This window comes from Chenopodium album, chromosome 10 (genome assembly GCF_948465745.1).
Source record: "Chenopodium album chromosome 10, dcCheAlbu1.1, whole genome shotgun sequence".
NCBI classification, from domain to species: domain Eukaryota; kingdom Viridiplantae; phylum Streptophyta; class Magnoliopsida; order Caryophyllales; family Amaranthaceae; genus Chenopodium; species Chenopodium album.
This window is the reverse complement of record NC_137843.1, coordinates 3,080,875-3,221,976: the sequence shown is the minus strand read 5'-3', so window position 1 is coordinate 3,221,976 and position 141,102 is coordinate 3,080,875. Positions and strand designations below refer to the sequence as shown.

At 35.0% G+C, this 141,102-nt stretch overlaps 17 protein-coding genes and 1 non-coding gene across 20 annotated transcripts; 7 read left to right on the top strand and 11 right to left on the bottom strand.

The window, feature by feature from the left end:
* Positions 1–6,911: 6,911 nt before the first annotated feature.
* LOC145561953 (F-box protein FBW2-like) lies at positions 6,912–9,858 on the top strand. Its single transcript, XM_081622089.1, has 3 exons — positions 6,912–7,043; positions 7,774–8,094; positions 8,903–9,858. Exons 2-3 carry the CDS (start codon positions 7,784–7,786, stop codon positions 9,537–9,539), a joined length of 948 nt encoding a protein of 315 aa, XP_081478215.1. The 5' UTR covers positions 6,912–7,043; positions 7,774–7,783; the 3' UTR covers positions 9,540–9,858.
* A 317-nt stretch (positions 9,859–10,175) lies between these two features.
* Positions 10,176–15,539, bottom strand: LOC145563142 (uncharacterized). 2 transcript variants are annotated; one of them, XM_081623568.1, is made up of 14 exons: positions 15,330–15,539; positions 15,147–15,212; positions 14,997–15,039; positions 14,682–14,842; positions 14,074–14,175; positions 13,739–13,813; positions 13,546–13,649; positions 13,373–13,451; positions 12,900–12,992; positions 11,731–11,795; positions 11,596–11,608; positions 11,434–11,514; positions 10,861–10,967; positions 10,176–10,751 (listed from the first exon to the last, which is right to left on the bottom strand). In XM_081623568.1, the coding sequence occupies exons 1-14, from the start codon at positions 15,462–15,464 to the stop codon at positions 10,652–10,654; spliced, it is 1,224 nt and encodes a 407-aa protein (XP_081479694.1). In that variant the 5' UTR covers positions 15,465–15,539; the 3' UTR covers positions 10,176–10,651. The 2 variants fall into 2 exon arrangements, with proteins under 2 accessions (XP_081479694.1, XP_081479693.1); XM_081623567.1 differs by lacking the exon at positions 11,596–11,608 and having other exon boundaries at positions 10,617–10,967.
* Positions 15,540–16,462: 923 nt separating this feature from the next.
* Positions 16,463–20,244, bottom strand: LOC145563141 (uncharacterized). Its single transcript, XM_081623566.1, has 3 exons — positions 19,431–20,244; positions 17,347–17,457; positions 16,463–17,027 (listed from the first exon to the last, which is right to left on the bottom strand). The coding sequence occupies exons 1-3, from the start codon at positions 20,067–20,069 to the stop codon at positions 16,827–16,829; spliced, it is 951 nt and encodes a 316-aa protein (XP_081479692.1). The 5' UTR covers positions 20,070–20,244; the 3' UTR covers positions 16,463–16,826.
* Positions 20,245–27,014: 6,770 nt separating this feature from the next.
* LOC145561951 (polyadenylate-binding protein 2-like) lies at positions 27,015–32,558 on the top strand. Its single transcript, XM_081622088.1, has 6 exons — positions 27,015–27,240; positions 27,422–27,524; positions 28,367–28,434; positions 31,371–31,562; positions 31,719–31,849; positions 32,338–32,558. The coding sequence occupies exons 1-6, from the start codon at positions 27,115–27,117 to the stop codon at positions 32,384–32,386; spliced, it is 669 nt and encodes a 222-aa protein (XP_081478214.1). The 5' UTR covers positions 27,015–27,114; the 3' UTR covers positions 32,387–32,558.
* A 377-nt stretch (positions 32,559–32,935) lies between these two features.
* LOC145563140 (ABC transporter G family member 1-like) lies at positions 32,936–40,875 on the bottom strand. Its single transcript, XM_081623565.1, has 8 exons — positions 40,316–40,875; positions 35,306–35,385; positions 34,729–35,193; positions 34,534–34,623; positions 34,299–34,424; positions 34,003–34,197; positions 33,821–33,907; positions 32,936–33,708 (listed from the first exon to the last, which is right to left on the bottom strand). Exons 1-8 carry the CDS (start codon positions 40,815–40,817, stop codon positions 33,052–33,054), a joined length of 2,202 nt encoding a protein of 733 aa, XP_081479691.1. The 5' UTR covers positions 40,818–40,875; the 3' UTR covers positions 32,936–33,051.
* A 14,944-nt stretch (positions 40,876–55,819) lies between these two features.
* On the top strand, positions 55,820–59,368 carry LOC145563139 (uncharacterized). The gene is made up of 5 exons (XM_081623564.1): positions 55,820–56,192; positions 57,028–57,532; positions 57,771–57,972; positions 58,037–58,480; positions 58,729–59,368. Exons 1-5 carry the CDS (start codon positions 55,979–55,981, stop codon positions 59,161–59,163), a joined length of 1,800 nt encoding a protein of 599 aa, XP_081479690.1. The 5' UTR covers positions 55,820–55,978; the 3' UTR covers positions 59,164–59,368.
* A 1,566-nt stretch (positions 59,369–60,934) lies between these two features.
* On the bottom strand, positions 60,935–65,062 carry LOC145561950 (uncharacterized). The gene has a single exon (XM_081622087.1). The coding sequence runs from the start codon at positions 64,194–64,196 to the stop codon at positions 61,452–61,454; it is 2,745 nt and encodes a 914-aa protein (XP_081478213.1). The 5' UTR covers positions 64,197–65,062; the 3' UTR covers positions 60,935–61,451.
* A 6,804-nt stretch (positions 65,063–71,866) lies between these two features.
* LOC145563138 (uncharacterized) lies at positions 71,867–81,013 on the bottom strand. Its single transcript, XM_081623563.1, has 11 exons — positions 80,603–81,013; positions 79,970–80,148; positions 79,665–79,887; positions 79,421–79,562; positions 79,127–79,327; positions 78,569–78,700; positions 74,859–74,987; positions 73,992–74,407; positions 73,684–73,900; positions 72,977–73,167; positions 71,867–72,843 (listed from the first exon to the last, which is right to left on the bottom strand). Exons 1-11 carry the CDS (start codon positions 80,992–80,994, stop codon positions 72,666–72,668), a joined length of 2,400 nt encoding a protein of 799 aa, XP_081479689.1. The 5' UTR covers positions 80,995–81,013; the 3' UTR covers positions 71,867–72,665.
* A 720-nt stretch (positions 81,014–81,733) lies between these two features.
* Positions 81,734–86,601, bottom strand: LOC145563137 (uncharacterized). The gene is made up of 5 exons (XM_081623562.1): positions 86,115–86,601; positions 85,518–85,745; positions 83,949–84,032; positions 82,740–82,869; positions 81,734–82,650 (listed from the first exon to the last, which is right to left on the bottom strand). Exons 1-5 carry the CDS (start codon positions 86,495–86,497, stop codon positions 82,075–82,077), a joined length of 1,401 nt encoding a protein of 466 aa, XP_081479688.1. The 5' UTR covers positions 86,498–86,601; the 3' UTR covers positions 81,734–82,074.
* A 1,490-nt stretch (positions 86,602–88,091) lies between these two features.
* LOC145563136 (GDSL esterase/lipase At2g23540-like) lies at positions 88,092–90,353 on the top strand. Its single transcript, XM_081623560.1, has 5 exons — positions 88,092–88,413; positions 88,554–88,684; positions 88,920–89,168; positions 89,556–89,811; positions 89,946–90,353. The coding sequence occupies exons 1-5, from the start codon at positions 88,119–88,121 to the stop codon at positions 90,167–90,169; spliced, it is 1,155 nt and encodes a 384-aa protein (XP_081479686.1). The 5' UTR covers positions 88,092–88,118; the 3' UTR covers positions 90,170–90,353.
* Positions 90,354–97,463: 7,110 nt separating this feature from the next.
* On the top strand, positions 97,464–98,688 carry LOC145563135 (dof zinc finger protein DOF3.4-like). The gene has a single exon (XM_081623559.1). The coding sequence runs from the start codon at positions 97,621–97,623 to the stop codon at positions 98,311–98,313; it is 693 nt and encodes a 230-aa protein (XP_081479685.1). The 5' UTR covers positions 97,464–97,620; the 3' UTR covers positions 98,314–98,688.
* Positions 98,689–102,298: 3,610 nt separating this feature from the next.
* LOC145563134 (nuclear pore complex protein NUP58-like) lies at positions 102,299–108,702 on the top strand. Its single transcript, XM_081623558.1, has 6 exons — positions 102,299–102,753; positions 102,928–103,042; positions 104,867–105,340; positions 105,901–106,411; positions 107,664–107,704; positions 108,162–108,702. Exons 1-6 carry the CDS (start codon positions 102,470–102,472, stop codon positions 108,195–108,197), a joined length of 1,461 nt encoding a protein of 486 aa, XP_081479684.1. The 5' UTR covers positions 102,299–102,469; the 3' UTR covers positions 108,198–108,702.
* Positions 108,703–109,030: 328 nt separating this feature from the next.
* Positions 109,031–114,186, top strand: LOC145563132 (uncharacterized). Its single transcript, XM_081623557.1, has 11 exons — positions 109,031–109,238; positions 109,329–109,391; positions 109,463–109,585; positions 109,986–110,072; positions 110,162–110,719; positions 110,984–111,463; positions 111,858–111,919; positions 112,027–112,132; positions 112,317–112,396; positions 112,660–112,977; positions 113,502–114,186. Exons 1-11 carry the CDS (start codon positions 109,137–109,139, stop codon positions 113,539–113,541), a joined length of 2,019 nt encoding a protein of 672 aa, XP_081479683.1. The 5' UTR covers positions 109,031–109,136; the 3' UTR covers positions 113,542–114,186.
* Positions 114,187–115,938: 1,752 nt separating this feature from the next.
* On the bottom strand, positions 115,939–118,073 carry LOC145563130 (salicylic acid-binding protein 2-like). 2 transcript variants are annotated; one of them, XM_081623554.1, is made up of 3 exons: positions 117,666–118,073; positions 116,599–116,736; positions 115,939–116,356 (listed from the first exon to the last, which is right to left on the bottom strand). In XM_081623554.1, exons 1-3 carry the CDS (start codon positions 118,038–118,040, stop codon positions 116,078–116,080), a joined length of 792 nt encoding a protein of 263 aa, XP_081479680.1. In that variant the 5' UTR covers positions 118,041–118,073; the 3' UTR covers positions 115,939–116,077. The 2 variants fall into 2 exon arrangements, with proteins under 2 accessions (XP_081479680.1, XP_081479681.1); XM_081623555.1 differs by having other exon boundaries at positions 116,599–116,685.
* Positions 118,074–122,508: 4,435 nt separating this feature from the next.
* On the bottom strand, positions 122,509–123,147 carry LOC145563131 (salicylic acid-binding protein 2-like). The gene is made up of 2 exons (XM_081623556.1): positions 122,757–123,147; positions 122,509–122,668 (listed from the first exon to the last, which is right to left on the bottom strand). The coding sequence occupies exons 1-2, from the start codon at positions 123,129–123,131 to the stop codon at positions 122,528–122,530; spliced, it is 516 nt and encodes a 171-aa protein (XP_081479682.1). The 5' UTR covers positions 123,132–123,147; the 3' UTR covers positions 122,509–122,527.
* Positions 123,148–123,936: 789 nt separating this feature from the next.
* Positions 123,937–125,370, bottom strand: LOC145563129 (salicylic acid-binding protein 2-like). The gene is made up of 3 exons (XM_081623553.1): positions 124,895–125,370; positions 124,510–124,647; positions 123,937–124,325 (listed from the first exon to the last, which is right to left on the bottom strand). Exons 1-3 carry the CDS (start codon positions 125,261–125,263, stop codon positions 124,023–124,025), a joined length of 810 nt encoding a protein of 269 aa, XP_081479679.1. The 5' UTR covers positions 125,264–125,370; the 3' UTR covers positions 123,937–124,022.
* Positions 125,371–126,517: 1,147 nt separating this feature from the next.
* Positions 126,518–130,036, bottom strand: LOC145563128 (autophagy-related protein 101-like). The gene is made up of 7 exons (XM_081623552.1): positions 129,799–130,036; positions 129,646–129,682; positions 128,893–128,978; positions 128,539–128,634; positions 127,701–127,860; positions 127,457–127,619; positions 126,518–126,901 (listed from the first exon to the last, which is right to left on the bottom strand). Exons 1-7 carry the CDS (start codon positions 129,829–129,831, stop codon positions 126,826–126,828), a joined length of 651 nt encoding a protein of 216 aa, XP_081479678.1. The 5' UTR covers positions 129,832–130,036; the 3' UTR covers positions 126,518–126,825.
* A 4,256-nt stretch (positions 130,037–134,292) lies between these two features.
* LOC145565807 (small nucleolar RNA R71) lies at positions 134,293–134,399 on the bottom strand. The gene has a single exon (XR_014095184.1). It is a non-coding gene; the product is annotated as a small nucleolar RNA R71 (small nucleolar RNA).
* Between the last annotated feature and the right edge of the window lie 6,703 nt (positions 134,400–141,102).

Below are 141,102 nucleotides of genomic sequence, written 5' to 3'. Positions count from 1 at the left end.
GCATGATGCAGGAAGGAAGAACCGAGGAGGAAGCGCAAATGCTGAAATGGTGATGGTGATGACACATTCATCCAGCCTCACATGACACCAAAAGCTTTGATTCTGCAAATCCCAAGGGCGTGAATACTACGTACAAAAATTAACCATCTTTCATGTTTGTCGTCCTCCTGAGTTCTGACTGCTGTATCACTTTTACTTAATCAAGAAACTCAATTTTTTAACTTTTTTTGAAAGAATTCTTTACACTTGTATAAATATATATAGGAACAGTGATTTTTTTTTTTGCACTCTTTAAGTGAATTTATATTATCTTTCTTTCATTTTCTTTACTGAAAGGAATCTAAGCAAAAGCTTTGATGTTCAACTGCTGGACTCTCTAACTTCTACTTCAGTACTTGTTTTATTTATCTGAAGCCAAAAGAGAATATGACTTGATATTGACAAGAAGTTGTCTATACTAAACATGCAAGAATATATAACATGCGAAGAATTATTACTCCCTCCGTTTCATAATGTTAGTCCCGTATGGAATCAATCACATAAAATAAAATAAGAAAACAAATATATTTGGAATCTAACATTAAAGTACAACAGATTTCATAATTAGTTTACCTTATTTAATTTTTTTGATTTTTCATTAGGAAAGTACAAGTCATAATTGTATAATTTAAGGTAAAAATTTCCTTATTTAGAGTTATGTCATCAATCCACAATCAATTAATTCCAAAAAAAATCAAGTTATAAATGAAATATATTCAATATGAGTAAATCTTTTTGAAACGCCCAAAATAGTATATGGGACTAACATTATGAAAAGGAAGGAGTATTAAGAATCCTAACTTAAATTATCTATTTAAGTTATGTTATCGTCATCCGAAATTAAAAGTCACATTTTTATTTTCTGAAAATACATTCATACTTCAGTAATTTTAGTATAATACGGAGGAATGAACAAGGTGAGAAAATCATTATTAGGACAATTAAACACATGAAAACATAATTTATATTCGTATTCTACTATCCAAATTATAATAACGTGTTTTTTCAACTTTTCTCCAAGATTAATCTTTTACCATTGCATTACTTTCTTTCTTTTTTATTCGTACATCGGTACATGTATGTTTACTGGTAGAGTCAGATCATTCTAAAATACTCGTAATAAGAACATTACTTTATACAAAAGTGTGTACGTAACACAAATCCACAAATAACTTCACTCCCAAAATCTAAATTACTTTCACACATGTATTGTCCAAACCCTAATTTTCAATCAAGGATCATGATTCATTGAAGAGTTAAATAATAGGCAAACTTAAGTACAAATAAAGTAACAGTTTTCTTGCCAAAAAAAAAAAAACAGTTTTGACCAATACAATATATTAAACATGTTAATAATTATGAAACTACTGTAATACCTAATATTCGTACTTTGTATTATTTTAATGAAAATCAAGAACATAACCATTTAAAAAGAAGGAAGTATGCTGTATACATACCAACAACATTATTAAACAAGATGATGATATAGGAAGTATATACAATCAAAACCAAAGTCTCACTTTTGTACAAAATCATGCATACCCTAAATCTAAACCTATGCTTGTCTTCAAAATCTAAATAGACTATTTTTTATGAAGTCCATTTACACAAGCTAAGCACCCCTACCAACTAATTGACTAAATAAACCACTAAAAAATTAACATCCAAAAAAAAAAAATGTAACAAGAAAAGTGTTACTCACCAAAATTAGTTAAAAAAAAAAAAAAAAAAAACTACTCGTACAAAAGCTTAGCATTGGTGTTAATGTTGTAATTTATGTACTAATCTAATGATTGCAATTTGCATGTAATAATTAATTAAAATTAAGGGTTATAAAAATTGTTTCTACAACGGCACTTCCAACCCAAAGGCTTGTAATTGGAGTACCTGTTGTTATCCCAATAAGACAACTCAAACTCAGAACTCGGCGGTTGACTCGTTCGAGGTGGTTCGACTCGGTCAAGACTCGGCAACGTTGGTACTTGAACCGCCTTACAAGGGTGGCACTGATTACACTTGTTGTAGCAACTTGGTGGTGTTGAACCTAATCTTGTTTTCTCTTCACATAATACCCCCTGCTCATTATTCAATCATGTCACATATATTACATTATACACATAAAAACCATATAATAGTATAATAAAACAGGTAGACTAAAAAGTGGAATTACAAAATTACCCTTGTTTGATCAGAGGCAGAAACAGGGGAAGAAAACAGGGGAATAGTGAAAATTAAGAGGATGTAATAATAGTAGAGGAAGGATGAATAATTGGAGGCCATTAAAGAATCTGGGTTTTGAAGAATTCACCATGAAACATTCAACCCAGTTAAAATATGAACAATTTGATGGTAAAAAAAGGAAGAAGCAGATGAAATAAAAGGAGGTATGTAATGATGGGGGTAGTAGTACACTAGTACTCAGTAATAATGAATGAAGGAAGGAAGGAAGGAATGGGAAAGAAGAAATGAAAAAGAATGGGGGTTGAAAGGAATGGTCTGGCCTTAATGAGGACTACTGAATGTGGGGAGAAGAGAGAGAATGAAAGGAACAAGACGAGTGTAGGGAAACAATATCACAGGGAATCCTCTCAGGGTTTTGGGGCCTTTCATTGTGTCATTTTTAAAGGTTTTCTAAATTTTATTTTTGAGTTGGGGAAAGATTTTGGAAGTGAAACGCTTAAAGTTGTGCGTTTGCAAGTGTTACGGAGAAGTGGTTTTATTGTAGAAATAAAATCATATGTTGTGGAGATCCTATTTCATTTTGGCCTTGTTTGGCAATTGGCTGTTGGCTGTCGGCTGGTAAACATGTTTGGTAAAATTGGCTGTTGAATGTTATTAGTAACTTAGAAAGCCAAAAGCCAAAAGCTACTCCAAGTAGCTTTTTCATTTTGGCTTAAAAGCCAGCTTTTCAGCTAGCTGAAAAAGCCATTTACCAAACACGAATTTTGAATGTTTGACCAAATGAAAAAGCCAAAAGTCAAAAGCCAATAAAAAAGCCAATAAAAAGCCATTTACCAAACAAGGCCTTTGTGTGTAGGCGTAGATTGTATGCGTAATGTTAGAACGAAAATGTGGATCGAATAAAAGGATACGAAGGAATTTCAAAATTTTGGAGATATGTAGATGTACTTAAAGAGAAAAAGGACACATATAATTTTATAAAAAAGAGTATGTATTTGTAATTTTCATGAAAAGAATATACTCCGTACTAAATTATGGTTAAAAATAACCATGGAGATTTATATGTAATCAAATATTACCGATTAACATGCAACTTTGTGTAAGATTGCTCAATAATCAATGAGGTTGTACCATAATAGTTGCACCATAAGTCCATAACCAATTAACCATGCAACATCCTAGTTTAAAGATTGGTATACTACTAAAAAGAAATAACTTTGACTATATTTTAATACAGGGGAATTAGTGATATAGTAAGAAAGGCAAAAGAAATCTTGAGGTGTTTGTCTATTACTCCATATATACAAAGTAGTAACTATTGTGTACAATTTATTTTAACAGTTCACAAAAACAAAAACAAAAACCCAAAAAAGAGAGGGGGGGGGGGGGGGGGGAGGAAAAGTGTACAATTGCCCAAAGAAACCCAAAAAAGTAGAAGCTGAAATAAGAAGCAGCCAAAAATAATAACTAAAGTTCTTAAAAGTCTCATATTTATTGTAAAACAAGTAACAACAACAAAGACAATATCACATACACTCTCTATCTCTTTGTTTGTATGTTTTTATGGAAGATGATTTTATGAAACAGAATATAAGAAGCTTGACTGGGACTGATTGAAATGAATGAATTCACTTGATGCAATGACAATTTTGGGTCTTGAAACTAGTACGACGAACAACCTATCATTTATGTTCTTTGTCAATATAAATGCATGATTGATGTCTACATTGGTTATGTCTCTATAAAACATGTATTTGCCAAGTGGTTATGAATTATGATAGAGTTTGGATTAAGTTTATCTCAAGTGTTTTTTGCAATAATCACCCGGGACCATTCATCCCTCACCTACCAAACAATAGAAACTTAACATACAATATTAATCACTTGGCCTTTGCCTAACCATTTTGTGATTTTGTGGGAGTTAGGCTAGGTGGCTAGTGGTGGTCAACAATAGAGATGTCTTTGTATCTAGTCATCCTGTACCATGACTCGACCAAAACACGACACAGTATGTTACTATGCTTATTAGTTATGGAATATGGATTACATTATTTTCGAAAAACATAATATATATATATATATACGACAAAATATGTTAATTTAATTGCAATTTTACTTTCCCTCTAAAAAAAGGTAAAATTTTACTAAGACACATGAGTGACACATGGATCTGGGCCACACATTTTAAAATTTCAATACTACACATAGTCAATGGGCTTAGCTATGGGTCTAGCCTAACCAGAGTATAGGCTAATGAACTACACAAGATGCAACTTACAACAATATTTCTTCTTTAGTTGGAATTGTAGATCTTTAAATCCTATTCTTTCGTACTGTAGATTTTTAAATCCTAATATGAACTTATTAGCCTTTTACTTATTTTTAGTATTGTAGATTTTTAAATTCTAATCTGAACTTTAATTTTATTTTAATATATACAATTTAAGTAAAAATAAGATGAATAATACAAGAGTCTTATGATATGTTTAGTTCATCTTATCTTAACATCATTTTGACTTATTTCAGATAAAATAAGTTCAAATAATTTAAAAAATAAGTTTAGCTTATGTTCTGTTCTCTTATCCACTTATTATTTTACGTCTCATAAGTTATAAAAGATAACTTCATAAAAATAAGCTCTCATAAAAATTACACAAGCTCAAATTATAACTAACATACATTTTAAAGGGATCTAATGAGCTCAAATAAGTAAAATCGGGTGAATAATATAGAATCCATCCTTAGACAAAACAGTTTAGATAATTTCAGCTTCAAAATAGGTTTACACACAAAAAATAAGATTAACTAAGGGCCTGTTCTCTTCCGTTGAAATTCAGTTCAGTTCAGATCAGTTCAGTTCAGTTCAGTTCAGTTCAGCTCTTATGTCTAATGATATTGCTAATGATATAAAGCCAAATTTCATTCTTTTAAGCTCTTATTACAACGACGCAACAAATAATAATAATAATAATTATTATTATTATTATTATTATTATCAATAAATAATAATAATAATCATGAATAAATAATAATAATAATAATAATAATAATAATAATAATAACAATAATACTAATAATAATAATCAATAATTAATTATAATAATAATAATAACAATAATTAATATTAATAATAATAATAATAATAATAATATCGATACAATTCATTGTTCAAATGGTTCTATTTTTTTGATACACATTTCTATTGTTAATCTTATTGAGAAAATTTATAATTATTTTATAAATTTTATAATTATGTCATATGAAATAGTACATTTGTATATACACATAGGTATAGTAATATATAATCAAAGACCACTAATCCGTAGTTAAAAATCATTAATTAATAAGTTCAGTTCAGTTCAGTTCAGTTCAGTTTAGTTCAGTTCAGTTCAGTTGATTTCAGTCAATCAGAACAGGCCCTAAGCTTGGTAAGACACTAAGGCCCCGTTCTTTAGAGCTGAGCTGCTCTGCTCTGCTCTTCTCTGCTCAGATCAAATCTACTCTGCTCTGCTCTACTCAAAAGAAATCTGCTTTGCTCTGCTCTGTTCTATTTTCAAATAATAATTAATAATAACAATAATAATTAATATTCAATAATAATAATTAATATTGTATTGATGATAATAATTAATATTAAAAATAATTATAATTATTTATATTTATTAATCATAATAATAATTATCAATAATAATATTTAATAATTCAAACTATTAAGAATTAATATTTAATATATTATTAATTAATAATTTCTAATAATTATAACAATTCTTTCAAAAAAATAATAATAATAACAATTTCATTTTATAAACATTTGATATTAGAATCACAATGTATAGAAACATTTTATGTGGGTATTGATTGTTAGTTCATTGAGTTGAATTATTTTTCAAACCTTTCCATACAATTTAAGAATTAAAAAAAAGAGGTTGTGTTTCAAGTAGTACTTTGTATATCATTATTATTATGAGGGTTAAAAATAAATGATTAAGACATATTTATAAGTAAAATCATTATTACTCATTAAATTATTTTATTTTAAAATTTTTGTGAAATGAATATAAGTAAACTGTTGTCTTTTATCTTTATACTATTAACATAAGTTAAATACAGTACATATTTATTTATGTTTTCACTCACCTAAATCAATGGTATATGCACTTAATAATAATAATAATAATAATAATAATAATAATAATAATAATAATAATAATAATAATAGTAGTAGTAGTAGTAATAATAGTAGTAGTAGTAGTAATAATAATAATAATAATAATAATAATAATAATAATTAATAATAGTATTAATAATAATGTTGAAATATGCTCTACTCGGCTCAGCTCAGCTCTGCTATCCTGAAATCTGCTCTACTCTGCTCTGCTGAAATTTAATCTGCTCTGCTCTGCTCTACTAACCCCTGCTCTGCCTAGAAACTCAAAAAAACTGACGTAACACCACCTTGTAAATTGTAATCATCCAAAACAATGAATTAGCTTAGACTTATTAAATGGTGAATGGACTACTTTAAGAGGTGATAATAGACAAGTAGAGAGCTACAAGTGGATAACATGCACACAGTTATCATCGGGCCCGGGCTTCTCAATTGGGTTACGCAACACAAACCCCCTTTCATTTTTTGATAGGCCAACTAAAGTTACTACTATACCGCTCTTTTTTTTTTTCTTTTTTTTTTTTTTTTTCTTCTGCAATTCCCAATATTTTCGGTAATTTTTAACTACCTCTAACGAGTGATCCCCTTCTCTGTTTTCTCTCTCTTATTTTATCAAACCCAATTTACAAATTTGATCATCTACTTCATAATTCAGGTATAATTCAATACTTTTATTTGATTCAATCTTATTACATGCACTTTTTAAAGTATGTATATTAATTCTTTCTGATCATACCTTCCCTTCTTGATTTTAATTTTATTGCCTATTTAATGATTTTTTAATTGTTATCATTTCTAAATTTCCATTGATTTTTTTTTTCCCCCGGATTTGTATCAATTTAGAAGAAAAGATCCCATTTTTATACCTGTAATAACTAAAATTCACAAATCATTATTCTGTTTGTATTGATGGTTTAATTCCATGTTTGTTAAAGTTCTTACCTTTGCTTTTTATAGAACATACCCATTTCAATAATTTGCTCTTTTTTCAGTTTTTGTTATAGAATGATTCATGAAATCAAATGAATAAATTGCATTATAAATTGTTACTGTTCATATCATGACAATAAATATTTTGTTATGGTGATAAATGTCAAAGATATACTGTAATTAAAGATTGATTTTGTGATACTGTTATAAATCCCATTAATTCCTTATATATATATATATATATATATATATATATATATATATATATATATATATATATATATATATATATATATATATAATTATATATATATATATATATATATATATATATATAATTATATATATATATATATATATATATATATATATATATATAATTATATATATATATATATATATATATATATATATATATATATATGTTTCAAGAATTTCAATTCATTTGTTGGCAGGAAGGATTAAATGGAAGATGATGACCCTAATGTTAGGCCATGGGATGAACTAATTCCAGACACATTAGGTTTGATATTCCAAAGGTTACCACTTGATGAGATACTGAATGTAGTCCCAAGTGTGTGCAAATCATGGGCAAAGGCGGTACGAGGCCCTTATTGTTGGCAGGAGATCGATATCGAGGACTGGAGTCGATATCGAAGGCCTGATAGCCTTGATCGGATCCTTTTGTTGCTGATTGGAAGGAGCTGTGGCTCGTTGCGTAAGCTTTGTGTTTATGGTTTGGCATCCGAAATGAGTTTATCCTTAATTGCTGATAAGTAAGAGGACATATCTTTCTATTTCCATTACTACTGATCAAAGTTCTATTTTTATGTCTTTAGCATAGGTTTAATTTATTTTCCTTTGATTGGTATGGAAATTGATTTGGACTAGATTAGCTAATTCCCATGTTTTATAGAGGACAAAGATTGTGATAAGCGACTTTTGATCATTTGTTGCTTGGAATTGTGATGGATTTAATACACTTAAACATATGATGCAATGAGGAAGTTTTAGCTTAGATGCATGAGAAGTGATGAGGAATTCCTAGTTGATCTACAATAAAATTGTCAACCTCGTATTTTGGTGGTACATTGGATGTTTGAGGTAGTACTTTGAAGACTTGTACGTGGTTGGCACATGGTTTTCGTTGTACATTTGATGGTTGTGGTGGTATTCCTAGGTCATTTCTATTGATATTTTTTCCAATTATGGTCTGTTTGTGCTGTTTGGTTAGAAAGTGTTAGAACTTTTGATATCCTAATTATACATGGTCCTTTGCTTGTTTGGATCTAGCTTTGATCCTACTGAAACTTGAAATTAATCGCAATTAGAAGAGAGAGGGGGGGGGGGATTTCTGTTTACTCTTTTCGGATTCTTTGTAGTTTTCAACTCCATAGAGAAAAATAATTAAGCTTGATAAATGATAATGTCATGCGAAGTATACTAGATTACATACTGTATATCCTACATTTAAAGAGAAATGTGAGTTATGAAGTTCAACAAAATCGAATGATCTGAATACTAGATTACTAGTACTACTTTCAAGTTTTCTGCTTTCTAATCTCAATTTTTATGTATTGCAAGTGCCAAGTGCCTTCAGATTCTACGGCTTCCAGGAAGTGAAATAAGTGGCTCGATGGTGGAACAAGTTGCTGTGAAGCTTTCTAGCCTCACTTGCTTAGATTTGAGCTATTGCACCAAAATTGGAGCTCCAGCTCTAGAGGCATTTGGAAATAACTGCAAACTCCTTACTTGTTTGCAGAGGAACATGCATCCTTGGGATGTAGCCGCAATAATGAAAGATGACGAAGCATATGCTATATCTGCTACTATGCCACAGCTCAAGCACCTAGAGCTGGCCTACCTGAATATCACAACAGATGGTGCTGTTCGGATCCTCAAAAGCTGCCATGAGCTTGAGTTGCTTGATATTAGAGGTTGTTGGAGCGTGAAAATTAATGAAAAGTACCTTAAGGATCGCTCAAAGTTGCAGATAGTAGGACCTCTAGTTGTGGATGGCAGTGGTAAGGTGAAGGAGAGTGTTGATTTCTATCCTGGTTCTTCCAGCTTCTGGGCCTGGGGTTTTGGCGAGATGGATGAGTATGATGACGATGGTGATCAGGATGGTATGTGTGATATGTCTTTTGCTCCCTGGGACGATGTGCATGAGATGGAGGACTTAGGGTTGGTGTCCTACGACGATGTGTATGGCTATTACTAAAATTCAACCGAATGGAGTCTGCAGTATTTTTTTCATGTATGCGTTTCATTTTCCACGAAGATGAGAGGCTACGCGAGCATTTGGTCTCTCAAAGAATGATGTGGATTTTCTTATTCCTACATCTATTTGAGAATGTTGAGATGTATTTTTAAGTTGATTAGCTGGCTGCCTAGTTTACCAGATGTTATGTAGATTTGATCTAGACCTCTTAGACGTAGTACTACAGTTCAGAATGAAATCTAGCTCTAGTTAAAGTTTCTTTTATGCAGGTAATGGTATTGGCATTTGGCAATGAATGAAATGTGTCTTAGGATGTTGCTTTTTTTTTTTTTCTTCTTCTTTTGATGAATGTTATAATCTGATACCTCATATTCAGATTCATTACATTTTGAAGTACATCAGGCTTGTAATTTATCCGAAGTTACCTCGACTTGAATCGTTAGAGCTCGCCTATAAATGACTTGAAAGCTTGCCTTATTCATATGGATCTTTAGAAGTAGAAGAAATTATAAAAGTGATACATTGCAACGCCGTATAATCACTGTAAACAAACTTAGGACTTCCGGGAGATTTACCAGGCCAAGATTTAAAAGTCGAAGGCCAAACTCAGCATATTATCACAGTAACTACTAACTCCTAAATTTACACAATGTAGTCAGTCATAGTACTTCATGTAATACTCAATTATTATGTCCCACACACTGACTTGTGTGATACATAAATCATGTCACATATGATTTTGATTTACACTATAAATATTGCGCCATGAATCTTACCTAATACACTGCAAAATCTAAACTGATGTTACAAATAGTTAAGCTACTGATTACACGAGATGATCCCCCCAAATGGCTGATAGGATTGTCTTAAAGGAATGTTGATGATTACCTCAAACAAGCAACTTCATGACAGTGTCCAGCCTACTATCCTTGCACTGAGAAACTGAGATAGAGAGATACCTTGCGAGCAATAATGCAGAATTACAGCATTCTCATCAGCATCATCATTTTGACCATGGGAAATACAGACACAACAACATTCCCAGGGAAGCTATGCGTCAATCTCCAAAACAGCTGGAGTTACTGTCAATCAGTAGCATCCAAGAGCAGTAATTAAGAAGAATCTTGCATGCTAGATCTATATAGCTCCTCGTCCACAATAAGAGGTGGTATAGTCCATGATCCAAGAGAATATCCAGAAATCTTCCCACCTGAATCACCAGACAAAATACCTCAACGACAAGAAGTTTTTGGCAGGAAGGAAAGTAAACAAATTTCTGTCATCCTGAGATAATTGAAACACCCAGAAAACAATTCTAACTTCTCTGGTGGCTTCTTCACATCTTTTTTGGTAGCTCGCATAAAGCTTGGGATCCAAAGCTTTTGACATCTTCTCGTACTTCTCTTCAGCCTCAGCTATACTTTTAGCCTAAGAAGTCAGATATCCATATTTCCAAACAGATGATTACGGATAAGCATCAGAGCTCAAACTAATTTAATCATTTAAGGAAAGCAAGAATGTAGTAATTTAAGCATTAACTTGTACTGAAACAACCAGACACCCCCCACCCCTTAACAAACAAAAATAAATAATAATTTAATATTGAATTCACAAGAACCTATGAAATATATCTAGATGAGCCATATGACAGTGAAGACACTGCAATCCTTGAAAATCACTAGACTTTTATCAATTTTTACATAATTTTTGAATTAATTATGTTATCAGCACAAGCATCAGGACTTGGGCTTTGTTATTTTCACCAGACAAACCATTATTTGAACTTACATGAAATTCTAGATCTTATCTAATGTTTTTGGTCCATTGAAGTTATATTAAGTAGAAAAAACAGTCTTAACTCTAATATGTGAGTCAACATTATGGCACAACTCACCAGCATGGTTGGGGCTACAGAAGCGCCATATATTCTGACAAACATGCGCAATATATTGAAATTATTCTCCAGCACATCCTCCTGGACAAGAAACCACATGTTAAGCAGAGGAAACCTTGAAGCAGAGATTATATTTTAAAAAGACTTTGCATGTAAGCTGACCTCATAGTCGAACCTGATGCATCATAATTTCCAAATCCATCAGCAGATAATGTTAATCAAACAGCATGTAAAGGTTTTTCCATTACAGACATCATCATATAGATGTAAAAAAAATATAAAAGGTAAGTTACTTACAGATCATCGGATACCTCCACTAGAAATTCAGAGATAGTCAAGAATTCCATATGAAGATCATTAACCTTCATTGAAATTGAAAATAGAAATTATCAGCCTCAGAGCAGTGAAGACCCATTGTGAATACACTTCAAAAAGCAAAGTGAAACAAGACACATTGGGTGACACATCTTTGGAGAATCTATTCTCCATTAAACAGGGAGGGAAAGTACACAATAAACAATAAATCATTAGTTTGCAGAAGCACATTGTTTTGGACCTCCAATAAGAATATATTATAGTGCACCGTTCACAAGCAGTTTCCAGCAAGCATGCAAAGTTCACATCATAAAAGCAGTTATCAGCACACAAAGATAGTCTAGAGTAAGGAGACTACTTATTATGACCATCCAAGAGAGCATTTAAGATGCAGAACGAGAAATACTAATTACTGATTATAAAAACTAATATTGTATTAAAATGAAACTAATTACATTTAAAAGTAAAATTAAAAGCAAGCCACATCACAGAAAAAACATGAAAAATAGACCGGAAACTAGCATTCAGCAATGCAGAGGAGACGAGGCACGCAAACTAGCAAAACATGCAAAAGGGCCAGTGTAATGGACTGACTTTCTGGGATTATAATTAGATTTAATAATGCAAGTAAATAAAGATTAAAGCTTGGATTTTAATTGATAATGGTTGAAAGGTTACAAAAGATAGGATAATAGCTTAAGGCTATCAATCTTCAAAAGTGAGTTTAGCTCACAACTCCCCAAAATTGACTTGAGGTAACAACTCTCAACAAGTTTCATCCAATATTTGCCTACCTATTTCTTTCCCTTACCTCTCTATTTATACCAAGGACTAGTAAACCTAATAAACTAATATTACTAGAATACCTCTAGAATACCTATACTACCCCTCCATGTTAATCTATTACAGCCAGAAACCACTAATACTCAAATAGAGCTTGGCGGCCTGGTTGGAAATTTGGAATGAGAGGCAAAAATTAGCTACAGTAGTTGCAAGAATCCTAAACCCCACAAAGTCATATAAACGAAAAGACACCTTCATTGAACCAAATAACACCATCTTCGATTTCCTTCCCCTAGAAAGATACTCCACTAAATGAAGTGCAAGGAGGAATATGAGATACTTAAACACCTTGCAAAGGAAGGAAATACCTCTTCTCCCTGCAGCTGATACAAAAGAAGATTCAAAACCCGATAATCAAAAGATTTGAGATGAATAGCCCTCAATGCATCTTCGATTGAAATCTGTAGATAAATTTAAGTCAATAACAACGCATATAATTGGCAAATTAAATATTTACAAACTTCTAAAGACTTAAATGCAGTGTCAGTAAAAAAATTGCACTAATGAATCCTCATCCCAATGGATATATGAACAATGAGTGAGACATACATCCAAACTCAATTCACAAGGGGAAAAGTCTACTTAGTAAATTTTCTTCACTAAACAAGACACTCTCATCTTCAATCATCATACACAAACAGACAGTTGCACTTGATTTCAAAGATTTATCAACGATGAGGAACTTGAATAGGAGCAAAAAACATTTGACAAGTGCATTTACAGTTAAATATGTATACAAGGTGAAAATCTGGAAGAAAATATACAGGGTAGATTTTTAAACCTCATCTTGTTCTGAAGCACCACAAAGCCTCCTTTCTAAAGCCCAGTATTCCTCTCCATTTTTCAGTTCTTCTCTAATTCTGCATGCTTGAAAAAGTAGAAAGTTGTTTAGGATGTTTTCTAAACAATAAAAAATAGTCAACGTTGGCATGTAACAAATGCGATAAGCTAAACCTCTTTGTCAGCAGCCCATTACACTGAAGTAGAACCGTAAGTGGCCGGATTGTATCTGACTCAAAGTCTTTATTGAACCTGCATGCCAAGGTAGAATATGCTTCCTGGATACAAACAAGACTCAGAAAAACTCCTCAGCCTCATATAAACATGTCCAAGAAGAATCTATAAAAGCAAGATATCTTCAGCTTACTTTATCAGATCTTCCATCTCGAACAGCCACTTTGCTTACAGTTACATCGACCATCTTCTCATTCAAAGCGTCCAACTGTTCAACAAAAGCCATCTTAAAGGCTAAAATCCAGACTGAGATAGTAATCATCATACTTAACATCTAAGCACCCGTCAGCCGTCGTTACCAAATCTTCAATCTACATACTGGTGAATGGCTATTGCAATCTTTTTCCCTTTAATTAGTAGGATAAGATTTTTTCTGAAAATCCCTAGAAGAGAACCAGATGGCCCCCGAACTAATTCAATATAATTCCTTTAGATACTAGTTACAAGACAAACAATAAATCTCCATACCTGGTAGATATAGCTTTCAACGAAAGAAAGCACAGGTAAATATTTAAATATGGATTCTGGCCTGTTCAGATCCATCCCATGGAACATAAAGTAAGATCTACACTGCCCCAAAAAAAAAAAAAAAGAATGTTACCATCATAGAGTTTGACAGACTGACAAGGTCTTCTTTTACTAGATAATATAAACAACAAGAACATCCACCAGAATATAAATACACAAGGTTCACTTTTTAGTACAAACAACCTATGTAAATTAACCAGGCTAGAAACGTTTAACTAGAATATGGATGCAAGTCTAGGAATAAGAAGCTTTTCTGAAGATTTTGCATGTTTCTCATATAAATTGGAATGTACTAGTGCCCATAGCTATGTTGACGGTTGGATATCCAATAGGTACTGAGGATGAAATGAAAACCCGTGTCAAATAGCAAGCAGAGCAGCATGATAAGTATAGTAACCTCAACACAATGGTAAGTAGGGCTCATCAAAATACATATTAAACTATCTAAACAGTTAAACAACATCCACAAATCCAATTAACAATCTCGACCATTGCTGAGTCGCAATGTGATCAAGTAACATGCTTTTGAGGAATATTGAACCACTCACAAAGTCTTCAAGTGTGGAATTCGCTCGTTGCATAGCATCCAACCCAATTAAAGCCATGTCTTCACAGGCTGCATTCGATCCTGAACCACGGCTGCCATCACCAATATCCTCTTTAACCAAGTCAACAGACAGTGAATCACCCAAACCACCCGTCTGTTCGCCTGCAACAACCACGAGGTACAACTTAACCATAAACACTCTCCAACTACAATGGTGGGTATTGGGTAAAACCCAAAAGAGGTTTTTTTTTTGTTTTGCAACCCCCAAAAGAGACTTCTCAACAAACTAAAAATCCAAGGTTTTGATTATTCTCACCGGGCAAAACTACCAATGCCTTCTCAAGAAATGACGGCGAAATCTACGCAGTAAATGTAAAATTACAACTAAGATAACAATATGTCAATATGTATCACAAATTAGAAATGGATAAATGCATAGTTAACAGATTAAACATGGATTGATCACCTTAGGTAATTGTTGGGAAATTAAGCTACATTTGTCGTCAATACTCAGTTTTCCACTGGGTTCAATCTAATTCATAAAAGACATGGAATTTCACGAATTTATTGTTCATTAGTAATGCAAATTAAGAAAGTAGATTGGCAAAAAAAAAAAAAAAAACTTCTTACGAAAGGGAGAGTGAGTTACCAGAAACAGGAGAAATTGAGCGAGAAAGCGGTGGGAATCAGAGAGAGAAGAAGTGGGTATTGGCGAAATGAAGTGTTGGGAATCCATGAACATCAGCATCCTCTGTATTTCTTCCAGTTTCTTCAGTCCCTCCATTTTCTGCTGCTGAAGTACCGAGTAGAAAGTTAAGTTAATCAAGTGTGAAAGATTGAAACAGATGATTTTGCTTATACTATTACTACGTATATCAACCCTAATTTATGCAAAATTGCCCCCAAACAATTTTTCCAGGGACATAAACGGAATTAAATCGTAGGTCATGGTCTCATAGATATGGAATATCCATTCACTTCACTTTGTTTTTTGCTGAACTTAAATTATTTACTAAACTAAAATTAATTTTACTAAACTGAAATTATTTTTGCTAAACATAAATTATTTTTACAAATGTTCTATTATATTTTTTCTTTAAATTTAATAATTTTTAATGAACTGAAATTATTTTTACTAACAAGGGCCTTAGGAGTTAGGAGTACCATTTTTTTTTTTTTTTTTTAAATAAGGGGTTAGGAGTACTTTAAAAGACAAAACTAATTACTTCGATCCGTTTGATTCATTTTATTTTAACATACTTCGACTTAGTTTGGGTTCGTTTCATTTAATTTAACCTTGAGTTCGATTTGTTGATGGGTTAATATTTTCCAATTTTACTTTCAAACAAAATAAAACAAACCAAACATAGCCTTAAAGTGATAAGTTATCCCTAATCACATGGGTTTTTTTTTATACTTTCTTATTCACATCTACTCAAACACAATTACACAAGATTGTAATTTTTCATTCAAATAGTTGTAACTTAACACTCTAATAATTGCGTTTGTGTTGATCAACTTCTTGTTACTTGTATAGTTGTATTTAAGTGGATGTGAATAAGAAATGTTCAGCTTTAGCTTCTTCTGGCATAATGAGCTATCACGACGCTTCCAAAGAGGTAGAGTGGTAGACACCCTAGAGTTTGGATCACTAAAGGATCACGTATTAATTTCATAAGTATGTCATCTTGTAAACTTCTAAACTACGAGTAACAAACTTTTAAGGGTTTATGCTAGCAGAAAATAAGTTGTGCCGTGGAACTTCTTACTAGCTCAAAGAAATTCAACAAAGGTATCTCAACAAAACAATTTGCTTACATTATTCCTTTTATTCAGTACAATGAAATCGAGTCGGACTCTACATAGAACTTAATATTGATCACAACATTATACAGTCAGCATTACCTCACGATAATGCCTCAAATGGTACATTACAAATGAGTGAAAATATAGGCAGCAACCACCGACGATTTGTCAAGTCTGCGACGTTTCCTCTTAATACCAGCCCTAATTCCTTCCAAACGATAACCCTGAATGATTGTGTCATGACAAAAAATGTTCAAGGATTTGATATTGCTTTCACTTGCTTAGTCCATCCTAAGACAGCCTGACAATAATCAGATGTTAATGACAAGAATTCTCAACTTCATGATCCTGATGCTCTGTCATTACTTGCCCCTGTTTGCACTACTGTTGCCTGGATTTGTTGTCCATCCACTTGTTTCAAACCATTATCTGGAACTGTTTTATTCACACTCGTCTTTTGACTTGGTGATTGTTTGGTTTCGAATAACTTTCCACTCTTTGCAATTGCAAGAATCAAGTCCAGCTGTTTTTGCTGCTGGTCCTACACACATTAAAACTTAGGTCAGGACATTTTCAAAAATTGCATGACAAATAGAGAGATCCATACTACTGATATCTGACGACCCCGACAACTATGAAATTTGCAGGAATGGAGGAAGCAGGGACAATGATTTACCCAATGTGATCCAAACGATTAACCTTGTACACAGCAGCAAAAGTCTAATACTTCGTAGAATAAATAGATATCACTAGGAGGCTAAAACATCGAGTGCATGCAGTAAAGGACCTTTACAAGCTTCTAATTCTATGTAACAGTTAAAGGCGATTCAAATTAACAGAAAACATTACTATGTTCTTACCTGCATTGCAAGCAAAACTTTTTGAACTTCGCCAAGCTCCTTTTCTAGGATGCTTTCTTGAACTGCTAAAGCACGAGTGGCTTCGGAATTCTTCTGAGTCAGAGCTGCAGTCTGTGAGCAGACACAGCGTTAAAATCACAATACCAAGGGACAAAGAAGAGACAAAGACGTGAGATAGAAAGGCTGACACAGATGCTGACACACAGATAAACAGATTAAACCTTTTTTTTTTTTTGAGGGAACAAATTAACTATATGTAACACTGTTCACATTTCTATACAACTTCAACCAACTCAGTTTGCTTTCAGTCTTAATCTATACAGAATGAATTTCTAGCCAAAGAGCAGGTCCATGGTTTGAGCCCAGGCCCCTCTTTCCCTGGTGGTTGAGAGATGTTCAGGGTTTCAACTAGTTTGACCTTTTTTTAAAATTTTTTGAGATGTGCTTATCGGACCTTAGTCATAACTAGGTTGAGGCAGCCACGCCAAACAGCCCAGTCCAAGCCCAAGATGGGCAGATTTAGGTGGGGCTATACCCACACAAACACACACACTAAAATTTGTTTGTTAGTTTCTCAAGTGAATTAAAACAACTGAACACAAAAGCTGACAACAATTACAAGATAAAAATAGAACGCAAGAATGGGAAAACCAATGGCATAATGCATTTGCTACTTGCAAATAAGTTTCGATAGGCAAATTTCACACAATTGAGGATGGCTATATGAATCCTCCATGGCTCCATCCATACTTCAAATGAAATTATGGAAAGAATATAAATCTCCAAAGTATGTGCAACTATGTTGTTTCCTTCTTTGTGTGGGAGATTATAAGTTTATAACCGCCCTGTTCACCTCAGGAACTCACATATCTGGTTCTGCCATTATCTTTAGCAATTAAGCTCCCATTTTCCAATTTTCCAGTTCTAACAGCCTGATATTATTATTCTCCACTATTTAGACTCTACCCTGGAAGAGAAGTTCTACCACCACCACTTGGCTTAACACACAAAGCAGCTATGAGATACAATTGCATCCCCACAACCTGATAGGAACCTTAATCTTTATAACAAAAATAGCGGAAGAGGGAAGGTAGGGCAAAAAGAAAAAAAAATGGTAATCTAATCCTTTTGGTTTCTGATTTGCACACCAACCAAAACTTAGCACTTCTTCTAATTGTTCTATTGAGGTTTGATCATACCCTACATAGGATTTAGACATGATGAACAATGTAATACTAGATTCAGCATGTCCTTCCCCTGTCTTCCTACCCCAAGTTGCATACGGTTCACTCGATTTCATAGAATAGGAATCAAATAACAATTGAATTGCCGATAAAATTTTGTGACCTGTATAATAGATGTTGCATCTATATATAGCCTTGACATAACAAGATCTGTAATGTAACTTTGGAGTTTGGGCACTCATAACGATGTCCTGGAATCTTCAACATAAGAGCTTTTCTTATCAAAATGTCAGAGTATTTAGCAAACAAAAATACAAGAAAGGTTTTAAGAACACATAATAATTAACATTGCAAAACCTCCAATAAATATAGGTATATATTACATAAAAGCCCGGGCAACAAGCAGCTGAGATATCCACCAATGAAACAAAATCATCCTCATAATTTTCACATATCGAAAATTGTTGGCTGATGTTTGTGGGGTTGACCAAGGAAGCACTTTTGGACCTGTACTTTCCCCATTTCAAATGAAGCTCATAAATGGTTGGGACTTGAGGTTTTCTCATTTTCAAAACCCGAGCCATTGCCATGCTACATAGGTTTTAACCTCTATTTTGGAGGGTTTACTAAGTTTTCAGTATGCACAATACTCTTATACAATGCACCAAAGACCTTGAGTAGCTGAGTCTCAGCAAAAAAAACTTTAGTAAATCCCAACAAGCAGAATGCATATGATTAGGATCTAATTGAAATGCAACAATTTGTAAGCAATCAATCATCACTTAGGGTAATAACAAATAATTCATATTGAGTATAGAATGTAAATCAAATCATTCAACTAATTAAATAGGCAAATTGAATCAATTACTTCTAACCAAAAATATGTTAAAGATTGATTACCTCAGAAATGGGATCCTTCAAGGATTTCCTAGTAACCCGAAACCGAACCCCTAATTTTTCAAGCTGCCTAGATAGCATCCTAATGATGGAAGTAGCACTCCTCATACTCTCCTCCAATTTCTCAATCCTGTCAATCACATTTCCAGTTTCGGAACCCGGTCTCGAGTTCATGGGCGATCCACACACCCGCTTCCATTGCCGCCTCCGGATCACAGAACCAACAGCTACAGCCACAGCTAGAAGCCACACCAATATTCTACTTCCCATCACCAGTAACCCAGAAGTATGCTGCTTGTAAAAAACCCGAAAACCCCAACATCCCACTGAAATCAATACTGCAGAGATTACGCAAATCGATTCCAAGAAAGACAGAAAACCATCCAAATTAAACAATTGAATCGAATTCTCTTCTTCCTGAAAAGCATTAATGGAAGAATCCTGAACTTTGATGAGAGAAAGACGATTTCGCAACAAGGATAAGTTTTTATGAAATGGGTAGGCGTTATTTTGCAAGGATTGATTATGGAAGAGAGAGAATTTGAGGGTTTTGGTGGAATTGAAGTGGGTGGTGTTTTTGAGGGAGTAGAATTTTACTCGATAAGTGGCATTGGATAAGGGATTTTGAAAAATTAGTGACATTTTTTACACTGATTTTCAGTTGATTTGTGAATTTTGTTAGGGTTTAATTGGAGATTGAGATTTTTTATTTTCAGGGTTTAATCTTTGTTAGGGTTAGTTGGGGTTCTGGTAGTAGGATTTAGGCGGAGAAGTTGAAGTTCATTCGGTTGAGGAAGAAGAAGAGGACTGAGGAGGCTCTGCCCAATTACCATTGTATTAGTATGTGCTCGTGCTAATGCACGGGATATAACTAATGATAGAATTATATGTATCTTTTAGGTGAACAAAAGTAGTTGACATCAAATTAAACCCCATAAGCCAAATAATAATAATAATAATAATAATAATAATAATAATAAGGGGGATTTTTCTGTGTGGATGGCTACACCGCGTGGTAGGGGTACTTGAATGACTCAGTCATGGGTTACTCGAGTTACTCCTGACCGAATAAAACCTAACCGAACCCCTGACTGAGTAACTCGAGTAACGTCTGACCAAGTAACCCCTGAGTAGTCCCTGAAGTAACCCCTGACTTAGTAACCCTCAAGTAACCCCTGACCAAATAACTCGAGTAACATAACCATGACAGAGTAACTCAAGTAACCCCTGATTGAATAACTCGAGTAACCCTTGACCGAGTAACCCCTCAAGTAACTCTTAACTGAGTAACCCCTGACCGAGTAACTCGAGTAACCTCTGACCGAGTAACTTAAGTAACCGCTGATCGAGTAACTCGAGTTACCTCTGACTGAGTAACTCAAGTAACCCCTAACCAAATAACCCCTCAAGTAACCCCTGACTTAGTAACCCTCAAGTAACCCCTGACCAAATAACTCGAGTAACATAACCATGACAGAGTAACTCAAGTAACCCCTGATTGAATAACTCGAGTAACCCTTGACCGAGTAACCCCTCAAGTAACTCTTAACTGAGTAACCCCTGACCGAGTAACTCGAGTAACCTCTGACCGAGTAACTTAAGTAACCGCTGATCGAGTAACTCGAGTTACCTCTGACTGAGTAACTCAAGTAACCCCTAACCGAATAACCCCTCAAGTAACCCCTAACCTAACCCCTCAAGTAATCCATAACCAAATAACTCAGGTAACCCCTGACCAAGTAACTCGAGTAACCCCTCAAGTAACCCTTTATCGAGTAACCCCTCAAGTAACCCCGGCCCTGCCACATATAAAAATTTGTCTAATAAGAAATTTTTCTAGTGCATAGATTTTAAGAAACATTAATACAATAATAGAGTCTTGAAATCTATACATATGATCATATAAAGCGACCATAGATTGGAGACATATGATCATATGCATATACTATATTGATTTGGTACTTTGTATATCATAAGACATTAGCATATAGAAACAAATAGTTTTTCCTACTCTGTTGATCCATGTGCTGAAGTGCAAGAGTACTTACTATAATATAAACACAATCTTAGTTAAAATCAATAAACAAAAGGACAATTAGCATCCTAAACTCATAACAAATCAGCCACTTTAAATATGAATTTTACTTTTTAAATTACTAATAAGAATGTAGGAAGCCATAATTATTACATTTACATGAATAAGTATCGACTATAAATAATCTATCATATAATAATAATGACCCCCCCAAAAAAAATTTACAATTGTTAGTTGGTTTGACCACAATAACTAAATCTTCAAACCCCCCTCTATACTTCTTAAGCTTATGTTGCTGACATGCCTTTTGTAGTTGTCATGCTTCCCGTGCAGTGATAGCTAAAACAAAATTAATCACAAACTAATAGAGTACAAATTAACAAAATTCAATTACATGTACACTACGAAATACTTCGTATCCAAAGTATAATCATATGAGCTTATGTTGCCGACATGCCTTTTGTAGTTGTCATGCTTCCCGGGCAGTGATAGCTAAAACAAAATCAATCACAAATTAATAGAGTACAAATTAACAAAATTCAATTACATATACACTACGACATACTTCATATCCAAAGTATAATCATATGAATATATGATTAACAAAAGTTGTTTGATAAAGCACATACGTGTATAGTGTATTGCATGCTGAATTAGCACGTGCATACTAATAGTCTAATACCTTGCTTGCTTGCTATACTCTAAATGGAATAAAAACGAAGAAAAAAAAAGCATTTGATTAAAATGACCAACAAACATTTAACGCTAAATTATAGATCCAAAACAACATGTAATCTCAAATTCTCAATATGCTTTTTGTACAATCCTCAATCTTCCCCTAATGAACCGATTTATATGTAATCTAGCAAGACTAAAATTGTAGTTACAACCCTACGTAGTACTCGTAGTATTGTAACCACCATATATACTTCTCACAAAAATACTACTATACAAACCCACTAATTATAAATATAAGAAAATCTAGTAGAAAAAACCCCGTCATACTTCTCGCGGAAACACTACAAATCCACTAATTTTAAATATAAAAAATTTAGTAGAAAAAACCCCATCATACTTCTCACGGAAACACTACAAACCCACTAATTTTAAATATAAAAAATTCAGTGTCATTATTGTTTTTGTAAATTGAGTGTAAAATTGGAATAGCAATATATGTAGTATTTAGAATATACTCACTACTAACTTTATTATACAAAGTCCAATTATTCAAAATAACTTGCTTTCTTCAATTCCAAGTGCCACAAATTAAACATAATCAAAGACGTAAAAATCGCATTACATACCAATTTTTTGACGCCGCCAAATTTGCCGATCACTTTCTGTTCGACTTCGGGTTTTCGATTGAGCCTTCAATTCGAGAAAACACTAATTAAATTAGGGAAAAAAAAACCCAATGTTACTCTTATAACAGTGAGTGGCTGCATAGAGTATATATGGAAAGAATTAAACCTTATGACCATAAGAAAGATAAATATCATGTGCAAAAGGAATGCATTAGCAAATTAAAATCATAGTTGAACAAAGAATTTAAAAAGAAGAGATAAAATTCAATTGTAATGTGATTAAAATAATTTCAAGTTGCAAGTAATCTTACCAAGCAAAATAACGTACAATACATATTATTGGAGATGTTGGAGTGTAGGAGTTTAGGAGAGTATGGGATAATGATTGAAGAGGAATAAACTGTAAGTGTATATTGATTTAGGGCCTGTTCTCATTGACTGAACTCAGCTGAACTGAACTGAACTGAACTGAACTAAACTGAACTCAGCTGAACTGAACTGAACTGAACTGAACTCAGCTGAACTGAACTGAACTGAAATGAATATTTTATAAGAGAAGGAAATTAGGAGCTGAACTGAACTGAACTGAACTGAATTGAGCTGAACTGAACTGAACTGAACTACTGAACTGAACTCAGCTGAACTGAACTGAACTGAACTGAACTGAATTTCAACGTAAGAGAACAGGCCCTTAGTAGTTTCTTTAACAAATTTAAAAAGTGTGTTGTTAGATAAAAAGGACGGAGTAGTTATTTAGGAGGGAGTGTATATCCATAATTATCCTTTTTTTTTTCTTTTTTGAAATTCAAATCTAATACTCAGTAGAATAGGCTGTTTAGAGAGATTAGGTGGAAAAGGCGGGAGTGAATGAGAGATTAGTATTGGGGATTTGGAGGATTTTCGTGAAAAGTGACTCTTAAATTATATTATAGATTTTTGCAATTGTCTTTTTATTTTTATTACAGTACTTGTAATTTTGCAAAGGTCAACTCGATTTATTTATTGTCTGGAATTTACTTGTAGGAAAATCTTATATGGCTTTATAAGTTTATAGGACTTATTTAGTTCACCTTATTTTTGTTGATTTGGTATTATATATAAAGAAAAATCACTATTTAGGGGGTGAAATTTGTATACGGCATTTTTATTTTTTTAACTTGTGTTTTCCCATTGCTTAGCCAAAAACTTATGAGAAACAATAGTGTTTAACTACATAGATTTAAAAGCCTTTTTTATAAGTAGAAATAGTTATACAGTACATTCTATGTGGGTGTATATTGCAAAGCTAGATGAAAGGTAGTTGAATTTGAGGAAGCCCCAATTGATCTCTGAGATAAACAAAATTTGTTTATCACATGACATTTTGGTAAATAAATCAACAACTTTATCCAGTCATCATCACTGTGGGACCCGCATTTATTGAAAAAGTTGTTGATTTATTTACAAATATATCATATGATAAACAAATTTTGTTTATCTCACAGATTAACTTGTATTTACCCGTTGAATTTGATTACTTAATACAAGTAGTTACTTAAATTTGTTATTTTTAAAGTCTTTCACAATAAGGTACACAAGGACGTTTGGGAGTTGGTTTGTTCTTCTTCTTTCATCGGTGGTTTGGCCAAGTTCGTTGTGTCGTCTAGTATTTTAATTCAATTATCCAACGAAACAAGAAGTCAAGGCTATCCTTAACGCCGCCGTTGAAAGGAATTCCGTTAATAGTTTCCCGACGGTAAAAGTGAAGTTCAGGGTAGGGTTTTCTTCCTCAATTCAAGCTTAAGGGGAGGCGGTTGTTCTTGCGTTGGCCTAGATGATTGGTCTTTAGGTTCTTTTGGCATCTGCTGGTGAGGTCTGGTCAGGTTCCGTTTGTGTCTTTCGGTGGCTCGTTCCATCTTGTGGGTGTGTGCAGGGTGCATGTTTCCTTACTTTGTTCAATTAGGTTTTTTGTTGCTTTTATTTTGTCTTTAATTATGTTTTTCCTGTTAAGTTTGCTTGTTATGTTGCTTCGGTTTTTGCTTTTTAATTGTTCTGTTGTTGTTCATGAGTTGGAGCTCTTTCGGGTAGCTCTAGTTTGGTTGTTGTTTGTCAATAATACTCTTTCTCTGCTTGTTCATGAGTCAAAGTTGAATAGAGTAGTTCTAGTTATGGAGGGTTATGAAGTGTTGTCGTTGTTCTTGGAGCCTTGTTGGTCGATTTTAGGGATTGTAAGGTTAATCAATCCCTTGCTAGTTTGGTTGGTGGCCCTTTTAGTTGCTTGTTCGGGGTGGGATCGTGTTAAGGGGGGTTGTCATGTTGCATGTATGGCTTCCCTCTTTGATAGTTTGGGCGATGTCCTCTGTGTTTGTGCTGTTTTTCAGAGGCTAGCGGTATGTAAGCAAGCAGAAAGTATTCCCTGTATTTGGAATTTACAGGGAGAAGGTAAGTTTGAGGGGAGAGGTTTGTTCGCTTGTCCCGTTGCTTCTTGGTTACGGGATGATTTGGGTCTTCATTCACTAACTATCATCCCACTGTTGGTGTTGATGTTGATGATGACAAAGAGAGTTATCATTAAAAATTTCAATTTTGAAGGAGACTCCCCATCTTTAATGTTTGGGGTAAGCAAAGTTCTCCATTTTCTTGCATTCTATATAGGTAGAATTGCAGGAAAGAAACCTGCATTTTGGTGCAAGGTTTCTATGGGGCAGAGTCATGGAAAAATTCGACTCTTGTGGTTTGGCTTTCAGACTCTTAGGAGGTGGCTATGCTTTTTAATCCCTAAGAGTGGAGTCATGTGTTGGGTCTTTTTGTTGGCAACAGGGTGCTTTCGAATTTCGGGTGTATTGTTACTACTCTACTTCCACCGGGATTTTGCATAGGTATTATGGCAAGTTTCACTTCCCTTCTTTAGTGTTCGCTTGCATTATCTGTCCTTCTCCAAGGCTTTGGTTCGTTTGGCAACGTTTGGTCCAAGAAAAGGGTTTAGTAAGAACCTTTTGGTTATTCGGGCTCCGAGGAATTTGGTATGATGCACAAGGGTGTAATCATTTACTTTGTTTTTCCTCTTTTGGTTTAGTTAAGTGGGTTTTGTTGTGTTTTAGTTTCTTGTTTTGGATCTGTTAGGTTGCAATTTGCTTTTTATTTATGAAGTTCTCATTGTCAAAAAAAAAAATAAAAAAAAATAAGTAAATAAAAAATACAACTAGTTACTTTTATTACCTCATAGCCTCATTGTATGATGTATTGGGGTTAGCTAACAATGGTTGTCTAATACAAAATTAGTAAATAATTAATACAAAATAATGATTAAAGGATCCCAAAACACAATGTATGGAGAGCAATATAAATGCATCAATACCTTTTTTGTACTTGAATGTTGCCTTATATGTAGTAATACATTCTACCTCCATTTTTTTTTAGTTGACTCCGTTTGACTTTTACACTATTCACAAACTACACTTTTATTATGCCCTCGGAAAAAAAAAACTACACTTTGACTAGCATTTGTGATTTATAGCTACGACAAAACATAGTCAAGTGAGATATTGTTTAAACCGTCTCAATGTATATTTTATTAATATCCACTTTTTATAATTTTTACAATATCGAGAATTAGAGATATTAATCATCAAAATAGTGTGTTGGCAAGCGTGAAAAGAGAAAGGTGTCAACTAAATAAAAACGGAGGAAGTATATTGGAACATATGTGATATGTGTATAGTTATTTAGTTTGTACCAAAACAAAGTTTGGTGGAGAACTCACACACTCATCTTGTTACCTTGAGGTTACGAGTTTAAGCCTTACCAATTACGTTTGCCTGAGAGTATGGGTTTTCCCTTACCTTCAGCCCTCACTCTCATTTGAGGCATATTTATGAACATTGAATATGTATAAATAAGAGGTGTCAAAAGCACACCTGACCCAACCCGATCCGAAACCAACCCGTAAAATATCCGATTTATATTTGGACTTGCATGGACATAATAATTTAGGATGACTCAACTTTAAAAATTGACTCGATTCGAACTCATCAGACCCAATCCAGTTATCCGAATTGACACCTCTAGTATAAATAGAATATCCTAACTCATAAAACGTACTCTTACACCCGAGTTTAAAATAGACGGTCCGGGTCATACTTTGTGAAACAGCCCAGTGAAACTTGAAAGTACCAAGCCCATGATTCCAACTGAAATAGTCGTTTTTATAAAGAGTTAAGGATTCTTTATAACACCTGTAATGTTGTGAGGCAAATAAATTCCGCAATTCAACCCATCCATTCATTCATTCATCAACTTCTCTTCCAAACGTCAGCGACACTTTGACGAGCAGAGGAGAGAGAAAGTAAAAGCTAGAGAGAGAAAAACCATGGATGAAGAAGAGCATGAGGTCTACGGAGGTGACATTCCTGTCGAAGGAGATTTGGAGGGAGACTTGGATGCTACCAACGCCGACGTCGACATGTCCACCGGCGACGATGACGCCGCCGTCAAGGTTTTCTTTCCTTTTTTTTTTCTATTTATCCTTGATTGTTTCAATTTTCTCTGTAGTTTATTCTTATTCATGATTTCTGTTGATCAATTTGTGTTTGGATTATTGAGTGTTTTCGGAAACCCTAGAATTGGAAATCGATTTATATAATCTTATTGTTGTGGTGTTTGATGTTGTGTTTCAGGAGCTTGATGAGATGAAGAAGAGATTGAAGGAGATGGAGGAGGAAGCTGCTGCTCTTCGTGAGATGCAAGCTAAAGTCGAGAAGGAGATGGGTTCTGCTCAAGGTTTGGATTAATCACTTAATTTTTTTTTCTCTTTGTTTATAGGTTTTAATTTATGTGCAGCTTTTTAAATTTTGTATTGGAATTAATTATTATATTATGTGATTGTTTGTTGAGGATAACATTGATTTGTAGTCTAGTTGATTTCAGGAAATATGGTTCTTCCTAAGTCTAGTCATAGTATTCATTATTTGATTACTAATTTGTGATTGGAACGATCTACTTGTTTTAAGTTTAAATATTAATGGCAATACTGCGTTCTAAATGAATGAATACGGTGAATTTCGTGTCTGGCAATATTTACCTTGTGGATTTAGAGTGTGCATAAAAGGTCCATCTTTGTTGGATGCAATATCGTCACCTTTACAGCTTTACTATAATTTTTCAAAATTTAAAATTTGGAATAATTGCTTGAAAAATTATCTACTGTATTTATCTTAACTGTAAATCGATAATGTTGAGTCATTTGAGTGTGGCACTCTCTTTTTGGTCATTCCTTCGTTCGCCCAACATTATGTTTTTAGCTCACAGTTGGAAGTTGCTATTTGGTGGTTAGCTCAGTTATGAACTTATCTTCCCCTCCTGATGTACTAAAAAGTTTCCTTTTCTTGTCCATTATGCCATCATATAAATTTTGGGGGGTTCTTGATTGCTAGATGTATGAAATTGCATTGATTTAATGTTTAACAGTCTCAAAAGTTCAAGGATGTAATTATTATTGCTAGCAAAAGATTTTGAAAGTAGATTGCTCTTTATTTATTTATGATTAATGTAATTTTTTTTTTTTTTTTTCCAAAATTTTACTTCGATTAGTTCCTCTGACAGTGGTTATCTTATCTACACAGATCCTGCTACTGCTGCTGAACTGGCAAACAAGGAGGAGGTGGATGCACGGTCTGTTTTTGTTGGCAATGTAAGAAACAGTATCTCCTTGCAAAGCTTGTATGTTATGGATTGTATTAATTCGTGTATCTGCTCTCATCACTCTTTTTGTCAACGATAACAACAAAACTGGATTGGCTACACGAGCGAAGATGTCATCCTCACGAGTTGTTCATGTGGATCCTTCTCCTCTTCCCAGTCTTATCCAATGCAATATGATCCTGTTTACACATGTTTCATATCCCTTTTCACCCTTTTATCAAACTGCCTCTGTTGGTGTTGGATGTATCTAAAACTGCTAAACCTCTGCAGTTGGATTCTCATCTTCTTATCCTTGATAACTTGACCTTCTCATTAAACCTCTACCTCCAAATGTTGGCCTATATTTAAATTTGCTTTTCAAAGTTTGGTAACTATGATAAAGGATTTGTCTGATATATGCATTGAATTATAGTTGAAAATTAGATCTGTCTAAAAAGACAATTCCGTTAAAGTCTCTTAATGATCTTGACAATTAGTTAAAAAATAGTGATAAAATAAAATAATACTCTGTATCTAAGTTCGACAACTATTGACCATTAAAGTCAAATGTGGTCTATCGTTATGAAGTTGATAATGAAATGCCAAATTCCAATCAATTTTATATAGAAAGAAGTTAGTGGAGATCTTAGTGGTATCTTTTCAGCTTAATGGGATATTATACCTATTTTTGTCCAAGGCTGCCCATGTTTGATGAATTTACATTTGGAAACCATGGTAACTTCCTTGATTGCAATGTTATAAATTAATTGAAACTGAGGTAATTTCCTCACTACTCCACTACTCTACCCAATCTGCCCTCAAAGAGAGAGAAGAGAAAAAAGGAGAAAGATGTAGATAGGGTTGAATTCTAGCTTACTCTTGTTGCTTTGGATGTGATATTGACTTCCTCTTGTGTTATATGGGGAATGTTTACTTTCTACTTCTTAGTTGGTTGTGTCAGTTAATCTGCGTGATATACCCTTTTAATAAGTGGTATCAAGTTTTTGTAATTAGAAATAAAGATGGTTATACTTATTATGAGTCTGGCTTTGGGAATTCATCTCACAAAACATTGACAAGAGCTTACTTGCTGGACTTAAGAACCATTTTCTCTAAAAGTTATGATTAGTAGGTTTTGGTTTCCTCAAATCCTGAATTAATGTGTTCTAATAGCATATTTCCAGCAGATCATTTGTCTGCTGTATGCATTTGCTGATTGTGGTTCCATGAATCTTCCATATACCCTAATATACTCCTTTATTCATATACCATGTATCTTGTGGATTCTTGTATCTACTTAAAGCTATTTTGCCCCTCACTCTGTTCTGCTGGCTATCTCAATGCATATTTTACTTTCATACATTATTTTTTTTCCTTTATGTACTGTCTACAGTACTGTTTGCTGTCATATACAGCATCATATAATTCTTTGAGTATGTCGTGGTTTGACTTAAATGTCTCACAATGATCGCAGGATTTTTCTTCTTCATCAAGTTCCTTTTGTGATTGTGTCTTAATGCTGGACTTGGTATTGGAGCTTGGTTGGCATAGTTTTCGAAATAGATTTATCTTGGGCATTGAATGTCATTTGTTTGTTCTGTGATTTAAAATGTTGGAAAAAGATGAAAAAAGGGAAAAGAAAGTAAAAAAGAAGAAAAAAGAAAAGAAAAGAAAAGAGAAAACAAAGAAGAATTATAGAAAAAAGAAAAAAAAAAAAAAAAAAAAAAAAGAAGTGGAAAAAGTTGAATATATTTAAGTCCCCCAGAAAGAAGTAAAAGAAAATCTTATTGTAAAAAGAACAGAAGGGGATTACAAAAGTAACTTGAATAATTATTTGGTGATCAAATTTTTTTTCCATTTTTTTTTTCATTTTTCTTTCGAAGTAGAGTGGGGGAATTGAAGTTGGATAAATTGTAAACTGGTATGAATCCGGTGGTGCCGTGGTGGTCATAAATTCTTCTAGTCAAAGCCATTCGTGCAAGACTCCTGCTTTCAAATGCAGAGGTGCGCCACTTCAACTGGAGCTAGGTGTGGGGAAAGTGCCCAGTGGCGAGCGTTGTTCCCAAATCAAAACGTCACTTGCAGGTGTGATGATGGATGCTGTAAAACATGTGCCTTTGGCCATGCAGTTCTCAATTGTTATTGTCCTTTATTGTTGCAAGGGTTGCTAATTGTAACCTACTAAATGTGAACAAAAAGTCGTGTTTTTATTTCTGTTGAAAGAAAAAGAAAGGGGCAAGTGGTAAAACTCTGTATAGTTTACTGCTTGGTTTATTATTGTTGATGTGTTTTAAGTTAAGAATTATAGTGTAGAGGATACAATGAAACTCGTTCACAAGTCAAGAGTTCACAAAAATATATCTCAGTGTTTATCTCGGAGATGAAAAGTCTTTAGTTTACGCTAGGGTTATTTTTGTTATGATAGTTGGAGCTTGAATTTTATATGCATACGTGAGAACTATGTATGCTATTTCTAATGGTGCGGTTTGTGGGTAAAGAGTCTGAGTAATTTCTGAGTCACTGATGATCGCTCTTGAACTTTGATTGTACTGCCTTGAAGAGTTCAGCTGTTGCTAGTTAAGCTTTAAAGTCTTATTCTCTGGCTGCTTATCAATTCTAACCTCATTCTTGAATCTTAGACTACTTCTTTATCACCTTGTCTTGTATTTTATGAGAACCCTGTGTCCTAAAGACAAATTTTCAATTAGTCTACTTGGAAATATGCTTGGATTTGGTTACCTTGGCTCCTCTCCCTAGAGTCCCTACCCTTTATTTCCTAGGTCAATGCCCAAGAGGCCAGTGAATATCCCATGATGAACCATATCACATAACTTTCTTGATGCATGTTAAATCCACAGCTCTGTTTTTCTTTCTGTTTATTGTATAATCGTCTCTATTTTACTAATTCTCTGTATGATCAATCTGGACTGTGTTAATATTTCTCAGGTTGATTATGCATGCACCCCTGAAGAAGTTCAGCAACATTTCCAATCTTGCGGGACAGTGAATAGAGTGACCATTCTTACAGACAAGTTTGGTCAGCCTAAGGGTTTTGCATATGTGGAATTTGTTGAACAGGATGGTGTTCAACAGGCGCTACAGTTAAATGAATCTGAATTACATGGTCGTCAATTGAAGGTATATTTAAAAAGGTGTTTTTGTGTATGTCACTTCTGGATTTGATGCGTTGCTGGTGGGGGGTTGGGGAAGAGAGGAAGAGGGGGAAGGGTAGAGGTAGGTATCATTGTTTATAGCTTGTTAATCACTTCAGTGTGTCTATTTAATTATTTGCAGGTGTTGCCCAAGAGAACAAATGTGCCAGGCATGAAACAATTTAGGGGAAGACGTTTTAATCCTTATATGCCCTTCCGTTCCCGCAGACCGTTTGCTCCGCCTTATTTCTTTAATCCATACGGCGGCTATGGGTATGTAACAAATTCTTTTTGGGGTGGTACATCACGTTATTTTTTACTTATAAAATGCTGTAGTCTAACTGGGTTTCTTGCTATAGCTTTTTAAGCTGATAGTTGTTCCAGGATTTTGCTATAGCTTTTTAAGCTGCTTGTTGTTCTAAAGTTCATCTCACAGATATGTATATTAAGATATTTGTGGGAAATGAATAGAAGCAGGAATAGAATTCATTAAATAAAGAAAAGAATTTTGAAATACATTCCTTGTTTACTTGTGCTTTTGTAGTATATTGTAGTATTGTTTTATCATCTGTATAATAGTGGCTTGTTATTGTGAATGGAGTTCATACTTTCCAATTCAGTAGAGCTTATTCATACATGTATGTTGCATGCAAACTGATCACTGGGGAAAATGCTTGCTGTAAACAAGTTGCTCTGTTATTTTTGTGATAAATTATTGACTATACTGTTACTGATCGATTCCTCACTGTGATATACTGCAGGAAGGCTCCTAGATACAGAAGACCAACCCGATACATGCCGTATTACTAGAAGATGCTCTATCTGCAGTTCTGCATGATAGGATTCATTGTGTACTACTAAGTTTTTACTAATAGAAGAAACATTTAGTTACTGCTGCTTATGTGCACCTTCAGTCCTTCAGATGTATGACATACTTTCGAATTGAATACTTGTGAATTATGTCCTCTCGTACTTTGACTTATTTCAGTTCCTACATAGTTACCTTCAGTTAATCAGGAAATTTTGATCCTGGATTGGAGTGTCATACGAACTGCATTACTAATCCCTCTATTAAAGTTTAATCAAACAAGTTGGATATATTTACGTTTGTCGTATCTCCCCAGTAGAAAGGTTAATGCATAAATACTCTTTGTTGGTTCTTTACTTCTTTTAAATAGTTCTACGTCGGTTGAATAATTCCAGATTGTCAAACAATTCGAGAATTAATTGAAGGTGAAAGTTCTCTAATGCCTTAAATGATTAAAAGGTATTTAGGAAAATTTCAAGTGTGTACGTATATCCAAGCACAATAATAAAACCCAAACTTAATTTTCATTCCAAATTGAATTTATAGTTTTACAAAAAGTAAAATAATAACCTTACATTTAACAGATAGAAAGGGAAAAATACATATGTTAAAATATAAATAAATAAATAAATAAATAAATAAATAATAAAACATGCTTAGAATTATGCTAAGAATTTTGCTGGATTTGTTTGGAATATTGAGGAGGACCTGACATCAAAGCTCTAATCATGGGCTTCAGTTTTTCAGTGGCCTTAATAATTCCCAAAAACATTAGCCTGTAAACCACAACCATACCAAACAATATTGCAAGGTCTACCCATTTTGAGTACCCCATTTCAACTTGCCACAAGTTTTTCAGCACCTCTTCTCCTGTAATGGTTGCTGTACCTCCAACTAAAGCATTCGGGAATGTCAGTCCTTCAAACTCATTCTTGTAGAACCCTTGATTCGCGTACTTGTGGAACGCAATGTAGTACATAGGGTACTTCCAGAAGGGGTTAGGGAGGTCATTAGGCAATCGGAAAAACCCTCCATTTAGCATCATCACACCTTGAATTCCTGCCCCGGTTATTATACCCATTAGAAAGTCCGGGACTAAGCTTGCAACTATCATCATTAGGCTTTCGACTAACATCATGCACATAAATAGTACTAATGCGAAGTATACAAAGTGGCCGAATCCTCTTTGAAGGTGTACTAGATAGTATGCCATTGCTCCTGGGATTAGAGATATGATGATCAAGTAAGGGATGGATGATATTGTGTTCCCTACTGTGTAGGCTGCAACGCTGTAGTGTCCGTTGAGTCTTTCTCTTTCGAATATCTAGCAACAAACACAGATGAAGGTATTAGCATTTTTAATAAATTCTATAATTAAAAAAAGTTTGCCATATATATGTAACAGTATAAGATATGAGTACAAGCAATGTTCTAACCTTCATGTCCTCGACGAATGAAGGAAAACCTCCAATCGCCATGAAAGTCAGGAAAGCTGCAACAAACATGAGCATTGCTCCTCTAGCCTGTAAAAGTTAAACAACATTCTGTGTTATTTACATACATATGGATGATTTGGTTCATTTTAGATGAAAACATGTGAGTTTTCAGATATAATCACCTGAATAGAGCCATAAGAGAGGCCAATATCATAAAATATAGTCCCCACACATAAACAAAGAGCAATGTAGATTCCAAGTCTAAGCCAATAGTATCCCAAGTCGCGGTACATGTTCACAAAAGACCTCTTGGTAAGAACAATCGACTGAGTTATGAAACTAGCATGTTTCCTTTTCGATTCAGTGGAACTTCCCTCCTGCAATAACAATATCTATCTTTTAGAGTTCTACCCCATATAAACATCATCATGAAGCATTATTAATCAGATGGATTAAACCGATTTTGAGCTTATTTTACCTGTTGGCATATCATTGAAATGTGCTGTTGAACTTCTTGGTAAGTTTGTGATGTTTTGTATGAATTTACAAGAGTGTTTATAACTTCTTCAGTGCTCTGCTTCCCATTTAATCCTTGTTCAATATCCTAAAACGAGAGCACCACCAAGTCACACAAGTTTAATAAATCATACATATGCCATTTTTTCTAGCTAGTTTATAACATACAGAAATTAAATATTTCGAGGAGTACTTACAGCTGTTTCGAAGTCCTTGTTGATGGTTCTTAGGTAGTGATCAGAAGGGTTTCGCATGGTTGGGCAGGGGAATCCACTTAAAGCGAAAAACTGCTTAGACAAACATTTGTGTTAGAATATCATCTTATAAAATTTTACTTGACTAAGAAAAAATCGAACCAAAGTTGTATACAAAAATGCACTTAAAAGCGTTACCTCATTAGCAGCTGAAGCCGAACCAAAGTAGACAACCTTTCCACTAGAGAGTAGACAAAGATTATGAAATAGCTCAAAGACTTCACTACTAGGTTGATGAATTGAAGCAATAACCGTCCTTTGATCCTGTTTCGCAAGCTTGATGATTCGGCTCATTACATGGTAAGAAGCCGCGCTATCAAGACCACTAGTAGGCTCATCTAAGAAGAGAAGTCTTGGCCTAGTCAAGATTTCAATGCAAATACTGACTCTTCTCTTTTGTCCACCACTAAGACCTTTTACACTCCAACCTCCAATTCTTGTGTTGACACAACCTTGTAATCCCATGTCTCTAATCGCGTCATTAGCTCGTTCGATTTTCTCAGCTTTTGTCATTGAATCAGGTAATTGAAGCTGAGCTGAGTAGTACACGGCTTCTTTTACCGTTAGCGTTGTCATTAGTGTGTCATCTTGAGTCACATATGCCTAATAATAATGTATTATATGCTAAGTTAGATAGTTCAATTAGAATTTTATGAAAATTATACAAATTACATGCTTAATGCTTAATTAGGTGTTTGTATATCATCTTACGTACCGAAGTCCCAAAAGCAAGAGTTTGTTTACGACCATTAATCAAAATCTCTCCTGTTTGCCTTGTGTTTGAACCTAACCTGCCTGTACATTTGATGGAAAGAAGTCAACAAATGTTTATTCATAAGTCAACTCGCAATGTCTCAGTCGTTTAAAATGTTCAAATTAAAGAAAGATACAGATTATTTTACACTGCGTGGTTACAACAATTTTGTAGTTTGTACCCACTAGACTACTATAATGTTTCAATCACAACTAACAGCTATACATCACATTTTAGATTTTTAAAAATCGCGTTATTATAAATCAATTGGAGCATATATAGCAAGATATCACCCCATTAATTATTGTAATGATTATGATTAAGATATTACAAGTTACTTGTTTAGTAAGTTATATTAACTCCGAAATTGTTTATTAGCTACTTCAACATTCTTTTTGCAACTCAATTTTCTTTTTTAGAGTTTTATTAATTAAAAAACTAAATAATGAACATCTAACTATTTTAAAATTTATTTAAACACAACTAGTAATGTTGACTTTCAAAGTGACATGCATACATAGTGCGCACCGGGTAGTGTCTAATCCAATTATAGACGACGATCCCCGCACTTACTGAGCACGTCGTCTCTTTCCATAGCAACTTTAAAAATTAACATAAAGCAATCAATTAATATTGCAAACATGTACGGAGTATTATAATAAAAATTTGAAAAATGCTATACATAGTCCTTAGGGCTACATATAAGCATTAAATATACTCTTAAAAATTGTTTAAATTTTGAAAATCGTGACAAAAACACACTAATTATATTGATTTACATGTGTTTTTATCATGAATTCCTAATTTTATACAGTTTTCAAGAGTGAATTTAATGTTTATATGTAGCCCTAAGGATTATGTATACCATTCTATTAAAAATTATTGTAATAATTAATGGATTCAATCATTCAAATGTAGCTGATTCGTAGTTGTAATAGATTAAGCTACCTTCGTTTCAGTGTACTATTCTTAACATTTACTACGTATTAGTGTATAAGATAGAGGATAAATGGATAAGTACATAATGTAATAAAGTTAAATCAATGCAAACTAAGACAAAACACAAAAGTATGCAAAATAATATAGTGAAAGACGTATATTGTATATATGTACGTAGAATGTAATCCGATTAATCTCTAATGGTCTTACCAGCCAAAGCATCCAAAAGAGTGGACTTTCCACAACCAGAAGGACCCATAACAGCTAAAACCTGACCAGGTTGAGCATAGCCAGAGACACTTTCTAAGATAGGCTGTCGCCCACCATCACCACCACCACCACCCGTGACTGTTATTGATAAATCTTTCCATGTCAAAGATACATGACCTTTGCTACCTTTATGTTCATTATCATTAATGATAACATTATCATGATCGCGTATTATTAACCTTGTATCTCCCATTTTCTTCTCTTGATCAATACAAGCTTAACCCTCGCACAAACTAGTCGTGCACGTAGGAAGAAATAAGGCTTAAGGGGAAATTAGAGAGATGGGTTTGTATTTTTGAAGGTAAAAAGATGTAGAGTAGCTAATTAAGATTATTGCATTATTTGGCTTAATTTCAGAATTAAGAAGAAGGATGTTTGTTTTTATAGTAGTTAAAATTTCTTCGACCAAAAAGTTTTCTCCTTCGGAGGCGCCATCAACTTGCACGCGTCATTCCCCGATTTAAACTTGTGCACTTAACAAGAATTAATTAAGTTAATCAATACTCCGTACCTCTAATATATAATTAGAGGGAATTTAATTCTTTTGACCCTCTTTTAATTAATTTATTGGTTTTGCATATTATTACTATTATGGGTCACCAGGTCCTACACTTTAAAATTAAATTAAATTGATCAATCAGAATGTATAACATGCAAGTAGTATATAAAAAGTGTTTTGGCCTCTTTGACCAAATTAATTGTCATGTCACGAGCACAAAGTAATTGTTTATTTAATGTTATTATTTGAAGTTACTAAGTTAGGGATTAGTCGTTAAAATTATTGCTTCAAACAAATGTCAACTGTCAAGTAAAACTAGTTGTGGATTACTAAAAAAGACAAAGAAAGGACAAAAACCCTTAAACAAGAAAAAATACTACCTCCATTACATATTATTTGCAACGATTAGACATTTTTCCTCTCTACTTTATGTCAAATCGTTGCAAAATAATATGTAACGGAGGTAGTATAATATTTTTGGTTTTGACAATATTGGTATAATAAAAGCTTTTGGCGGTATATTGAAAAAAGTATACACAAAAGTTTTAAAAAAGCGGGTTTACAATAATTTAATGAACGGTGGTGTTGAGCATGCGAAAGTTATACGGAGTACTACAGTTTCTATTTTTCACTCTCCTCATGGGTTTCTATTTGAGATTTTTTTTCTGCTCTTCTTCTCTCTCCTCTGCACTTTCTCTCTCCTCTGCACTTCTTCTTCTCTCTTTCTCTCTCCTTTGTTCTTCAATTTCCTTCTTTTTTTCGATTTTATCTTGATTTTGTAACATAATTTTCCTGTTTTGATCAATGATTCATCTTTCTACAGCCAATTTCGAGGTATGTATGTTCATCTAATTTTTCACCCACTACGGAAGCCACTGCCGTCGTCACCATTGCCGCGAGCTTAAGCCTCGTTAATAGAAAAATTGAATAAAAATTGATAGTTCATCTTTCACAACAGATCAAGTAACAATAGTAGCAATAATAACATATCAAAGTAGTAGAAATTTCGAATCAAAGTAACAGAATATGGGTTACTTTTGAAAAAAACAAAAAAAACTAGTGAGATTTTGATACTCTGTTTTGCAATTTGCATATGTAACTTAATTACTTTTGTGATAAAAAGAGTCACTTTTGTGGAAAAAAAAGAGTCACTTTAAAGGTCACTTTTGTGAAAAAAAGGGTCACTTTTATGAAAAAAAAGGGGTCACTTTTGTAAATAAAAAGGGTCACTTTTGTAAGAAAAAGGGTCACTTTTCGCAAAATGTTCGATGTACAATAAAATTATTGTAAAACGGGGGCATGCAAAAGGTTTTGAAAAATTTAAGGGTTTTTCTGTCTTTTTTACTTGAAAAAATAATTTTTAAAATAAATTAGTATACGAAGTGATGGAATATATAAATCAATTCGGGCTTTAACCATTAACTTAAATTTTTTATTGACTTGATCCTTTTACATGGTTTCAGAATTCAAATTACATCTACCCACACATGATATGCGGAGGGCTTATACTGTATTCACATGCCAAGACCAACCAGTGGCGGAGACACACTGCCTTAAGTGGGGTCCTTTGACCCCACTTGAATTTGTTAAATAGAAATTTTCAAGTGTAAAATTTTGGAATTTGTCTTATATTTTCTATCAAAATTTGATCATAATAGAATTTAAACAAATGTATTTTGACCCCACTTGATTATATTTTTAGATTCGCCACTGTGTCCAACGGGCGCTCATATGACGGAGTGTGATAGCTTAGAACGAGTATAAAAATCAATTCGGACTTTAATTATTAGGTTAAACTTTTGGTTGAATTGACCCTTTAACTACAACTCTAACTCAATGAAAATTAAGGCCTAAAATTTTGCATAGTAAACTTATTTTTATTTTGATTATATATTTGAGACTTAGAGATTAAAGTTATTACAAGTAAAAAAAATAACACTAGAAGACTAATAATCTATCCTAAAGCCTAAATTTTTTAACCATGTTTTATTTAATTTTAATTTTTTAAATCGAAGGAAAACTCAAGAATGAACCGTTGTATTATTTTCGTTTATCATTATTAATAATTACTTTAAGCCAATTTTTTCAAAGTCCCTTTTCAATTAGGGCTGATTTATTATACTCCGTAATACAGTATAAACCTCCCATTAATTTCTTACATACGGCGGCTATTCAAATTGCCATAAAAAATCTACTTGTACATACATTACTGTACGTGTGAAGATCAGATATTGCAGATCAATATTAATACAGTAACAAATAAAAAATAAAAAATAAAAAATAAAAAAATAAAAAGTAGATGGATGGATCGGAGGTTGTAAGTAGGTGTCAATGTCTCAGGCATGCATTAAGTATAAGGATTAAGACGAGAAATTATTATCCGTTTCGTTTCAAAACGATATTTTTAAAATGGAAAAAAAAAAAAAAGTAAATACTCATCTATAACAGATAAACTTTGTATTATTAAAACGTTTTTAAAAATGTTTATGCGTCACATAAATCCACACTATCATTGTACCACATCAACATTTAACTAGCATTGTGTCACGTCACCACTAACATTACAATAAGTATTCCATGACACTATTAGCATTATTACGAGTACAATTTTCAAACATTTAAGTTCATATGTATATGAGATCACATTCTTGTCATCTTTAACCAATATTAATTCATGTCATTCACAATAATTTTTTACTGGACATATTAATTTATCGTACATATGTTATCAATCTTAATTACCCCGTACCTCGTAAAATGGAATAAGGAGTTAGGTAAGTTGCAAAATATTTAATTAATAAAAGGATTCTTTGTAATTATACCAAATCATTTATACAGCCAAATCGTTGTTTGCTTGCAAGAAGTAGGAAGTGGTCACCAGATATTTATTCGATTATTGGTGGATAAAATCATAATCTTCATGTGCAGGTTTTAGTACTTCAGTATTTAACCCAATAAAGCTTTATTTCTTTCAGGTATCTAGTTGTGATCCCAACCCATTAGTTTGGCTAATGCCAGGCCATGAAATAACTTTAGGACAACCGAGCTTTAATTAACAGGTGATCACTTGTACCTTTAATTAATTTCTTAATGTATAATAATTGTACTTTGTATATCGTTGTCAACTTCATTACCTACCCCATACATGATATTGATACGGAGTACATACCAACGTAAGCCACAGTTAATAAAATAATTGACCAAATGAACAAAGTAATGGAGTAATAATACATAAAATAAAGTTAATTAATAGTAAAACTTACCAGCCAAAGCATCCAAAAGAGTGGACTTGCCACATCCAGAAGGACCCATAACAGCCAGGACTTGTCCAGGCTCAGCATAACCCGAAACACCTTCCAAGATAGGCCGTCTTTGCCCACCAACACCGCCTTCGCCACCACCTTCTTTACCATAACTAACCGTCACCCATAAATCTTTCCATGTCAATGACACTTGATCATTGACATCATCACGATGCTCCGCCCTCGTGGGCGCAGCATCGTGTAAAGATATAGTAGTTTGAGGAGGATGAGGTAAAGACAACGATGACGAATTCGTATTAGTGTTAGTGTTAGTAATAGCACTAATACTACCAGTTAAGCTAAAGGGGAAGTACCTCCTTAAGCTACTAGAATTTCTCCTTAAAATCTCAACATCACTATTATTTCCTGTTTTCTTTTCTTCAGAAACAGTTTTAGCTAAGGGTCTTGTTGGGCTTGGGCTTGGGGTCCATCTTGGTACGTTATTTGTGTTTATTTCTTCCATTTTTTTTAACACAAGTTATGTTTTTATTGTGAGGGATTTGAAGGGACGGAATGAGAGAGGGGAAAAACAAAAATTGAGTCTTGCATTGAAGCGCAGTCGAGGTTTAAGATATATATATAGACTTGTATATTTCAACTCATACTACACTTGTTAATTAAGTACTCCGTATTAAATAATAAATTAAATTTGAGTATACATAGAAATATAGAATGTATGATTGAGTAAGATATAAGGCTTGTTCTGATTAACTGAACTGAATTTATTAGAGTTGAAGGTGAAGTGAATATTTTATGAGAGAAGGAAATTAAGAACTGAACTGAACTTATTGGAGCTGAATTGAACTAAACTGAAAATAAGCTGAAGAGAACAGGCCCGTAATGTACCATTGAAGCTTGTTATAAAATTAGTACTCCATAACACATGCTAATGTCACACATTAATAAAATATAGAAGAGTAAAGTGGAATATGAATCCCGATGCTTTAATTTTGTAATATTAAATTATTAATGACTAATATTAAATGCGTTCTAACTTAAATTTAACATGGTATCAAAGTCATTCCTACAATTTAGTTTAGATATGTAATACTATAGGCCAATTTAATAAAATGAATCACACATGTGAGCCTATGGCGGCTAATTAAGGCATCTCATTTGATTCAGTGAAGTATGTGCTGGATTATTTTGCTATCTTGAATGGAAACTTTGATTGGTATCATCGTCATACCTACAATTTAGACTTGTAATACTATAGGCCAATTTAATAGTAAAATGAATCTTACATGTGAGCCTATGACGTTTAAGACATCTCTTTCGATCTAGTGAAGTACGCTAGATTATATCTATATCTTGATTGTAAACATTGATCATAATTTTCTGTAAATATATGATTAAACACACAACTATATTATGAGATATATTTTTGTTGATCATATCTCAATTAATGTACTACCTCTATTTTCCTGAATTCTACCCATTTACTATTCATAAGGTCAAGTTTTTAAACTTTGAGCATTTCTAATTGTGTACGTATAAGAAACTCATATCAAAGTTGATCTAATCAAGCTTGCTTAACTTGGCGTAGTTTGTGGGAAACTCATATCGTTCGAACCCCACCAATTATATACATTTGCTTAGGAGTAGGGGGATTCTCTTAACTTCCTCTCCACTGTCAAGTTTTGACGTGCGAAATAAAATTGACTATACTTGTAAAAGGTGTCGGTTCAATAAAATCCATCTTATCTTAAACAAATATCAAGTTTGATCTTATTAAATTAGGTTCGTATTGTTATAAATTTTCAATATATTAACTTTGTATAATTTTACTAACATACAATCAAAGAAATCAATTGTCAAAGTAGTTGAAGGTTGCGCTCGTAAAATACAAGTGAAGAACACTTAGCAAAACAAAGGTAGTAGAAGGGGGAGGTAAGGGAACCCCCTGCTTCCAAGCATTTTAATCTTACACTTTTTTTTTATAAGGTAAGATGAAGGATCATATTGAACCGACACACTCTTACAGGTTTAGTGGTCAGTGCAGATCAACGCTTGAGAGTATAGGGGGGAGTTAAGGGAATCCCCATAATTCCAAGCATTTTGTAGTTAGAAATGTTGGTAACATACGGAGTATGATGTTTGCTCGGTTAAAGTTTAGAAAAACTCCCAAATTGTGAGTTTACTTAATTTGATACTTTGAATGTGCCCAAAGTTTTGACATGAGAAATTTGTACTCCCTCCGTCCCTTAATTACATTCCTGCTTTCCTGTTTGGGTGTTTTAAAATTACATTCCTACTTTCCCTTTTTAGTAAGTGGATTTTTTACCATATATCTCCAAATTATCCCTAAATAGTTGTGATGTGGCATTACTTTAATTATTTTTCTGTTTTGCAATTAATGGTTGCACAAAAACCATAATTTTCTCACTTATAACATTCTGAATCCATATGCAGCACTATAATTGAATATATGATTGGTCCTTTTATTTTTCATAAACAAATGTGATCGGTCCTTTTTCCTTTCAAAGGATTGATGACATGTGCTTCATTTAATATCATTCTATCGCTGTTTTATTCAAAGACAACAATAAATGTCTTGTAATTCCCATTGTACTTTCTAATCATGGGTTTTAAGGTTACTCCAACTTCTTTAATTCTCGTGTAAATTTAAAAATAGAAATGCAATTAAGGGCCGGAGAGAGTATTCCATTTCAAAACTTTTATGGTGTAAATATTTTTCAATTGCCTAAGGAAAAAGAAAGGAATCATTACATTGAAACATCAATCAATTACATCAGTAAGGTGTATAAATGGGTTTGAAGAAAGACGTTCAAAGGGTTTATATGTGATCCTTTGGGATTGGGAGTATTGTTTTAATTTTTAAACTTTATAATCAGTCTAATTTGCACGCCGTGCAGTGCATGCGTGTAACGTACTTGAGTGAAAATCGATTACCAAATTGAGTAAACAGTCAACTACGCGCATAAACAGTCAAACTTATGAGTTTGGTTTCTCCGTTTGACTTCCTCCTTAAGAGTGATTAATTATACAAGTAAACGTACGTAAGAATATATATTTATTTTTTTGCGAAAACGTACGTAAGAATATATATGAACAAAAACAAAACATTATTATTTTATTTTAGTTTCATATATCATAAAATAAGTCATTGTTTTGTCTAAGATTTTCAACTTGAATCATTCGTACGTCTACCGTGTTTCTTGATGATTTAAATTAGGAAATTTTGATTTTTACCACCTTACAATATCGACTTTGTTGAATTTACCACCTCCATAAAAAAAGGATTTACTTTACCACCACATAAAAAAAGAACATCACTTTTCCCACCTTGTCTGAGCTCAGGTGACGGAAAACGCTTAGAGGACCCACCATAACGGCTACTTTTTGAATTTACCCCTAATTTGTCTCGATTTGGCGTCTATTTAAACCTAGGTCTTCATTTCTTCACCAATTTCTTCAAATTTGGGGTGATTCTTTTGCGTTTTTGTTCACAAATCAGTATTTCTGGGCACTTAACAATCCCAAACCATCAAATTGTGTAGCAATCAGTTGAACCCTTGGAGATCAAACATCAGCTAGGTAAGCAATTGTCGTTAATTATGTTGAATTTTTTTTGCAAATTTTTGTGCGATTTTGATAATCTTTGTGCGATTTTGATGCATTTTGTTAGAGTAATTGAAATAAAACGCATTGCTATATCAATTGAACCCCAATTTGATGTAAAAAAATAGGGTTCATGCAACATGGAATTAATTTGGGGTTTTTTGATTTCTTAATTGGGTACTGCAATTAGGGTTAGATAATGGTGATTGTTGTTGAAATACAATTAATTTCCTTCCTGTTATCCACAAATGTCAGCAAGTAATGTCTTCATTAAGCTATTCACCCTCAAAAGAGAAAAGATGCCAATGTGGTGTTCCAATGGCTAGGCTTACTGCTTGGACTAGGGAGAACCCTGGAAGGAAGTTTAGGACCTGCAAATTCTATGATCATGTGACTGAAACAAGGGGCTGCAAAGCTTTTGAGTGGGTTGATCAACCAGATGGAACACCTTGGCAAACAGAGGTGATTAACAACTTGTTGCTGGACAAGAAGCTGCTGAAGGGAGAGCTGACTGACTTGAAGAGGGAAGTTGATGATGTTAGTGGACAGAGGAGATGCTTGCTAAATGAGATTGACAGCTTGAAGATGAAATGCAAAGCACTTAGTTCTGACAGGAAGAAGATGAGCAAGGAGGTGAATGGCAGCAATGCAACATCAAAGAACATGATGACTCTACAAGCTGCTGTTGTGTTTTGTTGTTTTGGTTTGGTGTTGGCAATGTATTTTAGATCTTAGGTTCAGTTTGGATTGATTAAAATCCAAAATAAATCCCAAGTTAGGTTGTTTTATTTTATTTTTTTTGTTTTTTTTGGTTTTTTTTTTTGTTTGTTGGTGAATGACCCCAACTTAAGTTGTCTTTTGTGAAATTGTTATGAGTGATAGTTGGGATGACATTAGTTGTACTACTTTTGACTAAAATCAATGAAAAAAAAAAACTTTTGCTACAAACATACAAAATTTCATATTAGTACTTGCAACACAATGCATTCAATTGTTTTACATTGGCTGACTCAAAAATTAGTTAAGGCACCATGGTGCAAAATGATTGTTGTACTAGCAAATACATTAGAAACTGTACACAAGAGTTTTTCAAAAAAAAGGCTAGATTGGGTTACATGAACCAACTAAGTTCACAGTGCATTGAGGTCCTTGACCTTCCTGCTTCTTATTACATGAAGCTTGGACCTGGTCTGTATTTTGACCTTGGGAGGGCTAGCTGCTTGCACTGGTGGGGGCTGGCTGAGGCTCTTCTTGCTTCTGGTGGTGACAGGCTGACTTGGCTCTGTTCTTGCAGGCTGGCTTGACACAGCTTTCACAGTTGCAGCCTTACTTGTCCCAGCAGTGATTGCAGGCTGAGTATTAGTTGTTGTTGTTGTTGTAGGCTGATATTGTGGCAACTTCAGTGCAACCTGTAATAACACAATGGCAAGAATCAAATACCAAACAAAAAAATTCACAACAGAACAGAGCAAAAGTGCAAGGAACCACAAACATACCTGTCTTGCTGCTTTCTCTTCACTTTTCTTCCTCAGTTCCTTAAGCCAAGGAGTCTGCAACTGTGGCCTACCACCCTTTGGGTTTGTTACAGGTGGGTTGGGCTGTTCTGGTACTGATTCAGCTTTGCATGTTTTGGCATAATGACCAAAACCACCACAGTTTGAGCATTGCTTCTTCACCCTTGGCTTCTTCCCCTCAGGTGCTGCAGAAGTGCCCTCCCCTAGTTCAAGCTTTCTCTTTTTTGCCTTGGGTCTGCCTGGTTGCACTTTGAGCACAGGTGGCAAGGGCTGTCTGAGCTTCAACTTCTCCCAATGCCTAGGGCCAGGCATAGGCTGGATTGGGTTCTCATATGCAGCCCAGTATGTCACCCTATAGTAATGGGGGTGCACATACATCTCAGGATCATCCCTTTTGTCCATTATGCATGCAAATGCATGGACACAAGGTATCCCAGTCAATTCCCACCTAAAACAAGTGCATTTTCTCTCTTGTAGATCCACAATGCACTGATCATCCTTGTACTTACATTCATATGTGTCATCCCTTGAAGCTGTAACCTCACAGGTCCTGGCATACTTCTCTAGACCATCAAACACTTTGTTGACAAATGGAGTGAGTAACCCTTTCCAAGACCTTGCTGCCTCCCACTTGTCATTACTCCTCTTCATCATATATCTTCTAAGCCATTCCATTTGAGTTAGAATAGGCTTGTCTCTGGCATCTCTAATCACTGCATTAAATGTCTCACACATGTTGTTTAACAACATGTTAGACTTGCAGGTGGTAGAGAATGCATGCCTTGACCAGTGCTGTGGGTCAATGTTTGACAGCCACTGGTATGCTTCCTCATCCAAAAAATGGATGCTTTCCATAGCTACCTCAAACTCAAACTGATACAACAAGGCAGACATGGAAAACATTCAACACACATACCATAGACACCCATGCTTATAACTGACATATATCCATAAAAATATCCACACATACATATATCCAAATCCAGATTAAAATACATACATAATACATTATAAAATACATGCATACAGAATATAATACATACTCATAATACATCCAAATACAGAATATAAGACATTCACCCCAGCCAAACACAAGATCAAATGCAAGTATAAGTAATTCAAGGGCATACCAGAGTGCTTGCCCTTGCAGCAGCCCAGAACAATTCCTTGAAAGTTGCACCATGAAACTTGAGTTTAAAATTTGACCAAATATGCCTCACAAAGAATCTGAGCTCAGCTCTGGGGGCCACAGCATCAAATGCTTCCAACAGACCCTACACACAAGCCAAATGCAACAGTTTAGTATCTTAAAAAAAAAAATTAAGCAAACTGAGATAAAAAAAAACTAAATAACTTACTTTCTGTCTGTCAGACATGAAAGTCAACCCTTCTCCTTGGTCAAACACAGCTAGAGCCTTCAACAAACTCTCCAGAAACCAGCACCAGCTGTCCTTGTTCTCTATCTCTGCAGTAGCTCAAGCTATGGGGAATATGGCATTGTTGCCATCTTTACCAACTGCCACCAATATCTGCCCAGGATAAGCTCCTTTGAGATGGCAGCCATCCACCCCAATAATTGGTCTGCAACCTGAAATGAACCTATCCCTAAGTGCAGCTAAGCACACAAACATTCTCATAAAAATTGGCCTCTCAATTTGACCAATATCATCCACCACAACATTGCACTCACTCCCTGGGTTCCATTTCAGAATGGCCTTCCCATAGTCCCATACCCTTGAGTATTGTTTTGCAGAAGACCCATATATTATCAGCTTTGCCCTGCTTCTGGCCAACCAAGCCTTGGAGTATGTAATTTTGATCCCCAAGTCATTCAAAGCCCTGTCTTGAATCTGCCTGATCTTCCATCTGGGGTTTCCCCTAAACTCCTCCAAATACCTGCCAGCTAGGAACTCTGTTGTCACCTTGTTGTTCATCTTAGTCCTAACACACCTATGCTTCAACTTAAGAGTCTTAATTACCCAAGCCTCTGATTTGACTAGCCTAGTTGCATAAAACTTAAACCTACACCTCACAGCCTTACCACATGTACACTGCACTAACCTACAACTTTTCTTGTTATACACACACCTGCATTTTCTTCTACAGTATGCTGTCAGCCTCTTTGAATCATTGTGAAGCAGGTAATACTCATACCTGTTTTCAATTGCATGCTGCCTCAATGCTCTTCTCAAGGTCTGCACATCACTGAACCTTTGTCCAACCTCAAACTTAATAGCCCTATCAAAGTCTGTCTCAGGGTTAAACCAAGACACACTTTGTTGATCATCATCTGAATCACCATCCACACTCCTCAGCTCATCAGAATCACAATCTGGCTCCTCTTCAACCCTCACATCAATTGCTTTCAAATTTTTTTCAACCTCAGCACCAGTGCCCTGATCCTCATCATCCCTGTCCTCCCCTCCCTCACCAACTCCCCTCAAACCGCCCTTCACTTCACTGTTAATATGCTCCAAATTTTGCTTCAACCACTCCTCATCATCATCAGAGTATGCATCCTCCTCACCTTCACATTCAAACTCAAAATTACTCAAATCTGAACTAGAAGACTCTGTCTCACCATCCTCATCAGTAAAATCATCAGTCTCATCCCTCAAGCTCCTCACTCTTTCCTTTATTTTTCTCACTAACTCACCAGTTGACTGAAAACCAGGATCACCCCCAACCTTAGCCTTACCCTTGTCTGCAGCAGTGAGCTTACCCTTCCCCTTTTGTGTAGTAGCACTCACTTTCTCAACCCTAGGTAACCTCTCCTCATCCTCTCTGTCATGTATCACAATGCCCTTTAACCTAGGGCTTCTCCTAAAGGGCTCTTCTACATTGGGCTTACTAGGTTTTGGGCTGGTTTCAATTACCTTAGGCCCACCAAACTCCTTTTTCAGTTTCTTCCTTTGTGTAGGGGTAAGCTCATTCCCATTTATACACTTGAAGGGTGTTTTCTCAGTCACCTCAATTGGCTGATGACAGGTTATATACAACTCACATGTCCCCTCTTTGTTCACAGAATCCAAAAACCCTTGCACCTCACCATCAACAAGCTCCCTTTTCCCATTCACCTAAGACTTCCCCTTTTGCTTATACCAGTAACTAAACCCCTTAGGAACCCTCACATTCACATACAGAAATCCATGTATAGCAGCTTGCCTCAAAAAATGAACATCAATCTTTCTTTTATCCACATTTCTCATCCAATAAACCCACCCACCATCCCAAGTTAACACCCTCCTATTTTTACCAGCCAAAGAAGGTATAAAGGCCCCAGCTAATGTAAATTTTAAATTCACAGTCTCCATTCTGTAACAATTCCCACAAAAGCACAAACAACAATAAACAATTTCAGTAATAATACCCTAATTCACCAATTACAGCAACTAAAATCAATTCACTTTCACTGTGCACTTAATTAACAGTAAACAAGTACATATAACTCTAATTAACTAATTAATTAACACATGCAAAATCTAATTCAGTCAAAGATTCGCATAATTAGGGTTTATAATACTTTATTTCACATACTCCCAAAAAAACCATAATTTACCCCAACTAACAACCACAAATCCAACTACATATACAAAAAAAGGGTTTAAAGTACCTCTTGTGGTCAGGAAACTCCAATTCTGTCAGCAATTACCAAGCTTTTGGTCCCCTCCACCTGATGAAGATGACAAGCAGAGCTGATGTGTAGCAATTTTGTGGATCCAGCGCTATTTCAACCACCCAAAATAGATTAGGGTTCCAGTTTTTACAGAGAGAAAGCGAAAAATCAAAGGAGAGAGAAGTTGTTACAGTGAGAAACAGCAAAAATCAAAGGAGAGAGAGACGAAATTGATGAGGAGGTGAGAAATTTGGTGAGAAATTGATTATGGAAGGTGAGAAAACTAAGAGAGAGAGGGAAATCGTGTTTAATTGAAATAAATTGGAGGGAAGTGATAGTTATTGGGCCCCACTGGCGGTTTCCGTCACCGGAGTAAGGGTGGAGGTGGGAAAAGTGATGTTTTTTTTTTTATGTGGTGGTAAAGTAAATCCTTTTTTTATGGAGGTGGTAAATTCAACAAAGTCGATATTGTAAGGTGGTAAAAATCAAAATTTCCTTTAAATTAAGCATTAATTAATCCTCATACATTTTCTATGAAGATGGAATTCAAAATTGATACTCGTATTGATGACCAATTTAAAACGAGTATATGTTAGGGGAATTTTTAGCACAGTATATATTGTAATAAAGATATGAAACAGAAGTACTTCGTAGTAGATTTTCACTAGTTGTTTCCAAGGAACAATAACAATGAGTAATGTATTTTCTAAAAAAAAGCGTCATATAACATTATATATATATATATTAACAACATTTTTTATTTCACATTTGTCTATGTGTCTTATAATAATAAAAGTACACTCTTCTTCCCTTTTTGTTCTTCTCATTTGTAATTTTAACACTATTCATTAGGTGAGAGAATCTTCTAAATTACTCTTAATATATTTCATCCTTTCCAAATTAGATGGTCAAAATGTTGTGCATGGCAAATGTGACCTTTTTCGATGGAATTTCCGTCGGAACCGGTTGTCGGAAAACAGTTCGTAAGAAATATGACCTTTTTCGATGGAATTTCCGTTAGAATCACTTTTCCGACGAAAATCAGTCCGTCGGAAGAGGTTTTCCGGCCTGAAAAACTCCGTTGGAAATTTCCGACGGAATTATGCCGTCGGAAAATGCATTAAAAAAAATCTGGTGGCACCACCGCCACCACCCCCACACCTACACCTTCACCACAACACACCCTACCACCACACACCACCTCAAAACACCACTATTCTCTACCCCACACCACCAAAATAACAAACGATATTTAAAAAAATAATACAAAAAAGCGATAATTACCACAAAAAATCCAAACCAATAGATAAACATATTTGATCGGAATTTCAATAAAAAGAAAAATTGACAATTAACTATGATAATTACAATTATTTGATAAATTTATAAACTAACATTAAAATTACATAAATAATTAACTATAATCATAAATGTTCAAAAAATAAAACAAGATCTACAATTTAACCAAAATTAAAACAAGATCTACAATTTAACCTAAGTTAAAACTAGATCTACAAAAAAAACCTCGAGATGCTCGCGACGGTGGTTGTTTTTTCACGGTGGTGTTGTTGCGGAGACCTTGAGATACTCGTGACGGTGGTTGTTGTTTCGCGGTGGTGTTGTTGCAACGGTGGCTGTTGTTTCGCGGTGCTGTTGTTGGGCAGTGCGCCGTTGTTTGAGGTTGATGTTGGAGGTGGTTGTTGCAGTGGTGGTGTTGTTTGAGGTTGATGTTGATGTTGGTGGTGGTTGTTACAGTCGCGGTGGTGGGGAGAAAGAGGGGAAAGAGAGGAGAGAAGAAAGAGGCGATGGTGGGTTTTGTTGCAGTGGTAAGAAACAGGGGAAAGAAGAGGAGAGAAGAAAGAGGCGATGGTGGTTTTTGTTGCAGTGGTAAGAAACAGGGGAAAGAAGAGGAGAGAAGGAAGAGGCGGCACATGCAGTGAAGAGGAAAGAGAAAAAGAGAGGTAAAAGAAGAGGAGAAAGAAGAAGATCTGGAAGAGAAGAGAAAGGGGAAGGAGAGAGAAAGAGAAAGGGGAAGAAGAGAGGCGGAAAGAAAAAAGGTGGGAGAGGGGCTGCTTTAGGGTTTCTACTTTTAAATAGGTTTTTTCTTTTTTAAATTATATTCCGACGGAAATTTGCGACGGAATAAAAATCCGTCGGAAATTTGCGACGGAATAAAAATCCGTCGGAAATAGTAATTTTCGACGAAAAAATCTGTCAGAAAGTGCATATATTCCGACGAATTTAGAAATTTCCGATGAAAATTTTAAATCGTCGGAAATATCCGACGAAATATAAATCCGTCGAAAATTTCGGCTTTTTCGACGGAATTACATGTCCGTCGGAACTTATTCGTCGGAAATCGACATGATTCTTGTAGTGTTGGTAGGATTTGAACCTCAGATATCTAGTATCTAAGGTAAGAAGCTTACTAAATGAGCTAACACTTTATTGATATTTTTACGTAGTATATGGTAAGGTAAGGGATGTCACAAATTTGCAAAATACTAAACATTGTATACCAAACTCTAAACACCATTTTCGGATCACTAAATAAGTTATTATTGCTCTACAAAAAATCATCTCTTTGAATCATTCTTCTTTATTCTTTTCTTGATTGATTAAATTGAGAATTTATCAACTCGCAAGCTTTTTGAAAAGGATGAAATTTTAAGTTGAAAATTGATATAAAATCTAACACCAGTACATAGTTCTTATTCAAAACTGTCAAGTAGCTAGGTTATATTAAGTCAATGATGATGGTGAGAAGAGATGAAAAAGTTAACCATGCTCGTGTGCTACATAATATGGTGCCAATGGACGGTGGTGTTGTTGCGTAGTTGAAGGAAATGAAATTTACGGTGACATCCTTTTGTTTTTAGCCATAATTTTGGTCAACCGCTTTAGTTGGCATATTAATGAATAAATTTTCGTACATACTCTCTTTCGGTCACATAACATAGGTTTTATTTCTATTTTTATAGAAATTTTAAAAATTATAATTGATTAATAAATTTTACTGCTAAATACAAATAATATGGTCACTACTAACATTTGGATTCGTTTCAATTATTTTTACTTTGTACCAAAATAATTAACACGGTTAAATTTGACACGCATGCGTATACACAGGTTTGACCTTAAATATACTTAGGAAGTATATAATTAGATTCGAAGTATTAATGAAATATATATGGATAGTTTTGTAATATCTACATTAAAATTGTGGCTATTATAATTAGTGAATCTCAACCCTTCAATTTATAAGACTCATCTTATCCATTCATTTAGTAGACTTTTAAGATATAAAAAATTCATCAGCTAAAAATGCGTCAAAAAAAAAAAAGAGTTCTTCGCTTTAATTCAAAAATATATGTTTTAGGAATGAATCCCACCGAAAATTCTGATAAAATTAAATATCAGTAATCTGATGAGTTCTTAATTCATTACTCCGTACTTAGCTTCGATTTCTTCTATTCTTTCTTGTAGTTGGTTTTTGTCGAGAAACCTAAACATATGGTGTTTAATTGTTTATTGCTATCTATATGCTAAAATTCCGATCACACAAAAATAAAGTGTCGATATTAAAGATCACATACTAACACATGTTTGATGGAGATTTCAATGTTTTGATCTTATGAATTGTTTTGATCTAAATTAATACTGTACTAATTATGATGGCCATAATTTTATTGTACCCATTAAAGTATTCCCAAAATATATTAAAACAAGTCAGTATTATGAAACTTTATAGTAATTTTAGTTATAAAAAAATACCCGTGTAACAACATATATAAAGATAAAATTTTGTTTCTAATACGTAGTACATTATTAAAAAGGCAAAAGCTAACGAACGCCCCGACGGCGTTAGATAAGCTAGCTAAAAGTAAAAAGATTAAATTAAAATGAACATTAATTACACCGATCGACGGGTGATTTTGTCATGCTTTCCCAAATTAATATTATTTTAGGCAATATTTTAAATGTTTATCCAACGCCTCGAGAGCGTTTATTAGCAAACATTTTAGTCAAATTTAATACCGAGTATATAATATGTTAAAATTAGTCAAATATATCAGTTATTGTAATGCTTACGCGGAAATGGAGAAGATTCGGAAGATCATATTTGTATCGGTCACTGGCAATTGTAGGTGTGTAGGACCGTATGAATGAATAATTGATACAGTATCAGATGATTCACGACATTCATAAACTTCGGCAGACGTGCATTAACTTGCATACAAGGCCACAAGGGTCATGTGAAATTGTGGATGACATGATCGCCTTTTCCAAGAAAATACTGTAGTTCATTATTTTTAATAATTCGTAATAGGGAATTTGGTGGATATGTTCTTATTACGTAGTACTCCCTCCGTTCCTAAATTATATTTCTATTTTTAGTATTTATTTCTCATGTAATAGAGAGAAGTAGGAATATAATTTAGGGACGGAAGGAATACTACTTAATGATAATAATAGGGACATTTACAGTTGAAAACGAAAGGTTGTTATAAAATATTTGATTTCAATGCACAAATTTAGATACTAATATTTTCAACTACGCGTTAAAAAAATGATATTTAGAAATTACAAATTGCGACAAATTAATCTATTAAACAAAATCCTAAATAAATACTTTGTACAAATTATATACTACCTCCATTTCTTTTTAGTCGAAACAAAGGAATGTTTTATGTCTCATAAATAATACTCCTTTGTTGCAAATAAAAATTAATAAAAATAGTACTTCCTCCGTTTTTAATTACTTGCTCCACTTTCCTTTTTCAGCCGTTTTTAAATACTTGCTTCCTATCCTTATTTGGAAAGCTTTTACAATATTTAATTAATTTCTCCCACCTGGTAGACCCACCAAGATCATATTTTATTAGTTTCATATTCTCTCTTCTCCAATTTTCTCCACTCCTTTTGCTTTTTACAATTTTTTATTCTTTCACCTACCCCACTACATTCATATTTTATTACTTTATTTAATTTCTACTAAAATTCCACACATGAAGAAATGGAGCAAGTATTTAAAAACGGAGGGAGTATATTTTCTTTATTATTATTTTTTTTAATAATTAGTTTTATTGTCTCTTCAAATTGAATATTATGAATGGGACATACAAATCACTATGCTATTCCGTATGTTGCTATTTAGGATTCATGATTTGACAAATGACAATACCTTAAGGGCTTGTTTGGTTGCCTCTAGTTTTCATAGGCACTCAAAATTCCCATGAATTTCCTTTTGGGTATGTTGTTTGGTTGGAATTAAAAAGCAAAAATGGGAGAAGTCACAATTCATGGGAATTTTCACTTCCCACAAAACATGGGAAGTTACTTACCCACCCCTCCCTTGGTCATTCACAATTCCCATGATTTACAAATTCCCACATGACAACCAAATATATTTATGTAATTCTTAGGAATTTTAATAAAGCAAGTAATTTCCCATGAATTAGAAATTCCCATGGAAATTTACTTCCTACATCAACCAAACAAGTCCTAATTACCATTCTCAAAATCTTGGAACCGCCTCATATTTAGGATTAAAAGATTTTGATTGTTCTCTATTTGTCATTAAATATCATTGACAAAATCCTCAATTAATATTACGAAATACTATTGACCAATTGATCTTCCTCAAACTCAACATCAAGAGTCAGGACATAAAAAGTACATACTCCATTATACTCCATAATACAAGTAAACTCCAAACTAAACTATTTAGGGCTTGTTCTCTTTAGCTTAATTTCACTTCAATTCAGCTCAGCTCCTATCAGTTCAATTTTCTTTAGTTTACTTCAGTTTATTTCCTAATTTCCTTCTCTCATAAACAATTCATTTCAACTCAGTTTAGTTCAGTCCAGTTCAGTTCAGCTTCAATCACTTCAATTTAGTAAATCAGAACAGGTACTTAGTTGAAACCTATTCATCACAGCCCTTTTTTTTCATTTTAATCTCCTAATATGCATCTTTTCAAAATCAGTATAATTTTTAACCTATAATACTATTTTTAGCTTGTCTTGATCGTCTAAGTTATTACCGCAACAATTCAACTCGAAAGTCATTGTAATTTCCATGTATATATTATGTTACAATCCTCGCGTAATATACTATAATGGTGTCGGCAATCAGCCAACCATAGACATTTTTCGTTTCCTTTGACAATCAAATATCTGATGTTCAAATAAATAACAATACTTAGATTTATTTTTTTAAGCGTTACATGCATGTACAAGTTGGTCACAGAATAATAAATTTAGGGCCTGTTCTCTTGAGCTTAATTTCAGTTCAATTTAGTTCAGTTTAATTTCTAATTTTCTTCTCTCATAAATAATTCATTTTAGCTCTATTCAGTTCAGTTCTGTTCAGTTCACTTTAATTCAATTCAGTAAATCAAAATAAGCCCTTAATTAAAAAAAAAAAAAATTTGCCAAGTTGGTATTTAAGAATACATTAAAAATTAAAATAATACTACCAAGTAGTACTACTCATGAATCACAAGAGGAGCCTACATATAATTAATTATTTGTATGAGCTGACTAGCATAATCGCACAACACTATTGGCTGGCAGGTTGCTGAGTTAGCAGACTATATCATAAATGATTATTATCAAATTAATTTGACTTTGAAAATTCGGGAATAACTCGTTATTTCGTATAAATAATTATTTTTATTTCTTATATATACGGTTTTTCTACGCTATAATTTCAATTTCATACTTAACATTTTGTTGAACTATTCTCTTCCGCGCAATATTAAGCCATAATTAGCAAAAAAAATTAGTAACAGTGTAACACTAATTACACTATAAATATACGTACGTTGTAGTAATAGCTTATCAAGTTAAAACCAGAAAGCTAGATATATATAGGAGAGCTAATAACAAAGTAATTAAGAAGATAATCATGATTAAAATAGAGGGTTGCCCTAAACAAAAGAGTGATAAGCTGAGTTGGGTTAGATCACAGATAATTGGTGGCGGAAGCGATTGCGGTGGTGGTGCAGAATTCGAGTCCCCGTTTGGCAAACGTGGAATCACCTACGCTGATACTACGGCAACCGCCCGTTCTCTTCACTTCATTGAAGACTATATTACTACTAATATTCTTCCTTATTATGGTAATTTTATTTCTTTTATCGTATAATTTGCTTTATTACAACTATAATTATATGTTATTATGTTAATCTTCTAGTATTTTTGTTTCTCTATTTAGGTTGTTGATAAGTTGTTTTAGAAATTAGGCTAGGAAGATGTATTCCGTGTTCTTTCTTCCAATCTCCATTTCACACTAGATATCCTCGTCATTTTTGTTTTATAATATTATTTATAACATCATTTTAATTCTATTTTATTTTGTGGAGTACCATTTATCACTAAAATTATAGAATATTTTATAAAAAAATGTCAATACAGCTCACTCCGTTTGAACTTTATATTGTACGTACTAGCTGGAGCACATAATCACACATTCACACTTACAGAATACAATATTCACTCTTCGAAATATAATGTACGAAGTAGTCTATAATTGGATTGGATAATGTCGGACTAGTTAGGAGAAATTTATAAATCATGACATATTAAATAGTTTTCTTTTTAATAATATCCATTTACATTTAATTACTCATACAATATTTTAAGATGTTATGTTTGTATCAAAATAAATCATGAATAAAAATCAAGGGAAAAACACTCGTTTGAGGATGGTCTGAACTTTGACTACATATGCGGTTTCATACAAGAATTTTAAAAATAATTCATGATTCATGATTTGTATTTTTTTCATATGTTACTACTACAATTTGTATAACCTTTTTTTTTTTTTTTTTTTTTTTTGATGAACTTACTAAAAGTCATTGTACACAAAATGTTAAAGGATCATCTCAACCATATATTGTATACTCTATGATGAAAACGTAGTTTGTTGATTTGGTGTGCGCTAATAATGTATAGGAAACACTCACACGACGGATAGCTACGTGGGGCAACGAACTACAAAAACAATGGAAGAAGCAGCAAGATATATCAAAAGATGTTTAGGTGGTGGAGAAGAGGATGCCATTTTATTCTGTGGATCGGGCACTACAGCCGCTATTAAAAGGCTTCAAGAAGTTATGGGAGTTGCTATTGCATCAACTCTAAGAAGCAGAGTTTTAGAGACTCTAAGGAATGGAGAGCGATGGGTTGTTTTCTTGGGGCCTTACGAGCATCACTCGAATCTCCTATCATGGCGAAACAGCCTTGTAGAAGTTGTTGAGATCGCGCTAACTAAGGATGGTGGCTCAATTGATATGGAAGCCCTAAGAGTTCAGCTTGAGCATTACGAGTCTACTAACCGGCCTATGTTGGGTTCGTTCTCTGCTTGTAGCAATGTCACTGGCATTGTCTCGGATACTCGAGCAATTGCTAGGTTGCTTCATCAATATGGTGCTTTTGCTTGCTTTGATTTTGCAGCTAGGTATGTCTAATTAATTCTTTGTTTTTGTTACGTCTTGTATCTTAGAACGTATGATGGGCTTTTATGTGCAATGACGCGCATAAAAGCCCAATAATAATATATTGATCTTGTCAGTTGTCACCTATTAGGAGCTTTGTCCGATACCAATTCTATGCATGACATATGAATTAGTATTGTCCGTGGTAAATTTGAGTGGTATTAACCGAGTATGTGTTGCTTTGGATGTTGTTATTTACAGTGGTCCTTATGTCGAGATCAACATGAAAGCGGGCGATATAGATGGATATGATGCTGTTTATGTTAGTCCACACAAGTTTATTGGTGGGGCAGGAAGCCCTGGAATCCTCCTTATGAGCAAGAAGCTTTATCTGCTCACTTCTTCCACACCTTCAACCTGTGGAGGAGGAACTGTTTCCTATGTCAATGGCTTCAGTGAACAGGTATTATTATTAATCAATTTTAATCAATATGAAGAATTACAGACTAATTAGATGAATGAAACAGGACACTTTGTACTCAAACAATGTTGAAGAAAGGGAAAATGCAGGGACTCCTCCCATAACCCAGACGATTCGAGCAGCATTAGCATTCTGGGTTAAAGAGTACATTGGTGTCAAAACAATTGAAGAGCAAGAGCATAACTATATGGCAAGAGCTGTGGCCAAACTAGGCAACATCAAGAACATTGTAATTCTCGGAAACACTTGCGTCAAGCGACTGGCTATCTTATCCTTCCTTGTGTATCCATCCACTCAAAATAGGGGTGAAACTCGAAAGCAGGACCCAGGACAACGTAAGCCACTGCACGGTCGTTTTGTCGCGAAACTGCTTAATGACTTGTTTGGTATTCAAGCTAGAGGAGGGTGTGCTTGTGCAGGACCATATGGTCACTACTTGCTCAATGTTGATAAAGACTACTCTTTGGCTTTAAGAGCATCAATCCAACAGGTAAAGTCTCAATTCAGAACATTCTTTCTTAGTATATGCATCCTTCCATCATTAGTCTCTATGCAACTACGTCACAAAGGTAACGCGACAACTAGGAACAACCTTTAAAAATCTTGTCCATTACAATGGCTAACAAACAAATGTATATATGTTACATTATTGAGCTCCAAAATCATTGTCAATCATATATTATATTCCAAATGTAACACTTAAAACAAGAAATATTGATGAAATCTATTGCTTGACAGGGTTATGAGGGAGTTAAACCAGCATGGACAAGAGTTAGCTTCCCATATTACATGTCAAAAGAAGAATTTAAGTTTGTATTGGATGCAGTGGAATTTGTGGCAACTTATGGACATCAATTTCTTACCTTATACCATTTTAACTGGAGAGATGCGGATTGGACCTACAACAATAAGGCGTTCGACAAAATTCTTCATAAAGCAAGAAACAACATTGTAGATGAGGTGAAATTAGCTAGTTTTATGCAAGATTTGAAGCTAAGAGCTAAAGTGGTGAAAGATACCGATACAAACAAAAGTATTAATGATAAAAATCTAACAGCCAAGTACGACTCGTATCTGGAGACTGCCATCTTCATAGCTTCTCTGTTACCAGTTAACCCTAAGCAAGGTTGGATTCCAGAAGAATTGGACATTGATATACCCTTCAGCATCTAGATACAAGTATTTAGTCTTGTTTATGTAGAAGAAATTTATTTTGTCTTGTTTATATAGAGGAAATCTATAAATTTTTTATCTGTGTAATTGTACAATTTATCTAATTTAATGTAATCTGAAAAAGAAGAAAATAATAGGATAATAAGGATAATAGATAGCTAGAGAAGATGTAAACCATGTTTTGCAATTTTTACAGTTATACGTAGTAAGCAATAATAATGTCAGTATTATTAAAAAAATTTCTGGCTCATAATTTATGTATGAAAACTGAAGTAATATACTAGAGACGAGCAAACAGTTCAAACCAGAGGCTGATCAATGGGAGACAGAGTCCATAAGACAGCAAATTCATAATCACATGCGCATACAAGACCAATATTGCAACTCACTATTGCAAGACACCAGTAGCATTCAACCCTAAGGCATTGATAGACATTAGACAGACTCTTGGGGAGTATACAAAAGTAATTATCGAAATTTCGGAATTCCCCAGGAAAAAGAGGGGGCCATAGAGAGAATCCTGCATACTGTGACCGCCCAAAATAAAGAGTTACACATAGCCGTTGAAGGACTGCTGAAGGAGTAGAGGACAGCCAAACAAAGACAAAAACTGAGGATGGTAATTGAATGAGAACAAGAAGAGGTAAGAAGATAAGAATCGTACTATTGAATGCCTGCTAGAGGTGCTAACAATAGCCACCAGAGGCACAAACACATAGGGCTAGCAACCAAGTACGACAGAAAGTGAGAATTTGGCAGCTAAAGAAATTGTTCGGCGTGCAAAAACTAAGACTTATACAGCCATACATCAAGTTTAAGAGTAAGTGACAACAATCCATGGATGTATGAAATGGGTAAACCCCATCTATCTACACTGGATTGTTACCATATTACTCAGAAGTACATACCCTGAATACCCTTTAATACTCTAATAGGATCCCGAATTCTCAACAACAATACACCTGCACAAAATGCCTCAAGACAAGAAAATTAAAACATTATAGAGAGTACAGCAATCTGAGAATCTGTGACCAAATTGATTACACCTGCCACCAGCTTAAAAAAAGATAAATAATAAAGGGAATAGTCCTGGGACATCAATATAACCCTTGCTGTAATATTTTTTAAGGTGTTACAGTGATAATTATAGATACTACATTGCATTGTTCATTTTCCTTTTTGAAATATAAAAGCAAAAAAATGTATGGCACTTCTATTACACAAGTCAGGCATACCAATACTTTGCTTGAATTGTGACAAGCTTTAAATACCAAAAAACCAGTCAGAAAACCATGCAGCAAAAATAAGGCATTGTTATAATCTAGAGCTCTGTTCCGGCCTCAATAAGAGTTTTACCAACGGCACTTGTCATGTTCATTAGTGAAATACAACTAAAGTACATCAATTTTCAGTTCATCTCAACTTTGAGCTTCAAACATGCAGATTCAACTTGCAAGTGGACTCGGTTTCTCAAACAGGAAAAAGATTGAAGGCTTGATGAACAATGAACGAGCTCAGAAATAAGTATATTATGTCCATCACGATTCTCAATCTCAACAAGTACAGCATCTACTAACAGTATTTGATTTCATGAACAAAAGATTTAATCTAACAGAAAATTCAAAAAAAAAAAAAAAAAAAAAAAAAAAAAAAAATTGAAAATAACAACAATCTTGCAAAAAAAATAAAAAATGACAACAATAGAAAACAGTTCATCTTTTGACATCAAAGACATCACTGACCAGCAAAAATCAAATCCTGTGATTCAGCATTGAAACATACCAAAGAAAGTGGATAAGGCAAATGTGATTCTGAAAAGACAATGCTCAAATTTCACTGAACCCAGCTCCCGAATTCAATGTACTGTTTTCCCTTAAGATGTCAAATGACTGAACTATCAAGGTTAGCATGAAAATGACATAAATATTATACACAAACTCGAGAACCATACTTCAGGGATAAAAGAATAACACCCAAATGGTTAACATTTTGTGCAACCAATCATTTGAGAACATACCAAAACACTGGTGGGCAGTAGACAAGCAAAAGTAACAAGCACCCAGAAGATTTGTAAACAAAAAATGCCCGAGGGCAAACATGAATAAACAAATTTACCACGGGCAGTGTAAGTAACCAAAGGTGTTGGGTAATCCGAAGATATGATAATGATCCTGCCCTCATGTATTCTTCACAATCTTCAATATGTCAGGATGAAATTACATCCCAAATCTTCACTACGATCTGTTGGTGCTTGAATGGAACAAAGAGGTAGCTTGAGGGGCACAATGTCATGTTTCTGACTCTTCTTCAACAGTTGGAAGTCCAATCTCTCTAGTAAAGGCAGGATTAAGAAACTTCGCAACAAAAGCCCATAGCTTGTACACATCGTCAAAGTTAGTCAGAAAGCTAAGTGATGCTGTCACAACCTCCACCCTGAAGAAGCCACTTTTTCCATCAAAACGACCATTTGCCATTGGCTTGCACAATGTTGTATCTGTGATGTTCAATTCCCCATTTGAATTCCCGGGACCATCCATAATTCTCATATGGCTAAGGATGCCAACACCAAGCCCAATGCCATGTGCTTCAGCAAGCTTTTGGACAACCTCTGGATTAATTAGCCCCCGGTTGCAGTTTCTCACATTGAAAGCAACAGCAGCACCCCTTTCATATTTAATTTTAGGGCCATATATTTGTACTAACGGCACATCATTTTTATCATCTGGACCAGGGAATCTCAATTGCAAAAGTGAGGTCACAAGCCAATTTATCAAGAATCGTAATCTTGATGTTGTTCTATTGAGGCCCAACATGTTTATGTGATCAAGATGCCGACAAATTATCTCTGGTTCTCTCCTATCAGATTCTGGGTCATCACCGTAGTCCCCATCACTTGCATAGTCATAGTCTTCAAGGTCTCTAGCAGATGTCTCACCTGCCTCCAAGGTATGACTAGAGTGCCCTCTGTGATTGTCCTCTGTACTGAAAGATACCCTCCTACCTTTGCTAGCAATATCATCTTCTTCAAAGCATACAACCCTGCCACCAGCAAATTTATTGCCATCCCTCCTTCCCAAAAGCCTAAATTCACCTTCTGTTTCTCTTCTGATAGCACTTTCTTTCGACTCTGCACACAGTTCAGATGTAATACCACGAGATGTTGAAGTATGACCATTGTAATGGTCTCCGTTTAATGAAGAATGCAGGGATGCTTTGTTGTTTGCCATCTCATGTTCATACTCCTCCTCTATCTCATGAACAGTGTGTATCTCCTCATTGATCTCATGGACATTATCAACACCTCGGGAAACTGATTGAACTGCAGCATCGAATGATAGCATATGCCGCCCGTCATATGTTGGGCTCCTAGACTTGTTCGCTGCTGGTTTTGGGGAGACCCTCTTCGCATCCTTCCTCCCAGTAAACCATAAAGGCGGTGAAGGAGTGGATCTCTGTCTTTCCAGGTGGCCCACATGTTCGGAATTCATGGGGCTTTGACCTAAGTCAATCCAGAATGAGTTGTCAGATGATTCATCCTCGCTAAAGATAGGGCTCTTCATCACCTCCCCTACAGAAATACTCTCAGTCTCTTCAAAGATCGTGCTGGCTCCGTCTCTGTCAGAGCTGTTTTCATGCTCCATCTCAGTGTCAAATACATCCTTTACCTGAGCATGAGTAAAAGCACCAGAAAAGGCAGGCATCTGGGAACCCTTCTGGGTGTCACCTTTGAAATCACCATTCTCATCAACTTCATCATCCTCAACCCCAATAAGACCATCAAGACCATCCATCGAATCGCCCAAATACTGTGGAAAGACTGGAGTAATCTTCACCATCCCAGTTCCAGTCACTCCAGATTGGTTTTGTAGGCATCCTAGCACAGATTTTTTGATGAGGAGACATCCAAACCCACTGGGATCAAAGCCAAACACCCTGTAAAATGATGTGATTATGAAGTCAGGACGAAATAACGACAAACCTAGCGAATCCATATCCTTCGGCCCCAAAGCACCAGCATCTAGCAAAACATGCCAGTTGTTTTGTTGCGCCAGAGCCATCCATTGGTACGAGTACTTGGATCCCGTCACCCTGGACTGAACAGGAAAGGCAAAAAGGCCAACTGCAGAATCCTTCTTCCTCTTCTTCTTGTTCAAAATCTGCTTCCTAAGATCAGCAGAGCACGGTTTAAGAGTAGGCCACTTAAACCAAGCACTATAACTTTTCGCCCCTTTCTCCTTCGCAGCTTGGGCCATCCAATTCACAGATTGGCTCTCATGATCAAACATGGTTAACAGTTTCTTGTTTGTATGAAAAGGGTATGCTTCAGCCAACAATTTAAAAGCTGAACCTCTACTTACAGTAAAGACAATCCCATATTCATTCTCAGGAATGTTCAAATAATCCATAATTCTAGTTTTAATATCATGTTCAACAGTCCCTCTCTCAGCGCCACCATACAAGACATGATTACTCAAATTAGCAGTCATCTCAGACAAACTAAAACTTGAAGTGTCCCAATAATAAAGAGTCTGAAGATGAGAAAACAGCCCAAATCCACAGTAATCAAGACATACCTTAGCAGCTGGCCCAGTGAGGTGCCCATACTCATCTAATCTCAGCTGATCAATCCTCTCAGAAGACTGATACTTGGGATACATTGTAAGGAACTTGGAAAACGCCTCATTAAGAGCAGGAATCGAGTCTTCGGATTCGAATGTACGCTCCGCAGCCAACGCAGTAGCTCTGAGGAATTCCTTGAGAGCTTGAAGCCTTGCAAGGGATCTCGACCGGCCGAGGCCCTCATCTTTGTTGGAATTAGCCTCAGCATCAGTGTCTAAGGTGGATTTCAGTAAAGACCCATCTTCAGATGCTTCTTCAAGAGCTTCTCTGAGCTTGCTCTCCTGCAATTTCCTCAATATTGAAGGGTTTTTCTTACTATCTTCCCCAAATTCAGACCCATCTTTTCTTCTACCCTTCTTATCAATTATCAAATGAACACAATGAGAAATAGGCTTCCATAGTGAGAGATGCATCAGAACTATGGACAAAAACCTAACCCCCAAATTTCAATTTTAATTTAACCCAAACTGGGTTTCAACTTCCTCCCCTTGTAAGAACAATAACCCAGAACAAAAAGGGGAAAGCTTAGTTCAAATTCAAACTTACAAAGAGGGAATCAACCACCCAAATTGCTTTCTCCAAAATCAAAGAGTCTGCTTTAGCAAAGCATTCAAAAAACACAGAGAATCTTCGAGATTCAAAGGTGAATTAAAGGCCCAAATTATTCAACAAAATTAAAAGGAAAGCGTAAATTGGACCACACCAGAAGGAATCCCCAGTTGATCTCTAAATAAGATCAAACCCAGAAATTGGTAGTAATTAAAAATTCAAATAATTAACACCAACAATTTGAAGGGGGCAAATTCAAACATCAATCTTGGCCCTAAAAAAAAGGGTGTTTGCATTTGACTTTTGGAGAAAAAAAAAACACAAAAGAAAAATAAATAAATAAATTAAATACTCCGTAAAATTAAGCAAAATTAAACTAAACCCTTTACTCAAAAGAGTCTAAATTCAAAAACCCAGATCCCAAAATGACAGAAAAAAAAGAAGAACGCAGAAACCCTAACAGGGGAAATTTAATAGAGAAACTGGGAAGAAAAAAGTGAACTCCCCATTTTGACTTTTTAAGTGAAGAACTTCATGGAAAATAAATTAAAAATAAAGTAGCTAGGATTTTTTGTGTGTATATAAATTAGGGCTATTAAAATTGAAAATCTGGGGAAGTTGGAAGAGAGAGTGAGAGGAAGAAGAAGAAGAAGAAAGGGAAAAAAAATAGGAAGGTTTGAGGTCAACAAAGAGCAGAGGAGGTGAAAGTGGGGTTTCATTCAATGACTTTTAAGTTTTACCTAACTTCCTTTTTTAATTTTCTTACTGATTTTCCTTTTTATTTATTTTTAATTCTTATAATTATTGTTTTTGTTTAATTGTTTGACCTCTCTGTCTCTCACTCTCTCTCCTAGTTTGACGTTGATGGACTGTTACGCATCCGGTTAATCTAAATCTCAGATTATTACGGACTACTGTTTTTTTTAAAAAAAAATTATCGTTGTGACTTGACAAACTCTGGTAATATTACTAATAAATAATGTATACCCTCTATTTCCTATTTTGATTTTTTACACTATTTATATAAAATCTACTTTGAGTCTTCGATCAATGTTAATAATTTGTTAAAATTGTATTAATGTGTATAGTTATTAGTAATTTAAAATATTAAAAATCAAAGTTTGCATTTGCATACAGGCTAAGTCACGCCAGGATGGACAATGGTTTTGAAATAGAGTGAATAAAATCGAGGGTTGTTTTTCAATGTTAGTGTATGGTTTGAGCAATGTCCAATTGTTAGGTTGTAATTTTATATTAAGAAGTATTTGAATTTCAATATATGAAGTGTGTAATGTATATTAGTCCTTAATTTGAAGACATACTTCCTATTTTGACCTTTTTTTTTCCAAGACAATTGTCATTCAAATGGAAAAACTATAAGAGAGTGAGAAAGTAGTAAATAATTAGTGAAAAATAAACATCTTTATCAAAGTTAGATATGTTTGATTTAACTAGAAATGTATAAATAAATGATGAATGAAATGATAGGAAATCTAACTCATATTGTGATGGTTGGTCTCTAGTTCAAACTTTGTGATCTGTGATTTTTACCGGTTAATTTCTTATCATTTTATACAACATCAATATTTTCTTAAAATACTAGGCCAATTTGTATCTAACTAAATTCTTAATATGTCTTAATCAAAGAAAGTAAAACAAAGAACATACATAAAGAATATAAACCATAACATACATACAAAGAGTCAAAGAACACTCTTAGCGGCCTTGAAGAACGCCCTAACATTATACATGTAACAAAGTTCCATTAAGGGACTTATCTACTTGATGTGACTTGTAGTTCAAGAAAAATTATTCATCAAACAAGCTAGGTTACTAATTGTCTTATTACATAAGTAAACTTACCAAATACAAAGTATGTCACTTTGTATCTTAATGGGCTAAACTTTTGATTTAGGAAGAAGAGTAGATACAATTATAAAAACAGCTACTAGATTCTTGCCTTCTATTACTTTCCTAACTACAGATAATTTCATATTAATTACAATAAATAATATGGTAAAAGCCAAAAAATAGTGGAATTAAAGTTGGAATTGTTGTATACTCTATTTTTAAATACTTATTCCATTTCTCCATACGCGGAATTATAGGAAAAATTGGAAAAAGTAATAAAATATGGAGGTAGTGGAGTATGTGGAAGAATAAAAAATAGTAAAAAGTAAAAGTAGTGGAAAAAATTGGAGGAGAGAGAATATGAAAATAATAAAACATGATCATGGTGGGTCTATGAGGTGAGATAAATTAATTTAATATTATAAAAGCTTTTCAAATTAGAAAAGGGAGCAAATATTTAAAAACGGCCATAAAAAATAGGTAGAGCAAGTATTTAAAAACGGAGGGAGTATATAGGAAAATCTAATCAAACTAGATAACAAAGCATGCAAAGTCAAGTTAATAGTTTCATATGTGGCTTGGCTGAGTGTTCTGAAAAGAAGAGAAATCAAAGTAAATTCTAAAAGCAAATTCTTGTCAATCATCACTCTCGTCTAATATTACTTTTTTTTTTTTTTTTTTTTTGGTCTAATATTACTTTTTGCAAAGGGGAAAACAGAGAAAAACAGGGGAGTGGAGGGGACACGAATTTGTTTTCATAGTTTTATTTTATTAAAAAAAATATATTCAAATAGTTTTACATTTTAAATACGAAGTAATAATAAAGTATATTATGAATATCATAATCATGCAAAATAAAATAAAGTAATAAACCAATACCAGTAATAAAGTTGATACTGACAGCATCACAGCATGCAATGCAATGCAATATATACACAGAGACAACCACATCATAACGTATCCTATCTCAGTAATTGCAAACTTTCCACTTCTTCCAACACCTCCTTATTTTACAACCAAGAACTTCAACTAACCCAACTTCACATTTATGATTTAATCATCAAAACTCCCCAAAAATAAGCAATTTACTTTTACAAAATTGATTCCATTAAACCAATGTTTGCTTAGTTTGTAACATCTTCAAGAATGAAAGCTTTTCATTTAATCTATAAGACTAATAAGAGTGTGTATCAAAAGAAAATTACACCTAACACATTTAAATTTTAAAGATGGACACATTGTTACAGATTCACAGAGGTGATCTGGATGCAGCATATAAGTGACATGTCTTTGTCCGAATTGGATAAATATACACCTAGTCCGAACGTAATATGTGCGTAAAAAAAAAGTAGACATGAATATACTATACAGTAGTTAAAATACTTGAGAAGTATATGAATTGGTTTATTTTTATTTTATTTTTTTTATTTGGTAATAGGTATATGGGTTGCTATTTATTTAGGAATCTAAAATTCACTCTTCAAGATCATGTAATTGGCTATAAATCATTGCATAACACTTAAACTCTCTTTTTCTTTGGCATAATTTATTTTGTATAATAAAGTTTGTTTTTAATAAGTTAAAATTAAAAGCAATAATTGGTAGAAAAGGTTATTCAAAATTTTAAAATACTCTAAAGTACCTTCTGGACTAAAGTCGGGGAGCTATAAAACACTTCTAGAAACTTTTCAACTTTGTTTATCTTTACTAATTACCTGAATAACCTGATTACTGCTCAAGTGGCCCTCGTGGTGGAAAGATTGTTGCATTATTGCATGGAACACACAATATTCCAAGTGTACAAAAAGGAAATAGCTAAAAAGACGGTCTTAATTTCATATACTTGTATAATTCCCTCACTATCAAGACTTCAAATTAATAAATAGTCTCTGACTTTTAAACTTTGACTTCTTCTAGTTTTATCATGATAAATGGATTAATATGGATTAATAATATGATTGTACATGTGTATGTTTTTTCAAGATAAGATGCATGTACCACGTAGAATGAATCTCTTCATACTCATCGTTGCAAGTATAATAAATAATAACGCTTATTAAAAAAAAAAAAAAAAAATCCAAAATCTATCTCTTTTTTTATCAAAAGTTTTTATTTAATTAATAATATTCCTTTGTGTAGTTATAGCAAACAACGACGTTTTAATTTAAGGAAATCAGAGAATACTTAATAATAGACAAAAGGTCAAAATTAAGACTCTTTAATTATTGGAACTAAATAAATGTTATTGAAAGTTTACGTCAATCGGGCATGAAGTCAATTAGGTTGCTTAAGTGTTATTACAACTACTAATGGTTGTAGTCCTTATAGATAACAACAGAAGGAAAAGACCAACACAAATTGTTTTAATAAAGTAAAGTCACAAGTTGATTGTTAAATTAGCAATGTCAACAAGAAAAGGATCCAAAAACACACACAAACCAAAGGTCAACTACAATCTCAGCATATTATAAATTAGAAGCTAATGTTAAATTAGATCATACTACTAAAAATCTTCAATTTGATGCCATTATATGTGTTCTGCCTGTAAAAAAAAAGGTAAGTTTTCTTATACTATAATTAAGTCAATAAACGACCGTGTATAGGAGTAATCAATATTAGCTGGTTTGTCCTGATTAATTAGTTAATTAATTATTAGTTACTGAGTTTTATAGGTTCATTACAATATTAATCACAATCTTACTATCTCACGCACCCTTAGCAAAATTGCCAACTAAGGCTAACAAATTTGTTGACTACTCAATTTTTTTTTTTTTTTACATGCAGCGTTTCAATGTCCAAATCACGTGCATCATTACATTTAAAAGGACTAAGGATGGTCCTAAATCCTAATCACTTTTACTTTTTTGTTTTATAAATTGTTTCCTAACTAGGTATAAGAAAGTCTACTAATTGCAAGATTTTGAATTCTTGGCCTAGTTAGAGCTAGTCAAAGGTGTTTGAATACTTTTAGCTCAATGTATGATCTTAACAATACTAACCAATCACTTTATTTTTTGAATCTATATATGTGATTTACCTATATAGTTGATGTTTTTCTTAAAAAAAAGATTGTCATAAGGATTCGACTTTGAAACCATGTCAGGTCTATCTTTGATTCACTTATTCTATCATGCATCATGCTAATTAAGTAATCCATAACGCTTAAAGCTCGTAATTTGCCATGTGGTGACTTATTAGATTGTCCTCTTATGAGAAGGATCTCCTAAACTTGTAGAGTGCAATAGCCAACATTATATGGGGAACAAGGAAAATGTCGCCATTGTAGAGGCCAAAAAGGAAGCACATAACCATATAAAAAATGTTTTACGAGTAACATTTTACTCTTTCCAAATTGCTACTCCGTAGCAAAAATTTCTCAAATATCCATAGAATTTTTACCGTGTTTGTCTGCTATACTATATTCTAGCTAAAACTTATGCAATTCCTCAATAAAAAATATACAGACTAATATTGTATAAGTATTTTAATCAATAAATTAGGGTGTCCAATTATTTCTGCATAAATTAATTTGCACGATATATATAAATTAATTAATTATTAGTTATACATTGAGTAAACATTTATTTAATTTTTTATTATGAGATCCGCTAAATTGATCGTGGTTGACCAGAAATTGTGCTGACAGGTGAATTTGTCTCGACCTAAGTAATATACAAAGGCAATTAAGCTTGATTTTCTAGCATTACTAACTACTAAGCTAGTGCTAATATTTTATAATTATATTATTTATATATTTATATTTTGTCAATGATATATAATTACCTACTAAGTACAGTATTGCATGGAAATCGGAAATTTGGAATCATGCACAAATCGATATTCACAAAACAAAGCTAAGTGCCAAGTTAATGTCGTTGACATGTTTTTGTTTAAGAACTTGTGATTGGCTTCGTGACTTGAGCGATATCTTAGTTTCATTTTTTTTGTAATGCATATAATGTACGTAAATGTTTATTTCAAATAATATGTTCTCATAGATAATAGGTTAATATTATCTTGTTAATATTCCGTAAAGATATATTTCGTATAATTAGGGTTCTCATAATTAGGTTGTACATACCTATATATATTGATTAATGAGAATACTCCAACTAAGGACAATTACACTATTCTACATGGTATCAGAGCCCAGGTTTGTTGGGTCGTTCATTACTGGATAGTTAAGCCACTGGTTAAGGGACCTCTATTGGATGTTCATTCCCAAAGAGGATTTTATATTGTACCTTCTGGTGTGCTCTAATTATTCTAAGGATACTCACAAGTGAAGGGGAGTGTTGAAACCCATTGTAGCCTACTTGTGAGTGTCCCATATTGGAGAAAGAGGAGAGGTGGTTCTACTTTATAAGGTAGAGAAGTAACTCCTACTATTGCCAATTGGTTTTAGTATGGAAGCGTACTTACCTATATATATATTGATTAATGAGAATACTCCAACTAAGGAGAATTACATTATTTTACATGTTCAATGAAACATATAAAAGTAATTGTTGATACTCACAATTGACCAAAGTTTTTTGTTTGTTTGTAAAGATGTTTAATGAAATAAGATTAGATGTTTTATAAAAGATTATTGATATGGTAATGCAACATTTCTAGAAATAAGTTAGAAATTTGAGGGCATGCTCTGTTCATTCTATTTTCACTTATTTAAGACATAATAAATTCAGATAAGATACGTTTAGATAAAATATGTTTAGGAAAAATAAGTTATGACAAAGATTACCGACCAAATACAAATTACAACTATATAAGTTTTTAATAATATCTAATAAATTCATATAAATTTAATAAACTTCAGATAAATGAAAATCAGGTAAATACTAATTAAATGATACTCATGCAGTCATTTATAATTTAAATAAAGAAAAGATAAAAGCATACCAATAATAAAACAAATAAATGTAGTTTTAAAGTAGTCACACTTATAATTGTCCTATACTTGTATTAGCTAGCTGTGATAATTGAGCATAATCATTTCATTGAAATGTTAAATATTTATTTTTAAAAATTTTGAAACACTAACATGACTAGTTAAAGATAAAATTCTGTTTTTCTATTTGACAATTAAAGCGAAGCTGGAAACTTTAAACAAGTAATTAATCATTGTTTGCTTGTTACTTCAAGGGTAGCAGATTGATGGATTATTTATTTATTTATTTTTTTACTGTTTTAAAACATAATAAGCTTCATTGCCAAGATCTTTTGTAAAAAGTCTTGCAAAAACAAAGAAATTTTAAGTTTAGAAAAAATACATAGAAATACTAGTATTGTCATTCATTGTAAAGAAAAATTAATTTTTAACTTTTATCCTAAAATATTACATATCACATTTCAAATCAAATTATTAAAATCTTAAATTATCATCCTGCAATAATATAATATAAGAAAGTTTAACTTATAACTTGATCATGATTTGAAATGTATTTTCAATTTCAACTTAAAATACTTGAAAATAGATGCGAAAGTATAACACCATGAATAAAAGGACAAAAAAAATATTTAATAAAAAAAAAATCCATGGTTTGGACTTTGAAGAGACTATTACATCATGAAAGTGAATTTATATTCTGAGGGCCATACACCCACATAGTAATGTTTGCCATGAAAATGTAATAAAAAGTGTAGGGTATGATTATATTTATGGTATTAACCCATTTGCACAACGTGAACTCTTACATAAGAGCTTTTAGAAGGTATCATTCTTCCTGAATTAGGCAAAATGATAAAAATCCCACTGCTATTAAGGACTTCAATTATGAAGAACAAGACCCACTTCTTTTAAAAAGTTGGAAAAATTGTTAAAAAAGCGAATCCACCAACAAATCATCTTTTCATAAATTGAACATGATACATAATATAAGAGTATTGTAATGATTGATGATATCTTTCCAAAAAGACTTCTTATGTTGCTACAAAACTTTGTTGGTCCAATCAATTACAAAACATGGAACTACAAAAGCTCTCTTATACGTCAATCACATAAGTGATCAATTATACTTATTGACCAAAGAATGGGACCACGAGTGCGCGATCTTGCCTTTGTGTGCATAATATTGGCCGAGCAATGATAAAACACTTCCAGGGATCGGTTGTTTCGATCTAGTCCAATTCCGGAGTAATTGTTCTGATGTCGGAGTAATTGTTCTGATGTCTTGCATACATGGGGCAGTTTGAATTTTCCGTAGCTATATACTTATATTATAGGAGAGGGGTTTTGTAATATGAACACTTGCGATTTGGATTTTTAATCCAATCTTAGGGATCAACTGGGACTTAAATATGTGCAGTAAACAAGACGAAAAAACCAAGGGAGCTAAATAGTGCAGGAAATCCTGTGACACTTCAGTAGTTCAGACATCGACCAATCTTCCAGAAAACAGGACCAGGTTAAGGAGAACCGCCTTTGTTTTGCCTGCCTCTATAAAAATTATAATAATAATTTGCTGAAGCATGATGAACAGCTAGGACTCCATCATCTTCATAAGAAATGCAGTCTCCAAGGCGAACTCTTTACTTCTCATGTACCTGTTCTCTTCAACTATCTCAGTTGTTAAGTTCAGCAGAATAGGGCGAGCTGGGTCATATATTGTACGTTCTCGGACACGTGCAGCCCATTTTGCAGCTTCCCATACACCAAATCTGATTTTTTGAGCAGGAAGGAGGCATAGCATATAAAGGGGTTAGTGTTTAATATTATGCATCTGATTGACTGATCCACAAACATAACAGAGAGACAGAAATGAACAAAAATAAAGGCGGGAAAAAAAGTTACCTTGTGCTGAAACATGAGGTAATCAAGACAGCTGGGTAAACCACGTCATTTCTAATATTATTGTAAGGAGAGTATTTCTGCATTACTTGAAAATCTTCAACATCAAATGGATACCCAAATTCCTCATAATCAACTGGAGTCAAGGGTAGTATAGGATGCAGAAGTGTAGTTGTTGGATCCAAGAACGGAACCTGAAGAGAATTAGATATCAAACTGTAAGCAACATGGTGTTTGGCAAAGGTTATCTCTTCCATGCTGCAGTTTGCTCCACAAAGCATAAACTATTATGATATACTCGTATAAGAAATTAAACTAGTTTTTTGTAACACACAAATGGCATTTAAGTTGCTATAGCAAGCCATCAGCATTTAGCAAAAGCCCCCCGAGTCTTCCTTTTCTAATATCTGTCTCATTTTTTTTTTCTTTTTTTTTTTTCAGAGAGATATATGCAATTATATCTCATCAATATCTGGCTAATTTTATCTGGGCTAGTGAGATCTATCTTAAATCTAAGCTTAATATAAATGAACTTGCATGAAATAATTTAAGTGTTACTTGTGAATTTGTGATCAAGGTCCTAACAGGAGGATAGTAAGATGCCAGCTTGCATTAATCTAGTCAATAGTCACATTCACCTAATGAAACCAACACAGCAGGATAAAAGAGACGGGAGGGGGAAGGATTCAAAATAAAAGAACAAAAATGACCTTCAATACAGCAGCACGAAATAACTCTGGAGAAGCGTTAATAGCTGAAGCAACTAATAGCCCTCCAGCACTATAACCCCAGGCAGCAAGCTTGTTTTCATCCACAAAATTTTTCTCAACCAGAAATTTGCCACAACAAAGAAAGTCTTGTACGGAATTTAATTTCATAGTGCGTCTCCCATCATGGTGCCACTTCTTACCTCTGCCACCTCCACCTCTAAACAGAGCAAAATTTACAATTACAGTAAGCAGTCAGTAAAATCAAAAATAAAGGAAGAATTTAAGCTGTTTAACAAGTCTCAACATACCTGACATCTGCATATGCAATAAGCCAACCACGATCAAGAAGACTTTTTAGTTCACTGCGCCAGCGTTTGTCTAACAGTTCGCCATAAGCTCCATGGCCATGAAGTAATGCAGGGTTCTGATTTCCTTTTTTGTTTCTGGGTGAATAAACGACAGTCAATGGTATCATGACCCCATCATGTGAGCAGACGTTATGTTGTTCACAAGCATAAAACTCAGAAAGGTCATTCCAAAGATTTTCCTCATCCTTATGCTTATTTTCCTCAGGATCAAAACGAAGAGAACTTGGTGATCTATCATTTAATGAAGTAGAGGATTTTCCATATAGAATTCTTGTCCTCTCATGAAGCAGATTTTGTTGCTGAATAATGTTCCATTTGTCACTCATAAGATCATAATCAACCACTGCATCAGGCATCTGTGTGATAGAAGAGGTTGCCAAAGGTTATTAGAAATAGCTAGTTTGCAAGTAAGTACTTCGCACATAGGTAAAGAAGTATTAAAGATTTACAACAGAGCATAAGCAAATAGCAAGCACAAGGAGAAGAGAGGACAGAAAATTGTAAGACAGTTGAAAAGATCCTAAGGTTCCTAAATAAAAAAGTGCTCTATGCCTATGGGCAGGGATATTAAAGGAAAAATAAAAAATAAAAATAACAAACAAAGGGGAAGCTCAGACTTATAATTCAGTTCACCATAATCCGAAAGTCAAAATATATTGTATTAGACTGGAAATGGACACAAGTGCTACACTGGTATGCCTATCAGCCTACTTGGAATAATTACATGGCATGCAAGACAGGCAAGTCCCAGAATTTAAGAAGAAAAAAAAGTCCCATCATCCATGCATGGATTAGACATTTACATACCAGTGGAGAAGAAACTGTAAAGCGAACTGTGGATGAATTGAAATCATAATTTGGTCCGGGTAAAATTTCACAAATATGCTTCGGCAAAGGAAGGAAAAGTGGACTATGCTCCACCAAACGAACTGCTGCCTAAAAGATAAAAGAGGAGCAACAGTTAAAGAATTAAATATAGAACAATAGCCAAAGATACCTGAGTAATAGCTAAAAAAAAGCAGCAATGAAATGTCAATATGAATTGTGAGAGAACTGGAAAGTTTATAGAGTCACCATAAGCATACACCAAAATTACCTCAAGTGATGATAGAAAAAGCTATAGTTTGTTATAGAAACGATACAATCAATCAATCAATCAATCAATCAAAGCCTTAATCCCAAAAGTGGGGTCGGCTAACATGAACCAAATTTGATTATTCCGTGTAGTCATCAACATAAATCTTTCTCCTCCATCCCTTACGATCCAAAACTTCATCCTCACGTAAATCCATGCACTTCATATCCTTCCTCACTCCTTCCAACCAAGTCATCTTTGGTCTCCCTCTTCCTCGTTTAATCCCTCCATGGTCCCACTCTTCCACTCTTCGCACCGGTGCACCCTCGGGTCTCCGTCTTACATGTCCAAACCAACGCAGACGATTTTCCCTTAATTTATCTACAATGCCCGCCACACCTACTTTCTTGCGAATAACCTCATTTCTGATTCTATCTCTTAAAGTGTTTCCACACATCCACCTTAACATGCGCATTTCCGTAACCTCCATCTTTTTAATATGCTCTTTCTTAGAAGCCCAACATTCTGTACCATAGAGCAACACTGGTCTTATGGCAGTCCTGTAGAATTTTCCCTTCAACTTTAAGGGAATGCTGCGGTCGCATAACACTCCCGTGGCCGCTCTCCATTTAAGCCACCCTGACTTAATCCTGTGGGTCACGTCTTGATCAATGTCACCATTCTTCTGGATGATCGACCCTAGGTACTTAAAACATTCACTCATGGTCAAATCCTTTCCATCCAAACTCACCACTTCATTGCTTGTCCCCCTCTGAGTGCCAAAACGACATACCAAATATTCAGTCTTACTCCGACTTAGCTTAAACCCTCTAGATTCCAACCTTTGCCTCCATTGCTCCAACTTGACATTAACCCCATCCTTAGTCTCATCCACCAAAACGATATCATCTGCGAACAGCATACACCATGGAACCTCATCTTGAATTGGTCTAGTTAATTCATCTAGAACCGTTGCAAAAAGAAAAGGGCTTAATGCAGACCCTTGATGCAATCCGATTGTAATAGGGAAATCTTTTGTCAACCCTCCGCATGTCCTCACATTTGTTGACACATCCCGATACATATCCTTAACTAGGTCTACATACCTTCGTGGGATACCTTTCTTCAACATTGCCCACCAAAGTATCTCTCTTGGCACCTTGTCATATGCCTTCTCTAAATCAATAAAGACCATATGAAGATCTTTCTTCTTTACCCTATAAAACTCCATCATTTGTCTTATCAAATGGATTGCCTCCATAGTAGATCTCCCAGGCATAAAACCAAATTGGTTATCTGAAATGCTTGTGCATGCCCTCAACCTTTGTTCAATCACCCTTTCCCACAACTTCATAGTATGGCTCATAAGCTTAATTCCTCGATAGTTAGAACAATCTTGAGCGTCTCCTTTGTTTTTATAAACCGGGACCAAGGTGCTCTTCCTCCAATCTTGTGGGATCCTTGTAGCCGTCCATATCTTGTTGAAAAGGTTTGTTAACCAATCAATACCAATCTTACCCAAACACCTCCACACCTCTATCGGTACCCCATCAGGGCCAACCGCCTTCTTAGGTTTCATCTTCCTCAGTGCAATCTCCACCTCTACTCTCCTAATCCTTCGCACATACTCCATGTTGATTTCTTCATCACTCATAGAGGTATCTCCTATCACAACTCCATTACTTCCATTAAATAATTCATCGAAGTACCCCTTCCACCTGTCCTTGATGCCCTCCTCTTGCACTAGGACCATTTGGTTCTTATCTTTGACACACTTCACCATGCCAATATCCTTCCTTGCCTCTTGTCTTCTCTTTGCCATCTTATAAATGATCCTTTCTCCCTCCTTGGAATCAAGCTTTTCATAAACCTCCTGATATGCCTTTTCTTTTGCTTGGCGAACAGCTGCCTTTGCCTTACTCTTAGCCTCCTTATACGCTGCAAAGGTTTCATCACTCCTACATTTTCCTAAGGCTTGATAGCATTCCCTTTTTTGCTTAATTACTGCTTTCACCTCTTCATTCCACCACGAAGTATCTCTCTGTACCGAAGTTCTTCCCCTTACTTCCCCTAAGACCTCTTTGGCCACTCTTAGGAAACAGTTCTTCATTCGTAACCAAGTCATGTCCGGATCCACCTCTCCATCCCAATCCGCTTCTTCAATTACCTTTTCTGTAAAAACCTTAGCTTTTGCATCCCTTAGGGTCCACCATCTTATCCTTGGTTCTTCTTGTCTAACTTTTTTCTTCGCCTTCTCTTTCAGACGAATAGTCATTACCAATAGCCGGTGTTGGGTGACCACACTCTCCCCTGGGATAACCTTACAGTTTATGCAACTTTGTCTATCTATGCTCCTTGTGAGCAGGAAGTCTATTTGAGTTGCATTTGCTCCATTCCGAAAAGTTATCAAGTGTGAATCCCTCTTCTTAAACCAAGTATTAGCCAAAATTAAATCATATGATTGGGCAAAATCCATAATAGCTTCACCACCGGCGTCCCTCTGCCCATACCCAAAGCCTCCATGGACACTCTCATAGCCATCTCGGCTCGCCCCAACGTGCCCATTTAGATCCCCTCCAATATATAACTTCTCTGAGTGGTGGACACCCTGCACCACCTCGTCTAGGTCCTCCCAAAATTGTCGTGTCTCTTCTGCATCTAAACCCACTTGGGGAGCATAAGCACTGATAACATTCACAATCTCCTTGCCACATAGCAACTTCAGCCTTATCAACCTATCGTTCTTCCGATAGACCTCGATCACCTCTTTTGCCAACCTCTCATCGAGAACCACACCAACTCCGTTCCTAGCTCCACCATTCCTTGTTCTGTGGCTCGTTTCTTGCCCAACATACCATACCTTATACCCCAAAACCAAGCCTCGAGCTCCTTCTCCTGTCCATCTTGTCTCTTGGAGGCACATGATGTTCACGCGTCGTCTTTTCATTACTTCTACCAATTCTGCTGATTTTCCCGTAAGAGACCCCACATTCCAAGAACCAATCCGCAAACTAAATTCTTTTCTCCCACGCTCCCTCCTGATCCCAACTCCAAGCCCTTGATTATTTGACACCACAATTGGGCAATATGGCGCGTCGCTTCTGGGCGACGACCTAGCAACCCTTACATACTTATCACTGCACCCGGGTCTGGGAAGTGCAGCGCGTCGCTCAGTAGGGAACGCCCCAATGGCACGCCCTTGCTCATTTGACACCACACTCGGGCAATGTGGCGCGTCGCTTCTGGGCGACGATGTGGAGAAATTGAAGCCTTTATTTAAGCACTAGACGAGGTTGTTATATGCCTTCTATCATGGTACAGATAACAGTTTACCCCTTTAAAAAGCTAAAACACACTTCTAATTTTTCTACTTGTTTCTTGGGTACAAATAATTCATCAACAAATATACACTATATGAATAAATTACTGAACTCAGCCTTACCTTATGAGTGGGCAAAGGTAGAGGAACCGTACATAGCCTTAAAGTCTGACCTTCCCTCAAAATAAGTACCAAGTGTGTGTCATTGAAATCAACATCCACAATGACCATATTAGGGTCATCAACGAATACACTCTGCATTGAATGGTCAATAACAAGATTGTCAATTCCTAAGTTTTGAGTTCAGAATATCAACATAATTCTTTATATCATTATTAGTAACAGTAAAACATGATATCCCTTAAGACCAAATGCGGCATTATCTTCCAGCCAATGCTAGAGACTTCTGTTTGATTGAATTCAGGATTAGAGGCTTAGACTAAGTACCTAAAGAGAGGCATAAGTAGCTGAATGACTAAAGTCCAACCACACAAAACAGGCCACAATAAGGAATAGTAAAAATTGAAAGATCGAATGTGAGATAATAGCCCTTGAAATTTGAGAGTATCCAACTCAATGTTATCGAATTAAACTGGAGAACATGGAGAATAATCAAAGAAAAACATGATGCCTGTGGAGGCAAAAAACATAAAGTTAGCATCAGCCAGAACCCTCACATACCTCCCACACTCTATTACCAGGAGCAATATCAATAGGTGAGCGAAGAAGATAATGATTATCAACTGGCTGTCCTTCCCTTGCAGCATCTGTGAACAAATAAAGGTATCCTCGATGATGCTCCACAACACAATGGACAAATGGCTCACCTTCCCAAACTAATGTCATCCCTGACAAAGGGTTGGCAGAATCTATCAAAAACACCTGGAGGCCAATGGGTAAAATTGCTTCAGACCAATCCATGTTAAAATTAATCCTGGAAGATGGCTGCATGAACTGAAAGTCTGAAAGTGTTACCTTTGAAGCCGTAGTTGAGAATATATATGCAGTCACAAACTGAAAATCTTTTGTGTGCCGAATGCTAACATAGACATTCTCCTTTGGCTCTTCAAGAAGCAAGACATCATCATCATTTGATCCAAGGATGCTACAATACAGCCTAACAGCAAAGAAACAAAAACATTATGGACTATGTTAAGCCATACAAGTACAGCAGCACAAATACACTTAAGAATTTCAGATGTAAGCAAGAAGTACGAACTTGCAAGGCCGTTTATAGTGATCGGTGACAATGTAAAACAGTGACTGCCCATTCTTGGTCCATGCCACATTCGAAACCCAATCAGCCTGTGGCTTATCACACAAAGCACCAGTAATCAAGTCCCTCACAGATAACTTGAAAAAATCATTGTCTTTGTCATACATAGTATAGGCAATATGGCGGTGATCAGGTGACACCTCACACAGTTCCTCAAAAGCATAACCTACAATGAGAAAGCTACATGTCAAAAACAAAATGCCAATCAACTAGATCAAGTATAAAACATATAAGCAAAATATTGAAACCTCCAAATCTCTCGGCTTCCTGATTGTAATCAATCAACTTCTGTTCAATCCTTTTACCAGACGTGAAATCAAACCCGGAAAATGGAGACTTATTTGATATAAACTCTTCATTTAAACATGCCAATCGACGACATAACACTGGAAATTGCTTTCCTTCTTCAACCCTTCTATAATACAACCTGTATGTGCCCTTAATTAAGTTGAAACAAACAATTAGTCAGGTTCAGATTCCTGCAACACATCACTCCCCTTAACCCCACAAATACTATGTACAGTGGCAATCAACAGAACTCATTGACTTCTTTTCGACGAAATTAATTACTGACAATTATGTAAATCAATCATGAGATGGATTTAAGTATTGAAGTTCTTCTATAAATTACAAATACCCTCACAATGGCTAAGAATAGTGTTTCAACTTCAATAACACAATTATTTTCCTATAATCTAATACTCCAAATTAAATCAAACAATAAGATCAATTGAATTCAAAAGTACAACAAACACAACAACAGAAACATAAATTCCATCAAAAGCCATTATAATTTCATCAAACAAAAACCAACCCACCATTAACATTCATTAATAATACCTAAAAACAAAAAAGAAATTAAGAAGGAGAGAGAAAGAGACCAGGGACCCCAACGAAATGGGGGCGAGGAGAGATCATAAGGCAAGCGAGAAGCAATCTCAGACTGAAGTTTGTTCTGAAGTTGTTGTGTTTCAGACAAGACAGCTTCAGTGTACTTCTCTTCTTGTTCCATGTAAACATCCATGTGTCGCATCGCCACCTTGTCGTCAAGCTTCGACATCCAACTGTAGTTATCCTCCCATGTTTCGCCGTGTGGCGCCGTCATCTTCTCCGTCTTCTTCGGCGGTTTTGGTGGTGTTGGTGGAGGCGGTGGTTTTGCGGGCTGTTTTTTCTGGGTTTTCCGGTGAGCATGTCGGAGAAATGAGTACAAAGAGGTTTGTTTTGAAGGTTTGAGATGATAATTGAGAAGGGATGTTTGAAGGAATTGTTTCATTGAGAGTGAAAATGCTGAAATTGGGAGTTTGATTTGTTCAGAGGTTTTTGGTGAAATCAAGGGTTTTGGAAGGGTTTATGGTTAAAAGATGTTTACCTAAATATTACGAGTACATTTTTACAGAATGAAAAAATTATGGAGTAAATTTTATAAATTCATTCATTTTGAGATGAATGCAATGAGATTTTTACTTGATACAACACAGTATAAATTTTCTTATCTCTAAACTGAAAAATATGGTTCAAGTTTTTTAAGTTTGGACGAAGATAAATAAATATGAAATACTTCGAAAAGGATGGAAGACGAACTTTGTTTTTCGTCTAAAATCAAGTAAATACAGCGTAACCCAAGTATTGGAGTACTCGCTATATAAATAGGGAATAAACAAAGGTGTTCATATTATATGGCTATGGATTAAGTTTTTTAAAAAGAGAGTAATTTGCTAGCAAATTCAGAGTATTGAAAACTATAGGGAATTCAACCAATAGTTCGACTATCACTCTGAGTAATAGCTGTCTTCATACTAGGTCTCAATGTCTAAATGATTTTTGAGTACATAGCATAAAACAGAAACTTGACTCACAGGTAACACCTTGTGGACGAGGCACCCTTGTAGGAGACAGTTGCAGAAGAACATAGTATGCATGCACCATCTACAGAAATGCTGGGATCTAAGATACTTATAGCCAGTTCTCAATACAACGATAGAGGCATATGCGAAATACTTTTCCAAGAACAATAACAATTAGTTACCCTTCTATTAGATCTACAACCAGCATAATTTAGTACAATTACAAGGATGAATCATGGTTGATCCTTCCAAAAAGAGCAAAACCCTTCTGCTTAATAAGTTCCGATATTTTCCCAAAAGATAGATAATACCCTACAATTAGGTACCTAAACAAATGAACTTGATATCCCAAAAGATACACCATACTACCCACAAAATGGTACCTAAAACCAATGAGCTTGCTATCCCAATACAGTAGATAGTTTCATGATTCCCAAAAGGCAGAACAGTAACCATCCTCTTAAGAAGAGAGGTTAAGCAAACTGTCAGTACTGCAGTACTGCAGCAACTCAAGTTTTGTTCCTAGACCTTAGCCTTCGAGCAGTGCTATCAACCTTGGTTTCTGAATTGTTTGGATCCTTCATAGCAGAAACAAGTTCTTCTCTTGGAATTTCATTTGCTTCCAAAGACATCTCACCAACAATGTCAACATTTTCTTGAGCGGACCTCCTCCCTGATCGCCTGACAGAGAGTTTTGGATTCAACTCATCAACAGAGGGAGTTGAAGATTTTGGACCGTTCATGTTAGGAACAGGCGTATTTACCGAGTCTTCACTCACTGTCACTAATTCCTTGCCAGCATCAGTATTTTCTTTCTTAGATCTTTTCCTCGGTCTCCCAACACCCTCTGACTTTGGATCTGATTCACCAAGAGTCACAGCCTTATTTTCAGACTGTGGGTTGAGTTCAGTATTCTGAACAATTGCTTTGTCATCAGAACCAGTATCATTGGGTAGCTCCATACCCTCAAAAGGAAGAGACCTTTTCACAGGTTGTGGAGCATCAGAACTATTCTCTGTATCTGGAGGAGCGCGTTTTGTTGTAATAAGATAATGTGCCACTGATTTGTATCCCAAGTTGCTGATCTGGAGCAGGAAAGGAAAATAAACTAATACAATATACAATATCCAAAACTCTGCAGAAACTACTAAGTTACACGACCAAGAAAGTCTACCCTTTTGTACAGAGCCCCAGTTGGACACCATCCTCTAGCTTGGCGACACAAACTGCAGTTGCAAATCCCACGACAAGGAGGGCAAATCCAATCTGGGTTTTGATTGGCTTCTACAACATGCTCCCCATATCTGTCATTGACAACCATCACAGAAACAATAGCATCAGATTAGATGGTGAAGAATAAAGATTGTTATACAAATAATTAGATCTGCAATGGTCATAATCGGACCCCATCTCAGTTCAATTAGCAAATAGAATTATACAAAGTATAACATACAAGTACATTGCTGGTGCAAGGTGCAGCAGGTTATGCTTTTTTGTTCACCTGGTTTCAAGTGATATGGAGAAGACATACAATGAGACAAGTGTGAACCTTATGTACCCAAAGATTCATTCATTTAAAAGCAAGTTGAATGTATGAAAAAGGTGTTGACCAGAAGTACAGAGAATAGGGAGTACGGGATTGATATAAAAAATATATAAAGATATGTTGAAATTTACTCTATAACTCCAAAGGATCAAACCAGTGTTAATTTGGCAAATTAATATCTGTAAGTTGAACATAATTGGCCTTATTTAACAATTTAGGTACGGAATTATATTCCCATGCCAAATTAGACAGCGAATATGGTAGAACTGATCAAAACACGATTACCACCAGAAGCAGAAAACCCTGAGTAATTACTCAAAAGAGATTTAGCTTGGATTTTAAGTGATCTTCAACAAATTTGTTGATTGAGTTGGAGTATTCTGCGTTCATTGATTTCCAAAATAAGAGGGTGTGGTAAGATGTAGAATGTAGTCTATGTACTATAACATTGCTTGATCACGTATCATAAATTTCCACACGTATCAGCTCTTCCTATGGCTGTAAATTTAGAAATCTTGGGTCTAACAACAAAGTTAAAGCCTTTTCATAGTAGCTTGTTTAGAAGGTTTTCAGCCACTTGAGTGCATTATCCTTGTTTTATGAGTCTAGCATCTTAAGATTTTTCTAGCTCGAGAGCGGACTAAGATTTTTTTTGGAACAGGGGGGGGGGGGGGGGGGGGGGAGAGGGGGGAATGCTTTGTAATGATGTGAGCATGATTCATAACACACTTTTTTCTTACCTCTAGTTTTATACTGTAGATGATTTCTTCACTTTCTTTCAGTAAACTCCAGTTTATCTGACTAATACATATGGACGAGAATAAAGAATATGCATACCTCATCATAAGACAATCCCCACAAAACTGTCCTTGGACAAGATTGCAATTGCTGCAGCGAGTGCGCTGTCCAAGTGTCTTCTGCCTGTGAAACGGATGAATTTTAGTAAATATCTATGAGTCGAAACTCAAAAGGCACAACAAGGTCCATGAAAACGTACAAGCAGCTGCATCGGATATAATATGAGAGACACTGTGAATCCTAACACACTGAGAACTTGGGAGAAGTATAACATTTGCTCCACCCACACAAAAATTTATGTTAATTCTAAAAATTAAGTTGTAATGTTTCATTGCTTTTTCCTAATATGAGAGTGATTCCATCTGCAAAAGAGTGATGTCATGAAGTATGATAGATTATTTTACTAGACATAAAGATAGAAAAAGAAATCTAACTGCTCCATAAGTTAGAAGCAGCTAATCTAAGCTCCATATTACACGATAACTATATTTCCAGCTCCAAATGAAGGCTACTTCCTATGAATAACTTTCTTATTCGATGATTAGGGAGAAAAGGCAGAACCATAAACTGGAAAAAAAAAATTATATAAATAAAAACTAGATTTAATAACAGCATAATCTGTTAGCAAAATGGAAGTTTTATGGAAACTACTCAAATGATTCGGCAGTATCTTGGTCTACAATCCACCATACTTGGCGAAGTATAGAGACACCCTAAGCATCACTAGTTCTCAATACCTGTTAACTAGTCAAATATTCAGCAGCAGAAATTGAACTTTCTAAGAAAGTTTAATAGGTAATTTAGGCCATTCTTAGAAATATAGGTCCATGCTTTTATGTACAAAAATCAGAACAAGGCAGAAACCATAAAGAGGTAAACATACAAAATGTCACTTCACATCCAAACATACAAGGATTTTTCACTGCAATGACAAAATTATCTCTTAAACCCTTAGTATTAAAGACTTGTACTCTAATGTCACCACCAAATTCTGACAAAAGGTTAACCGCTAGCTAGTACACACATAGAAGAAGAGATTTCCGAATGCATATTGGTTACCGTGAATGCCAATACAAATGCCTAAGACTTTGATCTCTCCTAAAGTCCTAAGTTCTACTTTCAACAAAGACAACAAAATTCTGACATTCAAGACAAAGAAACCTGGTAGCTCAAAATTAGAAGTTGGTCCATTAGGCAAGCAAATGACTGGCCAAAACGAAGTATAATATCATGGAACAGAAGTTACCAAATCAGATAGACACAACAAAATCCATGGTTTAGCTTTAACAATATAATAGAGTTAATTAAATTGCTTCACATTACAGGATAATTTAAAATTTCCCATAGAATTCGTGCAACCGGCTTTTCCGGCTCAAAGGACCTTTTAACTTCTATAAGAGCTATAAACAACAAAGCTTAACCAAAAGGTTAAAGTTAAACAATAAGGCACTTCCGTTTGTCGGATCTAAAATAAGCTTCCACCCATATCTATCAACAAGTTCTCGATACACACACCTCCACACGCATAAACATACACATACACGCACATGAAACAGTAAGCAATAATGAACTACATAATGAGATACCAAATGACAATGAAACCCTCACCGGCACTGATGGCAAGTCTTCCCACTGACCGGATCATAAATCCGAGTTCCATCTGCTCTATACCCATCGACGAAAAATGTCCAGGGCATCTCCGTATTCCCCAACAGTTTCTCATGCTCTTCAGTATAAATCTCGGGCTTTGCCCCCTCTTCCAACACAATGTCCCTACCTCTTTTTGGTTTCTCCTCCTTTGGCTCAGTGTAGGTTACTGGTGGCGCATTTTGCAGCCTAAACCCCATCAAAGCAACATCAGATTCATAATTTCACTAAACTAACAAAAGTAACAATATTAAACCATAAATTGCTAGCATAATCGATTAAATAATTCATGCAATACATTTTGAACATCCAAATTTAATAGCAAACCCTGAACAATTTCTTAAAAATTGTCACAACCCACAACAAATTCTCAAAAATATAATGTCTACTAAAAACCCTACTTTAAATCTTCAACACCATCTGATCAAATCTCAAAACCCCACTAATAAAATACCAAAAAAAAATAAATAAATAAATAAATAAATAACAATAAAAAAAACCCAGAAAATTAATTGTGGAATCAAAGCAAAATCAAATAAAATGAAGAAGGTAATAGACCTGGAAGAACGGCGGCGTTCAGAGGGAACCGAAGGCGGAGACTTGAGAGGGGTATTTTGGTCAAACTGAGTTCTTCTTGGTGTTCGTTTGGTAGCAACAATGGACTTAAGTTGAAGAGAGAGATCGACAATGCCAAGTTTCTGTAAACGTTCACGGTTTTCTTTAATCCGTTGCTCTCTCGTTTGCTCATAATTCGAAACTGTTTCAGCAACAGCAGGTTGCTGTTCTTTCTGGGGTTGTTCCTGTTGCTGGGGTTGTTCGTTGTTGTTGTTTGATTTGGGAGTAATTTCAGCAACAGGAGGCGGCGGAGGAACTGGCGGAAGAGAAGGAGGAGTTGCCTGAAGTTGGTGTTTAGCAACGGCGGACCTCCGTGTAATTGCCATTGTTGGTCACAGGAGAAAAACCCCAACGGTCGAAGGGGGGAAAGAGAGGGGTTTTTAGAACACAAGACTGAGGTTGAATTTTTTTGAACAGTGATTATTTTATGTACTCGTTTTTCATTTTCAGTTACAATAATAAGGTAATTTTGTATAACATGGGCTTAAATGGATGATTCTGTTTCTTAAAAATAGAATAGTTATAAATACACGGGCCCATGGGACTATGGGAGCTCATTGTCATGGAAATGTGATTGTAAACAATTTGTATCCTAATATGGACAATGATGTAACGAGTAAGAGAATGATTTATGATTATGATTATGATTATGATTATGAATATGAGTGAATTATTGTTGATTGGGATATTTGAATTCGTAACATATTTGGAAGGTTATTGTGATTAAAATAGGATAAGAAATTGATTATTTCTAGTTTGCAATCTTATTTTGTAATAAGGTAAGATAATTAGTGATTTAGTATATTCTATGCATTAAAAAAGATTATACTGAGGAAATTTCATAAAATGGAAGCTGATTTATTAAATAATGATGTATGCATAAAGTTTAATTGGCATTGATACATTTTTTAAATTGGCAATGATATAGAAACGTATGAATGTATGATGCAATCACACAATTATTGATATTATCAATGATGGTCGAGTTTAACTAAATTCTAGTTTGTATCTGTACTATGTATAATCACAGTCAATCAACCGTCACACACGTTATCTAAATCATAATAAATTTGTTATAGTGATTTTGTTTCCATTTCTCTTTGATAGTAAAGATATACGTACTAATGCTTATTGTAGACATCTTTCTCATATGGATAGATAATGTAATACTAAAACTAGTGTGTGGCTCGGAGAATGTCTCGAGTTTTACTTTGTATTTATTTAGTGTTTTCTTCATACCTTCACTTATATTCACATGCATCAAACTTATTATAACACACAACACTTACATTAATTTAAACATACACGATAAAATTACTCTACTTCAATATGTGTTATCAACATTCAATTGGAATTACAAAAACACAAATTAATTGATCCCCAATGAACAAGAAATAAAACACATACAATTGTAGCTCCACATTAGGCACCTTCTAAAATTTCACTCCCCATCTCAACTAAAAGTATTGTAATCAATTAACTTAAATCACTTTCTGCACTAACAACAAAGTCCTCCATATGTAAGACCAAATTAGAACAAGCTATTATAAACCGTCAACCTAACAACACCTAAGCTTCACCAATAAAACCATTTCTCTACTTACATGCAACGCTCTCACTTTTTCCAAGAGTAACACTTGTATTTAGATTGGTTACTACTATACGCTTGTTCAAACTAGTCCATTAATACACCAATTGTTGCTAAACTACCTCCTTGAATTTATTCATATATATGCATATCATAATACACCATTCCATATTCTTCTCAAACCATCCATTTACTATTATAAACTTGGGTCAAACCAAATTTAGCAATTCGCTCAACGTTACAAGTTTTCTTCATACCATCACATAAATACACATACATCAAACTAATTATCATTTCTCTCTCAGCTTGCTCTCTAAACAACGTGACCGAGAGCTTTGTTTAAGTTTAAGCAAGCTCAAATGGCATTTTCGTATTCTTATTTTGATGTTAATCGTCGAAGAATTAATTTTATTACGACTTTGATGATGGTATCGAGTTTGTTATGTTTAATTCAAATTGGTAACGCGGATGATAATGATAAAGCGCTAGGAGCTTCCTTTATATTTGGAGACTCTTTGGTTGATGCAGGGAATAATAACTACTTGAGCACATTGTCTAAAGCTGATACAACTCCAAATGGTATTGATTTTAAGGCTTCTGGTGGTACTCCAACCGGGCGTTTTACTAACGGTAGAACCATTGGAGATATTGTAGGTAAATTTTCTTCACATTTTTTTAAATCAAAATATTGTTCAGGCCCAACCTTTTTAAATGGGTTGAGTTTAGCTTGGGTTGAGTTTAGGCCCATTACATTTAGTGATCTTTGATGGTTTTTTTTTTTTTGGGCCTAACAGGAGAAATGATGGGCATCCCAACTTATGCTACTCCGTTTTTGGCCCCAAATGCTACCGGAAAAGCCATATTATCTGGAGTTAACTATGCCTCAGGTGGTGGTGGAATTTTGAATGCTACTGGAAGAATTTTTGTAAGCTCACCAAATCCAAATTCAACAATAATCTTTTTTTTTTTTTTAATCTAATACGAAATAAAAATAACGTATGGATGATTTTATAGTGGTTGGCATTTAACGCTTGCCAATATAGTGCTTCAATATAATCTAAAATTCGAGTTATAAATTATTTTATGTTTTTAACACGTTATGTGCTACTTTTTACGTAAAATAGGTTTAAATGAAACATTTGGTTATCTTGCAATTGTAGGTAAATAGGCTTGGAATGGATGTTCAAGTTGATTACTTCAACATTACAAGAAAACAAATTGACCAATTGTTGGGAGCATCCAGTGCAAGAGATTACATACAGAAAAAATCAATATTCTCAGTTACAGTTGGATCAAATGATTTCCTCAATAATTACTTACTTCCGGTTATTTCTATTGGAGCCAGAATTTCTCAAACTGCTGATTCCTTTACTGATGACATGATTAATCATCTAAGAGACCAGCTTACAGTAAGTATTACCTCTTCTATATATAGTTAGGGGGTGTTTGGTATGAAAATTTGTAATGTAGGAAACGTAAATAAATATGTGTTTTCATTTCTATTAGTTTGGTATGAGCTACAAGTAACAAATACCGTTTCCAAGGGTAACAAAATCCCCCAAATTGTGAACAAAATGTGTTTCCCTCCTCAATCATAAACTCCTCAATTTGTTTCCATTCCATAAAGATACCAAACATATATCAAAGGTAATGAGTATCATTACCCTTTCCCTTACTTATATAAATTTTTTCCATTCCGTTTACGGAATTTATACCAAACGCCCCCTTAATCTCTTGTAATTATCGCAGTATCTTAATTTAACAAGCTGATGTTGCATTTGATTAATGTATGGCAGAGGTTATATAGGTTGGATGGTAGGAAATTTGTGGTGGCGAATGTTGGACCGATTGGGTGCATTCCTTATCAGAAGACAATTAATCAGTTGAACGAAAATGAATGTGTGGATTTGGCTGATAAGCTAGCACGCCAATACAATGCCAAATTAAAGGATCTTCTTGTTCAGTTGGGAGAAACTCTACCTGAATCCACCTTTGTTTACGCGAATGTCTATGATCTTGTCTTGGAACTTATCACTAATTACAAGAAATATGGTACGTGTCACACTAACGAGTAGTCCGTTATAACAAATTTGGTCTAATTAAAATTTGATAAAGAGAACAAGGTGTATTTTTCGTAACAAGTCTAATTAATAAATATACTCTTTTCTTGATTATTGTCTTTGTAGGGTTTAGCACAGCAAGCAGAGCATGTTGTGGAAATGGAGGGCAATTCGCGGGAATAATTCCATGTGGACCGAGCTCAAGTTTGTGTACTGACCGCGATAAGCATGTGTTTTGGGATCCTTACCACCCAAGCGAGGCGGCTAATGTATTGTTAGCCAAACAACTACTTGATGGAGACACCAAGTACATTTCTCCCATGAACCTTCGGCAACTTAGGAACCATTGATTGTGGATACTCCTATGTTTTATACATGTACTTTAGTGTATGTATTATTGCCTCTAGTTGAGTTTATTTTCCCTTATTCCTGTCATATAACAAATGTTTTTGTAACTTTACCTTGAGAAATTAGTATACCTCAAATGTAATGTAATTTTTTTTTTTTTTTTTTTTATATATATATTTTACCATTATTTCCATATATATAAGACATTATTCAGACATTCAAAACATAGTGTTGAGAATAATTGCCCTGTCGTCTATCTTCAAGTAATATAAGTATATATACCATCCAACTGAAAGTCAAATTTAATTACCAAATCGTTGCCAACCAACAGTTAGTGTTTTTATCAAATTATCATTACGTTGTACCAACACTACCAACTAGGCAACAATATCAAATGTCACTATTCATCATCTCCAAATCTCCATACTAATTTCTTTAATTTACTCTTTTTTTAAAAAACTTGTTTAACAATTGCTTAACATTGCAATGGGCCTGGTTGGTTTGAATTAGCAAAATTCAGACTGGACTGGATATTGGAATCATGAATACTGGCTGGTTCAATTAGGGTTTTACGTTTTGTTCTCAACTTTTTGTTAATGGTATCAATCTAACTTTTATTCTTGTCAATACTTTACAACGACCTTTAGTAAAACGTTGATTATATACAATGTTATATTAGTTTTGTCACTTAGTGATTATTAGACTTGTGAGAATATGCAAAGAGCAAGGATTGATATTAATCATGTTATTGTTATGTAGTGTATTTTTCTTATTTCCATGATTACTAATCAAACATGTGAGTGAATAAATTTTGAAAATTTGTGTGATTATCATTTTGTAAGCGGACGTGTCACTCATGGTTATTCTAATTGTTCATTTTGTACCCGGACCATTCACTACAGTTACAATTAGCTACGGAGTACTATTCTAAATAAGAAAATGTATGATCAGTTTTTAAGATCCAATCCGCACCTTGTTTTCATGAATATTGTACGTATGAACCTAAACAACCTAATTAGGGTCTCGTGAAGTCATTATCATCCCCTAAAACATTAATTGGCAGTACTATTGTTATTCACCTTAAATCTAATTTGATTAAGACGGAATGAACAGAATTAGTACGAATTAAGTAGGTACATAACATGGATGCATTTTCAAGGCAGCTTCAACTCATATAATTGACAAAAATCAAACCCCGGACCATTCAAAGCCATCAATATCATATCATAGGTGACTGTACTTATATAGACGCATGTATACTGTATAGTTCTCCGAATTTGGTTAAATTGTAATAGTGCAATTGACAAGTAGTATGTACTACAAGCTACGTAATAAATTGATTTGACAGCAATTAACGGTTGAAATAAACACGAAATTATAAATGAGAGAAAATAATACAACAATTATTTACCATCATCTTCACTGCAGAAATGGTGCAGAAAGATGTTGTCCAATACAAATACAAACTAATAACCATGATCTGAGCCATGACAGGTGGAGGAGAGAAAATATATTTATTTATTTTTTTAAAAAAAATAAAAAGGGAATCGAGAAAAGGCCAAAGAAGAAAAGGATGAGGGGAGGTGAAGAACAAATATCTGGAAGATGTATCATGTATGTACTGTACGTAAAATAAAAACTACGGAGTATAGGTATGAGTGAATATTTGAAGAGTGTCAGTTTTTAACATGCTCTAGCTATTTGTGTAGGTTGAGGTGTCAAAAACCTACCGACTAACCCAATTCGAAACAAATCTTAAAAAATTAAATTTATATACTCCCTCCGTGTATTTTTAAGTGTTACACTTTTTATTTTCGGCCGTGTTTTTTTAAGTATTACACTTTCTTTTTTGGCAAAAAGCTATATTAAAATATTATATCTCTCTCCTCTCATGGTCCTCACCCAAATCCACTACTACTTTTTTATTATATCTTTCCTCTCACATTCATTACTTTTCAATAAACTATTAACCCCACTATCTTTTATAATTTTTTAATACTCCAACTACCCCACTTACCTCTCTACCTCTGTTAATTTTTATGTGCAACTTTAAAATATTATTTGTGAGATATAAAATATTTCAAAGTTGCACATAAAAATTAACAGAGGTAGTATTTTATTTAAGTCAATTAAATTGCCTAAAACTATGCGTCGGTCAAAGTGTAACACTTAAAAAAACACGAAGGGAGTATCGGATATAAGAATTTAGCATGATTAAAAATTATAAACAGGTCCAACCCGACTCAACTTCATCATCAAATCCGACCTGGACACCCGAATTGATCGACTGTTGGGGAAAATATCAAAATATGCAGTGTATATTACGTGTATGTAATGTCGCATACAATAATGTGTTTGATGCTTTGATTACATGGGCTGGGGTGGATATGTTTGTTGAATAGTTGATTGGAATTAGGCTTGTAGTGTTGAGAGTGACGTGTGAGCATCCTCTGTGGTGCAGAGAGACATACTGCATTTTGTATCCCTCGCGTGGGATTGTTATTCGCTCCTATCTCCTCCAACAATGCATGCATTATGCTTTGTGTTGTATTTTTGTTGTTCATATTCTTTTATTTGTCTTTTTTTTCTTCTGTGTGATACTCTGATTCATCTGAAACATACATGGAGTATGCATAATGTCACTGATATGACCAAATTGAGGGTTGTATAAGGTCATATCACTATTACAATACATTTCTAATAATTAAATATACGGATACAATAAGTTCAAGCTAAAGGAAATACAAACTTATAAAGTATAAATGAAGATAACACAACTTATATTGAATTCGTAGTAGGTGTAGTTCAAAAAAAAAAAAAAAAAAAAAAAAACAAATGAAGGGTTGGAGGTGGACTCTAGCTTAACAAATAATTGTCAATTGTCTTACTTTACCAAAACCATGATAACTTCTTATTGTATTTAATAATAATTGCTAATCGATCATACTAGGCTAATCTTTTCAGCACATTAACTTACAATAGTCTTCGGTCACTTTGAGTTGATGTGTTATTCCTTTTTATCAAAATCACATAACGACAAAAATTAGGGACAAAGATGATGATATTAACTTTAAGATCATATGAAGCTCAATGTCCATTCACCACAAAAATCAACTTGAATTTGTGTTAAATATCTTATTTTAATAAATGCGTAGTATATGGATATATATATCCCTAAATAACTAATTATCTTGTTGAGCCGTTGAGGTAGTGTATATACTCCGTAGCATATATAAATACGTACTCTGTATTATGAGATCGTAAACTATTACGAAGTAGGACAAGGTTGTCTTCCTAGAAAGAATAAAAGATAAAATAAATAGTGATACATTCACTACTCCAACTTGGATTAGTCCTAACAAAACTTGTTACTATAAGGATAAATTAGTCTTAGGAGTAACTTGAATTACTATGTGGGTCAGGGTGAGTAGTAGTAGAGCCTAGTAGTACAAGGGAGTAGAGGAAAAGGACAAGGGGGTGAAGAGAATAGGTGTGGGTGTGTTAAGGGAACAGTGAGGCGAGAAATCAGGGGCAGAGAGAGTACGGAAGAGAGAGAAATCGAAGAAGAAGAATGAGATGAGATGCCGAAATCAGAGGAGCAAAACCAATAATTGTATACCACGCTTCTCCGACACTATCATAATACCTACCAAATGTGAATGCCTATTGGACATTGGTTATTGCCTTATTGCCTCTCTTCTTCTATTTTACCGCTCATCTCGTTCAAACTTGGCCCCCCCTTCTTTCACCCTTCCACTTAAGCCGCCCTATTATATGTTGCTTGATTTTACACACTTTTTTTTAATAATCACTCTATTTTTTAAGAAGACTTTAGAAGGTAATTAAATTAATGAGATTATATACACATGCATTCCAAATAATACTGTATATTTTCCAAATCAAAAGGTTAAAATTAATAAAATCTACGGCGTATTTCGTATTTGCCATTCCCTAATATCTACTATACTTACTTACGACACATACTATATTTACAGTAACAATACTCCATTTAACTATTTAAAAGACCTAAATTCCTTTTGAGAATGAGTAAAGGTTGAAAGGCATTATCTATAAAATCAAACTTTTTTTGTTTTAAAAGAAAAATATATAAAAATTATGGCAGTCTTCTCTTATTATTAAACCCTACCTTATTAACAGGTTTAGGTCTACTAGACTACTAATGGATTTATATCTCAATGAGTGTAATGAAAATAGCCTAAAGCTTGATAAAATCAATCTTAAACAAATGTAACTTAATACTCCCTAAGTCCCTATCAAAGTGGTAGGTAAGGCATTCAAATAAATAACTTCACTCGGAAGGTTGAGAACTTTGTCAATGCAAATATTGCATAGAAAAAAAGTTCTAGTACGTGTTCTTGATGAAATGTATAAATGTTCCACACAATGACTTATTATTTATTATTTGGTAGTTTGTATTAGAAATGATGTGGGGATTTTTTAACCTTATAATTATGATCTTTTATGGAATTAAAAGAAGGTAGAAAAAGTATTACGAGGATCCGACTAGAAGAGGGTATGGACAGGGCCGACACAAGCTAAGGGTTGACCAAACACGATACAAAAATGGCATGGTATGAGAAGCACGTTAATAAGCCATTGGTTATGTATGAATATCAAATTAAAAGTTGACATAGGTCTAGCAACACATGGGCCTACAAAACCCGACCTGTGCCCATCTTTAGATTCGACACTCTAATTTATAGGCTCATCGATGAATAGAATTATTATCATTTCATGCAGCAATGCAGCATAATATGAAGATTTGAAGAATAACTGCTGACTTAATTTATACATGGAGCTATCTAATTCAATTACTTGTATTTTTTTCTTTTCGGTGATTTACAATTAGAATATTTGATTACTTAATAGTTACGTGAGTTGCTTGCCGATCAAAATTCATGAATATGTTAAAGCAGACATATGGACCAAAATGTCAAATATATATTCTGAAGAGTCATAGTTTAGGTGTTCTACAGTTGTTCTAAACTTCTCATGATGCATGAACTTGGTCTTAATTATTCTTAAATCTTTAAAATGTATAACAGATTAACAATGAACAAACTAACTAGCAGAAATATTTGAAATTCATTCAATGAAGAACCGGCACTCTATTTGAATAACTTTGTGTTCGACTTTTACTCGATTTATTTATATATTTATTTTGTATATTTTGATACAATTATGCGTATTTGCTTGCATGGTTTGTCATCAATCATTTTTGTGAGATTTTTAGTTTTTACATAATAACTTTATATTTTTAATTTGTCATATGCTATTGAGAACTTTGCATGACAAACTAATTAGCCGGGGCAACTGGTCGATATTGTATTTAATGCTGCAAGATATTAAAGAAAAATCCAGGCCATCATCATCATGGGTCACTAATTATTATCCTAACTTTAAATGATTGCATATAATCTTCATATTCTTAGGTTTGAAAAGTGAGCGAGAGAGAGCCACTATGACCCGTGCATATTTTTTAGCAGGCATGATAGTATAGTACTATTACAATTTTAGAACTTTCAAGAATGGATTCTTTTAAAGTTTTCTCTTATGCCCCAGCATTATCATTCCTTCGTTCTATTGCATGGTTAATGCTTTGACTCATGCGTCATGTAATTTATTGAGTCCACAAAATTTATGTTGCTATTATAATTATACCTCTATTTTAAAGACTAAAGTAATATTCACATTTCACACACGTATTCTAATCACAACCAAAAAAAGAAAAGGAGATCCAGCAAATTCATATAATCATGTAAGACAACGAACTTTTACTTGGATTTAGAATATAAAATTACTAGTAGCCTCTACAATTGAGACTTGAGAGTGTTTGGTTGAGACTTTGAGAGAATACTTTAATTGAGAGAATTAGAATACAAGATTAACACCAATTACCAAAAGAGATTGAAACCCATATTTTATCACAATCCTAGTCAAATATAGTACTTAGGCCCCGTTCTTTAGAGCTGCTCTGCTCTGCTTTGCTTAAATCAAATCTGCTCTACTCTGCTCTGCTTAAATTAAATCTGCTCTGCTTTGCTCTACTCTATTTTCAAATAATAATTAATAATAACAATAATGATAATTAATATTCAATAATAATAATAATTAATATTGTATCGATGATAATAATTTATTATTTTGAATAATTATAATAATTATTAATAAAATAATTATAATAATTATTAATATTAATGATAATTAATATTTATTAATCATAATAATAATAATATTAATAATAATAGTAATAATAATAATAATAATAACAATAACAACATTAATAATAATAACATTAATAATAGTATTAATAATAATAATAATAGTAATAATAATAATAATAGTAATAATAGTTATATATAATAGTAATAATAATAATAATAATACTAACAATAACAATAATAACAACATTAATAATAATAAAATTAATAATAGTATTAATAATAATGTTGAAATCTGCTTTGTTCGGCTCGGCTCTGCTCTGCTATCCTGAAATCTGCTCTGCTCTGCTATGCTGAAATTTAATTTGCTCGGCTCTGCTGACTCCTGCTTTACTCTGCCCAGAAGCTCAAAAGAACAGGGCCTTATACTATTTAGAAATGATGCTAACATTAGTTAACTTTACTCAGCAATACTTTTATTGATCATCTATCTAAACAATGAACCAGATAATTTGTATAATCTGATTGTTACTTATTTAATTTATCACACACTAACAATAAAAACTAGCTAAATCAACTAATACAATCCACTAATAACATCAAATCTAAGTATTGAATTAACAAACTACATTAGAGTATGCACTAACAATTAATAAATGTCAAAGGCAAATCAAAAGTTCAAAACAGAATCAACAACATTACCCTTGAACCCTTGACAACAAAAAGCCCCTAGTCCCCCACATAAATCCAGTTCGATTCTAATATCTGAGCAAAAGATTTTTTACCTCATTTGCCTAAGCCCTTACAATAATACAAACAAACTTTCTACCCTTTACCAAATTCTGGTCAAAGACAATCTGGAGAAACAGCACTATAAAATGACATACCCAAAACCATGAATATCACATGCTCGTAAATCACTCTCCTAATTATAAAAACAAATTCATTCTAATACAAAAGAAAAAAAAAAAAAAACAGTAATATTGGCAAGTCCTTATCCATTAACTTCTTATGTCTCACTGAAAAGAAAACAAAAAAAAGAATTATCAAAATTCTCCCCAAACACCCGACTGATTAACTGAATAAAGCTGTTCTCAATTCTCCTCACTGTTTGCCTTCTTCTGCATGCTCTGCCTCTTCTCACTACTACCACTCTCCATATTAATACCCTTCTTCCTCCCCTTTATTTTTCATTCTCTCAACCAAATTACTCAAACTCAAAATTCCTTTTCTTAATTATTCTCCTTTGAATTATTAACCCACATACACATATGCCGACCGAAAGACGGGCGGTAAGGGCGCAACAGATGGGAGCGCCGTTACCGCCCGTGGAACAACAAGACCCACTCCCTTGTCCACGTTGCACTTCAACCAACACAAAATTCTGTTACTACAACAACTACAACTTCTCTCAGCCACGTCACTTTTGTAAGTCTTGCCGTCGTTACTGGACCCACGGTGGCACCCTCCGTGACATCCCTGTTGGTGGTGGGTCCCGTAAGACGGCTAAGCGCTCACGTACTTCTTCATCATTGGTCACTTCCACGACTTCTACTTCTTCGGCTGTTTCTATTGGGCCGGGTCTTGAGCCCGTACCCGTTTCCCACCAGGCTACTCCTGTTTATGTTTCACTTCCTTCAACTACGGTTGGTGGTGGGTTTACTTCGTTGCTGAGTAGTGGTGGGCCTGGTGGGATACTTGCGTTAGGTGGGTTTGGGCTTGATGAAGTTGGGTTTGGGCTTGGACGTGGGGTTTGGGCTTTTCCTCATCATGAAGTTGGCTCGTATGTGAATGGTGGCAACGGCGGCGGTTGTGGAGGAGCAGGTGGTGGTGGAGAAGGGGGTGTGAGTAGAAGTGACACGTGGCACATGGAGAGCGGTGAAGTGGTTGGGTTTGTTGGCGGTGAATGTTATAATTCCTTACCAGAACTTGCAATTTCAACAACGGGCAATGGTCTAAAGTGAGATTAATCAATTTCTCCCCCAATTCCCCTTTTTTTTTTTTTTTATCTTAGAAAATTAAAAAACATAATCAAAGAAAAAAAATCATTAAATTATTGTAGTCTTTCTTTTATACTCCGTACTAATGCTATGTTATGGTGTAACTGGGACTGGGAGGGTATGGCTGTAATTTTGATGGGGGGTTAGGTAGGTTAATGTGGAAATTGAGTGAATTTTCAGTAGTGTAATTGAACCTGCTATGAACAGCTTGAGATCATATTATCATATGTAGTGATTAGTGAGTTTTGGTTGGTTGTAATGCCTTTGTTTTCTATGAATATAGAAGATATCCCGGGTTAAAATATTAAACCCAATTGTTTCTCGATTCCCCCTCCTTTATTTTACTTGTCTTGTTTAAGGATTTTAAGCTAGTTATCTACTAGTATCACTAAATATAATCATAGACAACTAAGATGGGACAAAGGCATATTGATAGAATGATACGGAGTAGTATTTTTTTGTCTTAGTATTAATCCAATGTTGAGCTAAAATGCTTCTTAGATTCCGCGATCCCCTAATCCCCTTCATTGTTATAGCTACTGTAGTAGGAAAATTATTATACTCATGATACTCTGCATATAATTGAAGGATTTGAAGTTTTTCCATAATATTGGGATCGCATAGTACATTAGTACGTAATCACAATTTACAAAAACATTACGGAGTATTATTATAAAAACGTAGGTGGATAAAGATCGAGTTCTTATCTATAAAGAGATGTTTATAAAACTGGGAATCCCTATGAAACTACTCACTTACGTATGTATTATTGTGTTTACTTCCTCGTTTTGGACATAAATGTCAAAGTGCTTGGATATTTATTAATTTTTTTTTTTTTTTTGAGAAAACGTTTAAGGTGCATTATATTGATAATTTATCCATCAAAATGTATGGAGAGACCTCTGAAGGACTATGGTTCTCCCAAACTTGTTCATCTCCAAAAGGCGTTATACGAGCTAAATTATGAGCTACGACATTGCCGTCTCGCTTTACATGGCACGATAAAAACAGAATTAAAATGAGAACAAGAAGACAAAATATCATTGAGGATAGAATCAAGATCAGTACGTGAAGAAAATTGAGGCTTTGGATAATCGGTTAATGAGCACATGGTTGTCAGATTCGAGGATGATATCAGTCAGACCATAGCGTTTTGCGAGCTTGATTGCTAGTGCTGCAGCTTTGCCATCTGCTATAATTGGAGGCCAATGGGCTCTTATGCGTCGGGTTGCAGCAAAGATAACCTCCCCTTTCCAGTCCCTAGCAATCACTCCCAAGCCAACCCATCCATCTACACTAAGCGAGGCGTCACAATTTAGCTCATAGTTCCTTCTGGCGGAGGCTTCCAAGCTTTCGGACTGCTACAGCTCTGTTTTCAATTTCCACCATAAATCCTCTTCGCGTACATGTTGCAATCAGCCGCACGACGAAAGGTATGCTCTATGATTAGAGGATGAAAGGTTTCTTTAGCACTGAAAACCATATCATTCCTCCTACACCATAAATTCCACATTAAAATTGCTCCCCTGCATACCTTTTTAGCATCCAACTTGCTCTGCGAATCTATCAACTCTAGAAATGAAAACCCCGTAGGCCAAATGGACATCTCAGTGCACTCACATTCCACCCAAAGAGCTCTAACTGTAAGGCAATCAAATAGTGCATGCTGCATAGTTTCAGAGCTGCCTTCGCACCATGGGCAGTCCGTCAGCTCTGTCATGTGTCTATAGTTGAGGTAGGCTCGCACCGGAAGAGTTCCAGTACAAACACTTGGATGGATATTTAATTGAAAACTGTTCGTGCAGTTAAAATTAAATCAATACTCTATACATCGTTGGATTTAGCCTATGAGAATGTACGAGAAAAACATGTCACTACTCCTTGATTATAAAAAAAAAGAGAGGGGCAGTGGCGAATTTAGAAATATAATCAAGTGGGGTTAAAATACTTTTGTTTCAAAATTTATTAAGATCAAATGATCAAATTTTGATAGGATATTTGACAAATTTTAAAATTTTACACTTGAAAATTTTTATTTAACAAATTTGGACCCCACTTAGGACACAATGTGGCTCCGCCACTGGAGGGGGACAAGTGAGGTGCAGACTAGGTGAGCTCTACTTCGTATTTGTCTACGACTAAACAATAACATATATACATATACTATGTACTTGGTATATATTGTCGCTTTCTTGAATAAATGAGAAAAATTAGAACGGTTAAAAGCTGACAAGGCACGCATAACCTGATTACATTGAAGGGTTGAGCATCAATCCATTAACCTGAATCTGTCATGCTTAAATTGTCTATTGAACTAGTTAAGATAATTGATTCTTTTATGCCAATCTTACTAACCCTCCTAACTACATAATTTGGTAGTATAAATATTTTAGTAAAACTTTTAGTGAGCAAAATTTTTGGTTTAAGAGGACAAATTTTACTACTATTTCACTTTATAGTCTTCTATAGGCGTTTGTATGAACTAATAAAGTAATTGGGTAAAAGGTTACTCGAGTAACCAGTTTAATAAGCGGGTTAGGTTTGGATCAAGGATTTTTAACCCGTTTAATAAATGGGTTAGGTTTGGGTCAAGGGTTTATCAACCTGTTTAATATTGACACGAACACAATCCCGACATGACATGACCTGTTTGATGAATAACTTTTGTATACATCCGGTGTACAGTAATTTACTGTACATCGGGGATCACTTTTTATCAAATTTAGGGTCACTTTACAAATTTTTGGGTAATTTTTATCAATAAAGCGTAACTACTTCATAACTTTTATTTATGTCAGGGTAACTTTTATTCATATTAGGGTAATTTTTGTTCATTATAAGGGTAACTTTATATTTATTGTACAACCGATTTATTTAAAAGTTTTTCCCCGTTTGACAACCCTAAGAAAAATACACTATCAACTATCAAGTCAAAGACTATCTAATTGACATACAAAGTTTGTTTTTTCAGGCGTGAAGCGGTTGAATCTCACAAAACCCATTTTAGAAGGGATTTCCCTAAATAAGTTGAAGAATATCCAACTAGTTGTCCCCACTTAATAGCATCACACAAATTTGTGTTGGAGTTAAGTTATTAATCCGATCGAGTTAACATGTCTTAATTGGAGTTTCATAAACAACCTACTGAGTACAATTTGGCAAATTCAGTATAATATGCATCTTAGATGAAGTTTCATGGATACAATGTCGATAGGTAGTGGGAGGATATGAATATTAAATTTATATGTATTTGGGCGTTATGGGAAGTAAAAAATTGATGAGTTATGATATTATAGGAATCTCATTTTTTTTTTTTTTGAAGAAATTATAGGAATCTCATTAGTTTTGCCCCGTGTTTACCCTTTTGATAACCCCACTGTATACCGACCAGACCACCACTCTGTACTTTACAATCCTTTTTATAAGATGAAATAAACTCCTAAATAGGTCTCTATATGTAATACGAAGGTATATGCACCTAATGGAGGATGTCAACTTAAATAATAGGACGAATATGCACTTATGTTTTTACCTACTTGGACAAGTATGAACATTGGATGTCTACCTATAAAGGCTACAATAAATGGTGGGTACTGGCATACTGGATAGGTGGTGTATATAGAAGTTTTAGGTCAGCACAAGTATGAGGGGATTGAGGGGGCATTCGCATCCAGTTTGTTTATAAAAATTTTAGAGGGGATTGAGGGGGGCATTAGCACCCACTATGTTTAACAAGTGAGCTCAAGTCAAAACCAAAGTTCAAACAAGCTAAGAATTACTTGTGTAAGGGAGTACAAAAACAAGATCTTTTATTTTTGGGCTTAGACTTATAATAGACGCTAACATATAAATACGAAATGGCGAAAACCGGCCCAAATCGTAATTTGGGGCACCGAACTTAACTTCCAAGATCTTCAACATTATTGCTTCATTCATCAGCTTCCCTCTTCGACTAGGGTTTTTTAAAACCCAGAATAACAGTCGAAAGGGAATTTTTTCCCCCAAAATTTCTTCCAATTTTTACAATCGCGCCAATTCAGCAACCTAAATTTCATTCTTCAAACCTTTTCAATTTACAAATGCTACATTTTCTCTCTCCTCAACTAACCAAGATTTAACAATGTCGTCTTTCTCTCTCTTCTCAACTCCCCAACAACAGCAACAGCAACAATCTCCCTTTCAATTGCAAACACAACCCCAACAACAATCGAATCCTTTCTTGCAACAACAGCAACAACAGCAGCAACAACAGTTTCAATTCCAACAGCAGCAGCAACAACAACAACAACAGCAACAACAACAACAGCAATTGTTTTTGTTTACAAATGAGAAAACCCCAGCAAGTTACAGTACTAAATGGGCAGATCTTCACCCTGACTCCCAGAAAGTTCTCTTGCAAATTGAGTAAAGTTTCTTTCTTGGCTTCTTTTCTTTTGACTTTCCTTTTTGTTTTTAAATTTTCTGTTTTATTTGATGGGAGTTTTCTTGTTTGATTTTTTTTTTTTTAAAAAAAAATTTAATTTCCTTTTTAATTGATGGCTGTGTTCTTATTTGTTATTTTGATTTTTGGGTTATTAGGGATAGAATACTGGAGTACAGAGGTGAGAGTCAGAGTTTAGATCAATGTAACCGCCTCTTCGATTCTTCGGTCTCCAATAATACTTTCGAGCTTGATGCTAGCCGCATTCTTCAGGTTACTTACTTTCTCATTGTTTGTTATTGTTATTTTTTCGAGCTTCAAGTCAAATATAGGTTGTTGCCGGAGTTGCATCTTCAATTCATTGCCTGAAGATGTTTGCCGGTGTCGCTAGTCACTTTGTTACTTTAAGCCTTCATGATTGATATTCCCAAAAAGGCTACTAATGAAACTTGTGTAGTCTCTCCATTATTGTAATTAAACTATTAATGAAATTTGTGTACTCTCTCCATTATTGAAATTGAGTGTCTAAATTTCGTTTCGTGTAGTTGGAGGTTTTATTATTCTCCCTACTTTACTAATCACAGAGCCGAGCCGGCTTGAGTCTTAAAAAATGTTGTCACTTGAATCATACATGTCTTTACTATAATCTTAGGGGTTTACGTTTTATACATACTTGCCACATGGCGTTGTTCAATCAGCAATGCCATGGAAAAATTTCAGGACTTGGACCTTGTTGATATGGAATTTTTTTCTGTAAAAGTTTAAATGCTTTTCTAATATCTTCTGCTTGTGACAACCATCAAGAGTTCAAGACAAAGAACTTGATAATTTAATTAACTGTCTACACTCTTACAAGTCCATCCTTGTCCATGACAACCATCACTAGGTTGACATCCAATGTTTGGATGACTACCTCTATTCTATATTAACATGCTGAAATCTAGAAGTTTTCTTCTGTCTTTGTGTAGATTGTGATTCTGTTTTGGGTCATATACTTCTTTAATGCACGTTAACCAGATTGTATGTAGTATTAGAATTTGATTGGCAATTCTTTCATGAGTTTACAACCTACAAATCCTTATGATGTCTTACTGTGTTAGAGCATTTTGGTTCTGCACCTTTCTCTAAAATATTACACAATGTCTCTATATACTTCCCCTATTTTCTTTACTGGGATGTCTCAAATTAGTTACCTCATTCTTTTGTGGTATTTTTTCTAAATTTGAGCCCTACAGTCTTGTTATAAAACATGCCAACTTGCCACAGGGGAAGTAATTTAAGACTGTGGGAGTATAGTTGTTCTTTAATAATTAGACATTAAAGTTAAAGGTAAGGATAGAAAAACACGGATAGTTTAAGTATACTAATTGCTATAACACTACAAACAGATTATGGTTATCTGTAATAATATTGACTTACTAAATCATTTATGTTTTTAAAAAACATGAATTGTTTTAGCCAAATTCTTAATTTTTTTTCCTTCTTTTTGAAATCTGTTTCTTATGTTCCCTCGAATAGGAGAACACAATATTTTAAGGGGAAGTAGGAAATATGAAACTTTAGTGCGTGTGTAATCTTTTGTTTCCCTCAAATACAAGAACACAATAATTGTTGGGAATAAGGATTAAAATCTTTAGTGTGTATATTTTTTAATTTATTTATTATTTTTGCCTTTTTTTTTGTTTTAATGATTTGTGAACTGCATGGAATATCTTTGTCGTATCTACCTTTTGTCAAATTTCAGAGCTGTCCTAGTTAGTAGCTAACTGATGTGTTTGTCAGTTTGTCCTGTATGACATTTAGTTACTGCAATCTGACCTTCCCTTATTTTCCATAATCCTAATTAACCCATGGTGTTAATCTTGCATTTCCTGGCAATTGTTTCTGATTTTATTTATATGTCCTTTTTTTTTGTTTATGCACTTTTTGGACGTGGAAAAGGCATATTTTCCTCTAATAACTTCAGAAGCAGAATTCTATATTTACCTCTTAAAATGTGCATGATAGTCCTGCATTTAGGCATCAGACCTCTATATAGATTTTTCCCTTTTAATGTCAGAGAAGAACATTGAGAGCAATATTTTGATGTTCTCACAGGAACTTGGCGGAATTAGTACATCCATGGAAAGACAGAAAGTGACATTGCACGAGTTGATGGGTGGTGTAAAGGAAATGCTAAGAAACACCGAGATTGCCATTCGTTCTTTTATGATTCTTCGGCCAAGGTTTCTTCATCAAAAAGGTGGGACTGCTTCAAATACTACTGCATCAGCCCAAACCCCTGGTGCATCAACAACACCTGGCGGATCAAGTCAAGTAGCTGCCAGCTCTATGGTGCCAGTAAATGATTTTTACAGTGGGGTTCCAAAGAAACCATCTCCATTTATGCAGCAAACAGTTGCTAGATTTGAGAAGTACATAGGGGAATGCCGGCAATGGATTGAGGAGTTAGAGCAGCTTCTACTCTCAGATTCTGATCGAAATTCTATAACTTTTAACTCATCAGTTTTGCAGTCTTTTCCTAAAGTTCTGACCAATGTACATGAATTTTTTGTGCACGTGGCTGCTAAGGTAATCAGACATGCAATTGAATGCTAAATTTATCTGTATTTAGTTATTTCTGGTTTGTATTGCAGTATTCTGAAATTTCTTGCATATGCATAAAATGTTGGTTGTTTAATTAGCAAGTGTTGTGGATGCTGTTTACTTGTTGGTTAAGCTGATAGCCTCTTTTGCGTAGGCAATACATCTGGACAGGACATTTCATCAGAGTATTACAATTGTTTAGCCTTTGTAACCAATTGATCTTGTAGGGGGGGACAAGAAAGCACTCGTGAGGGACTTTGTTCATGGGAAGTGCCTTTGTAGTGCAATGATATGTCAACTGCATTAGTATGTTGGTGAATTGTCCATCCTTATCCATAGTGGTTGAGTAATTTTTTTTCTGATGACTTATTTATCCTTATAGTTCCTGTTGCTTCTGCTTTGCATTGGCTTTTGCAGTTTTGTATGCCTCTCAAAATGTTTTGCCTCTTAGTGTAAAGTTAACCATCAGTATTCCTTTTGGTTATTTCCTGCTCTTCCTCGATTCCCTTGTGAAAATCGATGAATTCTGTGTTACATTGTTTCAGGTTGAAAGTATTCATCAGTACATTGAATCCATGAGAACAGCATATCTTGCTGACCAGAGACGTCGTGGGGATGTTGGTGACCCATTTTTGGAGGCTGACAGGCGTGAAGTAGCCAGACAAGAAGCAGCTGCTAAAAGAGTGCACCCAACATTGCATCTGCCAGCAGCACCACAGCCAACAACTCAGGTTGCTGGATTGTTTGCTAGCTCAGGGGCTCCTGGAGTATCTACCGCACCACAGACTTCTGGAGCACCAGTGTCATCTTCAGCTGGAACTGGGTTTTCTCTCTTTGGAGCTACTCCTGCTAGCACGTCCTCATCTTCTCTGTTTTCAACCCCTGCATCTGCTTCAGGGGGCCTTTTTTCTACATCTATGGCCTCTCCTCAAACCTCACTCTTCCCTTCCTCATCGCCGGCATTTCCATCAGCCTCAACAGCCTCCTTGTTTGGTGGCAGTGCTCCTGCTTCTGCACCAGCTGGAAACTCCCTGTTCTCAACTCCTTTTGGTTCAGGTGCATAACACTTCAAGCTTACTTTCTGTGTAATAGTAGTGAATTAAGGACCTGGTAGATCTTATTTATATACTTCCTCCGTTTTTTTAATACTTGCAACACTTCCCTAAAATGGAAATGTCACAATACTTGCAACACACCATAAATGGAAAGTTATTTTAGGAAAAAACTATACTATTTTCCTTTTTTAAAGCACATGGCCCACTAAATTACACTCCTAACAACCCCACCCCATTTTAAAGTGTATTATATCATATGAACCCCACATACCTTAAATACCGTGAAAAAGTGTGTGTTGCAACTATTAAAAAACGGAGGAAGTATTAGTTAGTATTTATGTGTTTCTCTCGAGTGGGGATGGATGGTTATATACACACTTGTTTTTAAGTGAATATGTAAGTACATACAGTTAAGAGACCTAAGGCCCAGTCCCTATAATTAGGCTACCTTAAAGAAAATGCTGCTTTAAAATCTCACTAATTTCATTGCAGCCTGAATTTGGTGGGTATCATATGAATTTTTTTCCTAGCAGGAGCTCAATGGATCGACTATTGAGTTGTTGTTACTTTGTCGACCTTTATCATTTTTATACTAGCATTTTTTAAGGGTTCATAAATTGATGTAATTGATTGGGTGATTAGGAGCCTCTTTGGCTGACTGATTGCCCAATATAGTATCACAGAAGCCGAAGCTTTATTCTTGTACATATCTGTGAGCATATGGCTTATTTGTGTCTACATCCCACCAGGATACTGAGGAAAAAAAAAATCTTGATTGAAACATCTATGCTGTTTTGGACATCCTTTTCTGTCTGGATGGAATGTTGATTGCACATGCTCTATCAATCTATCACAGAGTGTCTTTTTTAAAGAGATTTGGACCTGTGGAGGCAGTTGTTTTTAAGTACGCTATTTATGCTGTTTGTTTTCAACCGTTTTGTATTCATATAGTTTCTTTGGATTTATTTAGAGGTTTCATAAAATTTCGTCTTTTTTATTTTTTGCGTCTTGGGCCATAATGTAATTTCAACCTTCTACGTGGTTTGAGCAGTTAAATTTATATCAATCTTCTTTTATCTCATTTAATTTGCTATATTGCTATTCTTTGTATGCTTTGATCAATGTATAAATACATACCACGTATATAGTATCCGATGTATTCTTATCTGATCAATGCATAAAGGATCACTTATTTTGGGCAAATTTGGTGGATTTTGTCATTCTTTTGATTCCTGATTTCCCTTGATTAACAGGTTCTGCATTAGGATCAGGGTCAAGCTTTGGAGCTACAAATGTAAGTCAAAGTCTCATTCATTTATGGCTGCTAACATTAATCCTTCTATACCGCTCTCTGCAGTCTGTCCCCTATTTTTTCCTGTTTTTTATTTTGGTATGTTCCAAAATTACTACTTTATTACAGTATGTTATCTTTTTTGGTAAAGTCCTCCCACCCCCTCCCTCCCCATGTGACGTGTATACCACATTTCTGCTTGCCATTTTTTTTCCCATGCGATCACATCAACCATAGTTTCCCATATTTTTGTTCATGAAATTATGTTTTATAATTTACAACTTCTTGCTTAGACAATTTTGTGAGAACATTTCTTGCTACATAAGCATATGGTCAGAAAGAACCTGTTGACATTCAGATATCTTAAGCTGTCGTATATTTTTAAAACAGAGGTCAATATTTTACTGGTGTGGTAATCCCTATTCCCTGTTACTCATCCCATTTCTTTTTGATTTGGCAGAGAGCTAAGCCAAGGTCTCGAACCTCTCGGCGGTAACATGAGCAAGCTAGTCAAGAAATTTTGAGATTATATTCGAGGTTCTCGAATGTCTGTGTAGCCGGATATTCTAAAATGCCTTTGAAGCCATCAGTTTACAAACGTCTGTGAAACTTGATATTCTGAAATGGCTTTGAAGCCTGATGTTTTCAAATGAGTGCTGACACCAGTCTTTGCATTTTCAAGCGGATTTGCTTCTACATAATTGTTGCTGCAAGTGGAGCCAACAAGTAGAAAATTGTAGAATAAGCCCTTAGGTATTAGATTCTTATTGTAGATTGCGGATTCTTTCCAACTCTCGAAAGAAGAGAGAGAAAGAGAGACAGAGGGAGACAGAGTAGAAAAAGTGTTGTACTGATAGATGGGTCGAAGAAAGCTGATGATTTAATTGAGAAGACATTGTCAAAATGTTTGGGGGTAATCTTGTTTGCTATTGTAATTCATTTAACATTTGCCCTGTAACAGATTTCGTATAGGTTTTTGAAAAGCTTTGTGAAGTGGTTGATTTCTGATTATTCATTGCTGAAACTTTGGGAGTCCTGGACTCCTGGTTGCTAAATGGCTAAATGCTCAATCTTGACTAAACCATTAACATGCTTTCATCAAAAGTCTAGAATAAAAAATGACCCTAAGTCGGACATAAAAGTAGCCAATGGTACAGACGTACAATATCTGATTGTAACACTATTTTATTCGTTGGTGAGTATGGTGACATGAAGACCTTTCTTACAAGTTAAAACATTTGATTAAATGTCGAAATCTACTAACCTCAACCTAAGTTCACAAATCACAAGTGATCAACTCTACTAAAACCATCTGGTCATTAAGAATTCTCCTCGTGAAAAAGGCTTATGAGTGTTGTACATTTTGGTTACTCGTACTCGTATTAAATTGAGTAAGCGCGCGAACGAAGAGTTCGTTAGAACTTGTAACACATTAATGGCGACTGAAATAGTCTTCGGAAAAATGACAGAAGGTGGCGATTCCCACTTTTCGTGCCTTTTCTCTCTCATGAACAACTTCCTTCCTCGTCCTTTCACCGTATGAATTTCGATTTCTAGGGTTTCCTCTTTTCTTTTATCTTCTTCATAATCTCATCACCAAGCTTTAATCTTTCTACTAATTTTGCAGGAATTGGAGCTGACTTCATTAACAATGGAAAAAGAGAAGGAGCTTCTCATTTCTCTCTCTCAGGTGAGGTCTTCAACACCTTCTCGCATCATTTTCAATATTTTCTTTGATTAACTTATAACCCTAATTTTCAGATTTTTAACCTAATTCGACGCTGGACTGATGAACAACAAGAAGACAGTAGCAGTAGTGACAGTCGGAGCTCCGATTCGTGTTGTGGAGATGACGAAATTCTAACTAAGATAGTTGCAAATTTGGTATTCTTTTTTCCTTAATTCTTTTGAGTTTATGAAATTTGAACATGTTATTGTATTTACTTGTTATATTTATTTGGGTCAATTAAGTAATAGTAGGAGTAACTGAGTAACAACATTAACCACATATTTAGATCATTGCACACAGTACATTTTAGTGTTGATCATGGTGGATTATCCATGGTATATCCTCATTTGAGATGGATGAGGAACAAAGGGTGGGTTCGACAACTATTACAAAGATTCTGTTTGCAAATCGCGTTAAAATCCTTCGACTGGTTGGGATAATGTGACAAAAATATCTGAATGGAGTTTAAATTATTATCCAACAAGGAATGTGCTTTTGAGTTTAGAATTGTTCTAGCTTGTGGCCTCATTTGAAGATTTTGACTTGACATTACAGGTTTCATTACTAAATGCCAGGAGTCAATATGTTCGTCATATGGTGGGCAACATATTTCTGGTCTTCTCAGAGTTTCTTCTATCCTACGTATGGTTCCATTAATGCAATTTTTGTGCAACGTATCAGTTATATGTGATTATTCTGAAAATTATTGGTTGGTAGTCTGTGTGTAACAGGGAGACAACTGGGACAGGTTTATTCACCTGTTATGTGTTTGCTTTGAGCTTGCAATGAGTAATATCGTACAACATTTGCCACAATCCTTGATGACTGAAGCTGACAACTCTAAGTCTGTTGTATCAAACATGAAACTTGTTTTGAATAACTCAACTTGGAATGGTGTAGCTGAAATTTTACGAATTTTAAGGGGGGTTGTAAAACATTTGAAGGGTACAGATGATGATGAACTCATGAAATTATTCTCCAATTCTTTGAGTAATTGTCTGGCGAATGTTCCTTGGGATTTACTAAATGTAATCCACCATGATAGCACCCACAGCAAAACCAAAGTTGGAGGTTCTTATGGAGAGGCAGCAGAAAAAATCCTCTTTATGGGAAATTTTGTTCAGCTGCTCTGCTCTGTAGTTGATCTTATAGGGTCTATTGATGGAGCTGATTCTCATTATAAATCCGCTATTCTCTATGAGATCAATGATCTTGTTCCTAGATTGCTAGTGTGGTGTCATGTTGAAGAATGGAGCCATATCTTTCCATATTTCCGGCACAAAATTTTGGTATGGATTTGTTTTTATCTTTTTTCTTTTTACTGCCAAGCCTTTGTTAACGTTCCTTATTAGTTTCCCATTGAGCATCACAATAAAATGCTTAATGTTTTGTGATAAGTGACTTATTTTCAAGGAAACAAGAAAAGAGAATATTACAAAATTACAAGGGCCTTTGTATATTTTGCTTGTTCCTTTAAATGATATATATATATTTTTTCTTTCTCCTCATTCTAGCTTTATCACTATACGTAAATTATTTCTTGTATTGAACAGATGTTGATGGTAAAACTCAGCTTGAGTATGCAACTAGGTTGTTCAATTCTCATTCTGTGGTTGCAACTCCTTCATGAACACTATCAGGATTTACTCTCAAGTCCCATCTCTCAGTTTGCATGTGGTCAGAGTGATACTTTGGAAGGCTCTCCTTTCTTGTTGTCTCTTGATGACCAGGAATTATGTCATCTGTCTTCGTACCATCTACAAAGGAGAGCTATTTTTCTTTTCCTAAGATGTTCTTTGAGCTTGATGAGCCTCGCAATAACAGATGACTTCCAATGTACTTGTGAAAGGCCAAGCTCATTTACCGTATTTGATACGAACATAGTCAAAGAATGCTTTGCCAAAAAGAAGGGGCTACTTCAGTTCTATGAGTGGCTTCAAGTTCACTTTCCTTCTATCGTGACCGAAAATGAGATAAAATTGGATAAGTGCATCAAATTCGCTTCATCCTTCATCAAATTTTACATGCAAGAGGTTTGTTCTTCTTTTAAGGTGTCTTCTCAAGTCAAATTAAGTGATTATGGAGTCTTGACTCATGGTTGGTTTTACATGTTTAGTATAACTACTATTGTTTCATATGCAATGTATTTTTTTCTAGCTTTCTTTGTAGCATTTTCTAAATAATCATTAGTGTCAAAGTCCATCTGCTATCATACAAGGAATTTTGGAGCCTTTGTATGCGAGTAATAGAGATTGCTATTCACACCAACTTGGTAGAGATAGCAATGTGTCGTCTAGATACACGTTACTACTTGCTCTTGTATACCCCGGCCCCATTCCCCCAATTCCTTTGTCTTAGAGCCTAGGAAGAGGGTTTCTAACGTTGTAATCTTATGCCAGTTATAATTTGTTCCCTTGTGTACCATAGGATGATATGCTATTTGAAGTACTCTTGCAGATGTTTACTATACCTTCATGGGCTGAAAAACTGTAAGTTTAATTACATTTCAGTTTATCACTATGTTGGTTCTAGTTAGCAAGCTGATTTTTACAATGTTTTCAGAACTAGTTGTATAAGAATTCTCGATTTGTATCAGGTTTTCCAAAGAGGGAAGGCCTTGTCATGTCACTGAGGAGAACATTCTTTTTCACGTCTCCAACCTTTTTAATCCTTTGCTTCTGTTTCATGTATTCCTTGCAGAAGTGAGTATATACTAAACAAATCGTGAAATATCAGTATAACATTTTGCTCATTATGTCATGTATTGTTCAGATATGGATTTTTAATCTTGATAGAAAGAGTTGTTACCTTTTCCTGCAGCATTAATGTCATGAGTTACGAACATAAGATTTTTATTTATTTATTTTATTTATTTTTTTGGTGCAGCTGCAATATGATCATCAACTGCTTCTTGATTATCTTATTTCGAAAGATATGGGTGGAAAGTGTGCTGAATATCTTTTAAGGCAAGTGTTTTGCTAGCTGACGTCTTTTCTACTCTCGATTACCAACTACTTATCATGACTATATTTATTTGTGATTCGAGATTGAGTATGTTCAAGTTGTAGCCTGATTTCATGTTTCCTTGGTTGCTATTTGTTAATGTATGTATATGAATGTAAGATTGGAGATATATCCGAGTGACAAGTAGGAATTCAACAGGCGCATGCTTGAATAAAAACTGATAGTAGTTGATATCTTACTTTGTGAATTGAGTATTTTATTTCAGGTGCTTGCGTATTGTATGTGATTCGTGGGAATTGTTTTTGAAGTATTCTGCTAGAGAAGGTCTTGTTTACCAAAGTATTTGTCGAAGGGGCTGCAAGAAAAGAAGGGCATCTCCTGATGACTCTTCTGTTGGGCAGATAGATACTCCATTGGAAAGTGGGCTTTCCTTTGAGCAAAACCAGTTAGAGTGCAATCTGGGGAGGAGTGAAAGCCTACAATTTGAGGATGCTAAAGGATGCTTGCTTTCTCTCAAAAGTGCCCTGAGAAAGCTTCATCGGAGGAAGTTGTTTCCATATAATCCAGAAGTTCTAATGAGACGGTATGTTTGCTTAGTGCTAGCACAATTCCACTATACTCTTTCTGGAGCTCTTAAATTGCTCCTCATTGTCCCCCTTTTATATATTATTTAAAAGGATGCTTGCTTTCTCTCAAAAGTGCCCTGAGAAAGCTTCATAGGAGGAATTTGTTTCCATATAATCCAGAAGTTCTAATGAGACGGTATGTTTGCTTAGTGCTAGCACAATTCCACTATACTCTTTCTGGAGCTCTTAAATTGCTCCTCTTTGTCCCCCTTTTATATATGTTTAAAAGGGAGGCTTTACTATTTAGTTTAGTTCACTAAAACATTTATGATAAAGTATAATCAATTTGTAACTCTAAAGGCCCTAAAGGGGGAAACCTGCTGGTCTTTCAAAGAAAATGCTATATCTTGAGTTCCCTTGGGTTTTGCGACCTGGAAATGTGACTGTCCTGAAAATTTCTGTGCTACATAACCTTTGGCTAGATCTTGTTGAATTCAGGTTAACTAGTTTAGTAGATTAAGTAACATTTATTAACTTGCAGGCTATCTAGGTTCGAGGAGCTCTGTGATCAACTTGTTTAGACTTTACGATTATTAAGGCTGAGTGAATGAAAGGCATTGTGTTCGATTGATATGCAACCCCTTTCTTCATTTGTAAATGGTCAAGCTGCATGCAGAATTTGATGTTCCTGGAAAAATTGGGTGGATAAGTTTATATTTGAGGAATTGGCTGTCATGCCATCTCTTTCGTTGCGCTTACTGTTTGGCTCAAGATTACTATCCATTGTAATTCATGCCTGAAAGTTGATGGCACAAAAGTCTATTCATGCTATGCAAGCTTCGGAAGGTGGGAGGACTGTATTCAAATTTCAACTTCTTGGTGCGTGCTGTGGTAATAATGGTATGCTAGTTTTTGTGAGTGGAATAGATGCATTATTTAGATATTTTTCCTTTAGCATCCTGTCAAAGTCATATTTATTGACATTGTTTGTTACAGTTGGCACCATGCTGATTGTGACAAAGGTAGGGTCTCTTGAAACTTTTAAGTCATTACTCTCTATTTCCATCACGTTTTGGCATGGAAGGTGAAACTTTTGCTGCTAGCATGTCCTCGTATAAACGTTGATCAATAGTATTGACATTTTAAAATTTGTATTTTATAGGACTTACCATCTTGCAACGTTAGAGAATTCTTGATGTTATACTGTAGATTCAACTATATGGTGACTTCTGTATGCTTATTGATGGTAATGTCACCATCTAGTTGAATCTACAGTATCACTGTTTATCACTGTTTGTACAAAAAAAAAAAAAAAAAAAAAAAGAATAAAATATCAGCATTCTTCAATTTTCGATGTGTTAATGATTGAGTTTTCTTATATTTTGTATGTCGATACTTGAAATTATACGGCTATTATCAGTCCATCTCTTGGAAGTTTCTTGGCTGTCTGCCTAAATCGTCAATTTTTCCTGCTCTTCCACTCTTTTAGTGGCCAGTGGTGGCTGTTTAAAGGCCACATAAAAAGCCTCTACTCTTTTATGCTACTAGCTGTTGCAACCATGGACTCTGCACAGATCTTATGGACCCTCTTGAGAAAAATCACCAAAAAACTGGTACTTGAAATGTCTAGCATAATCTTTGCATCTTAATTGTTGGTAGGAAACTTGCACTTGCCTGTGATTCTGTGAACATGGTGTGGCAGACTTGCAGGTCATTTGTCTCAAGGTTTCAGGGTCTTCATTTAGATCTATGTTATGTATATTCTGTAATTGCTGTAATTAGTCATGATGTTCATAGTTAGGTTTTGTTTGGTTGTAAAATTATTATTTTTTTCCTTTATGTGTGTGTGTGGTTGTCTTAGACACTTAGTCCAGTTGCTCAGGGTTTTTGTATAGATCAGTGAGATTATGTCTAGCTCCCACGAGGCCACGAAAGTCTTTAGAAAGGTTACTTCGGCTGGAAAGTGGAAAGTTGTTTGTGTTTTCGCAGCAGACTAAAAAATCATGTTAATTGACTTAATAGAAATTAGAAACTATGGAGTAGTTAGTGAGAAATGCGTCATTATAGAAAGTAGTTTTACAAATGAAGTACTCCGTAAGTAATTTAGGACGACTTTATAGTAGTTTGAGATGAAGATAGTCTTTTTGCTCGTAGTATTTCGTTATTGAATGGTTTTCGGTGAAAGTATATTGTATTGTGGCATATATGATGTGGAGGGAGAGGGATGATATAATTTTTATACCATATAAGCACTAGTCGCACTACCTTCTACGGAACCTAGGTTTATTTTATTTTATTTTATTTTTTTTTTGGTTGGAAAATTTGTCTTCATTACCGACTTGTCAATTTTACATTGTAATGTAAAATCTAGGGACATATCTTCGCCTCTGGCAATATAGGGTGTTATTAATGTTTAGTTGGGACTCTTGGAGTTTGACAGCGTGGCGGCGAGGCTATAACAATTAACAAAGAAACATCAATAAACAGATGATTCCTTTCCTTTTTAGTTTGAAGTGGGCCCAGATTTAACAAAACATCTACCCGTTTTAATTTGAAGATGGGCGCAGCCTGTGAATCTGATTATGGTCCAGCCTGCAAATATTGAGGATCCATATGTGGCTACGTGAGGTTCAATCCAAATTAATTTTGAGTCATATGCTCAATATATTGTAGGGACTCTATTCAGATAAGTGGGAGTATGGGAATGGGACTTCTGTGAGGGTGAGAATAAGCTGCTGAAGTATGATTCGAGAACCGTGTAGGCTTGCACCGCCGATAATAAGAAATTTCGTACTTCATCTGTTTTTTATTGTTCTAGTTTACTGGTAAATTTTGTTAGAATCATTTCAACATAATTGTATATTTTAAAAATATACTCCACTTTTTATAGTTTTTAGTTATTGATCGTTATATTTATATCAATATTTGAACTTATTTCGTAGCCAATCGCCCAATCCTAATAAAGAATACATGTTAACTGAAAAAGAAGAAAGAAGTAATAGTTTATGATAATAGATAAACATTCAACATGAATTCATACCAAATGTCGATGGTAGCTTATTTTACAAAGCAAATGAACAAATGAAAAGTGTGAGTCTTGGAAATCATTTGGGAGCATTATTTCAGGGCTATCTCCAGAAGACAATCACAGAGCTGTTTTGGCATGCAGAACATTGGCATATGATCCGAGCCTTTAAGCTCCTTCACCTCTTTCACCCCATGATTCTCAATCATCCACCTTTGAAAAGGTGCTGATATTCCTTTGTCTTCGTTGCATATTACATAAGCAGTCCTTACTGATCCATATCTTTCCTTTGAAAGCTTCGCCTCCGGCTTCCATGCATCATGAAGGAACAGCGACGATGTCCTTTTCAACATCATAGTAAGCTCGTAGTCCTTATAATAGTCCACCAAATAAAATCAAGTGCATTAGTAATGCTTCAAACATAATTTTAGGAAAAATAGTATGATGTTTAGATGGTTAGTTAGTCAAAAGAAATAAAAGTCAATAGTTAATTATAACGCGACCATGTCAAAAATATTTGATTAGATCATCTTACGCGATAATTACTATACATTAAGTGTAAATCCCATATTCACAGGATAAAAAATTCTAATTTAGGTTGAGTTAGGATTACCTCAATAGAAGACATATGAGAAAGCTTTGCGATGAATTGTGGACTAAATGACATTGTCGTGAGGGTCTCCTTTGGATCACCAGTGTTCTTGAATTCCGTGTCCAACCAATAATTTTCATCAGGCAGTTGTGCAACAAACTTCACAAATACCATAAAACACCAAAATTTAGTTCTCCATTAATCAAACTTCAACAAATTTCACAATACCATAAAACATCAAATGTTAATCAAATTAAAAACTTAGCAATAGGGAAATCCCTGCAACTTAAAACCTTTTAATTTTTGGTTCCTTTCATGAAATAGGGAAATCACTACATGCTTTTGATTATTCTCTGAGATAAAAAGATTACTACTCCCATAAATGTTAGAAATAGGAATGTAATTTAGGAACGGAGGGAGTATTATCATTCATGTTCCTCTCTTTTAAAAAATAGAGAATTGAACAAACTCATATGATAAATTAAGGGAATTCTCTTGAATGTTTATGATTGGACTTGGCAAAAGGACAAAATATTTTCAACTATGGACCAACATCTTATCATCGAAGTATTTTCATTAAATCCGATCCAAGGCGATAAAAAAACTTAGCTACACCATCAATTCAATAATAGTACTGACCATAATAGTTTCTTTGTTATTATTGTTATTTCTCTTTTTCGTCTTTTAGAGTATAATATAGTATCTGTATTTTATTTTGGGTGTTTCAAAATATCGTGTTTATTTTTAATTTTTGTGCTTTTGTTTTACTTAAGTTTATCACAGTGTACCCTACTTTTCTCATATAGAATACCCTGACAGTGCCCTAAATCATCATATTATTATTTACTTTTTTATTTTTCTCATATTTAATTTGACCTTTATATCCAAAGTTTCATTTTTTTAAAAACCTTTTGTCATATAAAAAACATATACTTTGTAATTTTTAAGAAAATTACACTCCCTCCGTTACCTTTGATTCTCGTGAAAAAAAAAAAATGAAAACGAGCATATATATATAGGACAATTCAAACAGAATTTAGTAAAAATTGTAATCTATTTGTCACGCAATTAAAAGGATGGAAAATTACCTGATCAAAGATGAAAGAAGGAGTGTTGACAGAGTCAGGCATAAAAGCCGCGAGAAAAACAGCAATATCAATCTTGTGAGGTAACATTTCCATAGCCAAAGCCAAGTTTATCCCACCAAGACTATGCCCAACAAGAACAACCTTTTCATCCTCAGGAAGAGATGTCAAAAACGCTATCAATGGCTCGGTATAATCGCGAATACCTTGGATTTCATGGATCTTTTTAAGGTTAATTCCCGAGGCTGCCATGTCAAGCGGAGTAACGCGATGACCGGCGGCCTCGAGTAGGGGCTTAACCTTGTACCAACACCATGCTCCAAGTGTTGCGCCATGAACTAGTACAAAATGTTTCTTGCAAGAGGATTCGTCTCCCATTCTCACTCGATCTAACTTTTTTTTTTTTTTTTTTTTTTTTTTTTTTTTTTTTTTTTGACTCTTAATAATAACAACAAAGGTGTATGTTTTTAGTTACGTATGGAATATGGAAATGCACCGAGTACTTTATGTAGGCAAAAAAATTGGACCGAAGAACGATATATGTCATAATTTTATATTAGACATGCGTACGACTTCAGTATTACATATATCAAAATTAGTTAAATACATGTTTGAAATAAATAAATGGACTCTCACAAAGTCACTATCAAGAAATAATTTTGAACTAACTAAATAAATAAAGAAGCATTTAATCAATGAGTAGTAGTTTGTTTTCATGCGGAAAGATGGAAAAAAAAAAGAAGAGAGAGACTATAACCGCAAGTTAGATCATAAATACATATTGACTATAAGAGCACAACAAAACATTATAAACGCATGAAGGAGACCTCTTGGTGTAGTGGGCTAGTGGCACAACAAGTGGCCTCACATCCTCGAGGTGTGAGGTTCGATCCTCACTAGCAACAAAGGAATAGCTCTTTGGTTACAGTTTCTCTCTCAATTTTGGAGATTCGAGATCGATTGTCATTAATCTGCCTAAGTACTACTAACAGTATTAAGGGCCTGTCGACTAAATATAAGACTAACCATCTCTCTAGTCCTTGATCCTCAATTAACTGAATATAACATATCTTTAAAAACGGTTTAAAATGCAAACACCACAAAACTAAAATACTCCGTGTACTTTTTGCACGATCCTCCAATTCGACTAGACTAGACAAATTTTACGGAGTTTTAAATTGATTATTACGGGGGGATCCAGCTGACAGCTTAATAATAAGCTAATTAATTCATTTAATGTTGTGTCAACATTCAACAATGGACCGGCCCACATAGATTTTATTGACGATTTTTTTTAGATTAAATTAATTGGTAAGATTGTTTCAAAAAATTAAAAAAAAAAAAAAAAATGGTAAGATCTTGCTGGTTCAAAAAGATAATTATCCACGAAGTAGGTATCTACCCACTAATCATTAATCGTCAAATAAATCATTTTCCAATAGTTATTGTTACGGAGTATCTTAGAATGATAGTTATTGTCATGAAAGTGAAACTTCATAATTAAGCATATGCCATATGAAGAATTTTTTTAGTTTTACCACCTTTTAACATAATAGAGTTTTAAATTTCAATACCATAATTTTTTAAAAAATGAATTTTACCACCTTAAAATATTTTTGATTTCGATTTTGTCACCACTTAACAAATACATGGATGAAGGTTGTTAAGTGGTTATAAATTATAACAAAATTCATTAAGGTGGTAGAAAAGAAGAAGTTATTTGATCAATTTTTGTCACAATTTAGTTATTGTTTTTGGTTTTGCTAACAATTCAATTATCGAATTAACGGACTAAATACGTTAAGTTGTGGCAATATATAAATAAAAAAGTTTTTAAAACATGGTATATAAAATCAGAGTTTTATAAAGGTAGAAGTCAAATAACTTTTTCTTTTGTAATAAAAAGTTCGAGTTTATAATGATTTATTTAAATCATACATCAGAGCTAATCTCAAGAATATACCATTATTTTCTGAATATGTTAAAGTGAATTACTGTATTAATTTCAAATCAGGTCGGTAAAGCTGTAAAATGATCAAGGGAGTAAGTTTTCCTATTTAAACACAGTCGATATCAAGAAGGCAGTCATGTGGTTTACTAAGCATAGTCATATGATCTGCACCTTGGACCTCCCGGACTTCTTGCACCCCACTGTTGTCAATCATCCATCTTGCAAATTCCTGCACCTCCCGGACATCCCGGACGATTTGACACTGCTAACTCATAATCCTGCAATTATATAAACTTAAGAATACGAAATTATAGATATTAATTATAGAAATGTGATCATAGAAATATTCGGTTGAACATTATGTTATAAAAGGAAGAGTGGTATACTACAAGTCTACAAGTAATAGGTAAATTATAAATATTATCAACAAGATATTATAAAAAAGTCCACGCAAACATAGTCATTGCTAGCTCATAAATCCGTAATTATAAACTTAAAATTGCTTATCCATATGACCATGAGTTTTACATAGCACTGTAATTGTGCAAGTATGTAACATTTAGAGATGTCAAAAGCTGACCTGACCCGACTCGAAATATCGATCTGAACCCGATTATTAACCGACCCATTTGAATCCGAAAAATTGGTGACCCAAACTCGACCTGACCCGACCTAAAACCAACCCTAGACCCGAGTTGACCCGAGTATGTGAGACCCGAACCCGAACATGAACCAACTTGGAGATGACCCGACCCGAATGTAACCCGTAAATATTGACCTGAACCAAACCCGACTTGAACCGAAATTGACCCAAACCCGTTTTAACCCGTCAAAACCCGAATTTAACCCGACTTGTTACTAACCCGACCTGAATTCAACCCGACTTGTTCCTAACCCGACCCGAATTTAACCCAACCTGTTACAAACCCGACCCGAAATTAACCCGACTTGTTATTCACCCGTCCCAAATTCAACTCGACTTGTTATCGACCCGACTCGAATTTTACCCGTCCTATTACTAACCCGACCCAAAAATTCAATTCGATCTGTTTCTAACCCGACTCAAAATCAACACGACTTGTTATTGACCCGACCTAAATTCAACGCAAATTGTTCCTTACCCGATTTCAGATCACCTTAAATTCAATTTAGACCACTTTATTATTGTTGATCAAAGCATTTTGTATAGGGAGACCAAGTCGGTCCATGCCAGCAAAAGAAAGGAGCATCATCCGCAAATTTAAGAGTTAAATATAGTATATATTTATCGTATGGTCAAAGGAGATAATTATCTTCCTAAATTATAGACTATAGTTCCCTAGTATGTTGCCATATATATTATAGTCAAAGGAAATAATTAGCTTGATAAAAATGATAATTATCTATCTATAGTTAGTTGAACTCGAATATGACCCGACTTGGAAATGACCCAACCTGATTGTAACCCGTAAATTATTGACTTGAACATAATCCGACTTGAACCCGAGAATGACCTGACTTGGAAATGACCCAACCTGATTATAACCCGCAAATTATTGACTTGAACCGAACACGACTTGAACCCGAGAATGACCCGACTTGATTATAACCCGCAGATTATATTGACTTGAACCGAACCCGACTCAAACCCGAGAATGACCCGACCTGATTCTAACCCGCAAATTATTGACTTGAACCGAACCCGACTCGAACCCAAGAATTACCCTAACCTGTGTTAACCTGTGAAAACCCGAATTAAACTCGACCTATTGTTCACCCGACCCAAATGTAACCCGACCAGTTATTAACCTGACCTAAACCTGATAAGATGTATGACCCGACGTGACCCGACTCAAGCATGACCCAACCTAAACCCGACCCGTATAAGTTACGGCATTAACCCGAATTGACCCGACCCGAGTTGACCCGACCCACTCTTACTCGACCCGTTTATCCAAATTGACAGCTTTAGTAACACTATGTTATAAGAGGAATAGTGTTATACCACGAGTAATACTGTTATTATAGGTAATATTAACAAGAGATCATTAAAAACTCCATGCAATCTTCGAGTCTTTTTCGTTTTATTCATCGCAAAACTAGCTCTTGGGGTTTGGAAATGCCACTTAATTTTTTAATACTTTTTTTTATTCCTATAACTACTTCAAGTCTTCAAGTACTGTTTCAACTACCAGTTGTGCTCTACCAAACACCATCACTAAACATCTGCACAACAAAATCTTCAAAACATAGTCTTGAGATAGAGAGAAGACTTTTCTTAAAAAATAAAATAAAATACTCTCTCTGTTTCATAATGTTAGTCCCATATGCTATTTTGGGCGTTTTAAAAAGATATAGCCATATTGAATATATTTAATTTATAACTTGATTTTTTTTAATTAATAAGTTGTGGATTGATGACATGACTCTAAGTAAGGAAATCTTTACCTTAAATTATGCAATTATGATTTGTGCTTTTCTAATAAAAAATTAAAAAAGTTAAATAAGGTAAACTAATTATGAATTATGTTATACTTTAATATTAGATTCCAAATACATTTCTTTTCTTATTTTGTGTGATTGATTCCATATAAGACTAACATTGTAAAACGGAGGGAATACGGAGTAATAAAAAAATTATTCGGTCATAATTGTCTGAAACCTAAAGCCATATAAGTAATTTTTTAATTTATTATTTTATTTGTATAGTTCAACCAGCTTGATTGCTAAATTAAAAAAATGTAATAAGTATTAGAAATCAGATTTGTACATTGTATATCACCTTGTATGAAACTATGATGTGATCACATAATTAAATTAGATTTTTGTACTTTTTTCTTATATTGATTATAAAAAAATAGGAACATACATTGAGTATTACCTAGTATATATGTGACTACTAAATCCGGACAGAGGTAAAAAGAAAAAAAAATGTTCATACTTCGATAGAAGATAGGGAAGCGAGGAACTGCACAAATCGGGGTCCAAACAGAGTTGCTGTCAAGGGCTCTTCTGGTGAACCATATGTCCAAAACTTTGTGTCATACATGGCTTCTTCAGGGATCGATTCAGCAAACTTAAAGCGCGCAATCAACAATTTCAATCCAAAGTTCAATGTCATATACTCAATTAATAAGTACGACAATACTTAATCAACTAACTACCTTATTTAAAACATAAGATGGTTGGTGTACAGTGTCTGGTATAACAGCAGCTAAAAAAACAGCAGCTGATATCTTTTGAGAAAAACTTTCCATAGCAAAGGCAATGTTCATTCCTCCAAGGCTATGCCCAACAAGAATGACCTTCTCATCAACAGACAACGATGCCATAAAATCTAACAAAGGCTTGTTGTACTCTTCAAAGGTATGAACGTCTTCAATTTGTTTCGTGTTGGCACCAGAAGCTGCCATATCTAGTGCAGTCAGCCTGTGCCCTGCATTTTCAAGCAGGGGTATGAGCTTGTACCAGCACCATGCTCCCTGACAACACCCATGAACTAAAACAAAGTGTTGTTTCGCCTCATATTTAGCCTCCATTAATAAAAACACCGAAATAAATATTTTCTGTAATCTATTTCCTCTAATAAATCCTTGATACTAACTTTAACGTTTGAAGGATTGATTATTACATATTTCCATTTCTGATTTTGTTGTGTCCACATAAAATATTACTGTACGAGGAAACACAAGGGTTCCACCAATTTTGGCCTTTAAAATCAAGCCGCACAAGTCCACATAACATAACGTTCCTTTCAAGTCCCAGGTAGAACGTTAGTTCATACACATCTTAATCAAACCATCTTGGCAAATTGTATACGAAAATGACCAAGGAGTCAATTTCATTAGCTTAAATTGACAAATCATTTATGTTTATATTTTACTATTTTTTGTTTGCATATTTTTTTTAATCGGGGGAAAAAGGATTTGATATAGTAATATGAATTGATTATGCTGAACAGTTGATTAACCACAAGCCTACAGGCTATAGCTAGTCCACAAATGCGATAATAATGCGCGTGAAAGCATCTTAAACGACAACAACGTTTATTAAGCTTATCATACAACCAAAGACCTTTCTCAGCTGGCAGTATGGTCTTTGTCTATCGCAGCTGGTGTTAAGATATCATACGGAGTAAACTCGATTGTTCCTAGAATCCAAGTTACACCAATAGGCTTTTTTTGACTGTTTGAGCATGTTACACACCCGACATGTGCAGTTTGATAATTGCTGCTTGTACTTGATGTTATTAATCAAAATATGCTCTTTCATTAAGACTTTTGACTCCAAGATTGCATCACAGCTTAAAAATGCCTTTTATTTTTGAAGAGATCAACCCACAATTACATTCATTTATAAATAATCACATAAAATTTAAATTATAATTGCTTGAAAACCCTATGGTGCAGGCTGGGATATAATCAAACAATCTACTTGAAATGTGAAGTTGTTGCTCGATATATATCAGCGATCTCTAGCAAACAAAGGCATAGTTCTTGAGGTTTTGACAACATTACCATGTGATCAGCTTTTGGTATGGATTTCACTTGATATGGTGGACTATTTTCAATTATCCAGTTTTGAAAATCCGTCTTCAATAATTCATCTTCCTCAGAAATAACAAATACTCGTTTCACTCTTCCAAATCTTTCTTCCGAAAATAATGAATCCTTTGCTAAGTCCTCACTGAATGTACCATCTAGCTTAACCATTTTTTTGGCCAATTCTATATCCTGCATTCATTTTAACCTTACAATTAGCCATAAACATCATACATATTTTAGACACGATGAGGTGAGAATCAGAATGGATCCAGGGTACCATAGTTTGACACTTCGAAATAATAGAAAACACATATAAGTAAGATAGTATATGTATGGCACTTGGCTATTACTTGAAGTTTGTGGGATTAATTACCTCAGGCTGGCAATTTTGGTAGAGTTTAGTGCTCAAAATCTTAGGACCAAAAACTGCATGAGTGGCTGCTTTTTCTGGACCATTATCAAACCTGAACGTCGTGTCCAAAAATCCCTCCAAAGGTGTTCTCTTGAACGTCTGTTGTATGATAAAACAGATTAGTACGAGCACAGTAGGATCGTATATATGCATCAATTGTATGATTCCAAAATCACGAGATAATTTCCTTCAATAACTTGAACTTTAGGCACGATGAGCAGTGTAAGAAGGTAACACGATTATATATATCTTGTGCTAGAATGGCAACTATACTGTAGTATAATTGCCATACACCTGCAAATGAGCACCATATTCAGATATATAGCGAAGAATATTGATGGTGTACCTCTTGAACGAGAGTAAGTGGAGGAGAGGAGCAATTAGGCATATAAGCAGACAGAAAAACACCAACAAGGATCTTCTCTGGGAATTTCTCCATAGCCATAGAGATTGTGATTCCACCAAAGCTATGTCCCACAAGCACAACCTTCTTATCACCACCATCGTCATGTGGATCAATGGACCTCATGACATCCATCAAAGGCTCCACGTAGTCATCAATTGTTACAATCTCACTTAGCGGCCGAGCATGGACACCACATCCACCAAGGTCAACGGCTGTAGCCTGGTGGCCCGCTTGCCTTAATAGAGGGATTAGCTTGTACCAGCACCAGGCTCCATGGCAGGTCCCATGCACTAGTACAAAGTGCTTCATTTTTCTTTATTCCCTTTTTGATTAGCTTGATTGATTTTGTTTTATAAGAGTATATATGGCTGATTATAAATTACTTAAATAGGTAACTTTTGTTTTCTTACTTTTTGCAGTTTTTGGAATGGGCAATACCAATTTATGTAATAGTACTTTCTCAGATGATGAGGATGGTTATTATTTGAATACGCCGTAGAAAGCTACAGAAATAAACGCGGAGACTAACAGTATTAACTAGTCAACGACTCTACAGAAAAAAGACAAAGCAATGATGTGAAAGAGAGCGTGTGTTGACCAACCCTTCTTTGTTTGGCTGGCCATTATCAGTTATCACTATATAAGCAAACTTTGGAATGTAACTACTTCACAAAAACTTCGGGTGAGATCGGAATGAAGATAATTTGGTGCGATTCTTACAATGTAGTGTACTTTAACATAATCATAGGTGTTGTTTGATTAGAGGTTAAAGATAGGGAAAATTCTATTAACTAGAAAATGAATATTTGGTGTTTAGAGTCACAAGGGCGAGTATTAGAATCGATTTCCAAGATTACCTGGAACCGACTAGGAAGCTTTAACAACTTAGTTGTCCCTATGGATTGTTTGGTGACTCAAAAAGTCAAAATCATCAAATTGGGGTAAATGAATATTCCAATAAAAGTTTCAATTCCCATGAAACATAAGAAACTACTTACGGTTATCAAGCCCCCCACTCTTTTTTTTTTTTTTTTTTTTTGACAGAAAATGATGAAAAAATAATTAAGCAAAGCAAGATAAGTCATAAAGTACAGCAGCAGTAGCAGGAGGAGTTTCCTCCGTCCAGACCCTCATCTCCTCAAAATCCCTACTACATTTAGCCAACCAAGCCCCCCACCTTGGTAAGTCACATTTACCATGATTATTGTGGGGCCTACTTGCATTTTTCACACTAATAATTTAGTCTCTTTCTTTACGAGTAAATTAAATAAAAATAATCAAGCTAGCAAATAAAACAAGGAAAATCAATTAAAGTTCATATATTATCAACCAAACAAACTAAAGTCAATTTCTAGGAAATGGGTAAGGGATTACTTCCCATGAAATGAGTATCCTATGGGAACTCATTTCCCATATTAACCAAACAATACCCATGTTAATATGAAACTATCCTACCCTAAAGTCCTAAATTGTCTTATCAAAATCAAATTATTACAGTACATTGCCAAGATTCGAGCAATGACAAACTTCTCATGAGGTGAAAAGGAGAAAGGAAGATTCTGATACAGGTTTATAAGAAAAATAAATTTTGTTAATAATAAGAGTAGGGACAAGACATTATATATTTATATGCATAAAGATTAGATATGAACAAGCAAGTTGCCGAAACTTTAACCTTCGCAGGATTATAGTACAGAGAAGAGTAGGGAATTACTCATACGTTAGATATGAAGAGGGGAAAACAAGAAGGCACTATTTACAGAGGTAGAGCACTTAAGACATGAATCCCGGTCACCTTTTCACCTTTTACGATCCTGTTCCAGATTGACCACATTAAGATCTTTCTGATGAACTGATTTACCATTGAACTGTCAGCTAAGCATGGTTGGATGGCCTGTTTGAAGCATCCTTTTGATCATATCCATCCCAAACGTAGTGTCTGATGAGCTGAATGAAATAGAATTACATTAGTACAGTCTATTAGTCATGATATTTGGTGACCTGTGAACATGAATAACAAGAATCGGAAAGAGCTGAATACAGAGATGATGAGATTTACTGTACTGCTCTACGCATACAGTTTACTAGTTAAGAATTATGTTTTTCAGACTTGGGTGATTGTGTCAAACATGGATATGAGTGTTAGACTTGAATTCATGTTTAATTGTACACAAGAATACAACTCATCCAATCAATTGTTGTTTTCACACAAGCACCAAAGACAACTTCGGTAGGGAAAAAATAAATATGAACACATTTAAGCTCTTCTGGAGAAAAACCGTAATCAGCTTCGAACAATATTTACAACGTACTACTTCACATTATAAAGTTGATGCAGGAACCAAAAAAAAAAAAAAAGAAAACCATAAAAGGCAAGGAATAGAAAAACAGCTAGCTTAGTGTTTAAACAAATCCTCAAGAGCAGAAAACACCAAGTGGACTATCATTGAGAGATTGAACATGAAAACATGAGAGTAACCAGAAAGGGTATAGATGCCACACCTTGGGATAGTAATCTCATAGGGAAATGAGATTCCTTCACGACTTGGAATGGGAGGAATATGATCCTTTTTCTCATTTACAAATTTTATTATTTGAAAGAGAACCTCCCGAAGTGACACTTCAATTGCAGCCCTACGAGCACTTCTCTCCTCGGATGCACCCTCTAAAATCATTCATAACAGGTTAAAAACAGGGGATATCTCTAGGAGCTCACACAATCATACAAGCATGCTAACAAACTAACCAGAGTCTATAACTTTGGAGTGGTGAGTTTTGCTAGAGGTTGGTTTGTGATGTTGAGCAACATTCAGATTGATGTACCATTGCTCCCAATACAGACGTTCAACTTTGTTTGAGAACCATATCGCCTTGTTGCTCTTTACTTCGTAGAAAGACAAACATATCTGTACAGCACCAATTAAACCAAAAAAGCTAAGACCTTGGATTTATGTAGTATGGAAAGGACACCAAAGACACACCATATCAACAGCACTGACAAAGCCACATATACCGAGGAGGTAATATTACCTATGACATACTATATCAACAACATTGACAAAGCCAAATATACTAAGGAGTAATGGCATGCTCACTAAGATGTGCTCCTCCCCCCACCACCACCCCCTAAGCCACCCATGGAACAGTTGTCTGTATGAATTTTGTGATTTATACTAGTAATGTGATAACTTTCCAGATAAAGGCAAAAGAATATAAACAATGATTTCTTTTCAGGGAACTCTACTATTTACTTCAACTACCACCAAATCAATATACTTAAGATACAAAGTCAATTCAGTCCTAAAATTTGAGTCCAACATTTAACCAGTAGGATAAAATAAAATAGCCAAATGCGGAAAAAAAAAAAAAACCATGAAAAGGAATGGCTCAACATACAAGGAGGGCGGGTAGTATTGTGAAAAGCACATAGAAGTGACCCAGATATTATATTGATACAATAAGAAGACCAAAGTAAGATCTTCAATGCACGATCATAGCACACAAGATTCATACACTAAAAATGTAGACAAATATAAAGTGAAAGTTAAAGATTACATTCATGAGAAGTCAGCGCTAAACCTCACCTGACTTTTTTTATTAGGGTGCTTCTCTACCCAAGAAATGAACTGATCAATCTTCTCATCTATCTTCTTTTCCAGTTCCACATCTCCACATTGGACCTACAAAAATATAATTATGTGATTCAACTGCTTGGGTAACATTAAAGAACTTTGCAGCAAACATGCTGTATTCATGTGTCCAAAAGATTTCAATGGATGAGTTTGCAGCAACTGTTTTACAAAGGAACAATTAAACTAAATATAACAGCATAGTAGTATTGAAGAGTGACTGCCACAGAAGATATGGAATCTACAGCTAAACACATCTACTTTCTATCCATCATCTACTATTACTTAATACTTGGAGAGACAACTTACGTATGTAATGTCAAAAAGTTCCAAATCGACATCTTTTGGCCGCACAAGGCCCAGAGCCCTATGGAACATAACTGTATGTAGTATACCTGCATATAAGTTCAATGAATGATTAGGTCATAAGTTGGTATGAAAAAGAAATCGACTCACGAGATGGTAAAACACATTCCAAGTTTTCACGATATAATTTGAATTACCTTGAACCAATTACCATTACACTAGTATAAAAGTTCATTGAAAAAAAAGATGACCAAATAAAATCCACATTTCTGATCATCTTCGAGTAAACTTATTAGCAATATACCAACTAAAATTCAAGATACTCAGACTAGTTGTGTCAAGGTGTACAATGCAGTTTAAAAGTGACAATTAACATCGTAACCTCAGTCAATCATTCGAAAATCCATTGCCAATTTCTTTAATTTTTTCCAAGGTGCTCGAAAATAAAGTCAATTGAAGTGTTGGATTTACAAGAGCAGTCAAGTTCAGATTTTAGGACTTTGAGATAACTAGGGCAAATCAAATTTCAACAAGAATAATCCAACAAATAAGGATTGGAGTATACTACTTCGTATTCTTTAACTACAATTCAGCAAAAAAGCTATCAAATTAACAACCGTAGAAAATCAAAACATATCTAATCCAAAATTATTTGACAAATTGCTAATTGATTGCAATTACAGGTTAATATATTCATCTGCAAACCATAAATATCGTAACAAAAGCCAATTACAGAGAAAAAAGGGGTAATCTTACATCGCAAAACTTCTCTAATTTCGAAATGCTCTACTTCCTGCAACAAAATTGTGAATTTTTTTTTAAAAATTCAAATAAAAAAATTCAAATACTAGTACAATCGACGATTGGAAGAGTATCAGAAAACATAGATTTAAAATTGAGGATGCAAACCAATTCTTTGAGTTGGCAAACTTCGCAATTCATTTGGACCTAGAAATTCGAATAGAAATCCGATTGGAATGAGGTATTCGAAAATTGAACTGTAATTCTCCTATTCTTCGATTGTAGAGCAATTTTGATTGGTTTGGGAGAGGGAAGAGAGAGAGAGGGGTAAAGAGGGCAAAGCAATTGTAATTTGTAAAGATTTTTTTTTTTTTTTAATTTTTTTATTTATGCAAATTTGTAAAAGATTGTTGACAAAGGAGAACAAGTGATGATTGGAAGTTTACCAGTTTGTAAACCTGCTAAAGTAAGTTGATGGTCAATCAAAGATTGATATTGAAGATATTAAGATAATACAAAAATTTTGTATGTCGCTGGTCACGTGGTGTGGCCAGCATATATAACGGGCCCATTGCGTTCAGGCCCAAAAAAATAACGGACTTTGAGTAAAAAAATAACCGGCCCATTACATTTTCCGTTATTTTTTATTTTCAACTGTTTAATTTGAGATTGCAGTTTTTGTACTTCCCACTTCTACAAACCGCCATTATTAGAAGAGTAGTCTAATCAACCGCCATTATTACAGTTTCTCTTCTATTTTCTCTCTCTTTCTGCATTTTCTCTCGTTCTTTTACAATTTCTCTCTCTAAATTCTTTGTTTTCTTTCTCTAAATTTCTTTATTTTATTGGTAATTTCTTCTTTAATTTTCTGAATTATTCAAAATGGTTAAATTGATGATCATCAATCCCAAAGGAAAGAAAGGATCGTCTACTTGTAAACAGATTAATGAAACAGGTAAATTTTAAATTTTAATTTGTACTTTTTCAAGAATTTTAGTCATTGTTGTTGTTTTTCGAGTGTTCTGATTGTTGTTTTTCGAGTGTTTTGATCTAAATTATATGTATTTCGTTTTAATTTTTACATCATTGTTGTTTTTGCTAGTGTTTCGACTTAGGTTTCTAGTGTTTAACCTAACTTTTGATTTGCAATTCATCATTTTTTGTGTTTATTCTTAATTGTTGTGTTTTTTTTTTGGATTTTAGGGTTACTTGTTTGATGTTAGGGTTTTTATTGTTTGTGTTGTGATTGTTAGGGTTACTTGTTGTAAATGCTTCATTTTGTTCCATTTTGTTGAATTTAGGGTTACTTGTTTGATTAGTGATTTCATTTAGGTTGCTATTTGTTTAGGATTACCTTTTACTATTACTTGTATGTATTTTTTGTGTTGCGATTGTTAGGGTTACTTGTAAATGTTTCTATTTGTCCCGTTTTGTTGAATTTAGGGTTACTTGTTTGTGTTAGTTATTTTATTTAGGTTGCTATTTGTTTAGGAGTACCTTTTACTGTTACTTGTATGTATATCATGTTTACTGGTATTCTGTTGTTTCAATTGCTTAATTTTGTTTGTTGAGTTTAATGGTTGTTACTTGTATGTATATCATGTTTACTAGTGTTCTGTTGTTTCAATTGCTTAATTTTGTTTGTTGAGTTTAATGGCTGTTACTTGTATGTATATCATGTTTACTGGTATTCAGTTGTTTCAATTGCTTAATTTTGTTTGTTGAGTTTAATGGCTATGATTAGTCTATACACTAATGTTACTTGTTGTTTTGTTGTTGTAGGATAATTCTTAATTTTGTTAAGAGTTCAGTGTCTTTTAAGTGTTACCTGTTGTAGGGAATATTTCAAGCATTATCCCAAACTTGAACCCCACTGTGATCATACACTTAAGCATGGTGGCGTCCAAAGGGAAAGAAGCTAGAGTAAAAGAGTCGCCAACAAGTTTTAGGAACTTGTAAACCGTTCACGAGGTGAAGGTTACACCCCTTAACGATCCAGGAGATCGTTAACTCCAATAGGTCTGGAACCATGATTGGAAGTTTGGGGATGAAGGTACAAATCCAATCTAAAAGAGAAAGAACATGTGCTAATAATAGGCCTTTACTTTATTCTACTCGTATTCATGTTCGCTTTCTGACTAACATGCAATCAATAGGTTTTACCCTGAACCTGTTTAATCTATGTTAGTTGAATATTAATGCACAAATAAAACTATTATTGGCGATCACTTGAATTATAATCATATTATCCCTAAACAAGATTATTAATTATCTTATTAAGCCTGACTACTGATAAGTGTTTTATTTGTCCACTTATCATGGCTTTTTAAAACACAATTTTGTACTCTTTCCCCTACTTTAATCCCTTTTTCTAACTCCTCTTGTGCTAATTTGCATCTTTTGGCTTCCCCGTTTCTTTTTATGTGTGTGCTCGTGCTTGTAGGTACGATGAAAAATGGGTTAATAGCATAAGCATGAAGAAATACTCTTTGGAAGCAAAGGAAAGCAGGAGCGGGCGTGCAGCCTTTTAGGAGCGGGCGCTCCTGCCTGAACTGCCACATTCTGCCTCCCCTGCACTTTTAGGAGCGGGCGTGCACCTATTTAGGAGCGGGCGCTCCTCCCTGTTTTCCTACAAACTGACTCAAACTGGTGCAAGAGGAGAGGGCGTGCAGAGAGCCCAGGAGCGGGCGCTCCACACCCAGGAGCGGGCGCTCCTCCTTATAGGAGCGGGCGCTCCTTCTGTTCTGAAGCTCGATTTTGACGGATTTTACGATGTAACTTTTGGGCATATAAATACGACCCTTGGCTTCAGTTTTCGGATCTTCTTCTTCCTTCTTAACTCCCCTTAGACTTCTTAGGCCCTTAGTTTCTCTAAACCCTCTTTAATTAGATTAGTTTTCCTCAAAACTCAATCATTGTAAGAATTATTTGAAGTTTGTTCTATCAATTTCAACAACAATTATTCTCAATCTTGAAGCATCAATTAGTAATCTCTTTCTCTCTCCTTTGCTATTTAATTTTCTGATTTTATCTTTTATTAATCTTAGTTCTTGCTTAATCTTTGTTAATTGTTCTTGCATGTCCAACCATCCTTGTTTAATCTCTCTCCTAGTTTAATTGAATTCATGTTAACCCTAGATTTAATTGTTAGATTGTTTCCCACCATGATTAGTGAGTAGTTAATTAGCTAGGGGTTGGGTGAAGACCCAACCAAGCCATGGGTTATTGTTAATTGTGCTTGCATGTTCATTTTGGGTTGATGATTGATTGTTAAAGAATTGGTTAATTGCATGTGTAATTGGATGGCCACTTATTGCTCATGTATTCACTTCTATGCTTGCATTGAGAGATGGAGTCTAGTTGTGAGCCTATTCTTATATGATTATGCTAAATTCCTCTTGATTATGGTTCCTTGTTTGAATGATGTAGTAGTCTTAGTTGCAACAATTAGGTGAGAAATCCCAATTGTTTGTGCCTTAATGCTTTCTTGGACCGATTGAAAGACAAACCCGAGTTAGTAGTCTACTTCCCATTGTTAAGACTTGGTTGGCCTATCTTGTTAGTTGAGTTTGGTTTAGGATTGCTTAGTGTTATGGCTTCGAAACAAGGCAATGTTGAGTGCCCTCTTTATCACCCAATTTGTGTTCATGCTTGCCTATTGATTTGATCCGTTGGTTTGGTTGGAGTCGATCCCTATTTCCCCCTAGTGTTTGTCTCCATAGTAGTTATCTAATCAAAACCCCCAATTTGTGACCGAACTAGATTGCAACCGTTTCATACTCTCGGTGTACTTACCCATTCCCTGTGGATACGATCCTCTACTTACCCTAGACTTGTCTTAGGTTGGTTTAGGTAGAAATATTGTTTGGTTTTAGGGTGATCGTCCAACGACCGATTATTCACCTACCAAAATGGCGCCGTTGCCGGGGAAAGGCGTTAAGCATTGAGTTACTTATGAGATATGTGAGACTAGTTCATTTGTATAGTTTTATTTTTCTCTGTTTTCTTTGACTAACCTACTAATCTCCCTTCTAGTCTTCTTTGTTTATGCCCAAACGCAGCAATAGGACACTTCCTCTTGTGCCGTTGAATCTCGAGCTTGAAAAGGTAGTAAGGGCAAATCGAAGAGAAAAGAGGGCGAAGGCTAGTGGTGCCACATCAAGTGAGCCACAAGTGGTAGTTGAGTCCGATCAATCTAGTTCTAGTGAGACTAGTGGAGAAACCATTCCACTAGAGTCACCAAGGACAAATTCTCCAACTTCTCCACCTCTTCACCAATTTGAGATGGCTCTTCCAAATAAGACTTTGAGAGAATTTGGTGTCCCTCCTCCGTATCAAGAAGCAAGTGGGATTGTTACTCCCACTACCGAAGCTAATAATTTCGAGATAAGGCCCGCCCTTATCACCTTGATTGAGGGTCATCAATTCTCCAGGGCAAAGCATGAGGACCCCATTGCGCATCTAAAGCAATTCACACGGTATTGTAGCACCGTGAAGGCAAATGGGGTGACTCCGGAGTACATTCTTCTAAGCATGTTCAAATTTTCTCTTTCGGGGAGTGCAAGTGATTGACTCGATAGGTTGACTCCGAATTCATTGACAACTTGGAATGAGGTAACTTCAGCATTCCTTGGGAGGTTCATTCCTCTTGGAAAAACGGCGGAGTTGAGGTCCAAGATTTCAAACTTCCAACAAGAGCCCGATGAGTCTCTCTACGATGCTTGGGAGAGATTCAAAAGCTATCAACAACAATGCCCCCACCATGGGATGGAAGATTGGCTCTTGCTTCATGGATTCTATAGGGGTCTCTTGAGATCGGACCGCATACTCTTAGATGGAGCTTCGGGTGGGCCACTCATGAACAAACCACCCGCGGAGGCACTAAAGATCATAGAAGATGTAGTCCAAAACTACACCGATTGGAGCCCCGATGAGAGAAGCACCTCTAAGAGAGGGGGAAAGTATGAGGTAAATGCTATTAACATGCTTAGTTCAAAATTGGATGCCTTGTCTTCTAAATTTGACCAAATGCAATCTTCTCCCCCTCCTATCTCCCCCCTCCCTAATTCACGTGCATCTAATTCCTCGAATGATAATATGTCTATGCAATTGATGTCTTGTGATGTATGTGGTGGTGAAGACCATGCGTCTTCCGATTGTTATTTGTTGAATGAGCAATGTTCCCCTTCCCCTTCCATGGAACAAGTCAATAACGTGAATGCTAATCCTAGGTTTGACCCCTATTCCAACACCTACAACGAGGGATGGAAACATCACCCTAATTTTGGTTGGAGAAGTGGCCAGAACCAAGGGCAAGGTAGTGGTCAAGGTCAAGCTAGTGGTAGTGGTAATTATGTGTCTAATAATCAACGGAATTATAGAAATGACAATAGATACCAACAAAAAGGCCAATATTCTTCCACTCACAACCCACCCGGTTTTAATGGAGGAGTAAGACCAACCATAGCTCCTATCCCTCGACCACCACTTCAAATTCAAGCTCCCCCTCCTCCTAAGTCTAATCTAGAAAGCATGTTGGAGCAATTCATGAACTCCCAAACTAAAAAGACAAATGACTTAGAGGAAAGCTTAAAGCAAATGCAAACCCACAATAAAATGTTGGAAAATCAAATGGCCCAAATAGCTAGTGCCCTTAAAGGCAAGTCTAGTACCTCATTGCCTAGCCAAGGTCTAGATCCTAGAGAGCAAGCCAATGCCATTGTAACTAGAAGTGGAAAAAGCTTGGGGGAAGTTCAAGGAAAGGGAATGCAACATGACTTAGAAGGTGAGAAGTCAAAGGAAAGAGTGATTGAAATGAGTGATTCCCATGGAGAGTTGAGAGTAGAAGAAGAAGAAGAGAAAAACAAAAAGAAAGAAGTTGAAAAAGAAAAAAAAGAGAGTGAAATCCCGCTACATGTGGCAAAGCTTCCTTTTCCGGGAAGGTTTGCCGGGTCTAGACTTGATGAACAATTTGCTAAGTTTTTGGAAGTCTTGAGGAAGCTTTATGTTAACATTCCATTCACCGATGCTATTAAACAAATGCCAACTTATGCTAAATTTCTTAAAGACATTTTGAGTAATAAAAGAGAAGTTGACTTTGTGGAAACAATCAATATGCCGGAAAATTGTAGTGCAATTATTCAAAATAAGTTGCCCACTAAGCTTAAAGATCCCGGTAGTTTTTCTATTCCATGTGCTATTGGTGAAATGGTAATTGATTGTGCTTTTATGTGATCTTGGTGCTAGCATAAGCTTGATGCCCCTTTCTATGTGCAAAAGACTTGGCCTAGGAGAGTTAAAGCCCACCAACATTTCCCTTCAATTAGCCGATCGCTCGGTTAAGATGCCTTTGGGAAAATTAGAGGATGTCCCCCTTAGGGTGGGCAAACTTTACATTCCGGTGGATTTTATTGTGCTTGATATGGATGAGGACTTGAATGTCCCCATAATTCTAGGTAGGCCTTTCTTAGCCACGGCGGGGGCTATTATTGATGTGAAACATGGTAAATTGTCTTTGCTTGTTGGAAAAGAGAAAGTGGAATTCAAATTGAACCAAGTTATGAAATGTCCTTCCAACATGGATGATTGTATGAGTATTGATATTGTTGAGAATGTTATTAATGAATCCATACAATTGCATTTGCATAACACTAATGATTCTCTTGAGTATGAACTTGAAAGCAAAGATAGGTTTTGCAATGAAAACATGGAGATGGAGCCAATTGAGGAGATTCTTGACTCCACCCCCATGGACAAGGAAGAAGCAAACCTAGTAATTGGAAAAGAAGAAGTGAAGAAGCAACTCATGAACGACAATGGTAAGGAATGCCCAAGTGTAGAGCTAAAACCTCTACCATCCAACTTGAGGTATGAGTTTCTTGGTCCATCTTCTACTTTTCCGGTTATTGTTAATGCTTCATTGGATGAGGTTCAAACCTCAAAATTATTGAATGTATTGAGGATGCATCGCAAAGCTTTGGGATATAAAATGGATGATTTGAAAGGTATAAGCCCAACGCTTTGTATGCATCGAATTTCATTGGAGGATGATGCTAAACCATCAATTGAAAGACAAAGAAAGCTTAATCCTCCAATGCTTGAAGTGGTCAAGAAGGAAGTTCTTAAACTACTTGCCGCCGGTATCATTTATCCTATTTCTAATAGTAGATGGGTGGCACCGGTGCAAGTAGTCCCTAAAAAGGGGGGGATGACGGTTATTAAAAATAAAAAAAGTGAACTCATCCCTACTAGAACTATTACCGGTTGGAGGATGTGTATAGACTATCGTAGGCTAAACACATCCACCAAGAAAGACCACTTCCCATTGCCTTTTATTGATCAAATGTTGGAAAGGCTAGCATCTCACAAGTATTTTTGTTATCTTGATGGCTATTCCGGGTTCTTTCAAATCCCAATTCACCCGGATGACCAAGAGAAAACAACATTCACTTGTCCATATGGCACCTATGCTTACCGTAGGATGCCATTTGGCTTATGCAATGCCCCCGCTACCTTCCAAAGATGTATGATGGCAATTTTTGCGGATATGATTGAAAAGGAAATGGAAGTTTTTATGGATGACTTCTCGGTTGGGGGAAGTTCTTTTGATGATTGTTTAATTAATCTCACGCGATGTTTGAAAAAGTGTGAAGAGGTCAACCTTGTCCTTAATTGGGAGAAATGTCATTTTATGGTTCAAGAAGGCATTGTTCTTGGCCATAAGATCTCCCATGAGGGGATTGAGGTTGATAGGGCTAAGGTGGATGTAATAGAGAAGCTCCCACCCCCTACTAATGTGAAAGGGGTGAGATCTTTCTTGGGACATGCCGGTTTCTATCGGCGTTTCATCAAGGACTTCTCTAAAATAGCCAAACCTCTTACTACACTTCTTCAAAAGGAGTGTGATTTTGTATTTGATGGTGCTTGTCTAGATGCGTTTTGTAGGTTGAAGAAAGCATTGATCTCGGCACCAATAGTGCAAGCTCCGGATTGGAGCCTCCCCTTTGAACTAATGTGTGATGCAAGTGACACGGCGGTTGGTGCCGTGTTGGGGCAAAAGAAAGAAAAGAGGGTGCACGTGATCCACTATGCAAGCAAGACATTGAATGATGCACAAAAGAACTACACCACGACCGAAAAGGAGCTTCTTGCGGTAATCTACGCCTTTGACAAGTTCCGTTCCTACCTTTTGGGTTCAAAAACCATTGTCTACACCGATCATTCGGCAATCAAATATCTCATGTCCAAGAAGCATTCAAAGCCTAGGTTGATGAGATGGGTGCTTGCTTTGCAAGATTTTGATATAGAGGTTAAAGACAAAAAGGGGACGGAAAATTCGGTAGCGGATCATTTGTCAAGGTTGGAAATCCGAGATGAAGATGTTGATCAACTTCCAATCAATGATGAGCTCAAAGATGATGTTTTGTATGCCATCCAAGCAAAGTCATTGCCTTGGTATGCCGATATAGTGAACTACTTGTCTTGTGAGGCAATTCCACCGGAGTTCACCCCTCAACAAAGAAGAAAATTGAAGCATGAGTCGAAAAGGTACATATGGGATGATCCTATTTTGTACAAGATAGGGGTGGATGATCTTTTGAGAAGATGTGTTCCCGACGATGAAATTCAAAGTGTGCTTCATATGTGCCACTCATCACAATGTGGTGGTCATATGGGAGCAAACAAAACGGCGGCAAAAGTGTTGCAATGTTTGTTATTTTGGCCTACTCTCTTCAAGGATGCATGGGTCTTTGTGAAGACTTGTGACAAATGCCAAAGAACCGGGAACATATCAAAAATAAATGAGATGCCTCAAAATCCGATCTTGGAATTGGAGGTATTTGATGTTTGGGGGATTGACTTCATGGGTCCCTTTCCTTCATCTTACGGTAATCTCTACATTCTAGTAGCGGTGGACTATGTGTCCAAATGGGTGGAAGCTCTTGCATCACCAAAGAATGACTCCAAGGTGGTGATGAAGATGTTTAGAAAGATCATATTCCCAAGATTTGGCGTTCCACGGGCTGTGATAAGTGATGGAGGGTCTCATTTTTCTCATCAAACATTCAAAGCTTTATTGGCTAAGTACGGAGTACACCATAAGGTGGGTTTGTCCTATCATCCTCAGACAAGCGGCCAAACAGAGGTTTCAAATAGAGAAATCAAGCTCATTTTGGAGAAGACCGTGGCTAGAAGTAAGAAGGATTGGGCGGCAAAAATTGATGATGCCTTATGGGCATACCGTACAGCTTTTAAGACACCCATAGGGACCACTCCTTAAAAGTTAGTCTATGGAAGTCTTGCCATTTGCCCGTGGAATTGGAGCACAAGGCTCAATGGGCAATTAAAGCCTTGAATTTTGACCTCAAAAGTGCCGGAGAGAAAAGAATGCTAGACTTGCATGAGCTAGAGGAATTGAGAATGAATGCATACGATAATGCAAGCTCTTACAAGGCAAAGTCTAAGGAGTTTCATGACAAGTACATTATCAAGAGGGACTTCAAGGAAGGTGATAAGGTTCTTCTCTACAACTCAAGGTTAAAGCTTTTTCCCGGAAAGCTTAAATCAAGGTGGAGTGGTCCTTTTCAAGTTGTAAAGGTATTTTCCTGTGGCTCAATTGAAGTTTGGAGTGAGAGCACCGGAGCATTCAAAGTGAATGGTCAACGCCTCAAGATTTATTATGAGGGTGACAAGAAAGGTGTGGTTCACTCCATCAAGGTCAAAGAATTCAATGTCTCCGGTTAATGTGATCGGAAGGGCGTCAAGCTAGTGACGTTAAAGAAGCGCTCCCGGGAGGCAACCCGAGTATTTTTGCTTTTACTAAAAAAAAAAAAAAAAAAAAAAAAACGAGAGAGAGAGATGAAAGAGCTTAAACTAACACTTAACATTTTGAATGCTTTGTTTAGTGTTTTGTTTTGATATAGGTAATTTGCTTGGAGAAAAGAAAAAGAGGCTGATTCGGAAACTCCAGATAGGAGCGGGCGCTCCTACCCGAGTGCACGCCCGCTCCCACTAGCAGCAAACAGGCAGGAACTCCAGCAAATTGAGGAGCGGGCGCTCCTGAAGGAGTGCGCGCCCGCTCCTCTATATCAAAAACTGGGCAGAAACTTTAGAAAATGTGGGAGCGGGCGCTCCTTACCACCTGCACGCCCGCTCCTATATTCAGCTCTCGAAAAAAAAAAAAAAATAAAAAAAATAAAAAAAAATATTTGAGTTTTGGAAAAACTGGCAGAAACTCCAGAAATTGTAGGAGCGGGCGCTCCTAACACCCTGCACGCCCGCTCCTACTGACGAAAAGGAAGCAGAAGGTTCTTCCAAAGGCAGGAGCGGGCGCTCCTCTTCTTAGGAGCGGGCGCTCCACCCCTGCCGTGTAAAAAAAAAAGGGATTTCCCTCTTATCCCTTTTTTTTTACCCACTTTCATCTCCCACCTCTCATTCACCACATTCATATTCTCTCTCCTCTTTACCCACCTCTTTCTCACTCTAAAAACCCCATCTTCTCTACCTTCTCTCATCAAAATCATCATCAAACCTTCAATTTTTTTCACTCAAAATTCACATATTCTTATTCTCCTTCCAATTCTCTTTCTAAAAATCACAAAAATTCACAAATTTGGTCAAAAATTCGAAAACCCACAAAATCTCCATTGAAGAACAAGAGCAAGAAGGTGAAAGCTTGAAGAAGGAGGAGCAAATTTGGGTAGTCTTGGAGGATTTTAGAGTATTTTCATACTCTATTTGGTATAATCCACTTCTCTACTCAACTTTCTTTTTCAAATTTTCATAATTATTGTTTATTTCATACAAATTGTGTAGTTAATTGCATGATTGGTTAGAATTGAACAATTATTGTTATTTATGGAGAATTGTTAGAAAAAAATTGTGAATGATTTTTAGAATAGTTGAAATTGTGATTGAAAATTACATAAACATTGTGATTTTGTGAATGTGGTTTGTGTGAAATTAGTGAAGTGCATTGTTGTTGGAATTTTTGTGTTGGAATATATTGTTGGTTGTGTTGTGGAACAGGTACTTTTGGATTTTTAAAGGGGGTTTGAAGTTAAGGGTGTGTGTGGAGTTGTTTGTTGTTGAGTGTTTTTCCTAATTACCCCTTTTCCAAACTAAAAGAAAAAGAAAAAAAAATGAAGAAATTCATTGGAGGGATTAAGAAAAGAAAAACAAGTGAGCCTCAAACATCCTCATCCCCTTCACAACAAGAAAACCCTAACCCACCACCAACTTTAAAAATCGATAAACGATTTAAAAAGCCTTTCGATGACCTTTCCAAACGAAAAATTATTCCAACCCGATTCTATCATCAACATTCAATGAGACTTCTAGGGGTCGATGAGGGAATTAGAAGAGTAGCCGAAAACTTCGGTTGGCTAGACTTCTTGGACCTTGCGGAAGAAACCTTTTCTTCCCTAACTCTTGAATTCCTTTCATCGGTTTCTATGAAACGCATAAACCTTG

Bases quoted from the DNA above. Each gene is read 5' to 3' on its own strand.
- LOC145561953 (XM_081622089.1), top strand. From the start codon at position 7,784: ATGGAAGATGATGACCCTAATGTTAGGCCATGGGATGAACTAATTCCA. The intron at 8,095-8,902 runs GTAAGAGGACAT...ATGTATTGCAAG, and splicing joins TTATCCTTAATTGCTGATAA to TGCCAAGTGCCTTCAGATTC.
- LOC145563142 (XM_081623568.1), bottom strand. From the start codon at position 15,464: ATGGAGGGACTGAAGAAACTGGAAGAAATACAGAGGATGCTGATGTTC. The intron at 14,176-14,681 runs GTGAGTGGTTCA...TTTTTGGGGCAG, and splicing joins ATTCCACACTTGAAGACTTT to TGTAGATCTTACTTTATGTT. The intron at 12,993-13,372 runs GTTTAAAAATCT...ATTTATCTACAG, and splicing joins GTGCTTCAGAACAAGATGAG to ATTTCAATCGAAGATGCATT.
- LOC145563141 (XM_081623566.1), bottom strand. From the start codon at position 20,069: ATGTCACTAATTTTTCAAAATCCCTTATCCAATGCCACTTATCGAGTA. The intron at 17,458-19,430 runs GTAATCAATCTT...GTCTGCTCACAG, and splicing joins TGAAGGATCCCATTTCTGAG to ACTGCAGCTCTGACTCAGAA. The intron at 17,028-17,346 runs GTAAGAACATAG...TAATGTGTGTAG, and splicing joins AAGTTTTGCTTGCAATGCAG to GACCAGCAGCAAAAACAGCT.
- LOC145561951 (XM_081622088.1), top strand. From the start codon at position 27,115: ATGGATGAAGAAGAGCATGAGGTCTACGGAGGTGACATTCCTGTCGAA. The intron at 27,241-27,421 runs GTTTTCTTTCCT...GTTGTGTTTCAG, and splicing joins ACGATGACGCCGCCGTCAAG to GAGCTTGATGAGATGAAGAA. The intron at 27,525-28,366 runs GTTTGGATTAAT...TTATCTACACAG, and splicing joins GGAGATGGGTTCTGCTCAAG to ATCCTGCTACTGCTGCTGAA.
- LOC145563140 (XM_081623565.1), bottom strand. From the start codon at position 40,817: ATGGAAGAAATAAACACAAATAACGTACCAAGATGGACCCCAAGCCCA. The intron at 33,908-34,002 runs GTGATTATATCT...TAACTTTTACAG, and splicing joins TCTCTTATGGCTCTATTCAG to GCTAGAGGAGCAATGCTCAT. The intron at 33,709-33,820 runs GTTAGAACATTG...GTTTGTTGCTAG, and splicing joins CATTCGTCGAGGACATGAAG to ATATTCGAAAGAGAAAGACT.
- LOC145563139 (XM_081623564.1), top strand. From the start codon at position 55,979: ATGATTAAAATAGAGGGTTGCCCTAAACAAAAGAGTGATAAGCTGAGT. The intron at 56,193-57,027 runs GTAATTTTATTT...AATAATGTATAG, and splicing joins TAATATTCTTCCTTATTATG to GAAACACTCACACGACGGAT. The intron at 57,973-58,036 runs GTATTATTATTA...TGAATGAAACAG, and splicing joins TCAATGGCTTCAGTGAACAG to GACACTTTGTACTCAAACAA.
- LOC145561950 (XM_081622087.1), bottom strand. From the start codon at position 64,196: ATGCATCTCTCACTATGGAAGCCTATTTCTCATTGTGTTCATTTGATA.
- LOC145563138 (XM_081623563.1), bottom strand. From the start codon at position 80,994: ATGAAACAATTCCTTCAAACATCCCTTCTCAATTATCATCTCAAACCT. The intron at 79,563-79,664 runs GTTCGTACTTCT...CTTTGCTGTTAG, and splicing joins CACTATAAACGGCCTTGCAA to GCTGTATTGTAGCATCCTTG. The intron at 78,701-79,126 runs GTATGTGAGGGT...CATTCAATGCAG, and splicing joins CTGGTAATAGAGTGTGGGAG to AGTGTATTCGTTGATGACCC.
- LOC145563137 (XM_081623562.1), bottom strand. From the start codon at position 86,497: ATGGCAATTACACGGAGGTCCGCCGTTGCTAAACACCAACTTCAGGCA. The intron at 84,033-85,517 runs GTGAGGGTTTCA...TCCGTTTCACAG, and splicing joins AAGACTTGCCATCAGTGCCG to GCAGAAGACACTTGGACAGC. The intron at 82,870-83,948 runs GTATGCATATTC...TGTCAATGACAG, and splicing joins GGGGATTGTCTTATGATGAG to ATATGGGGAGCATGTTGTAG.
- LOC145563136 (XM_081623560.1), top strand. From the start codon at position 88,119: ATGGCATTTTCGTATTCTTATTTTGATGTTAATCGTCGAAGAATTAAT. The intron at 88,685-88,919 runs GTAAGCTCACCA...TTGCAATTGTAG, and splicing joins ATGCTACTGGAAGAATTTTT to GTAAATAGGCTTGGAATGGA. The intron at 89,812-89,945 runs GTACGTGTCACA...TTGTCTTTGTAG, and splicing joins CACTAATTACAAGAAATATG to GGTTTAGCACAGCAAGCAGA.
- LOC145563135 (XM_081623559.1), top strand. From the start codon at position 97,621: ATGCCGACCGAAAGACGGGCGGTAAGGGCGCAACAGATGGGAGCGCCG.
- LOC145563134 (XM_081623558.1), top strand. From the start codon at position 102,470: ATGTCGTCTTTCTCTCTCTTCTCAACTCCCCAACAACAGCAACAGCAA. The intron at 102,754-102,927 runs GTAAAGTTTCTT...TTGGGTTATTAG, and splicing joins AAAGTTCTCTTGCAAATTGA to GGATAGAATACTGGAGTACA. The intron at 106,412-107,663 runs GTGCATAACACT...CTTGATTAACAG, and splicing joins CTCAACTCCTTTTGGTTCAG to GTTCTGCATTAGGATCAGGG.
- LOC145563132 (XM_081623557.1), top strand. From the start codon at position 109,137: ATGGCGACTGAAATAGTCTTCGGAAAAATGACAGAAGGTGGCGATTCC. The intron at 111,920-112,026 runs GTAAGTTTAATT...GATTTGTATCAG, and splicing joins CCTTCATGGGCTGAAAAACT to GTTTTCCAAAGAGGGAAGGC. The intron at 112,397-112,659 runs GCAAGTGTTTTG...ATTTTATTTCAG, and splicing joins TGTGCTGAATATCTTTTAAG to GTGCTTGCGTATTGTATGTG.
- LOC145563130 (XM_081623554.1), bottom strand. From the start codon at position 118,040: ATGGGAGACGAATCCTCTTGCAAGAAACATTTTGTACTAGTTCATGGC. The intron at 116,737-117,665 runs GTAATTTTCCAT...GTATTTGTGAAG, and splicing joins CTTCTTTCATCTTTGATCAG to TTTGTTGCACAACTGCCTGA. The intron at 116,357-116,598 runs GTAATCCTAACT...GACTATTATAAG, and splicing joins CTCATATGTCTTCTATTGAG to GACTACGAGCTTACTATGAT.
- LOC145563131 (XM_081623556.1), bottom strand. From the start codon at position 123,131: ATGGAGGCTAAATATGAGGCGAAACAACACTTTGTTTTAGTTCATGGG. The intron at 122,669-122,756 runs GTAGTTAGTTGA...GCGCGCTTTAAG, and splicing joins CATCTTATGTTTTAAATAAG to TTTGCTGAATCGATCCCTGA.
- LOC145563129 (XM_081623553.1), bottom strand. From the start codon at position 125,263: ATGAAGCACTTTGTACTAGTGCATGGGACCTGCCATGGAGCCTGGTGC. The intron at 124,648-124,894 runs GTACACCATCAA...ATCATACAACAG, and splicing joins CACTTACTCTCGTTCAAGAG to ACGTTCAAGAGAACACCTTT. The intron at 124,326-124,509 runs GTAATTAATCCC...AAATGAATGCAG, and splicing joins ACCAAAATTGCCAGCCTGAG to GATATAGAATTGGCCAAAAA.
- LOC145563128 (XM_081623552.1), bottom strand. From the start codon at position 129,831: ATGAATTGCGAAGTTTGCCAACTCAAAGAATTG. The intron at 129,683-129,798 runs GTTTGCATCCTC...ATTTTGTTGCAG, and splicing joins TTTGCCAACTCAAAGAATTG to GAAGTAGAGCATTTCGAAAT. The intron at 128,635-128,892 runs GTAAGTTGTCTC...ATATTTTTGTAG, and splicing joins AACTTTTTGACATTACATAC to GTCCAATGTGGAGATGTGGA.